The sequence below is a fragment of the Anguilla anguilla genome, chromosome 6, assembly GCF_013347855.1.
Source record: "Anguilla anguilla isolate fAngAng1 chromosome 6, fAngAng1.pri, whole genome shotgun sequence".
NCBI classification, from domain to species: domain Eukaryota; kingdom Metazoa; phylum Chordata; class Actinopteri; order Anguilliformes; family Anguillidae; genus Anguilla; species Anguilla anguilla.
In genome coordinates, this window is record NC_049206.1 from 49,376,150 (window position 1) to 49,520,328 (window position 144,179).

The 144,179-nt window shown below is 40.4% G+C and overlaps 8 protein-coding genes and 1 long non-coding RNA gene across 15 annotated transcripts; 6 read left to right on the forward strand and 3 right to left on the reverse strand.

Moving 5' to 3' along the window:
- Nucleotides 1-14,210: 14,210 nt before the first annotated feature.
- On the forward strand, nucleotides 14,211-21,941 carry LOC118229305 (4-galactosyl-N-acetylglucosaminide 3-alpha-L-fucosyltransferase 9-like). 2 transcript variants are annotated; one of them, XM_035421160.1, is made up of 2 exons: nucleotides 14,211-14,309; nucleotides 20,731-21,941. In XM_035421160.1, the coding sequence occupies exon 2, from the start codon at nucleotides 20,739-20,741 to the stop codon at nucleotides 21,813-21,815; it is 1,077 nt and encodes a 358-aa protein (XP_035277051.1). In that variant the 5' UTR covers nucleotides 14,211-14,309; nucleotides 20,731-20,738; the 3' UTR covers nucleotides 21,816-21,941. The 2 variants fall into 2 exon arrangements, with proteins under 2 accessions (XP_035277051.1, XP_035277052.1); XM_035421161.1 differs by lacking the exon at nucleotides 14,211-14,309 and adding an exon at nucleotides 19,731-20,229.
- A 21,476-nt stretch (nucleotides 21,942-43,417) lies between these two features.
- Nucleotides 43,418-45,129, forward strand: LOC118229917 (4-galactosyl-N-acetylglucosaminide 3-alpha-L-fucosyltransferase 9-like). The gene is made up of 2 exons (XM_035422451.1): nucleotides 43,418-43,490; nucleotides 43,992-45,129. The coding sequence occupies exon 2, from the start codon at nucleotides 44,000-44,002 to the stop codon at nucleotides 45,074-45,076; it is 1,077 nt and encodes a 358-aa protein (XP_035278342.1). The 5' UTR covers nucleotides 43,418-43,490; nucleotides 43,992-43,999; the 3' UTR covers nucleotides 45,077-45,129.
- Nucleotides 45,130-58,419: 13,290 nt separating this feature from the next.
- On the forward strand, nucleotides 58,420-63,556 carry LOC118229919 (4-galactosyl-N-acetylglucosaminide 3-alpha-L-fucosyltransferase 9-like). The gene is made up of 2 exons (XM_035422453.1): nucleotides 58,420-59,168; nucleotides 63,336-63,556. The coding sequence occupies exons 1-2, from the start codon at nucleotides 58,460-58,462 to the stop codon at nucleotides 63,554-63,556; spliced, it is 930 nt and encodes a 309-aa protein (XP_035278344.1). The 5' UTR covers nucleotides 58,420-58,459.
- Nucleotides 63,557-69,500: 5,944 nt separating this feature from the next.
- On the forward strand, nucleotides 69,501-95,908 carry LOC118229916 (4-galactosyl-N-acetylglucosaminide 3-alpha-L-fucosyltransferase 9-like). Of its 5 annotated transcripts, none has more exons than XM_035422448.1 (2): nucleotides 69,501-69,594; nucleotides 92,427-95,908. In XM_035422448.1, the coding sequence occupies exon 2, from the start codon at nucleotides 92,435-92,437 to the stop codon at nucleotides 93,509-93,511; it is 1,077 nt and encodes a 358-aa protein (XP_035278339.1). In that variant the 5' UTR covers nucleotides 69,501-69,594; nucleotides 92,427-92,434; the 3' UTR covers nucleotides 93,512-95,908. The 5 variants fall into 5 exon arrangements, 4 of the variants coding, with proteins under 4 accessions (XP_035278339.1, XP_035278341.1, XP_035278340.1 ...); XR_004765769.1 differs by lacking the exons at nucleotides 69,501-69,594; nucleotides 92,427-95,908 and adding exons at nucleotides 86,329-86,600; nucleotides 90,995-91,021; XM_035422450.1 differs by lacking the exon at nucleotides 69,501-69,594 and adding an exon at nucleotides 86,337-86,600.
- Nucleotides 95,909-96,923: 1,015 nt separating this feature from the next.
- LOC118230400 lies at nucleotides 96,924-105,902 on the reverse strand. Its single transcript, XR_004765837.1, has 3 exons — nucleotides 105,821-105,902; nucleotides 97,720-97,800; nucleotides 96,924-97,005 (listed from the first exon to the last, which is right to left on the reverse strand). It is a non-coding gene; the product is annotated as an uncharacterized LOC118230400 (long non-coding RNA).
- Nucleotides 98,324-102,355, forward strand: LOC118230399 (4-galactosyl-N-acetylglucosaminide 3-alpha-L-fucosyltransferase 9-like). The gene is made up of 2 exons (XM_035423397.1): nucleotides 98,324-98,722; nucleotides 100,513-102,355. The coding sequence occupies exons 1-2, from the start codon at nucleotides 98,713-98,715 to the stop codon at nucleotides 101,598-101,600; spliced, it is 1,098 nt and encodes a 365-aa protein (XP_035279288.1). The 5' UTR covers nucleotides 98,324-98,712; the 3' UTR covers nucleotides 101,601-102,355.
- On the forward strand, nucleotides 104,878-116,379 carry ufl1 (UFM1-specific ligase 1). The gene is made up of 19 exons (XM_035423396.1): nucleotides 104,878-105,114; nucleotides 105,898-106,043; nucleotides 106,333-106,361; nucleotides 106,898-106,995; nucleotides 107,250-107,364; nucleotides 107,740-107,870; nucleotides 107,985-108,043; nucleotides 108,540-108,686; nucleotides 108,990-109,165; nucleotides 109,480-109,659; nucleotides 110,100-110,226; nucleotides 111,034-111,159; nucleotides 111,771-111,891; nucleotides 112,637-112,803; nucleotides 113,457-113,587; nucleotides 113,789-113,869; nucleotides 114,254-114,339; nucleotides 114,516-114,696; nucleotides 115,082-116,379. Exons 1-19 carry the CDS (start codon nucleotides 105,038-105,040, stop codon nucleotides 115,289-115,291), a joined length of 2,388 nt encoding a protein of 795 aa, XP_035279287.1. The 5' UTR covers nucleotides 104,878-105,037; the 3' UTR covers nucleotides 115,292-116,379.
- Nucleotides 116,380-127,089: 10,710 nt separating this feature from the next.
- gpr63 (G protein-coupled receptor 63) lies at nucleotides 127,090-138,459 on the reverse strand. Of its 2 annotated transcripts, XM_035420217.1 has the most exons (3): nucleotides 137,858-138,459; nucleotides 137,194-137,248; nucleotides 127,090-128,836 (listed from the first exon to the last, which is right to left on the reverse strand). In XM_035420217.1, the coding sequence occupies exon 3, from the start codon at nucleotides 128,710-128,712 to the stop codon at nucleotides 127,462-127,464; it is 1,251 nt and encodes a 416-aa protein (XP_035276108.1). In that variant the 5' UTR covers nucleotides 128,713-128,836; nucleotides 137,194-137,248; nucleotides 137,858-138,459; the 3' UTR covers nucleotides 127,090-127,461. The 2 variants fall into 2 exon arrangements, with proteins under 2 accessions (XP_035276108.1, XP_035276109.1); XM_035420218.1 differs by lacking the exons at nucleotides 137,194-137,248; nucleotides 137,858-138,459 and adding an exon at nucleotides 128,969-130,435.
- Nucleotides 138,460-140,823: 2,364 nt separating this feature from the next.
- ndufaf4 (NADH:ubiquinone oxidoreductase complex assembly factor 4) lies at nucleotides 140,824-142,586 on the reverse strand. The gene is made up of 3 exons (XM_035421182.1): nucleotides 142,399-142,586; nucleotides 141,692-141,786; nucleotides 140,824-141,362 (listed from the first exon to the last, which is right to left on the reverse strand). The coding sequence occupies exons 1-3, from the start codon at nucleotides 142,523-142,525 to the stop codon at nucleotides 141,051-141,053; spliced, it is 534 nt and encodes a 177-aa protein (XP_035277073.1). The 5' UTR covers nucleotides 142,526-142,586; the 3' UTR covers nucleotides 140,824-141,050.
- Nucleotides 142,587-144,179: the final 1,593 nt, after the last annotated feature.

A 144,179-nucleotide genomic window follows, 5' to 3' on the forward strand; every position in this document is an offset into this window, starting at 1 on the left:
AGCTCTAGCCAAAGTTCTACCAGGAAGGCTTCCAGGTCACTTCTGCTAGCAGCCAAAATGCACAAATGGTAGCTGTTAGAATGCCACTCACCCATGTCTTTGTGTATTCAGGGATTTCGGAGTCTCTTGCCCCCACCCCACCGCCACCTGCCCTGATTCAGGTGGGCATCGCACATCATATCTTGCCAGACCTGCTGTGCCAAATGTAAGCTCATGTTGCTTTATTTCCATCTTCTTCAGAACTAATGTAATAAATGTAATCGCACTTCAATGCAAGTGACAAGTACGGCCATGGACTTGTGTCTGTTTCATAGCGTTACAACATATAGTATTATAGCACAGCACAATATCATACACGATGGCCATACCCTGGCCAACATCCTGCAGTTGTATACGGTCAGGGGGAAAACACACACACAGTGGATGCAGTGGAGGGATCACTGTGCCATACACCCCTAAAATTCACTGTTCATCCAAGCAGAGATAACCAGGTGCTCGTAGACTGCTTCATTTCCTCTGTCTCATTCTTTCTGTGCCAATCTTTGCAGTCATCATTTATTTGTCTGCCTCCCTTTTACATAGGCCTAGATTAAATCAGAATCTAGGAATGAATTCAACACCATTGGTGTGTGTGTGCGTGTGTGTGCATAAGTAAATATACAATACATAGGCGAAAGAATGTGCACACCTGACATCCAAAATCTCATCCAAAATTATTGGCATTAGTATTGAATTGGTCCACCCTACTGCAATAACAACCTCTACTTTTCTGTGAAGGCTTTACACTAGATGCTGGAGCATTGCTGCAAGGATTTGTCATCATTCAGCCAGAAAAACATTAATGAGGTTGGGCACAAATTATATCTTTAGGCCTGGGTCGCAGTTGGCCTTCCAATTGATCCAAAAGGTGTTATATTGGGATGAGGTCAGGGCTCTGTGCAGGCCAGTCAAGTTCTTCCACACCGTTCTCAATAAAACCATTTCTATATGGACCTCGGTATGTGCCCAGGGACATTGTCATGTTGAAACAGTAAAGGGCCTTCCCTAAAGTGTTGGGAAACACAGGATCTTCTAGAATGTGATTATATGCCATAGCATTAAGATTTGCATTCACTGAAATGAAGGGGTCTAGCCCAAACCATGAAAAACAGCCCTAGACCAAGGGGTGTCCACATACTTTTGGTCATATAGTGTATATAGTGCAAATTGTACTATACAATAAATAAAGCCTGTGCACATTTGAGAATGTAACATATTCACCCCAGAAGTTCCATACATTTTTTATATATGAACTGCATGGAGCTAAACCAACTCTTAAATCATAACTGCATCCAAATAAATTCCTAGCCTCTGAGACCAGACTCTGTATCTGGTCTGCATATTGCTTTTAAAGCTGATAGAAATTGAGCAGTGTATTGTTTAGCTCAATTGCATCCCTTTTTTTTAATGTAACATAGCCCGTTAAGAGTGGCAATAATATATCCATTTAGATTGATTGACCACAAGGAAATGGGTTTCATCCCAGGAGTCTGGCTCCAGTGAATTGCCAGGCCAATATCTCCTAAGATTAGGCATTTACTGTAGCTGTGCATATTTATGAGAATACTGCATGGCTGGCAGCCAATCAGCATTAAGTGTAAATGCAAGCTGGTGTATAATTATGCACATTGCACAGGAATACCAAGTTTTTGACACTTCTCGGTGTGACATAAATCACATTTATTCTGCAAACAGTGCATCAGGTCACAGGTGGTCTTACAGAAGATGCTCCTGATTACATAATCATACATAGATCTTCTGATTATTTTCCCAGTGGCTGCAGTAGAATTCAAGTAGAACATTTCTAAAAGGCCACAGTCAGACTGTGCCATGACAGTATTTTAACAGTGTTGATCCAGCAATGCAACAAATTGGTGATGGGTGAAAACAGTGACTTGCCACGATGTAGGTTAGTCCGTGATGATTTACTTGTTTAATTCTTGATTTTTTACCATAATACTTTATACTTTATTCCAGTATGGTATCTTATTTCATACAGCTACATTCCCAAATAAAAAATTGCACTAAGGACTGTTCAGTGTGTGAAAAACATTACCTTTAAACACAAAAAATGTATAATTTCTGAATCCATTTTTTGACATATGATATCCACTAACCTCTCCATAACCAGATATTCATAGGAAATGTGTATAAAATTTGAAAAAGGTCTGATTAGATAAAATATTAATGTCAATTAAAGCCCTATATTTCATAAAGATGCTGACTTCCTTCATAAAATGGTATATATAGCTTGTATACATGTTGACAAGCTATGGCATGCCTGATATATCTTATTTTAGGGGAAAATAGTCAGTTGATTAATACATCAGGCATGCCAAAAAAAGGTTTTTTTGTACATTATATACTTGTATAGATTTTTTTTTGGGGGGGGGGGGGGGGGGGGGTCTGGGGCTACAGCTGGAAAATAGCATGTCCATGTTGCAGAGATAACCAAGACACATGTCAGCTGGCTTCTGCACCATAATGAGGCTCTGTCAATGGCAATTTATGGCTCCTGTCAAGACGGAACATGTTGCGCAAGCCTTTTTTCAAGACACCTTTCACTGCCAGTAACCCAGCTGATAAGAGACAGAAATGTATTAACTTATTTACTGTATTTGAATAAGAAATACAGCATTTCATATTTACATTCAAATGTGTTCAATTGAATATGCATATGAAGACCTTAATCTGTTTATGTAATACGCAACTATTCTCTTCTGCCTCTTGTGTACTATGTGTGCCCAACATTTTAGGAAATGAGTTTAAGTATTAATTCAACGATAGCCCCTTGTATACGTCCCTCAGAAAGGTCATTCCGTAGTCCAGGGGCTCTGCAGCCAGTACCTGACCAATTCTCAGATTCTGACTGACACGTCACATATTTTTGACTGGAAAATGTACATTTTAACATTTCTTTTTTCCAACAATTCATTTATATTATTTTTATTTTTATTTATTTTTTTTACAAAATCCCTTAATAAAACTGTGAATAGCCTGTTTATACATACTGTTCATATACAAGATACAGTCAGGAAACCTGAAATTTCATGAAAAGTCATTCTGTTTTTCCATCAGTGGCAAATTACTAGACATTCTGAACCAGACACAGAACTCAATAACTGATGAAGTTATAAAGTTTTCCTTTTCTGAAAGCAACTGACAGTCAGCTTCCTGATAAAATCTGTTGTCCCAACACAGCGTTTGGATTAATAATAATGATATTGCACCCTCTGTGGACCATATTGTGTAACAAGCGACAATGAAAATGAGATTTCTGGTCTTTGACTGCCCTCCAGTGTATTTTGTGGAAAATTGGTTTCATCAGTTCAAAAAGCATCATGGCACATATGGTTAGACTTACAGCCAGCATTTGTGGGCCCTTTATGGTGTCTTATGCAGTTAATCTTGAAAAACACTTTATACTATTAAGTTAGGATGGATATTGATCTTGTCTTCTAAGGGTAAGAGGGCTTCATAACTGGGAATATATCCCACACCATTACTGAACAGCAAGAACCCTTCATTGCTAGTCACTGCTTTGCTTCCATTTTGTATTTGCTACCCATATGTGGGTGAAAGAACTGGAAGAAGCTGATGGCACAGTCATCAAGGGAGAAAGTTGTACAATTGATGAAAGTATAAGTGGCTGGATGGAAACCTAACTGATGTGGTGATGCCGTCTGGCATTGACAGGAAGAGAGAGAGAATGACAGTCAGTCACCTTAGCCAGAGAAAGATTTGATTCAACTGCTGTATGCCAGCATGTATAGTAAACTGGCCAGTGGAGTGTCTGCTATGTCCCGGTTAAGTTTTACTTTGTTTCTTGATCTGCTCAGCCTACTTTCTTTGATATGGTATTGGATAGCCTGATTCCTCTGGCAAAATTTTGGGTCTCGGTAGAGTGCAGGCTCAGTATGAGGCTCTGGAGGTGGCCACTCTGGCCATTTTCCTGCACATATGGAGAAGTTTCTGTATTGCAACACACACACACATGCACATACACACACACACACACACACACACACACACACACACACTATGGGGCATAATTTGTGCCGCCAAACTATACTCAAACAAGTCACTAGCGCCTACTTAAGACCTCGCAATCAGATCAAACCTCTGAACACACGCCTACAATTTAAATAGACTCACAACGGAGACACAGCCATTACACGCATGTCACGTAGGTGTCGTGCTGGCGGTGTTGCTGAGGCATTCGCACGTATTGCGAAGGCGAGTGCACGTAACGTACGCCAAACCTGACATATGCCACACATACGAGGCACCTACCTGTACATGTAATCTCATTTGCACACATACGCCTCATTAACACTACACCTAACAGTTTGATAGATAGATAACTAGGCGTGCAAGTGTTGTAAGTGGAGCGTATGCATGCATGTGCGCGCAGCCTACTTCTACATGCCAACACGCCTAATCTATTTATGTGTTTCCTGGATGCGTCCAAAGCTTTTGATCGAATTAATCATGGTAAATTGTTTGTTAAACTAGAGCGAGGGGTCACCCCATAGGCTATTTGATAAGGATCTTGCACTTTTGGTAGGCTATTCGCAATTTCGCATCAAACCATGCAAGCTAGATGGGGTATTGTTCCTAAGTATGTGTAGTCATAAGTATTTGTAGTCATTTGTAATCTAGTGACTAATGGGGTCCGACAAGGTGGAATACAGTAGGCTATTGTGTCTGTACTGTCACACACACACCCACACACACACTTACCACTAGAGGGCACTCCTGAACTGGAAGAAGGCAGGTGAATTCAGTGACTAGGTCATTTGTATTGCTTTCTGTTATCCATTTTATGAATTATAATACAATTTTCAAATCTTACCCATAAAAACTTGTGGTCTTGGAGGGGGAGAGAAGGAAAGAGCTCGATTAGTAGTGTTTTTTTGTAAATTTACTGCATTGATTTTAAGAACTTTTGAGCAAACAACTATTGTTTACTGAATCTAATCAGTCATTTTGCATTGAGGCCTGGCTTGGTAATTTGAATGTGGCCAGTAAGAATAATCTTGCCCAGATTGTTAAAGCAATATAATTATAGAAGTAAAGAAGTAAGTAAAATAAATGGGGTGAATAAGACCCAGCTTTCAGATCTTTATGACAGGCAGGTCTTGAGGAAGGCCTATGTCATACTGAACTGCCCTGAATATTCCTATATAGACAGGGAGTTTGAGTTCCTACCCTCTGGCCGAGAGTGCCGTCTTGGAGGGCTAAAAAATATATACTTTTTATTTTATTCACATAGAAATTAATATGCTGAATTTGCACAGATGATCTTGTATTTAATGTACTGTGGTACTTGACATTCTGCTCATTTTGCATAGACTCCATTTATTGTGATCTTGCTGTTATTGTATTTGTCCTTGTGACCATTTGTCCTTGTGATCTGTACAGTATATGGTTTTATCTGATGTGGCATTTGTATGTATTTGTGGTTTAGTCTTTTTAATGGTTCTTAGAGTATTGTGTTGGAACATTGTTGGAACAAGTGTTGTGTGGGGCCTGGCCACTGTTTTTCTGTTGTGGGACAATTAATATGTATCCTGTTGTGGCAAAATAAATCATATTCATGAATAAAAACTTTACTGAGGATTTAGTCAGTTAAATGACACAACAACATTGTGTGCCATTATGTCCTGTTAACATTTGACTAGCTATTCTATATTGTTTTGTAATGTCTGTATGCATTTACTCTCCTTGGATATAAAGAGCAGCCATTCCAATACCAAAGCAGGCTTAGATAAGTGAACTAACTTCAAGGGTTAAAGTGTAGTGTGTGCCGTATGGCTCTTGTGTGATGTATTGCCAAGGGAGCTTGCTTTAGATGTAGGATGGGCATCAACGTCCTTTTTACCCATGTGGAGGGGTGATAGATATGGGGGAAGGCCCATGTACAGGCACCAGCACACTTATTTGAGCCACAGGTCAGATCATACCTGGAGACGTGGATGGGGAGCATTATAATAAATACACTGAGGTCACATAAAATGTGTGTGTGTGTGCGCGTGTGCATGTGTGTTTATGGGTGTGCAAGCATTGTTTTTTTGTAGTCATTTGAATGTTCATACAGTGGTTTTTTTTTTTTTTTATGTATCCCATGATCCACCTCATTATGTCCCATGAATCACTTCAGTATTAAATGAGTCACAAGTTACGACCTGCAAGTTGAGAATCACCCATTCTTTTATGCAAAACCACTAATTGGAATGGCAGGTATGCCATGCCCATGCCGCCCCACCAAGTTACGCCCTTGTTTGCCGCTCCCTCAAGTTATGCCCTTGTTTGGGTGGCATGCCTCATACCTATACTGCACCGAGAGTCTGGCACTTTCCAAGGTTCCCTACAGAAATAACCACACTGACCACAGACTCTCAGACCTTAAAAACATTGATTTCTGTACCTTCTGATCCTATTTCAACAGACAGAATTCTCAAACTTAACACGTCCGTACAATAAAACCCCAAACTTTTTGCGTTTTCTCCTTCTTCTCCTTCTTCTTCTTTTTCCTGCCCGATTACATCATCACAATGCTGCAAGCCCACAAACAATATGTCTCCCCATTGGACATTTACCTACACAAGCCAATCCTTTACCTACACCAGCCAAACAAAATGTCACATACACACATAAAATGGACTTATATCTTTTTTCTAAAGAACATTTCCAGTCAGGACAGCTAGTAAGTTTGTGGCTCACTGGTAACACTGCGGACTTGGGACTGCTGAGCCTCAGGATTGAATCCCACCTGAAACTCGCCCAAATTACTAATTTCTTATGCACGCTTATTTCCTCACTCATAATTGTCGATTACTTTTCAACTATTGCTTTTGCAACTGTATTATCCTTCTAGATACTTCTGCACAAATCTAGCCTGTCTTTCACCGAACGTATACACTGTGTACTTCAGTTAACACTACATTTGCTTTCAATGTGAACATTTTCTAGCCGGCTACAATATAGCCAGGCCACAAGGAATACAACCTGGAGCTGAGTCTGCCTTCTTTAAAACCACAAGCACATTTCAGAAGGAAAATTCATGACTGCTTTCTTGGTGGCTCACTGCTAACGTCGTTGCTTTGGAATCGTAAAGTTTGAGAGTTGAATCCTGCCTCAGCCTCATGCAAATCTTTTCTACTAACGACATGTTCACTTGGCTACTGTACAAAATGTCCTTATCAGCAAACATTCATGTTACCTCACACTGTTCTCTATCTACCGACTGATAGTGAAGGATTGTCACAGGACTTGGTTAAACCCAAAGAATCAGGGCAATCTGAAAACAAATTGGCACACACGTAGATTGCAAAACAAAATAAGCCCAGTATTTTAAAGCGTTTTTCAACAGTTGGCATCTGAGATCAGGAACTCACATCATACTGAGAGAGAAGAGAAGCTCAGCAAGAGAGAGGTCATGCTTACAATGAGCTCCTGAACCTCTAAATAATTTGTTTGTTTTAAATCAGATAAACAGTTGGAATATATGGTGACATTGAAGAGGTGGAGACAGAGCTTCATTTCCTCACGAAATGTGAGAAATACAGAGAGACAAGGTCACTGTTCTTCCTCAAAATGAAAAAAATCTGCCCACAATTTGAGATGCACTCAGAGACAGAGAAGCCGCCATTCCTTTTGGGAGAAAGAAGGGAATGTGTGGATTTGGCAGCACAATACATTGCCACTTGCCACACACTGAGGGACAGGGAGTAACAATGACACCAAAAAAAAAGTAAAGTTATTATAGTTCATTGACATTTTGTATGCGTTATCTTCTAGATGTAGAATTTTATTTATGTGGTCTGGATTTTATATTTATTCTGTTTATTGTAGTTAAATTGTTATTGCCTGTCTGTTATGTTTGTCACGTGAGTGTATGCTTTGGCAATGTAAGTGTACCCTTACCATGCCAATAAAGCTTATTGAATTGAATTGAATTCAAATTGAAATAATTAGATCAGGAAGACTTGTCTAAAGATTTGTTTAGACCTGTCTGACGACTCATGTCACGGCTGATTATATGTCTCTGCTCAACTGTCTTATTATTACAAAACATGTTAACTTGCCCACTCACAACAAAGGTCACATACTCTTTACAGATAACATTTGGTCCCACTCTGGAATGTGTAACAATGTGTTTGACTGAAACATAACAACAACCTTTTTTCATTTTAATTATTTTTAAACAATTTGAATCAGGCAATGTGTCATGGTTCTATGTTTCTGTCTCTGTTTTTCCTTGTTGGGCTGCCAGATGGTGGCACTTCAGTTTTGTGTTTCAGTTCGTTCTCCCTCCCTGTGTTAGTTGTATTATTTGTTTTAATTATTCATTATTCAATTATCATTGTTCCCACCTGTGTCTTGTTATCCCCTCCTTTTTCCGGTTTGATTGTTCTTTGAGTTCACCTGCGTCTTGTTACCCTTGTCTATTTAAGTTCTTTGTTTCCTGACTCGGGTGCTGGTTCCTTGTGTTTCTGTTTCCGCCTGCGTTCTTGCTTGTGTGTGTTCCGCCTGCCCTCTTGCTTGTGTTTGTTCCGCCTGCCCATATTCTGTCCTGCCTGTGTTCCGCCCTGCGGGCGGTTTTGTCCCTCGTGGCCTTTTGTTTGTTCCCTGTTTTTTTTTTTTAATTAAGTAAAGTCTTTGTTTAAACTTTACTTTTGAGTTCCTGTGTTTTTTTCCACTCCGCGTCTGGGTCCTACCCTCCCGCACGTGACACAATTACCCTGATTAACTGATAAACCCTGTATTAATGGCGGCAGTGTTGCTACTATCAACTGCTCTGATCCCAAAGAAAATGCTGCAACCGTACTAACTGTCTCTTCATTTGAATGTGTTGCTGTCTGGTGTTAAACCACAACTGTCGTAATAATATATCACCCTCCAACTGCATTCTTCTTTGAGCTTTCTTCCCTAATGATCTGTGCCTGTGCTATAATCTCCCTAATGTACTTTTGTTTGGTGATTTTAATATTCACTTAGACTTATCGGGCTGTAATTTCGCTGCTGATTTCATGTCTCTGCTCGACTGTCTTGATATTAAAAACATGTTAACTTGCCCACTCACAACAAACCCATTCACAACAACCCTCCCGCCCCACCTCCCCCTCCATATGGTAAGGTTTTATTTATTCAAATATATAGATGTGGCCGGTGAGTGTAGAATCATTTGATTATGTACTTTAACATGTTCATGTTTATTTCCCTTAAGATTTTCTCACGGATTATAAAGTCAGAAGACTGGCTGCCCTCTCTGCCCTTTCAAAAAATATTTTGAAAAAAAAAAAACAATGGTTCCAGAACAAATTTTTGGTTATAAGCTATTATTTTTATTTGCAATAAATCAAATAATACATCATTTTAACCCTCAATGTGACCTCATTCAATGTTTAACATCTCTAAATAAATGATTGACATCATTTTTTTTTCGCTTCATATTTTATAAGTTTCCTAATTTAATGGGGACAACTGGGCAAACATAAAATAAATGTGATGATATGTTTTCAATGTCCTGTACACATTTTGTACGCATCGGTGCTCTTTGGGGTCAATTTGACCCCAGGCTGTTTTAGCTGTATAAAACATATAAGAAATATCAACATTTTACACACATTTGTTTTGGTTGTTTTGGATGATATTGAGGTCACTATAACATGCAATTTTATAATCTTCAAAAAACTTCCCTCTGCTTTAGGGCCCTAACCTAACATAACCATACCTGTAGTAGTGCTAGAACCACTGATAGCTTACTTTCCCGTGCCGTGGGGGAGGGGAAATATGGTGCCCGCAAGGACATTGATAGTTCACATAACATAGTGGAGGAGCAAACATATAAAAGCTTGCACACCAGCCTTCTAAACCATTTCTCTTAGTGCTCTGTGTGCTCTCTCTTTATGCTCTCTCTCAATTGAAAATTTCTGTATTATTTTATTTACTTTGACTCCCCGATTGTTTTTGTTTATTTTTATTGATCTTATGGGTTTGATTGCTCCTTTTTGTCAGGTACTTTTGTTTTATGTTGTATTGTTAGTAACTCCTGTGTTTACTGCTGCCTATTTTGGCCAGGTCACTCTTGAAAAAGAGATTTTTCTCAAGAGTTTTTTTACCTGGTTAAATAAAGGTTATTATTAATAATAATAATAATGACTTCTAAGCAAATGTTTTCTGTCAATGAGGTTTTGTCACAGCTCTTTGACAGTGAAAGCGACATAGACGAGAATGTGTCTGAGACAGAGGATAATGTTGAGGAGGACCCTGATTATGAGGCATCCTCCTCTGATGAGAATGAGACCCTTAGTGTTGACCCTCCTGTTGTCTCTCAACCACCAGCAGACACGTTACCTTCCAAAAATGGAAAGTTATTATGGTCCCTCTCCCCACTTGAATGACAGGGTAGATTTAGTGCTGCTAATGTCATCAAAATGGTTCCAGGCCCCACCAGATATGCTGTCAGCCATGTCCAAGACGTAAAATCAGCATCTGAGCTCTTCGTAACACCATCAATCGAAAAGGATATACTTGAGATGACAAACTTAGAGGGGAAGCGCATGTATGGGGGCAGTTGGTGTGACCCACTTGCAAGTTATTTTGGAAGTTAGCACAATTCACTTCACGGCAAGTCGTTTTTCATGAATAAAGCCTCATGCTTCATAATCGAAGGATGCAGCTGGTCTCATATTGCCATTGAAAATCTGTTTCATTGATTAACATTAGCATTTGTAGAAAAACCTGCATAAGCACATTATAGGACATTTTAATTTACTGTTGCGATTATTCTGCACCTGTGGTTCAATCATACTGTCTAGGGGGTATGAATGTAGCACTGGACTGCATGTACCATGGTTTCAATTGTATCCAACTCTAAGTTATGAATGTAATTTAAATGCCTAATGACAACTGACATGTCAAAGCTATTTGAAGTAAAATTTCATAGTGCAAGACTAAATATTTTCTGAATAAATTAGCAAAATCTGAAAATTGTACATTTATGGAAACTCTTCTCAACTCTAACATACTGACAATGTCTCTTAAGAACGACTATGCAGATCGTGTGCCAGAAAGAAGTTAACACCCGCTTTCCCCAGGCGTTAACAAACAATCATATGCATAATTTTCCGTTTCTCTCCTTCCACTTTTTTGCGGTGTAATACATGAATGTTCTAAAATACATGCCGCATTTCTCGTTTTACCAGTGAAAACACCTGGCGCGGTGCCTTCGTAAATATGGAACAAAAAAGGTCTTTGTCTCCTTAGCATTCATAAATGTCCAACAAATCTAAGTCTTCTGAGTTTCTGACAGCAGGTTCTAAGTCACAAGACCGAGTATCAACCCAGGTAACAAGTCAGAAGACCTCTGAGTTTCATATAAGCTAAAAACAAGTCTCCAGACCTCTGAGACAAAACCAGAGGGGGATGCCAGGCATTGACTCCAAGATGCAGGTGTGCAGCCCAGCACCAAGGCATGCACATCAGGCCACGTCTAGGCATGACACACCCAGCACTGGCTCACGTGACTCTAAAATGTCTGACCTGCCCCCCAATGAATGTGTATTCCAAACAACCTTTCAGTATATCAGGGGATGTCATGTCTCCCCGTCACTCTAGATTGCACCCAGCTCATGTGCAGGAGCTTGTCTTCACAAAATACAACTTGGGTAAGTTTGAGCAAAAGCGTAATAGCTGAAGATGTATTACACCCGGGGAAGCTTTTTGATCTTTTGTTTTTTTAATCCAGGCTTATGCAAATCAAGCATACAGGTAAAGTGGGGCTTCAACAAAGCGGGGAGAAAAAGTATTAACAAACAAAAAACAACAAAACATGTTAGCTTTACATTCTGTAGTTTTCATTTCATTAGTTCATAGCATACAGTAGTTCATAATGAAAATGAGAAATTATTTTTTGAATTATTATTATTATCAGGTAGGGGTGGTGGTAGGGTTCATGCCATTCATACTATGCAGTTCAGAGTAAGGATGAGTAACATATATGTTTTGATTTATAAAAACATGTTGCCTATGTTTGAAACTTGACTGTTTGTTTACCTCAGAATTATAAAAACCTGGTATGGCCATATAACATAGAGGTCATTGTTTGTTAAATAGCTTTAAAAAGTAAATTACCTGATGTTAAACTGTATTATTATTATTATTATTATTATTATTATTATTATTATTAATGTTATTTTTAAACTACAACTTTATTATAATATGGCTTTAATACCTCAACAATAGCAGTGGCAGTGATAATGGTAAATAGCGGGGATTTTTGGAATTTTATAGAACTTAAACTTAAACTTCACCCACTTTCGATTTACGACATGCCCACTTCCAGTTTATCAGAATACAAAAACAAATTAAATATTTTTTTTGGTTCAACAAATACAGAGACAAACACAAATAGTGGCATCTTTCTCCACTCCTACCACCTTGTCACCACAACTGTCACTTCAACTTGAACGTGAGTTGCAGATACGATTTAATTTACTGTATAAACCAAACAATGAATGTAATTATGGCTTTGGTGTTGTAATTGTTCAGTTTATAATCAACCTTGTCTCATTGTTTGTTATGTGTTAATTACATTTTGTCATTTCTTTCATTTAAACCCACTGCATTACAATTTCAATCTTCCTTTTCAAGTTAAAATATTGATTTGAGGTCGTCAGCAGTTCGTGTTTTTTGTAGCTCTTTGCAGAGTGCTGAGAAATTGTCTCTAAGTCTTTTGCTAATTCATTCCTTTGCTTGTCTTGTTTCTGCTCGGCCTCAGAATACCATATTTTGCTGCCAATTGCACAGGTTAATTTATATTGATAATGGTCCATAGCCCTATGGAACCAGGTGATTTTTAGGAAGTCCGTCGTGAGCATAAATGCTACAGCTCATAAACCAAAATCATAATACATTTAGGCTAGTGCTGACATGACATGATATATACAGATCAATTGTAGAGACACACTCGCACTTCAGCCATCTTCTTCAGAATCCCGGTGCTCTCAGTAATAGACATACAGATCAGCAAAGACACTCTGGGTAACTTCACTTAGAAGGACTTACCCGGGGAAAGGCACTGGATCACACAGATCTTCTCTTACATATTTAATGTGCAAACACGACCAACGTTTCGACGCTACTGCGTCTTCAAGAGAGTCTGACTCTGATGAAGACACAGTAGCATCGAAACGTTGGTCGTGTTTGCACATTAAATATGTAAAAGAAGATCCGTGTGCTCCAGTGCTTTTCTCCGGGTAAGTCAGTTTAAGTGAAGTTACCCAGAGTGTCTTTGCTGATTATATATGCAGATTTTTGCTTAGACATTCATGTAGTATGGTGTCAATGGTGGAACTACTGCCAAAATGCACAGAGAAGAGGATACTGAGAGCATTTATTTTGTAGTTTGGGTGTGTAACCATGCTCCAGCAGGTGTGTATTATTTACAAAGGGGGTGTGCTCACAAAGCTTGCATTCAAATATCAGAATGCTTAGTTTTTGCAATGAGTTTATACAGGACTTTGTTCAAGTACATAGGACACATGCAATGCAAGTACAATCATATTTATACATTTAGGAAGATAAGGTGTTGGTTTTTAACCTGCTTGATTCATGCATTATTGGAAAGTAAAGGGAACAAGGAAATAAGTGATTTATGCAGTTAGGTTGCATGTGAACTTGAAATGCAGTATCATTCACCACCAAATTGTACAAATAAAAGCTTTTCAAATTTCTGATTATTTGTAATGTTTTTTTTGTTATTGTTGTTGTTTTTTGCAGTGAGTTCTCCTGTAGGCAGCTTAGGCGACTTGAAAAAACACAATGCAGGAAAAACCCTGTGTTATTAATGGTTACTCCTGTCCATAATTCTGTGAGGCCTTGTCATTATAAAAGAGAAAACATTCTGTGCTAGCAAGCTAACTAATTAAACTCAAGTTTATTTTTGAGTAGAAAAACAAATTCAAAAAGTGTTGAACACTTAAATGTGATTTTCTAAATGAAGCCCCTGGGCCCTGCACTGAGATTAGGAAACGTATTAGGAAAATCAGGATTAGGAAAATTATTTTCCACTGAGTCTCTGAACAGTAAAACTAGCGTGCGTATCCCCTGATCCGCCCCATTAGGTCCCACCCCATTTATCTATTCAGTATGAAAATGTTTTCAAATGAGACTCAGGTCATAACCTGCAACATGAGACTCATTCATTCTTCTATGGAAAATCGCTGATGTTGATACAGTATACAAAGTTACAACCAACACAGGTAAGCTTTCAATTTATGAAATACTAACCCAATACCTAATCTGATTACCAAATATGTATCTTACTCCCACAACCACAATTATTGATGGAGATATTAATAGCTATTCAATGAAGAGAAACATTGGAGAAACAGATGCTGACAAGTAAGGATATACTTATAAAAATCAAAGGCTGTTAGCTGTCTAAAAATCTTGGCTTTGGGTTGTCTCACATTTGAAACTTGAAAACCATGTATTTATGAAATATATCTGTCACTGTTTCTTTTCTTTTTTTTCTTTTTTTTTTAAGCAACTTTTTTTTTTTTTGCAACTCTTCTGGTACGAAAATGGAAGTCTTCCCAGCATTATTGATGGTCTCATGTATATGATAATGCCATTCTCTCTCACTGTCCGGTTGGTTAAACTGGTGAACAAAATTTGATTACTTGCAGTCTTCCTAGATGAATAGTTTTAAATGAGGCAGTATAAATTATTATACTCCTATGTATACTATCTGGTGAACTAATACTATGATACATATGCATACATACACACAGTATACAACATTTCACATTTGAAATTCATGTTGCAGATTATTTTGTTTGGAAGTACAGAGTAAACACTTTAAATTTAGTTATTTAGCAAATACTCTTGTGTCCTGGGTGAACAGCAGTGCAACCAAATCAATTTCTATCTTTCATTTCACTATTTAAATGTGTTCAGGTTAAAAGATCTTTTTAACTGGATTTCAAGTACTGTAGCTTTTTGAAAAGCAATTTTTCAACAGCAATTTGAATGCAGTGTAATTTAGAAACTTAGCAATTGTGCTTAACGCTCTATTTTCATTCATACAGAAATGAGGTTAAATAAATTCATAAAATAATGATGGGAACTTTATAATACATTGAGGTGACATACAATATGTGTGTTTATGTGTGCGTGCATGTGTGTGGGAGAGAGAGAAATAGGGCAGGAGAAAGATCAAATTTCAGTTAAGCCCTTTATGTGACAGAGGTAGAACCTAAATAAAATACACAGTATAAGGTATAAATGAAAATGGCAGTTGAGGCTTAAAATATTTTTGCAGTATCACATGGATATAAGCACAAATACATCCAATGTTTCCAATTTATGTATTTAATGTATTCAAGAAAAAATATATTTCATTTTCCTCTGTAAGCCCAGGCATAATAAAAACATATTATCGCTGACTTTGGCTGGCACAACTGAGTACTGGGTACCTGCTTTCACACTTTTCACACCAGTATAATACCTGCGGTCAAAGGATTAAATGCAACACTTAACTAGACTCGCTATTTGTTTACATACAAAAAACAAATTTAATTTAACAACCATGGTTGTCTGAGACAAATTAATGGCCTGGTGATTTCTTAGTGGTTAGTTACAGTATCCAAGCAAAATAATCCCATGAGAATTGGTTCCTTAAAGGTGCTGGGAAACTGAAATCTGATTATTATTGCCTGATGTTTCGTTTTAATACTTTTTTTCATAGAAAAATGTATAACAAAACATAGAAAAGCCTGTGCTGAGATTGGCTTGCTTGCTTTCCCCTTCCCCGAAGGCCAGTTCAGTGGGTGGGGTTAACAGGGTATACTGTACATCACTAAAATGCTATGAAAAACCAGTACACTTTATTCTTTTCCAAGAAATGAAGAGACACACTAGAAATGAATTTCATTCTCCGCTTGTACAATATAGTCAAGTTTCAAACCTGTTTGCAAGGTATTCAGTGTATATAGCCTACAGCCTATTTCTTACCCAAAGCTTGGGTTCATCGCCATTGAAGTACACCTCCACCCAAGTACTTGAATACCTTATTACTAGCAGTGTATGTCCTTGCTACATTCCCGTGACAAATTTCTTACTGTGATATCATTAATGACATGACATGACTTGACATGAAACATCTTGTTTTACATGTTTTAGATTCAGTGTACCATAGTGTTCTATTTTTTATTTTTTTATTTTTTTACAAATGCTAGGTCAAGTGCCCATCACTGCTTTCTTTATCAAAGTGTAGGGCAATCTCCTCTAAAGAATTGTAGATTGTCATTTATAAATCTATTTTAGGTAAACTTCCTTCTTAGCTTCTCAGTTGCTAAGGAATGATGGCAATTGCCATTTGAATGTTTAACCTGTTCTTCATTTTGCGTAGAACAACAATACCCTACGGGGTAATGAAACGGTGGCTCAACATAGCCAAAAATGCAATATAATTACAGAAGCGCAGACAGCAATATCAAATTTATAAATCACTGAATCACTGAGAAGTGGCTGGTGACATGGTAAAGGGGAGATACTCTGAGTCTGTGGTCACCAATGAGAATCCTTCAGCCATGTGGGCACAAAGTCCATTTTTGGGAGACTGATTTAACCGCGCCCTGGCCGTTGGCCTCACGGTGATAAGGAAAGGTCTGAATGCGAGGTAGGAGGTGAATTCAGAGGACACAATCTGGGGACCATTGTCTGACATGATGGCTTAGGTTAAAACCCAGTGAGCATAGAGCTGATCCAGGAAACTGATCACTGTCCCAGAGATGACGCTACCCATGGGGGCAACTTCTGGCCACTTAAAGTCATAGGCCACAATGAGACATCTGAGGTAGTGTGGGATATTATGCATCTCACCTCAGGCATCAAGCTGTAGGTTGTCCCATGGAGCTGTTAGCCAGTTCAAGGGCTGGAGTTGAGGATGAGCAGGCCACACAGTTTTCCCCCTGGTGAGGCTTGGCATCATGACCTAACAAGCTCCTCCAAGTCATAGTCTATGCCAGACCACCATACAAGGTCACGGCATCGTTGTTTGAACTTGATGATCTGCGCAGTGATACCTGTGTCCCCTGGGGGACCCACGGTTATTGTAGATATTGCCCCAGCATGTGAGTTCATGTTTCACATGGGGGAAAGGTTCCAGTTCAGATGCCACCTGTGCCTGATGTAGTCTCAGAGTATCGTGAAGGTGGGCTTAACAGCTGAGGTGGCCTCGTGTTCATTGAGGGTCTTCATCATACGGAGAAGTGGCTGGGGCCTATAGGGAAGTGTGATGTGAAAGTCTGCCACCCCTTTACCATGTACTGGTGTAAACTGCAGCTTGAGCCCATTCTGCTGTAAGGAATCTGCCCACCTTTGGAGATGAAGAGGGCTGTGTACCCTGCTCGACATGGACATCAGGGCTGTCAGAGCTCAGTGGTCTGTCCTCAGCACAACATCCAGACAGGTACATTTAGCACCACCTGCACGGCCACATGCATGCGAGAGCTTACCAACGGGCACATATCTGTAGGGCTGAGAGAACAAGTGGCGAATGCTGTGGGCCTTTCCACACCATCATGGAACAAGTCAGGCTGGTGCCAATGGCCACAGCAGATGCGTCGCATGTTGCGATTATAGGGTAGTTCAGGTGGAAGTGGGCCAGGCTAGGAGGTATGATGAGGAGGTGCTTCAGTTCCTCAAAGGCTGCCTGATAGACAGGGGTCCAGGATCAGGGGGCGTCCTGTTTAAGTTGCTGCCTGAACAGTGCAGCGATGGAGGAGTGCTCTAGTAGAAATTGCATGTAGTATGCTGTCATCCCAAGGAAGCATGTCACCTGTGAGATTGTGGTGGGGACAGGCACCCACAGGATGGCATCCACATTTGACTGGAGGGAAGAAAGGTTATCCGCAGACACACAGGAGCCGACAAAGTCTATGGTAGGCATGGAGAACATACACAATGTTCTTTATTCAGACCATGTACCCATCCAATGGCTTCACAGAATGAAGGAAACCAATTCCAGGATTACCTGGTTGAATCTGGCCCTCCAGTTGTTTTGTTTCCGTGGATTTCCTCCCCTGCGGAGGGGGAAGTATCAGTCAAGCAGAATGCACCTTGGCTGCATTCTGATGGTGGAGGAGTGTCACAGGGCTTGGTTAAACAGAAGGATTCAGGCCATCTGAAAACCAGACCTACTGGTTAAATAAGCACACACAAATGGATCGCATTATGAATCAGTCCAGGATGTATGTAAAAGTGTGCTTGTATGTAGGTGTCTGAGACCAGAAACTCACATCATACCGAGAGAAAAGATCAGGAAGACAGTAATTTTGGTTTGGTTTAGTTTGCCTTTGTTTTTTTTCGTTTTTCATGTATCATTTTAACCTGGATGCCATGAGGGTGAAAGGAGAAACTTTTTTCATTTGTTTATGTTTGAACTGGAGAAAAATCTTGCTCTCTCTCTCTCTCAAAATAAAAGACCGGTGAAAACCTACATTCCCCCATCTCCATGTGTCCAGCTCTTCTGTCCATCCCAGGGGTGTGTCACAGCATGTAACAGTTTGTTTGACTGAAACATGGCAACAACCTTATTTCATCTGAATTTTTTTTTATTATTTGAATCAGGCGACTCCCCTGGTTTAATGATAAACCCTGCATTAATGGCGGCGGTGTTGTTACTATCAATTGCTCTGATGTCAAAACAAATGCTGCAACAGTACTAACTGTCTCGTCATTTGAATGTCTTGCTTGCAATTGTCTGGTGCTAAACCACAACTGTCGTAATAATATATCACCCTCCAACTGCATTCTTCTCTGAGCTCTCTTCCCTAATGACCTGCGCCTATGCTATAATCTCCCTAACGTTCTAGTGTTGGGTGATTTAAATATGCACTTCAACTCATCTGACAACTCATGTTACTGCTGATTTTATGTCTCTGCTCGACTGTCTTGATATCAAAAAATCAATGTTAACTTGCCCACTCACAACAAAGGTCACATACTTGACGTGGTCTGCTCCTCTAGTTTAACTCCATTCCACTCTTTACAGATAACAATTGGTCCCACTCTGGAATGTGGGATCAAAGATTATTTGTTAAGATTTGAATTAACACTGGACATTTTTGTCAGGCCGGGGCGCAGGAAGGGACCCAAGCGCAGAGTGCAAAAATACAAACTCCAAAATGGGGAAAACAAAAGACTTTAATAAACTCAACGGGGAACAAAGGGAACCAAAAGCCTCGCAGGGCGGTTTAACAAACACAACGAGAATCCAAAAAGACGGGAAAAACAAAAATACAAAAACTCCAAAAAACAGAGAACCAGGCTGGCAAGGAACAGGGGACAGGCAACAGGCAGGCGTAAGGCAAGGGAACAGGCAGGCTACAAACAAGCACACAACAGGTAGGCAAAAACCACAAACAGGTACAAAGCCACAAACAGGCATACAGGCAGGAACAGAACCGCAAGAATCCAGCGCCTGAGTGAGGGAAGAGGGAGACTTAAGTAGAAGAACGCAGACGAGACACAGAGGGGCACGATGAACAATCAAGCCACAGAGAGGGAAGGGAACACGAGACAAAACGCAACTAATAATGAGATGATTGGAAACAATAAAACAATTAACTGAACACAAAGCAGAGGTGCCGCCATCTGGCGGCCCAACAGAGAACAAGGGGGGAGGACACAGAACCCTGACAATTTTACTGTGTAGGGCTTCTACAAGTCAGCTTGCATCTAAAACTCACTGGCTCCATTCATAAAACAGCTCAAAACTCAGACAAACATGCATGTAAGACATTTAAACGCATAAGCACACATGCATACATTTACTCTCCTCTCTTTTAAACAAAAATCATTTTTATTCTTTTTTTGTGTTTTCCTTTAATGATTTTCTGTATAACCTAACATCTTTGTTATTTTCTTTATCCTCTATACTGTGTTTTATTTCGACTTCCCTGTAAAGTAACCTTGGGAGTCTGAACATGTGCTTTTTAAATAAAATGTATTATTATTATTATTATTATTATTATTGTTGTTGTTGTTGTTGTTGTTGTTGTTGTTGTTGTTGTTATTATTATCACCAAGCAAAGATAATTCAAACATATGCTATGCTCGGCTACAATTAATCTTGGGGAAATGTCAGTAAGGGCCTCCTCTCAGCCACACGTGGTAAGGCTGAATCAACTTTAGCCTTTTTATTTAAATGTGTTCGTGATTAGTAAATATTACACAGCATCACAGTAATAGAAATACTTGGTTTTGTTGCCAGTTGGAGCTGTTGGAGTCACATAATTATTACCAAGCATTCCACAGTGCCCTACATCTCTCTTTACTGTACTTGAGCACAACACATCTGTGATTTTATTTATTCAAATATATAGATGTTTTTGTACACCAGTTGATGAAGGTCAATGTAAAATATAACTCAAAACTCAACACCAACTCCTTTAATGTTACAATATTTCTCCTGATAATTAAAAAAAAAATTATGATAATTTTACAAATTCCAATATTAGATGCCTGCAACCTAACAGTTTACCTTACCTAAATTCTAGATATCCCAAGAACAACACCGGAAATCAGCCATGCTCACTGATATGCATTACACAATGTAGTATTAATCTATATTTGCAAAAATATTAAATTTATATTTTCTTCTTTTCTTCGCAGGGTACAAAATGCCATCCACATCTTTCCATGGAATAGTACGTCCTTGTGTAACTGCAATCCTTATACTGGGTTGTTTTGGGATTTTATGTTTTGCTTATTTCAAGATGCCCACTACCTGGCTGTCAAATCAAGTGAAATTAAAAGCACCTGCACCAATGGTGAAAAACTTTGGTTCAAAAAAAGAGCAAAACCAGACTGTTATACTAATCTGGATGTGGCCATTTGGCAGTGCCTTTGCCCTGACCTCCTGTAGTGCCCTGCTTAACATTGATGGCTGTCACCTAACATCAGACAGAAATATGCTAAGCAAGTCGCATGGGGTTATTTTCCATCACAGAGACATTCGCTCAGATTTATCAAACCTGCCACCACCACAGCGCCCAATATTCCAAAAATGGGTGTGGATGAATATTGAATCACCCACAAATTCGGGAAAGATTCCCGGTCTTAATAGTCTGTTCAATTTGACTTTGAATTACCGGCAGGATGCTGATATTCCAGTGCGTTATGCGACCATTGTTCAAACTCAGGACAATAATTTTAAAATACCAAGCAAAGACAAGTTAGTGTGCTGGATTGTGAGCAATTGGAACCCAAGTTACAAAAGAGTGGCGTACTATAATGCGTTGAAGCAACTCATTGATATACATGTCTATGGACGGGCCTTTGGGAAACCAGTCAGCAACCAAGACTTTGATCCCACAATTGCCAGCTGTAAATTCTATCTGTCATTTGAGAACTCAATCCACAAAGACTACATCACTGAAAAACTGTACAACCCACTTTCTGTGGGCACTGTGCCAATTGTTCTTGGGCCATCAAGACAGAACTATGAGAACTTTGTCCCAGGTGATGCCTTTATACATGTAGATGATTTTCCCTCCCCCAAAGAGCTGGCTGACCACATCCTGATCTTAGACAAGAACGAAGACCAATACCATCGATACTTTGAATGGCGTAGACACTTCAAAGTAGACAAGACAGGAGCATTTATCATAGGCACATGTCTTGCCTGTAATTATATTAGGACACACCGCAACGAATACAAGGTTATCAATAACCTTAACACATGGTACTGGGGATGATTTTAAAAAAGCGTAGTGAAGGACGTCATCTTGTTCTTTTTTTTTTTTTTTTTTCATAATTTCAGATTGCAAAATATATTTTCTTTCTCCTGTGAAATGCTAAACAAAGATTAACTGCCAGACTCCCCCCCCCCCCCCCCCCCCCCTCGTTGATTCATTAGAAAACTCCTGGAGGTGATTATGGATATAATTGATGGCTCTTACCTTGACAGTTTCAAACAGAAATTAATTAAAGTGAACAGGATAAATGCAGTGAAATTACAATCATATTTATACAGTTTGGAACATTTGTATAGGGTGTACTGCATGATTCATGTAGTAATGGAAAGTAAAGATAAAAAGAAAATAAGTGATTCACCCTAGTTGTGCAACTTGAATGTGTTTATTGTTTCTGCAGGGGATGAAGAAGTCGCAAATCTTGTTTTTGTCAACGCAGTGACCAAATCTACAGCAGATCATTATCATTGGTGTTCATCCATTGCATACAGGCACCATCTTTACAGAAACATAGCCTCCAGTTTTAATTCACAAAATTATTGACTGTTCAGAGCCAAGGCCAAGTCACAGACATTTTGCCCTAGAGCATAACTTGAGAACTGGTTGGGGCTCCAGTAAATTTACTCTGTGTGTTTACAATCTTTGTAGTGTCTAACCTTCTTCTCATCTTCTCAAAGACAAAAACAATATTACATTACATTACATTATAGGCATTTAGCAGACGCTCTTATCCAGAGCGACGTACAACAAGTGCATAGGTTTCATGATGTAGAGGCGCAAAAGAAACACTAGAGTGAAGTAAGGATCGTAGTGCCAGAAGTGACCACATCGATCAGGACTCCAACCCTGTAGAGTAAGCTTGTTCAGCAAGCAAGAATCCTACCAAGTACAAACTAGCACTGGAATCACACCTAATCATACAAAAACAATCCTGCCAGATACACTAACATAATCAAATTATCCTAGCTAGGTACAGTGAGCTGAACTATAGGCTAGGGAGGAGTGGGGAGAGGTGCAGCCTGAAGAGATGAGTCTTCAGTCTGCGTTTGAAAGTGATGAGATTCTCTGCTGTTCTGACCGTCACGGGGAGGTCATTCCACCAGCGAGGGGCCAGGACAGACAGCAGACGGGAGCGGGAAGTGCAGACGCGAAGAGGGGGAGGTGCCAAGCGTCCAGAGGTGGCAGAACGGAGAGGTCTGGCTGGTGTGTAGGGTCTGATGATCCTCTGAATGTACCCTGGTGCTGACCCCTTAGCTGCCTGGTATGCAAGCACCAAGGACTTAAATATGTGTAGGTCAGAACCATTACTATGTTGCCCCCCCCCCCCCAGTGGCTGGCCCGCAATGTAAACAAACAGGGCCAACCATGGGAAGACTTCCAGTTTTGTATCAGGAGAGTTGCATAGAATCTCCAAAAAAAATTACGGAACCGTGACTACCCAACCCAAAAGTAACACGACAGTCTGTAAAAAGCATGAAACCCACTATAAAATTAGTGCACATATCATATAGGAGGTGTCATGTCTGACTGTGGCAGCACTTGGTTGAAGAAAGGCAAAGCTGGAAGAAAACTGATGACCCTACTGCCTCCCCAGGTCTGCCATGGTGCTCATGTTTTTGCAGGTTTTCCCCATGGAGGGACCTAAACCTTGCCTACCCTATAGGCAGCTCTACGCACAATTCCCTGGACTCTGCTCTTTCTGTTTTTCACGTTTGTTGTACTTTTTCCATTTCTTAAAGAAATGATTTTATGGTTTACAGAAACACACCTTTACAAAAGTTTAAAAATGTGAGGACAATATAAAAAAGGCACAGTAATTTATAACATGAAGAATGTAGTCATTACTTGTTTAATTTAAAAAAATAATAAATGTGTGAACTAAAAAAATGTAAATAAATGAATAATAATCATTTTAAAATGTGGTTTGTGTTTATTCATGCTCCTTTGTCTAATATTACATTTGTCTAAAGATCTGAAACGATTAAGCCTGACAAATAAACATTATATAACAGGCATTTAGCAGACGCTCAAATCCAGAGTGATTTACACAACTTTTTACATAGCATTTACATTGCATTATATAGCTGGATGTATACTGAAGCAATGCAGGTTTAAGTGCCTTGCTCAAGGGTACAACAGCAGTGTCCTACCTGGGAATCGAACTTGCAACCGTTATGTTATAAGACCAACTCCTAACCCATTATACACAATAATTGAGGAACTCAGGAAGGCACTTATTTTTCCCAACACTATATTTACTGTATCTGAATTTTAAAAATTCATATTTCAATTTAAAAGTATGTCTTACAATATTTAATATATCCAATCCTATTTGTGTATGGAGACCTTAAGTAATCTGTTTATGTAATACATGACAATTCTCTTACTCCTCTAGTGTACTACGCATGCCCAACACATTAGAGCGTGATTTAAAAGATTGTCCCCTGTGTATCTTAAAAAGGTCACGTTGTAGCTCAAAGGCTGTACAGCACGAACTGACCAATTCTCAGATTCTCACTGACACTTATTTTTGAGTGGTGAAAATAAGCATTTTAACATTTTCTCTTCTTTTTTTTTTTTTGGTCCAAATATTCATTTCTATTTTTTGATTCTTCCAAAATCCCTTAGTAAAACTGGGAATTACTCATCACATAGATTTCAAATACAAGACATGGCAAGGAAACCTAAAATTTCTTGAAAAGATTTTTCCATCAGTGGCAAATTAATAGATATTCTTAACCAGGCACAGAACTCAATAACTGATGAAGTTAAAAAAAATTGCCTTTTCTGTTGGCAACTGACTGTTAGCTTTCCGATAAAAATCTGCTGCCTCAACACCTCAAAAAATTCTGTGATATAGCACCCTCTATGGATCTATGGATCGCACTGAAGAACAAACAACAATAAAATGTGATTTCTTGTCTTTGACTGCCCTCCAGTGTAATAAATGTCATGTTCCGGTGTTCCTGTCTGCGTTTTCCCTGTTGGGCCGCCAGATGGCGGCACTTCTGTTTTGTGTCCTGTTCCCCCCCTGTTAATTGTATTATTGGTTTGTCTCGTTATCCCATCATTGTTCCCACCTGTGTCTTATCCCCTCCTTCTGGTTTGATTGTTTTTTGAGTTCACCTGTGTCTTGTTACCCCTGTCTATTTAAGTTTCCCCCTCCCTTGACTCAGGTGCTGGTTCCTTGTGGTTATGTCAGATTGTTGTGCTCTGCCTTTCCGTGTTCTGCCCTGTCCATGTTCTGCCCTGCCCGTGTTTGTGAGTTCGACTTGTTTTCTGTTCATGTGTTCCTGTTCTTGGCTTTCTAGTGTTTTTTTGGAGTTTCTGCATTTCCTTTGTTCCTGTGTTTGTTCCCAACTTGCGTATGTTTTAGACCCTTTGTACCTGCCTGTGTTTGTGACCTGTTTGTGTTTGTTCCACTTGTACTCTGTCCTGCCTGTGTTTTTGAGTTCCTGTTGTTTCATTAGATATTGTTTGTGTTTGTTCCCGACATCTGTTTGTTTTCACCATATCTACCTGCCTGTGTTTTGTTTTACCTTTCCTTGTGCTCTGCCTTCCCGTGTTCTGCCCTGTCCGTGTTCTGCCCTGCCCTGCCCGTGTTTGTGAGTTCGACTTGTTTTCTGTTTTATTTCGATATTTTTTGAGTTTGTTTTGGCCTTCGTGCCCTTGTCTGTTCCCTGGTTGTTTGCACTTTTTGTTAGTAAAATCTTTGTTAATTTTCCCTTTTGAGTTCGTGTTTTTTTTCCCCTCTGCGTTTGGGTCCCCTCTACCCGTACCGTGACAGAAGGAACCAGCCAGTGTGGGACCCAGCAGAGTTTTTTTATTATTATAATTTTTTTTTTTTTTTTTTTTTTTTTTTTTTTTTTTTTATTTTTTTTTTATTGTTTAACATGCCATCGGGGTGGTGGGAGCTTGAGCCTCCCAGTGCCCGGGGCGGGCGGTCGCGGAGGCGCCGTGGTCGGGCTGCCTCCCGGTCGGCCGGACCTCCTGCTGATCAGCAGGCGGATCCTGACCCTTTTGAGGGGTCTCGGCTTGCCATTTTTCCGGGGTCCGGCCCGCGGGGGTCCCGCCGGTCCCGTCCGGCTGCCCAGCCAGGTTCCCTACAGCTGTGGTCTGTGTTCCTGTCGCCTGCTCCACCCCAAGTCCCGGAGGGGCCTTCACGGCCTGCTCTGCCCCGAGTGCCGGAGGGACCTTCACGGCCTGCTCTGCCCCGAGTACCGGAGGGACCTTCACGGCCTGCTCTGCCCCGAGTGCCGGAGGGACCTTCGCGGCCTGCTCTGCCCCGAGTGCCGGAGGGACCTTCACGGCCTGCTCTGCCCCGAGTGCCGGAGTGGCCTTCACGGCCTGCTCTGCCCCGAGTGCCGGAGGGGCCTTCACGGCCTGCTCTGCCTCAAGTCCCGGAGCGGCCTTCACGGCCTGCTCTGCCTCAAATCCCGGAGCGGCCTTCACGGCCTGCTCTGCCCCGAGTGCCGGAGGGACCTTCACGGCCTGCTCTGCCCCGAGTGCCGGAGGGACCTTCACGGCCTGCTCTGCCCCGAGTGCCGGAGGGACCTTCACGGCCTGCTCTGCCCCGAGTGCCGGAGGGACCTTCACGGCCTGCTCTGCCCCGAGTGCCGGAGGGACCTTCACGGCCTGCTCTGCCCCGAGTCCCGGAGCGGCCTTCACGGCCTGCTCTGCCTCAAGTCCCGGAGCGGCCTTCACGGCCTGCTCTGCCTCAAGTCCCGGAGCGGCCTTCACGGCCTGCTCTGCCTCAAGTCCCGGAGCGGCCTTCACGGCCTGCCCTGCCCCAAGTCCTGGAGCGGCCTTCATGGCCTGCTCTGCCCCAAGTCCCGGAGGGGCCCCCAGAGCCACCTGGAGCCCCGGAGAGGCTCCCAGATCCGCCTCGAGCCCCAGAGAGGCTCCCAGAGCCGCCTCGAGCCCCGGAGAGGCTCCCAGATCCGCCTCGAGCCCCGGAGAGGCTCCCTGAGCCGCCTCCAGCCCCGGAGAGGCCCCCAGAGCCGCCTCCAGCCCCGGAGGCCCCGCCTGCTCTGACCCTTCCGCGGTGGCTGCCTGTTACACCCAAGTTTCGGGCTTTACTTGTGCCTCGAGCCCCGGGGGGGCCTCCGGAGCCGCCTCAAGCCCCAGGGGGGCCTCCGCAGCCGCCTCGAGTCCCGGGGGGGCCTCCGGAGCCGTCCAGAGCCCCGGAGAGGACAACGGTCCCATCTGTTGTCTCGCAGGGGCCGCCGCAGACTGCTCTGGCCGCCCCGCAGGCTAAGCCACCTGCCTTGCCCCCTGGCGTTCGTGCTCCCCCTGGCGTTCGTGCTCCCCCTGGTGTCCGTTCTTTCCCTAGTGTTCTCGCTCCCCCTAGTGTTCGCCCTTCCCCCAGTGATCGTCTCTCCCCCGGTGTTGTCGCTTCCCCCAGTGGTCGCCCCTCCCCCGGTGTCGTCGCTTCCCCCAGTGGTCGCCTCTTCCCCGGAGTCTGTCCTCCCCCCAGTGGTCGTCCCTCCCCCGGTGTCGGTCCTTCCCCCAGTGATCGTCTCTTCCCCGGAGTCCGTCCTCCCCCCAGTGGTCGTCCCTCCCCCGGTCTCGTCGCTCCCCCTGGTGTCCATTCTCCCTTTGGTGTTCGTCCTCCCAACCGTGTGTCCGTGTGTTCCCCGGCCCCCCTGTCTAATTGTCTGCCCGCCTGTTTGTCTGTTGGTCTACCCGTATGTGTGTCAGCCAGTTTGTTGGCCTGTTTGTCTGCCCCCCAAGCCGTCAGCCCATCGGCCAACGTGTTTGCCCGCCTGTCTGCCTGTCTGTCAGTGTGCCAGTCCGCGTGTGTTTTGTCTTGTTTGCCTGTGTGTCAGTCCCTATGTCAGTTGTTGGGCTCCCCCCTCGCCTTCCCTGTCTGCCTGTCCCTTTGTGTGTCCGTCGGTGTCGCCGTGTGCCTCCCCGCCTGCTTGTCCCTGTGTCTGTCCTTGTAGGTCTCCCGATTGTGCCAGTATCTGGCAGTCTGTTTCCCCCCTCAGTCTTGTCCAACCCAGTCCAGTGTTGTCGTGCCCCGTCTCAGTCCTGTCCTGTATGTCTGCCTTGCCCCTGTCCAAGTCCCCCCCTGGTTTCCTGAGTCCCCCCTGGTTTCCTGAGTCCCCGTGTCGCCCGAGTGCAGGCCCTGAATTTCCCCGTGTCGCCCGGAGTGCGGGCCCTGAATTTCCCCGTGTCGCCCGATGTGCGGGCCCTGAGTTTCCCCCGTGTCGCCCGATGTGCGGGCCCTGAGTTTCCCCCGTGTCGCCCGATGTGCGGGCCCTGAATTTCCCCGTGTCGCCCGATGTGCGGGCCCCGAGTTTCCCCGAGTCCTGCCCAGCCCTGAGTCTCCCCGTGTCGCCCGAGTCCTGCCCAGCCCTGAGTCTCCCCGTGTCGCCCGGGTCCTGCCCAGCCCTGAGTCCCCTCCAGCCCCGAGTTCCCCTCCAGCCCCGAGTTCCCCTCCAGCCCCGAGTCTTGTTCTTGTTTTGTTCCTGTCCTGTCCAGTCCAGCCCTGAGTCTTGTCCTGTCCAGTCCAGTCCTGTTCCTACCCCAGTTCTGTGTCCAGTCCCTGTTCCTGTCTGAGTCCTGTTCCCCCGTCAGAGTCCGGTCCAGAGTCTTGTTCCCGTGTTCTGTCCCTGTTCTTGTCTTGTCCAGTCCTAAGTCCTGTCTCCAGCCCCCACCCTCTGTTGACTCCCTCCCCGGGTCGGCCTCCTGGGACGTCAGGAGCCGTCCCTTGGGGGGGGGGTACTGTCATGTTCCGGTGTTCCTGTCTGCGTTTTCCCTGTTGGGCCGCCAGATGGCGGCACTTCTGTTTTGTGTCCTGTTCCCCCCCTGTTAATTGTATTATTGGTTTGTCTCGTTATCCCATCATTGTTCCCACCTGTGTCTTATCCCCTCCTTCTGGTTTGATTGTTTTTTGAGTTCACCTGTGTCTTGTTACCCCTGTCTATTTAAGTTTCCCCCTCCCTTGACTCAGGTGCTGGTTCCTTGTGGTTATGTCAGATTGTTGTGCTCTGCCTTTCCGTGTTCTGCCCTGTCCATGTTCTGCCCTGCCCGTGTTTGTGAGTTCGACTTGTTTTCTGTTCATGTGTTCCTGTTCTTGGCTTTCTAGTGTTTTTTTGGAGTTTCTGCATTTCCTTTGTTCCTGTGTTTGTTCCCAACTTGCGTATGTTTTAGACCCTTTGTACCTGCCTGTGTTTGTGACCTGTTTGTGTTTGTTCCACTTGTACTCTGTCCTGCCTGTGTTTTTGAGTTCCTGTTGTTTCATTAGATATTGTTTGTGTTTGTTCCCGACATCTGTTTGTTTTCACCATATCTACCTGCCTGTGTTTTGTTTTACCTTTCCTTGTGCTCTGCCTTCCCGTGTTCTGCCCTGTCCGTGTTCTGCCCTGCCCTGCCCGTGTTTGTGAGTTCGACTTGTTTTCTGTTTTATTTCGATATTTTTTGAGTTTGTTTTGGCCTTCGTGCCCTTGTCTGTTCCCTGGTTGTTTGCACTTTTTGTTAGTAAAATCTTTGTTAATTTTCCCTTTTGAGTTCGTGTTTTTTTTCCCCTCTGCGTTTGGGTCCCCTCTACCCGTACCGTGACAATAAATCTCTTTCGGTTTCATCAGTAGACTTAGAGCCAGCATTTGTGAGTCTGTGTTGGTGTTTCAGTATTTTAGTCTTATACAGTTGGGTAAGAGGGTAAGAGTGTGCCATACCCAGGAATACTGTACATCCTACACCATTACTGAACCACCAGAACACTTCATTGCTAGTCACTGCTTCGCTTCCATTTTGTATTCCCTAACCAAATGTGGGAGCAAGAACTGGAAGAAGATGATGGCAGAGTTAGAAAGGGATAAAGTTGTAACATCGAGGAGAGCTAAAGTGGCTGGAATGGTGACCTAAAAGTAGTGGTGATGTCATCTGGGACTGACAGGAAAAGAGAGAGAATAAAAGTCAGCCACGCACAGCTGAGCGTGTTCACCTTAGACGGAGAAGGAAAGATTCGATTCAACCTCTGTATGCCAGTGTGTATAATAAACTCGCCAGTGAAGTGTCTGTTACTTATCATAGTACAGGCACTTGATCACATCCTGGTTAAGTGTTACTCTGTGTTTTGATCAGCTCCATCCGCGATATGGTATAGTGTTAGGATATTTTGCCCTTATTCGTGGAGTCAAATGCAGGACGATGAAGAATACGCTGACAAAGTTTCCTCAGAGGATTTGATGCTTAATTCAATGTGTAAGGGAGAGACAGACCCAGCACATTCGGGCGCTGCGTTGAGTGAATCTACGCCGATCACGCTGTGTGGTGTATGGATATACAGTTTGCAGTCATACATATCAAAAGGTTCAGTTAAGTGGCGGGCCGGAGACAAATGGTCTTGTCCCTTCCTGGGAACCCTCGCAGCCATTTAGCATAGGAATGTGACATCCTTGCCGCAGACACTAGAAGTGTTATACTGAGACACACTACAGAGGGGCTAGACACAGAGGCATGCAAACTACAGACACAGTAATGGCAGAAACGGAAACACAATACACTACATATAATATATATATGTATACAAAATAAAACTGGGAACCTATCAATAGGATAGCCAGGTTCTTCTGGCAACATTTTGGTAGCGTGTAGGTTCAATATGAGGTTCTGGCGGTGGCCACTTTGGCCATTTTCTTGGACATATGGAGACGTGTCTGTATTGCAGCTTTGAGAGAAACACACTAGAGGGCATTCTTGAGCTGGAAGAAGGCAGGCAAATTAACTTACTGGTTATTTGTATTGCTTTATGTTATCCATTTTATGAATTATAATACAATTTTCTAACCTTACTTACTCATAAGCATGTATTTGTGGTCATGGAGGGGGAGACAAAGAAAGAACCTGATTAGTAGTGTCTGTTGTAAATTTACTGCATTTACTTTAAGAACTTTTGAGCATACAACTACTCTTTACTGAATCTGTTCTGTCATTTGAATTGTGGCCTGGTTTTGTAACTTCAATTTGGCCAGTAAGAATAGTCTTGCCCAGATTGTTAAAGTGCTTGGCAAAATAATCGGTTTGAATCAGGTCCAGCTTTCTGACCTTTATGACAGGTCTTGTGGAAGGCCCATCCCACACAGGTCTGTCCTGAACATCTGTAACAAAGGGAGTTCAAGCTCCTACCCTCTGGCTGTAAAAATAGAGTGATGTCGTTGCGGACTAAAATATTCAAAAATCTCTTTTGTCCACACAGCAATTAGAATTTGGAATCTGGACATGTGATCTTGCATTTAATGTACTTTGGTACTTGGCATTCTGTTCATTTTTCATTTTATGTGATCTTGCCTTTCCTATTGCCCATTTTCCCTTGGGGTCTGTACAGTATTTGGTTTTAGCTGATGTTGCGCTTTAATGTATTTGTTGTTTAGTCTTTTATGGTTTTAAGATTATTGTGTTGGAATATTGTTGTAATGTAATGTAATGATATGTGCTGTGGTGCGGGGCCTGGCTTCAGTTGAAATTCCCTTTGTGGGACAAAAAAGATTTGATTCGATCTTCAAGTATCAAAATAAATAATATTCACGAGGACCATTTTTACTGAGGATTTAGTCAGCTAAATGACACCTTCATCAACTGGGGTGTATAAATGTCTCATTTAGTCTGGTGCGCCATTATGTCCTGTCCCCATTTCACTAGCCATTCCGTATTCTCTTTTAATGTCTGTATGTAGTTACTCCCCTTGGCTACAGAGGGCAGCCATTCCAAAAGCAAAGCAGACTTTTATCTATAAAAACTAACTTCAAGGGTTAAATTATGGTGTGTGGCATGTGGCTCATGTGTGATGTATTTCCAAGGGAGCTTGCTTAGACTTTTAACTGGTGAAACTGTCCTGCTTAACCAATTCTAGAGGTGACAGAAATGGGGGGGGGGGGAAGAAAGACTGCTGTTTGAATTTCATATAACAATATTTAAGGGCGTTCACTGGCTGGAGTTGATAAACGCTTTCAAGTGCATAAGAGTTGTGATTCATATAAGGATCATGTGTAGAAAAACTCAAAAACATTTACTCATTACTAAGGACAATTTACGAATCTTTTTAGGTAAATGATTATCTGCTCACATTTTGGATGACTCAGAGCTGGCCCAAGGGTTTAGGTGGCCCTAAACAAGAAAGTTGTTGTGGCTGCCATTGTAGAATTAAAATGTGTTCCAAAAAAACTGAATTGTGTGGCCAAAGGGATGTTTGTGGGCCAAAACGAATACAAGAAGTGTTTATTCCAGTGGCTGACTCTGGGATGAATTCAACAGCGATTTTATAAATGAAGCCACAAAACAGTACAACAAGCTGGTGTACTGCCTTTGTACCTTTGAACAAAGTAAATATTCAGCTACGACTGTGGCAGTGCATGTGACTTGTACAATGTCCCAACCCATTATATCTAATCAGTATGAAAACGTTTTAAGGGGAATCACACAAGTTATACATGATGGGGTGTGCCCTTTGTTCTTGGAAAAACCACTGATGTTCATGGGCAGTTCAAGTTTGGGTGGGTAAGTTTTTTAATTAATTTGTAAATGATTTGTACCATTTCACCATGCTCGAATGACGTGAATCTGCCAGTGCAGATTCTGTGTGGGCTTGGTCATAAGTCATATAAAACAGGAAATGCCCTTTCTTCTTTACAAAACCACTGATGCTGCTGATATACAGTCTGCAGACCCACAACCAACACAGGTATGTTTTCGAACCATAAGAAACTGTAAACTGTAACTGAATAATTAAAATAAATGCCAAATATATGTCTTATTCCCATAGCCACAATTACTATTAATGGGTGGGAATCAGGGGCAGTCTTAGTGATCTGGAGTCCCCAGGCAAAGACCGATGTGAGGTCCTTCTCCATTTTGCTTAACGCAATCATAGCCAGTGAACAAAAACTATTTGGAGGCAGCTCTTTTCAGTTAACAAAGCCGCAGACCCAAATGAGAATTCTAACTGAAGAACTTCAAATGACCTTCAGTCAGTTAGAGGAAGACAATATGGCAAGAAAAATATTATAAGTAATATAATAATAAGTATATAATAAGTATATATTATACGTATATAATCTTTCATTCTTTCAAGACAAAAGTATAGTACATGCTGTTTGATAAAGCATTTGAACATCCACTATTCTCTAGGGGTAAAAGTCCCGGTCCGAGAGGGTGTCTGGTTTCTGGTGGGCTGCTGCCGTCTGTCGGTGTCGCCTCTGGCACTTTCCTCCCACACTGTAGCTGATTCACCGCAACCAGCAGAGCCAGTAACGCTAGAAGTTGTAGTAGGTGCGGTGGGTGCACAACAGGCTGTGGCAGCAGTAAGGCTGATAACGTTAGCTAGCTCAGCTTCTTCAACTAACTTTACACCTGTTGTAACGTCAGCTAGAGTGAGAGCACCTATTATCAACCAAAAAATAGGCGAAATATTGGTAACAACCTGCACCTAGTTATGTAAGAAAAATCCTCGTTATCCTCCAGTGGTTATGTTTTTAAAGTACTTTAGCGATTTTTAATGTGCCGTCAAATAACTCAGAGGTGGTCCTGCTCTAGCTTTTGGTTGCTCAGGGGACGTGTATCGACCACCCCATATAAATGAATGGAACTTAAATTTGCTAGCGTACTGTATGTGTTCTGTCTTGCGTCTTTGAGGTTAATATGAGAAAGGGTGGTCGCTATCAGCATGTCTAGGAATCAGTACATATTCACTGTTGTAACTCAAGTCGCAGGACGCAAAATAGCCGTTAGGAAAGCAGTTTGAAATTATGAGGGCAACGTCTGAGCCATTGGATTTAATGGGTCGCGGTGAGATAATTCCGAGCGTGTTGCTTGTCTTAAAGTTATAATAAATAAGGCTGTATTAATATAACTAAATGTGTATGTATGACGTTGTTTTATTTTTTTGTTTTTGTTTTTTTACATTTAGACAATTTATTATGTGTATTTTTACAGAACTTACATTTAAGTAGGTAACAATGTCCAGTTCTCTCTAATAAATACGAAGTAAATACACTAGCGGTTAGGGTGGTCGATAATCTACTTGTTGCTCCTCCGTCGTGGAGTCTCTGGCTGTTTTATTAAAGAATTTCGTCAATTTAGGCAAACTTTCCTTAAACTGGGCGTCTTCCTTCCTCCTCTTTCTCTTCTCAAAGTGACAAGAAAGGAAAAATGTTTATAAATAAAAAAAATTTAAAAAGGAAACACAAATTCACGAGGCCCCAAGCGATTGCCTGCCTATGTCCTATGGTAAAACCGCCTATGGTGCGAATATTACAAGCCAATTAAGTATTTAATGACGAGAAATATTTGAGAATTCGTTGCTGACAATTAAAGATATGCTTACAGAAAACACTGGCTATTCGTTACCTGGTTTTGGGTTACTACACATCTGTTACTTGAAAACTATTCTTTAAATATACATTATTTAAAAAGAGATCTGTCATTATTGTTGATGGTCTCACATAAATGATACTGTCCTTTTTTGTCACTGTCTGGTTTGGTGACCAACCTACCTATTTGAATACTTTTAAATGAGACACTACAGATTATTATCAGATTTGTGGAGAATACCATCTAGTGAACCATTGCTGTGATGCATATTGCTGTATAGTGAACAAATGCTTACAGTTACCTGTATACAGTATGTGGCTGTAGATCTGTAAAACATTCTGGTCAAAATTTCGTAGCAGGTGAAATTTAGTAAATATATATTTGTTGTAAATCTTAATACAGTAAATGTTCCAATCCCAATTTAGATCTCCAACAATGACAACCTCACTGTAGTTCACTTTCGCCATGCATTTCGTGAAAGAAGACAGCATATTACTTGGAGCAGATGGAGGTCTGTAACAACCAACCACAGTAATGAAGACGTCTTTCGACACCTCTACTCTTAGAGCAAGCATTTCAAATTGTTTGCACGCGGACTCTGACAGCAGTACACTCGTACGGAAATTGCTTTTGGCATAAATAGCTACACCTCCTCCCCGTTTGGGTCTGTCAGTGCGGAACACCTTGTAGCCATATGAATATCTTTATCAGGAACCAACTTGTTCAACCAAGTTTCAGATATCACAATTATATCAGCATCAGTTGATTCAACCCAAATCCTTATCAGGTCTATTCAACACACAGACATCTTGAACAGGAATAACTAAACACAAAACACTGTCACAAAGCACATGCAATATTATAAACAAATAAATAAAACTAGAAAGGTTACAATTCCTGTAAGGAAGGAATTGTGTGGGCTTGCTTCAAATTCCAGCTGGCACTGTCCTCAAGCCTCAATGCATTTCAATACGGGCATAGCTCAGAAGAAGCACAAAACCGTCCAGACCCAGGGCGTACTGTAGCGTTACATATACAGCCGGGGATCAGCAAATAGCGATTCTGTTCCAGCGATTAGTCATATCCTGTGAGGGAGTTGGAATTTTGGGAGACCAACCGCGACTGAACAGGGGGGTTCTTTAAGCTATTAACCAGAGGTAAAATAGCCACAAAGTCTCAAGAGACAAGGGAAAGGAAAACAATACTCCTTAGGGAGAGTATCCCAAAGAAAAGCTCTACGCAACCCACGTACTGGGTAAAAAAGAACTAAAGCTTAAGGAGTATGAAAATAAAACAAAACTGCCGGAGCAGAAAACGGGGCAACTCAAAGAAAACAGACCTCGAACCGAGGCTGAAAAAGTAAAACCCTAAAGAAAGAATACTGAGCTTAGATTGTGGCACTAACTTGTTGCCAACAATCTAAAAAAAGCTAAAGACTGTTGTGCTAATTTTATAGCCACAACAATCCTTTACCTTTACCTTTACCTTTACCTTTACCTTTACCTTTACCTTTACCTTTACCTTTACCTTTACCTTTACCTTTACCTTTACCTTTACCTTTACCTTTACCTCGCTTGACAGAATACTGGCTTTCGTGCAACATAAGTGACACTGAAGCAAAGCTTATCGGCTTGCTCAGGGTTTAAATAGAACACCAACAGTTGCAAATTGTAAAAGGAAATTTGCACGTGTATAATTCAATCAACTCAATGGCCGTAATAACTGAAGAAAAGGTGCATGAAAAAAACCAATGGCCGTAATAACTGAAGAAAAGGCTCAGAAAGGAAAAGAAATGGTGGCATCAGCCAAAACCATGACATATCCTAAGTAATGTTAGGCGATAAAACTGTGCTTAAAATCCTGTGCCATTGGAAGTGTGTTCAAAAAATCACAAAAAATGTTTAAAAAAATCTGAATACAAGCAACAATGTCTGGAACTAGCCGGTCATTTTTGGTGTAAAAAGTCTGAATGTAGTGCAAAAACTGTAGGATTAGTTAGAGCTAGAAAAATTGGCCGGAAAGTGCAGATAATAAAAAAATATGAAAGATAGCAAGAGTGGGCTACCTTCGGCATAAATAAACAAAAATAAATAAATATAGCTGCAAGCAGCAATGCGGGGCCCTACGAACATGTCGAAGCAGGGTAAATGCCTACAATACTTTGAAATATGAATGTGCATTAGCATAAAGTGCAAACTTTGTCATGCCACAAATCACGCAGTTATTAACGAAACAACTTTTTCTTATCACCCTTGATGGAGAGAATACCCAAGAGTACACATGTGCGATGATGATGGAATCAGGTAAAGCGTTCATGAGAAGATGAGTTTTAAAGCATTATATTAGCATTAGCTTCCTACCAAAATTTCAAATGCCTGTAATTTCCTTGTTTTTTGAGATATCTGCAACTGCGCCGACATGGTACATCATGGTAGTGCCCTCTTCATGCCCAGTCTGTTTCAAGTCTCTAAATTGTTGTTTTAAAAAGTTATAAGCACTTGAAATGTGCATTTCAATAGCATTAGCTTCCCGCCAAAATTTCAAATGCCTGTAATGTCCTTGTTTTTTGAGATATCTGCAACTGCGTTGACATGGTACAACATTGTAGTGTCCTCTTCATGCCCAGTCCGTTTCAAGTCCCTAGATTATTGTTTTAAAAAGTTATAAGCACTTGAAATTTTCATTATATTAGCATTAGCATTAGCTTCCTGCCAAAATTTCAAATGCCTGTAATTTGCTTGTTTTTTGAGATATCTGCAATTGCTTCAACATGGTACAACATGATAGTGCCCTCTTCGTCCCCAGTCCGTTTCAAGCCCCTAGATTATTATTGTAAAAAGTTATAAGCATTTGAAATTTGTGGCCAAATTTTGTTTTTGTAAAATACCAGTTTCTCCGCCATCTTGGAATGGATCCCTTAGCTGTCAACACACTATAGGGAGACACGCACCCTACACATGCATGGGCAATTTCGGACCAATTGGACGATTTTTTAGATTTAGGTTTTGCCAAATTTTCAATCTGCAGAAAAATCCATCATGGCGGACTTTATGGGTTCTTGAGGCATATTTGTTCCTCATGAGGAATGACACAAGTACACCTAGTTTCATGAATCTCCATCAAACGGGGTGGAAATGCCAGCATCTTGAAATGTGCTTTTTGAATCAGTTACTATAGCCCTATGGATGAATCATGGTCATTCTTTCTGGCATAGTTACTCATGGTCTCTAGTTTCGACCTGGTAATTTATATCATTTTTGGTCAAGGACTTTTTTAGTTATTTGACCATTTCCGGGAAAAGAATAATAATAATAATAATAATAATAATAATACTAACAAAAACAATAGGGTTCCTACTTTGTAGGACCCCTAAATATCAGACCTAATGGTAAACTGAAAAGATGCACATATTTTTCCTCTGAAGTAACCAATGTAAACCCAGAAATATAGTGGAAACACTTTTGAAATGTATGACTTGTTTATGATTACTGTCTCTTATATGTTTATTGTATCGCTCATTGCGTGCAAGCAAAATTCCCTTTGGGGCAATAAAGGTTTTCATTCATTAAAATATGTTTGGTTTTAACAGCAATTAAGTAAACATTACTAAGCAAAACAATTAAATGTTAACCAATCCTTTTTTCAGCGTTTCTGTTTCCATTTTTACGTTCTGAGTAATCAGCAACATGCAAAAGCAGGCTACTGCATTTTTTTTTTGTTGCATTTTTAAAATTAGCAGTATGCCACTACCACCCATTTGAAACAACCGGCTAAACAAACGGACTACTGTCCATGGCATTAATTACTAAAGAAAAGGGAACACTTACAACATCACTCATCTTAGCGACATGCTTCAAACATTGCCTATTTGTAAGTTGTCTTGCTTGACTAAGGAGCTATTTTCATTAATTATCGTTAACTATAATTAGCTAGACTAGCTTGCTTGTGGGCTAGTAGCCTATAGTATAACTTAACCTAGTCTAAAGTCTAAATCCGATATAAACCGGTTTATTCTATTTTGAGTATCGTAAGTGTTGTTGTTTCAATTGTGATTTTGTTTTATGACAGTGCAAAAGAGTACACAGTAGGAAATTCACAGTATTGTTACCTGTTATCCATGGATGTCAGTACAGCAGCGTGCATCCATAACAAGTGGGCAAGTGTCAATCAAGACAAAATAGCAGAGCCCACTGCAGCTAAGGGGTCGTAATTTACGCATGACGCTAAAACTGTGGACCCGTGCATATATTATAATATATATAATTCATATAATATAATTATTAATAATATATAATATATTATAGTTATATTTTGATTGATGGTATTTATAATTTGTATTTTATATAAAATACAAATTATAAATACCACCGACCAAAAGGGCACTGGTCGAGTGAGAGGGCAAAAGGGCAGGGGCTCAAGCCCCCCTTGAGGTCTATGTGTGCACATGCCTGGTACTTCGACCCACTGATTTGTGTTGTGAGCTCAAACACCAGGATTGCCAGATGCGCTCAAATCGGATTTCCAGGCCATGGTGTGCACTATACGGGTTGCCGGATAGCCATAGTCTTTGATCACAGAGAGACACTGTATGGGTTGCCAGTTGCATGAGGACAGGGTTGCTTGTTGCTCACAAAGAGCCGCGAAGTGCAGGTAGAAAGAAGATTCAGCTGACCAGGAAAAAAAACTTCTATTGATGTGCAGACCAGCTTCCTTCATAGAAAACATCAGTAGGCAGCCATGGAGAATGTTGACCATGGAACAGGGGCTGGGAGATGGTGGTCTAGCTGATCAGAACAACTCCAGGGAGAGGCGCTGAAGCCACTCTTATGCCACTTACACTGGCATTTTCAATCATTTAATCCACAAGCTTTTCTTTTGCAGACTTTGTCGCACTTCAAGGGCCCTTTTGCTAGGCCTTGTTTGGTGGTCCTGTTTTCAAGTTTGGCAGCAAGCCAAAAATAATGCATCAAGACGAACTATTCAACATATTAAAAATAAAACCTATTCTTCTGCCTATAATTAAAAAATAATTGGTGTGAAAAATGAGTACAATTAACTTACAAACTTACAAAACACTTTGAAACACTGGACTGCAAACTCAGACAAAAACTAATATGCTGCCATCTTGGATTGATATGATCTGAAAGCATCACAGCCCATTTCTATACCACTAAACTTCTCAAACTATAGTCAAGTTTCAAACCTGGTTGCAAAGTATTCAGTGTATATAGCCTACAGCCTTTTGGTTACCCTAAGCTTGGTATCACTAATATATGCATGGCTTAAGAAACATCTTGTTTTACGTGTCTTAGATTCAATGTACCATAGTGTTCTACGTTATTTATATATATATATATATATATATAAATGCTAGGTCAAGTGCCCATCACTGCTTACTTTATCGGAATGTAGGGCAATCCTCTCTAAAGAACTGTACATTGTCATTTATAAATCTATTTTAGGTACTTCATTCCTAGCTTCTCAGTTGCTAAGGAAGAATGGTAGTTACCATTTGTATGTTTACCCATGTTTACGTCTTCATTTTGGGTATTTACTTTACTTCTGCATTTTGGGTTCTTCATACCGGGTAATGCGACGGTGGCTCAACACAGCCAAAAATGCAAGATAATTACAGAAGCGCAGACAGCAGCAAATTTATAAATCACTGAATCACTGAGAAGTGGCTGGTGACATGGTAAAGGGGAGATAGTCTGAGTCTGTGGTCACCAATGAGAATCCTTCAGCCATGTGGGCACAAAGTCCATTTTTGGGAGACTGATTTAACCGCGCCCTGGCCGTTGACCTCACGGTGATAAGGAAAGGTCTGAATGCGAGGTAGGAGGTGAATTCAGAGGACACAATCTGGGGACCATTGTCTGACATGATGGCTTAGGTCAGAACACAGTGAGCATAGAGCTGGTCCAGGAAACTGATCACTGTCCCAGAGATGACGCTACCCGTGGGGGCAACTTCTGGCCACTTAAAGTCATAGGCCACAATGAGACATCTGAGGTGGTGTGGGATATTATGCATCTCGCCTCAGGCATCAAGCTGTAGGTTGTCCCATGGAGCTGTTAGCCAGTTCAAGGGCTGGAGTTGAGGATGAGCAGGCCACACAGTTTTCCCACTGGTGAGGCTTGGCATCATGACCTAACAAGCTCCTCCAAGTGATAGTCTATGCCAAACCACCATACAAGGTCACGGCATCGTTGTTTGAACTTGATGATCTGCACAGTGGTACCTGTGTCTCCTGGGGGACCCATGGTCATTGTAGATATTGCCCCAGCATGTGAGTTCATGTTTCACATGGGGGAAAGGTTCCAGTTCAGATGCCACCTGTGCCTGATGTAGTCTCAGAGTATCGTGAAGGTGGGCTTAACAGCTGAGGTGGCCTCGTGTTCATTGAGAAGTGGCTGGGGCCTATAGGGAAGTGTGATGTGAAAGTCTGCCACCCCTTTACCATGTACTGGTGTAAACTGCAGCTTGAGCCCATTCTGCTGTAAGGAATCTGCCCACCTTTGGAGATGAAGAGGGCTGTGTACCCTGCCCGACATGGACATCAGGGCTGTCAGAGCTCAGTGGTCTGTCCTCAGCACAACATCCAGACAGGTACATTTAGCACCACCTGCACGGCCACATTCATGTGAGAGCCTTGTGCTTACCAACGGGCACATATCTGTAGGGCTGAGAGAACAAGTGGCGAATGCTGTGGGCCTTTCCACACCATCATGGAACAAGTCAGGCTGGTGCCAATGGCCACAGCAGATGCGTCGCATGTTGCGATTATAGGGTAGTTCAGGTGGAAGTGGGCCAGGCTAGGAGGTATGATGAGGAGGTGCTTCAGTTCCTCAAAGGCTGCCTGACAGACAGGGGTCCAGGATCAGGGGGCGTCCTGTTTAAGTTGCTGCCTGAACAGTGCAGCGATGGAGGAGTGCTCTAGTAGAAATTGCATGTAGTATGCTGTCATCCCAAGGAAGCATGTCACCTGTGAGATTGTGGTGGGGACAGGCACCCACAGGATGGCATCCACATTTGACTGGAGGGAAGAAAGGTTATCCGCAGACACACAGGAGCCGACAAAGTCTATGGTAGGCATGGAGAACATACACAATGTTCTTTATTCAGATCATGTACCCATCCAATGGCTTCACAGAATGAAGGAAACCAATTCCAGGATTACCTGGTTGAATCTGGCCCTCCAGTTGTTTTGTTTCCGTGGATTTCCTCCCCTGCGGAGGGGGAAGTATCAGTCAAGCAGAATGCACCTTGGCTGCATTCTGATGGTGGAGGAGTGTCACAGGGCTTGGTTAAACAGAAGGATTCAGGCCATCTGAAAACCAGACCTACTGGTTAAATAAGCACACACAAATGGATCGCATTATGAATCAGTCCAGGATGTACGTAAAAGTGTGCTTGTATGTCTAGTCTGAGACCAGAAACTCACATCATACCGAGAGAAAAGATCAGGAAGACAGTCATTTTGGTTTGGTTTAGTTTGCCTTTGTTTTTTGTTTGTTTTTTTTTTCGTGTTTTCATGTATCATTTTAACCGGGATGCCATGAGGGTGAAAGGAGAAACTTTTTTCATTTGTTTATGTTTGAACTGGAGAAAAATCTTGCTCTCTCTCTCTCTCAAAATAAAAGACCGGTGAAAACCTACATTCCCCCATCTCCATGTGTCCAGGTCTTCTGTCCATCCCAGGGGTGTGTCACAGCATGTCACAGTTTGTTTGACTGAAACATGGCAACAACCTTATTTCATCTGAATTTTTTTTAATTATTTGAATCAGGCGACTCCCCTGGTTTAATGATAAACCCTGCATTAATGGCGGCGGTGTTGTTACTATCAATTGCTCTGATGTCAAAACAAATGCTGCAACAGTACTAACTGTCTCGTCATTTGAATGTCTTGCTTGCAATTGTCTGGTGCTAAACCACAACTGTCTTAATAATATATCACCCTCCAACTGCATTCTTCTCTGAGCTCTCTTCCCTAATGACCTGCGCCTATGCTATAATCTCCCTAACGTTCTAGTGTTGGGTGATTTAAATATGCACTTCAACTCATCTGACAACTCATGTTACTGCTGATTTTATGTCTCTGCTCGACTGTCTTGATATCAAAAAATCTATGTTAACTTGCCCACTCACAACAAAGGTCACATACTTGACGTGGTCTGCTCCTCTAGTTTAACTCCATTCCACTCTTTACAGATAACAATTGGTCCCACTCTGGAATGTGGGATCAAAGATTATTTGTTAAGATTTGAATTAACACTGGACATTTTTGTCAGGCCGGGGCGCAGGAAGGGACCCAAGCGCAGAGTGCAAAAATACAAACTCCAAAATGGGGAAAACAAAAGACTTTAATAAACTCAACGGGGAACAAAGGGAACCAAAAGCCTCGCAGGGCGGTTTAACAAACACAACGAGAATCCAAAAAGACGGGAAAAACAAAAATACAAAAACTCCAAAAACAGAGAACCAGGCTGGCAAGGAACAGGGGACAGGCAACAGGCAGGCGTAAGGCAAGGGAACAGGCAGGCTACAAACAAGCACGCAACAGGTAGGCAAAAACCACAAACAGGTACAAAGCCACAAACAGGCATACAGGCAGGAACAGAACCGCAAGAATCCAGCGCCTGAGTGAGGGAAGAGGGAGACTTAAGTAGAAGAACGCAGACGAGACACAGAGGGGCACGATGAACAATCAAGCCACAGAGAGGGAAGGGAACACGAGACAAAACGCAACTAATAATGAGATGATTGGAAACAATAAAACAATTAACTGAACACAAAGCAGAGGTGCCGCCATCTGGCGGCCCAACAGAGAACAACAAGGGGGGAGGACACAGAACCCTGACAATTTTACTGTGTAGGGCTTCTACAAGTCAGCTTGCATCTAAAACTCACTGGCTCCATTCATAAAACAGCTCAAAACTCAGACAAACATGCATGTAAGACATTTAAACGCATAAGCACACATGCATACATTTACTCTCCTCTCTTTTAAACAAAAATCATTTTTATCCTTTTTTTGTGTTTTCCTTTAATGATTTTCTGTATAACCTAACATCTTTGTTCTTTTCTTTATCCTCTATACTGTGTTTTATTTCGACTTCCCTGTAAAGTAACCTTGGGAGTCTGAACATGTGCTTTTTAAATAAAATGTATTATTATTATTATTATTATTATTATTATTATTATTATTATTATTATTGTTGTTGTTGTTGTTGTTGTTGTTGTTGTTGTTGTTGTTGTTGTTATTATTATCACCAAGCAAAGATAATCCAAACATATGCTATGCTCGGCTACAATTAATCTTGGGGAAATGTCAGTAAGGGCCTCCTCTCAGCCACACGTGGTAAGGCTGAATCAACTTTAGCCTTTTTATTTAAATGTGTTCGTGATTAGTAAATATTACACAGCATCACAGTAATAGAAATACTTGGTTTTGTTGCCAGTTGGAGCTGATGGAGTCACATAATTATTACCAAGCATTCCACAGTGCCCTACATCTCTCTTTACTGTACTTGAGCACAACACATCTGTGATTTTATTTATTCAAATATATAGATGTTTTTGTACACCAGTTGATGAAGGTCAATGTAAAATATAACTCAAAACTCAACACCAACTCCTTTAATGTTACAATATTTCTCCTGATAATTAAAAAAAAAATTATGATAATTTTACAAATTCCAATATTAGATGCCTGCACCCTAACAGTTTACCTTGCCTAAATTCTAGATATCCCAAGAACAACACCGGAAATCAGCCATGCTCACTGATATGCATTACACAATGTAGTATTAATCTATATTTGCAAAAATATTAAATTTATATTTTCTTCTTTTCTTCGCAGGGTACAAAATGCCATCCACATCTTTCCATGGAATAGTACGTCCTTGTGTAACTGCAATCCTTATACTGGGTTGTTTTGGGATTTTATGTTTTGCTTATTTCAAGATGCCCACTACCTGGCTGTCAAGTCAAGTGAAATTAAAAGCACCTGCACCAATGGTGAAAAACTTTGGTTCAAAAAAAGAGCAAAACCAGACTGTTATACTAATCTGGATGTGGCCATTTGGCAGTGCCTTTGCCCTGACCTCCTGTAGTGCCCTGCTTAACATTGATGGCTGTCACCTAACATCAGACAGAAATATGCTAAGCATTTCGCATGGGGTTATTTTCCATCACAGAGACATTCGCTCAGATTTATCAAACCTGCCACCACCACAGCGCCCAATATTCCAAAAATGGGTGTGGATGAATATTGAATCACCCACAAATTCGGGAAAGATTCCCGGTCTTAATAGCCTGTTCAATTTGACTTTGAATTACAGGCAGGATGCTGATATTCCAGTGCGTTATGTGACCATTGTTCAAACTCAGGAGAATAACTTCAAAATACCAAGCAAAGACAAGTTAGTGTGCTGGATTGTGAGCAATTGGAACCCAAGTTACAAAAGAGTGGCGTACTATAATGCGTTGAAGCAACTCATTGATATACATGTCTATGGACGGGCCTTCGGGAAACCAGTCAGCAACCAAGACTTTGATCCCACAATTGCCAGCTGTAAATTCTATCTGTCATTTGAGAACTCAATCCACAAAGACTACATCACTGAAAAACTGTACAACCCACTTTTTGTGGGCACTGTGCCAATTGTTCTTGGGCCATCAAGACAGAACTATGAGAACTTTGTCCCAGGTGATGCCTTTATACATGTAGATGATTTTCCCTCCCCCAAAGAGCTGGCTGACCACATCCTGATCTTAGACAAGAACGAAGACCAGTACCATCGATACTTTGAATGGCGTAGACACTTCAAAGTAGACAAGACAGGAGCATTTATCATAGGCACATGTCTTGCCTGTAATTATATTAGGACACACCGCAACGAATACAAGGTTATCAATAACCTTAACACATGGTACTGGGGATGATTTTAAAAAAGCGTAGTGAAGGACCTCATCTTTTTTTTTTTTCTTCATAATTTCAGATTGCAAAATATATTTTCTTTCTCCTGTGAAATGCTAAACAAAGATTAACTGCCAGACCCACCCCCCCCCCCCCCCCCACCCCTGTTGATTCGTTAGAAAACTCCTGGGGGTGATTATGGATATAATTGATGGCTCTTACCTTGACAGTTTTAAACAGAAATTAATTAAAGTGAACAGGATAAATGCAGTGAAATTACAATCATATTTATACAGTTTGGAACATTTGTATAGGGTGTACTGCATGATTCATGTAGTAATGGAAAGTAAAGATAAAAAGAAAATAAGTGGTTCACCCTAGTTGTGCAACTTGAATGTGTTTATGCAGGAGATGAGGAAGTTGCAAATCTTGTTTTTGTCAACGCAGTAACCAAATCTACAGCAGATCATTATCATTGTTGTTCATCCCTTGCATATGGACGCCACTCTTTATAGAAACATAGCCTCTAGTTTGAATTCACATTGTTGGGGCTCCAGTAAATTTACTCTGTGTGTTGACAATCTTTGTAGTGTCTAACCTTCTTCTCATCTTCTCAAAGACAAAAACAATATGTGTAGGTCAGAACCATTACTATGTTGCCCCCCTAGTGGCTGGCCAGCAACATAAACAAACAGGGCCAACCATGGGAAGACTTCCAGTTTTGTATCAGGAGAGTTGCAAAGAATCTCCAAAAAAAATTACGGAACCGTGACTACGCAACCCAAAAGTAACACGACAGTCTATAAAAAACATGAAACCCACTATAAAATTAGTGCACATATCATATAGGAGGTGTCATGTCTGGCAGTGGCAGCACTTGGTTGAAGAAAGGCAAAGCTGGAAGAAAACTGATGACCCTACTGCCTCCCCAGGTCTGCCATGGTGCTCATGTTTTTGCAGGTTTTCCCCATGGAGGGACCTAAACCTTGCCTACCCTATAGGCAGCTCTACGCACAATGCCCTGGACTCTGCTCTTTCTGTTTTTCACGTTTGTTGTACTTTTTCCATTTCTTTAAGAAATTATTTTATGGTTTACAGAAAAACACCTTTATAAAAGTTTAAAAATGTGAGGACAATATAAAAAAGGCACAGTAATTTATAACATGAAGAATGTAGTCATTACTTTTTTTATTTAAAAAAATAATAAAATGTGAACTAAAAAAATGTAAATAAATGAATAATAATCATTTTAAAATGTGGTTTGTGTTTATTCATGTTCCTTTGTCTAATATTACATTTGTCTAAAGATCTGAAACGATTAAGTCTGACAAATACATATTACACAACAGGCATTTAGCAGACGCTCGAATCCAGAGCGATTTACACAATTTTTTACATAGCATTTACATTGCATTATATAGCTGGATGTATACTGAAGCAATGCAGGTTTAAGTGCCTTGCTCAAGGGTACAACAGTCCTACCTGGGAATCGAACTTGCAACCGTTATGTTACAAGACCAACTCCTAACCCATTATACACAATAATGAGGAAATCAGGAAGGGGGCACTTATTTTTCACAACGGTGTATTTACTGTATCTGAATTTTAAAAATTCATATTTCAATTTAAAAGTATGTCTTACAATATTTAATATATCCAATCCTATTTGTGTATGGAGACCTTAAGTAATCTGTTTATGTAATACATGACAATTCTCTTACTCCTCTAGTGTACTACGTATGCCCAACACATTAGAAAATGAGCGTGATTTAAAAGATTGTCCCCTTTCTATCTTAAAAAGGTCACGTAGCTCAAAGGCTGTACAGCACGAACTGACCAATTCTCAGATTCTCACTGACACTTATTTTTGAGTGGTGAAAATAAGCATTTTAACATTTTCTCTTCTTTTTTTTTTTTTTTTGGTCCAAATATTCATTTCTATTTTTTGATTCTTCCAAAATCCCTTAGTAAAACTGGGAATTACACATCACATAAATTTCAAATACAAGACATGGTAAGGAAACCTAAAATTTCTTGAAAAGATTTTTCCATCAGTGGCAAATTAATAGATATTCTGAACCAGGCACAGAACTCAATAACTGATGAAGTTTAAAAAAATTGCCTTATCTGTTGGCAACTGACGATAAAAATCTGCTGCCTCAACACCTCAAAAAATTCTTTGATATATATATATATGCACCCTCTATGAATCTATGGATCGCATTGAAGAACAAACAACAATAAAATGTGATTTCGTGTCTTTGACTGCCCTCCAGTGTAATAAATCTGTTTCGGTTTCATCAGTAGGCTTAGAGCCAGCGTTTGTGAGTCTGTGTTGGTGTTTCAGTATTTGAGTCTTATACAGTTGGGTAAGAGGGTAAGTGTGTGCCATACCCAGGAATACTGTACATCCTACACCATTACTGAACCACCAGAACACTTCATTGCTAGTCACAGCTTTGCTTCCATTTTGTATTCCCTAACCAAATGTGGGAGCAAGAACTGGAAGAAGATGATGGCAGAGTTAGAAAGGGATAAAGTTGTAACATCGAGGAGAGCTAAAGTGGCTGGAATGGTGACCTAAAAGTAGTGGTGATGTCATCTGGGACTGACAGGAAAAGAGAGAGAATAAAAGTCAGCCACGCACAGCTGAGCGTGTTCACCTTAGACGGAGAAGGAAAGATTCGATTCAACCTCTGTATGCCAGTGTGTATAATAAACTCCCCAGTGAAGTGTCTGTTACTTATCATAGTACAGGCACTTGATCACGTCCTGGTTAAGTGTTACTCTGTGTTTTGATCAGCTCCATCCGCGATATGGTATAGTGTTAGGATATTTTGCCCTTATTCGTGGAGTCAAATGCAGGACGATGAAGAATACGCTGACAAAGTTTCCTCAGAGGATTTGATGCTTAATTCAATGTGTAAGGGAGAGATAGACCCAGCACATTCGGGCGCTGCGTTGAGTGAATCTACGCCGATCACGCTGTGTGGTGTCTGGATATACAGTTTGCAGTCATACATATCAAAAGGTTCAGTTAAGTGGCGGGCCGGAGACAAATGGTCTTGTCCCTTCCTGGGAACCCTCGCAGCCATTTAGCATAGGAATGTGACATCCTTGCCGCAGACACTAGAAGTGTTATACTGAGACACACTACAGAGGGGCTAGACACAGAGGCATGCAAACTACAGACACAGTAATGGCAGAAACGGAAACACAATACACTACATATAATATATATATGTATACAAAATAAAACTGGGAACCTATCAATAGGATAGCCAGGTTCTTCTGGCAACATTTTGGTAGCGTGCAGGTTCAATATGAGGTTCTGGCGGTGGCCACTTTGGCCATTTTCTTGGACATATGGAGACGTGTCTGTATTGCAGCTTTGAGAGAAACACACTAGAGGGCATTCTTGAGCTGGAAGAAGGCAGGCAAATTAACTTACTGGTTATTTGTATTGCTTTATGTTATCCATTTTATGAATTATAATACAATTTTCTAACCTTACTTACTCATAAGCATGTATTTGTGGTCATGGAGGGGGAGACAAAGAAAGAACCTGATTAGTAGTGTCTGTTGTAAATTTACTGCATTTACTTTAAGAACTTTTGAGCATACAACTACTCTTTACTGAACCTGTTCTGTCATTTGAATTGTGGCCTGGTTTTGTAACTTCAATTTGGCCAGTAAGAATAGTCTTGCCCAGATTGTTAAAGTGCTTGGCAAAATAATTGGTTTGAATCAGGTCCAGCTTTCTGACCTTTATGACAGGTCTTGTGGAAGGCCCATCCCACACAGGTCTGTCCTGAACATCTGTAACAAAGGGAGTTCAAGCTCCTACCCTCTGGCTGTAAAAATAGAGTGATGTCGTTGCGGACTAAAATATTCAAAAATCTCTTTTGTCCACACAGCAATTAGAATTCGGAATTTGGACATGTGATCTTGCATTTAATGTACTTTGGTACTTGGCATTCTGTTCATTTTTCATTTTATGTGATCTTGCCTTTCCTATTGCCCATTTTCCCTTGGGGTCTGTACAGTATTTGGTTTTAGCTGATGTTGCGCTTTAATGTATTTGTTGCTTAGTCTTTTATGGTTTTAAGATTATTGTGTTGGAATATTGTTGTAATGTAATGTAATGATATGTGCTGTGGTGCGGGGCCTGGCTTCAGTTGAAATTCCCTTTGTGGGACAAAAAAGATTTGATTCGATCTTCAAGTATCAAAATAAATAATATTCACGAGGACCATTTTTACTGAGGATTTAGTCAGTTAAATGACACCTTCATCAACTGGGGTGTATAAATGTCTCATTTAGTCTTGTGCACCATTATGTCCTGTCCCCATTTCACTAGCCATTCCGTATTCTCTTTTAATGTCTGTATGTAGTTACTCCCCTTGGCTACAGAGGGCAGCCATTCCAAAAGCAAAGCAGACTTTTATCTATAAAAACTAACTTCAAGGGTTAAATTATGGTGTGTGGCATGTGGCTCATCTGTGATGTATTTCCAAGCGAGCTTGCTTAGACTTTTAACAGGTGAAACTGTCCTGCTTAACCAAGTGTAGAGGTGACAGAAATGGGGGGGAAGAAAGACTGCTGTTTGAATTTCATATAACAATATTTAAGGGCGTTCACTGGCTGATAAACGCGTTCAAGCGCACAAGAGTTGTGATTCATATAAGGATCCTGTGTAGAAAAACTTAAAAACATTTACTCATTCCTATGGACAATTTATGAATTATTTTATGAAAAGATTGTCTGCTCACATTTAGGATGACTCAGAGCTGGCCCAAGGGTTTAGGTGGCCTAAAACAAGAAAGTTGTTGTGGCTGCCATTGTAGAATTAAAACAAATACTTTCCTGTCCATTCTTCACTGAAAGAGGGATATTCATTGTCAACTATTTGTTTCTGACTTCTTGAAAGTGCTATTTCCTGCTATTAGCAAGCAATAAGATATCTCTGGCTAGTTAGCTGGCTAATTTTGAGATCTTTCAGCTGTAACATAGCATAGGTTAGACCCCTGTTAGGTAGGCAATGCATGCACATTTGTGACATAGGCTAGTGACCTGTAAAGTCTACAGCATTGTTTTTACTGTGCGGGTAAGTTTTTTAAATTAATTTGTAAATGATTTTTACCATTTCATCATGCTCGAATGACGTGAATCTGCCAGTGCAGATTCCGTGTGGGCTTGGTCATAAGTCATATAAAACAGGAAATGACCTTTCTTCTTTACAAAACCACTGATGCTGCTGATATACAGTCTGCAGAGCTACAACCAACACAGGTACGTTTTTGAACCATAAAAAACTGTAAACTGTAACTGAATAATTAAAATAAATGCCAAATATATATTTGACAATTAAACATATGCTTACCGAAAAGCCAAAACCAGGCTATTCGTTGCCTGGTTTTGGGTTATCACACATCTGTTACTTGAAAACTATTCTTTAAATATGCATTATTTAAAAAGAGATCTGTCATTATTGTTGATGGTCTCACATAAATGATACTGTCCTTTTTTGTCACTGTCTGGTTTGGTGACCAACCTACCTAGTTGAATACTTTAAAATGAGACACTACAGATTATTATCAGATTTGTGGAGAATACCATCTAGTGAATCATTGCTGTGATGCATATTGCTGTATAGTGAACAAATGCTTACAGTTGAACCTGTATACAGTATGTGGCTGTAGATCTGCAAAACATTCTGGTCAAAATTTCGTAGCAGGTGAAATTTAGTAAATATATTTTTGTTGTAAATCTTAATATAGTAAATGTTCCAGTCACAAAAGGCTATGCTTAATTATCGGTTTTAACCAATCCCAATTTAGATCTCCGACAATGACAACCTCACTGTAGTTTAACTTTCGCCATGCATTTCGTGAAAGAAGACAGCATATTACTTGGAGCAGATGGAGGTCTGTAACAACCAACCACAGTAATGAAGACGTCTTTCGACACCTCTACTCTTAGAGCAAGCATTTCAAATTGTTTGCACGCGGACTCTGAAAGCAGTACATGTGTACGGAAATTGCTTTTGGCATAAATAGCTACACCTCCTCCCCGTTTGGGTCTGTCAGTGCGGAACACCTTGTAGCCATACATATGAATATCTTTATCAGGAACCGACTTGCTCAACCAAGTTTCAGATATCACAATTATATCAGCATCAATTGATTCAACCCAAATTTTCATCAGGTCTATAACTAAACTACGAACATTAAAATGTACTATACCCAGACCCGATGTACTTTTAAAATCTGACGGAGTTCCCAAACATTTTAGACTTAAGTCTGGGCCAGGGTTTGGTTGAATATTTCCGGATAAAAGCAACAGTAGAACAATTAAGCTTCTCAGTTTAGTGTGCTTAAACATCACTTTTTCGGCATTTAATTTGTCCACAAAATCCAAAACGGAGTCTTTCGATACAACAAAGTAGCCTAGTCATTCAAAAGCAACAAACTATGAAGATGATGTAGGATTTCCGAATTGTTTGTTGGCTTGACGACAGACTGGGCATGATCAAAATCATAGGGAGACATGCACCATACACGTTCATGGGCAATTTCGGACCAATCCGACTTACGGTTTATTAGAAGAAACTTTTTACAGGTTTTGCCAAATTTTCAATCTGCAGGAAAATCCATCATGGTGGACTTATGGGTTCTTGAGGCATATTTGTTCCTCATGAGGAATGACACAAGTACACCTGGTTTCATGAATTTTCATCAAACGGGGTGGAAATGCCAGCATTTTGAAATTTGCTTTTTAAATCGGTTACTATAGTGCCACCTATGGACGAATTATGGTGCAGCCTAAAACTTTGCTTTAGAACAGTGGTGTCAAACTCATGCCATGGAGGGTCGTGTGTATGCAGGTTTTCATTCCAACCAATTAATGCTGCCTTAATTGAGTCCAATTACTCATTCAGCCATATGCGTTTAACTGCATTGAAGCACAGAATATAAGAAAATTTTTATTTAGACAATGCGGGTCACCATAGACGTCGGGTCACCATTGTGCACAAACCTGCATCCCTAATTCAGCAAATAATTTAACTAATTATATAATCAAGATCTGAGGCTGGAATGAAAACCTGCATACACACGGCCCTCCATGGCACGAGTTTGACACCACTGCTTTAGAAAAAGAATTCAGGACCGGACGTGTTTGTTCACACATGTGCAGGCCTCTTTTCTGACGTGTCATGAGGATGTGGGATGTGGCAAACCAACAGTTTCAGCAGTTTATGGGAAAGTAGCCAACACACCGAGAAAAGAAAAGAAAAAAAAAACCCATGATGACGGGCCTCAAAGATGAACCAAATACCGAAGTCCCGCAGGTCTATTTCCTCAAGCCCAGACACCTTAATCCCTCAAGCCTCCGACACGTAAGATGTACACGAGTCCCCTTTAAGCGCAGCTGAGCCCCGTTTGTGCCTCCCATCGGGTTACCAATGCTGTGGCCATTGAAGCTGCTTAATGCAAAGGCCCTCGTGTTGGTGTAAAATTACTGTTCCATTAGCATTAGCATCCCCACCAGCGGGGGTCTGTAACCGTAGAAGTCCCCCCACCTCCCCCCAAAATGCTTTTTTTTTTTTTTTTATGCCGGAAACAATGTGACGACTATTTTTGGTAGCTAAGCAACAGATGCAGATTTGGAAGGCGAGAGGCTCTCGTCTCTTTTTATTTGAAATACAAAATAAATAAATGTGCTGCCCCAAAAACTCACCAAAATAAGCCTCATTGAAGTTTCAGTCATCAGTATTTATAATCAATTCATAATTGTGATATACTATATTTGGCTAATAACAAGAACTGGTTCAGGCAGCAGTGCTTGTCAGAGCCCTTTTTCTGCCGTCACTGTTGTAAACAGTTAAATAAGAATCAATCAGGCCTTGTTTTGTGTGGGAAGTTTGTGGTGGACAGTTTTCCCACACGGTGCCAAATGCTTCAAGCAACCATGGACCTTTACAAAACCCTTTTTTCAAATCCACTTTCGATCAAGCTCATCTGAGATTATGCACTCTCACAAGCAGCTGATGTTGGAGAAGAGAGATATTATTTTTCACTGGTACCAAACTTGCATGGATTTGATTGGTTCTGCTGGTTCAGTGGGTCTTGTAATGTAACCAGGTCCCATTTTCCTGGTACTCATCTACAGTGTTCACATTACAAGTTCTACCATTTCAAATACACTATACGGTATATACATACTATATGCAAACTACTGTGTATAAAACACTACAGTGTACCCAGATGCCATTGCACACAAGAAGCTGCCCATTGTATTTTATTCTTAAACTGACAGAACGTGAATCATGGTGTCAGTTAGCACTTACACATGCATAGTGCTGTGTATTCCCATGTGGGAAAAGGTGCCAAGATTCAAAGCATGGCTTTTGTCTGTGAATGCGATTACTGATACGCACCTGCACACCGTACGACTAGACTTGTGGCATTTTTATCTGGGTGTTAGAACGCTTCGCATGAAAACAGTACCAAGATGTACCTTTTAAAAAAAAAATTTTAACAGAATTTTCATGTTCTTATGAAACTGTAAGGAAAAAAGGACGTCTCTCGAACGTGATGAAAATGTACAAAGTTTATTTCCAATACCGGCAGTGACAAAGCGCACAAATGACACTTTGGATTCAGCAGAGTCCGACTGAACCATGAACCTTTCCAGAGGCTGCTTCTTATTTGTTTTCAAAGCTTTGATCAGGAGTGTTGAATACACATACTAAGACGGATGTAGTCAGTTTTGTAACACCTATCAATTAGGCCGTAGTGTATTGGCTGTCCTGTTGTGATTGAATTAGCACGTCTGTTGACTTGGATGGTTCCCAATCTCTCACTCCCGGTCGCTATTCTACCATTGTACCAACTGTATTGTGATAATGATAAGATCAAGGGAATGTGTGGCCAGCAGACATATTGGCATCAGAGACAGATTTCCTACAAAACTGTTACATTATTAGCACCAGACTATGCTGAAAAGGCTAGCAAGGAGTGTTCAACCTTTTATGGCGTAAGATCACAAATACTGTATGTGTTGCAAATGTTCTTAACTAAACATTCTAATGCTGATGTAACAATCACAACCAGCGTTTGAAAGCAATGGAGTTCTAGAGAAAACATTGGGAAAAAACCCCACTCTGCCGTGGCTAAAGCGTGCTTGCACAGAGAGCAGAGAGGCAGTAGTGTGTGTGCATGCAGAGTGTTAAGGAGAGGAAAACACAACACCTGAGTGCTGGGTGGCGACATGGCAACCGTAGCTACACCTGGTGCTCCCTGGACTAATCATGGTGGTGATTTATAAACCAGCTGGGTTTTCATAGGCAGATCAGTGTATCACTGTGAAGTTGGCTTCTTTCTCTTTTTTCTCTCTCTCTCTCTCTCTCTCTCTCTCTCTCTCTCTCTCTCTCTCTCTCTCTCTCTCTCTCTCTCTCTCTCTCTCCCTCCCTCTCCCCCCCTCTCTCTCCCTCTCTCATGAGGCAGGTGTTTACTGTAGGCATGGACTTAAAACAGTTGAGTCCACCTGTCACGGTCACGCAGGCACTTTGGATTTCAGGATAAAAGCTTTGAGCGTCATAAAGGCCTTGATTGTTCTATTAGGGTCAGGCAGGATTCTAAATTCTAAAATATAGCTGCAAGCAGCAATGTGGGGCCCTATGAACATGTCCAATCCGGGTAAATACAAGTCGAAGGAGAAAAGAGTCCAACTTCCGGTTCATGAGAAACATTACTTCGAAATATGAATGTGCATTAGCATAAAGTGCTAAATTTGTCATGCCACAAATCACACAATTTTTAACGAAACGACTTTTCCTTATCATCCATGATGGAGAGAATACCCAAGCGTATACATGTGCGATGGTGACGAAATCAGGTAAAGTGTTCATGAGAAGATGAGTTTTAAAGCTTTTTTGAGATATCTGCAACTGTACCGACATTGTACAACATGTTAGTGTCCTCTTCATGCCCAGTCCGTTTCAAGTCCCTAGGTTATTGTTTTAAAAAGTTATAAGTATTTGAAATTTGCATTATATTAGCATTAGCATTAGCTTCCTGTCAAAATTTCAAATGCCTGTAATTTCCTTGTTTTTTGAGAAATCTGCAACTGCATAGACATGTTACAACATGGTAGTGCCCTCTTCATGCCCAATCCGTTCCAAGTCCCTAGATTATTGTTGTTAAAAGTTATAAGCATTTGAAATTTGTGGCCAAATTATGTTTTTTTTAAATAGCAGTTTCTCCGCCATCTTGGAATGGATCTCTTAGCTGTTAACACCCTATAGGGAGACATGCACCATACACGTTCATGGGCAATTTCGGACCAATTGGACGGTTTTTTAGATTTAGGTTTTGCCAAATTTTCAATCTGCAGAAAAATCCATCATGGCGGACTTTATGAGTTCTTGAGGCATATTTGTTCCTCATGAGGAATGACACAAGTACACCTAGTTTCATGAATCTCCATCAAACGGGGTGGAAATGCCAGCATCTTGAAATTTGCTTTTTGAATCAGTTACTATAGCCCTATGGATGAATCATTGTCATTCTTTCTGGCATAGTTACTCATGGTCTCTAGTTTCGACCTGGTAATTTATATCATTTTTGGTCAAGGACTTTTTTAGTTATTTGACCATTTCCGGGAAAAGAATAATAATAATAATAATAATAATAATACTAACAAAAACAATAGGGTTCCTACTTCGTAGGACCCCTAAATATCAGACCTAATGGTAAACTGAAAAGATGCACATATTTTTCCTCTGAAGTAACCAATGTAAACCCAGAAATATAGTGGAAACACTTTTGAAATGTATGACTTGTTTATGATTACTGTCTCTTATATGTTTATTGTATCGCTCATTGCGTGCAAGCAAAATTCCCTTCGGGGCAATAAAGGTTTTCATTCATTAAAATATGTTTGGTTTTAACAGCAATTAAGTAAACATTACTAAGCAAAACAATTAAATGTTAACCAATCCTTTTTTCAGCGTTTCTGTTTCCATTTTTACGTTCTGAGTAATCAGCAACATGCAAAAGCAGGCTACTGCATTTTTTTTTGTTGCATTTTTAAAATTAGCAGTATGCCACTACCACCCATTTGAAACAACCTGCTAAACAAACGGACTACTGTCCATGGCATTAATTACTAAAGAAAAGGGAACACTTACAACATCACTCATCTTAGCGACATGCTTCAAACATTGCCTATTTGTAAGTTGTCTTGCTTGACTAAGGAGCTATTTTCATTCATTATCATTAACTATAATTAGCTAGACTAGCTTGCTTGTGGGCTAGTAGCCTATAGTATAACTTAACCTAGTCTAAAGTCTAAATCCGATATAAACCGGTTTATTCTATTTTGAGCATCGTAAGTGTTGTTGTTTCAACTGTGATTTTGTTTTATGACAGTGCAAAAGAGTACACAGTAGGAAATTCACAGTATTGTTACCTATTATCCATGGATGTCAGTACAGCAGCGTGCATCCATAACAAGTGGGCAAGTGTCAATCAAGACAAAATAGCAGAGCCCACTGCAGCTAAGGGGTCGCAATTTACGCATGACGCTAAAACTGTGGACCCGTGCATATATTATTATATATATAATTCATATAATATAATTATTAATAATATATAATATATTATAGTTATATTTTGATTGATGGTATTTATAATTTGTATTTTATATAAAATACAAATTATAAATACCACCGACCAAAAGGGCACTGGTCGAGTGAGAGGGCAAAAGGGCAGGGGCTCAAGCCCCCCTTGAGGTCTATGTGTGCACATGCCTGGAAGAGGGCTGTGTACCCTGCCCGACATGGACATCAGGGCTGTCAGAGCTCAGTGATCTGTCCTCAGCACAACATCCAGACAGGTACATTTAGCACCACCTGCACGGGCACATGCATGTGAGAGCCTCGTGCTTACCAACGGGCACATATCTGTAGGGCTGAGAGCACAAGTGGCGAATGCTGTGGCCTTTCCACACCATCATGGAACAAGTCAGACTGGTGCCAATGGCCACAGCAGATGCGTCGCATGTTGCGATTATAGGGTAGTTCAGGTGGAAGTGGGCCAGGCTAGGAGGTATGATGAGGAGGTGCTTCAGTTCCTCAAAGGCTGCCTGACAGACAGGGGTCCAGGACCAGGGGGCGTCCTGTTTAAGTTTATGCCTCAACAGTGCAGCAATGGAGGAGTGCTCTAGTAGAAATTGCATGTAGTATGCTGTCATCCCAAGGAAGCATGTCACCTGTGAGATTGTGGTGGGGACAGGCACCCACAGGTTGGCATCCACATTTGACTGGAGGGTAGAAAGGTTATCCGCAGACACACAGAAGCCTACAAAGTCTATGGTAGGCATGGAGAACATACACAATGTTCTTTATTCAATCATATACCCATCCAATGGCTTCACAGAATGAAGGACACTAATTCCAGGATTACCCGGTTGAATCTGGCCCTCCCGTTTTTTTCCCCCAGGTAATTCATCAGTTGGGGTCTGCTAACACTTGTGGTGGATTTCCTCCCCTGCAGAGTGGGAAGTATCATTTTGGCAGAATGCACCTTAGCTGCATTCTGATGGTGGAGGAGTGTCACAGGGCTTGGTTAACCAGAAGGATTCAGGCCATCTGAAAACCAAACCTACTGGTTAAATAGGCATGCACATCATACCGAGAGAGAGATTAAAAGCTCAGGAAGACTTGACTGAAAACTTGTCATTTTGGTTTGGTTTATTTTGCCTTTGTTGGTTTGCTGTTTTAATTGATCATTTTTACGAGAAATCCCTTGAGGGTGAAAGGAGAAGCTTTTTTCGTTTTTTTTAAATGTTTTTTTCTCTCTCTCTCTCTCTCTCTCTCTCTCTCTCTCTCTCTCTCTCTCTCTCTCTCTCTCTCTCAAAATAAAAAAACGGTCAAAACATGTATTCCCCCATCTCCCTCTATTCAGCTCAGGCAATTGCCTTGATTAACTAATAAACCCTGCATTAATGGCACCAGTGTTGCTCTGATGTCAAAACAAATGCCGCAACCGTACCAACTGTCTGGTCATTTGAATGTCTTGCTAGCAAACTTTACTGAACCACAACTGTCTTAATCATAATATATCACCCTCCAGCTGCATTCTTCTTTGAGCTTTTAGATATTCTCAGAACAACACCGGAAATGAGCAATGTAATATAAATTTATATTTGCAAAAATATTTAATTTATATTTTTTTCTTTTCTTCACAGGGTACAAGATGTCATCCACATCTTTCCATGGAATAGTACGTCCTTGTGTAAATGCAATCATTATACTGGGTTGTTTTGGGATTTTATTTTTTACTTATTGGATGGGACCCACTACCTGGCTGTCAAGTCAAGTGAAATTAAAAGCACCTGCACCAATGGTGAAAAACTTTGGTTCAAAAAAAGAGCAAAACCAGACTGTTATACTAATCTGGATGTGGCCATTTGGCAGTGCCTTTGCCCTGGCCTCCTGTAGTGCCCTGCTTAACATTGATGGCTGTCACCTAACATCAGACAGAAATATGCTAAGCAAGTCGCATGGGGTTATTTTCCATCACAGAGACATTCGCTCAGATTTATCAAACCTGCCACCACCACAGCGCCCAATATTCCAAAAATGGGTGTGGATGAACTTTGAATCACCCACAAATTCAAGAAAGATTACTGGTCTCAGAAGCCTGTTCAATTTGACTTCAAATTACAGACACGATGCTGATATTCCAGTGTATTATGGGACAATTGTACAAACTCAGGAGAATAACTTCAAAATACCAAGCAAAGACAAGTTAGTGTGCTGGATTGTGAGCAATTGGAACCCAAGTTACAAAAGAGTGGCGTACTATAATGCGTTGAAGCAACTCATTGATATACATGTCTATGGACGGGCCTTTGGGAAACCAGTCGGCAACCAAGACTTTCATCCCACAATTGCCAGCTGTAAATTCTATCTGTCATTTGAGAACTCAATCCACAAAGACTACATCACTGAAAAACTGTACAACCCACTTTATGTGGGCACTGTGCCAATTGTCCTTGGGCCATCAAGACAGAACTATGAGAACTTTGTCCCAGGGGATGCCTTTATACATGTAGATGATTTTTTCTCCCCCAAAGAGCTGGCTGAGCACATACTGTTCCTAGACAAGAACGATGACATGTACCATCGATACTTCTACTGGCGTAGACACTTTGAAGCAAAGCGGCCTTCCATATTTATGGAAGCCATATGTCGTACCTGCAATTATTTGAAGACATACAAAGAATACAAGGCTATTGATAACCTTGAAACATGGTACTGGGGATAATATGTGAAATTTGGTTATGAAAACTGCCATTTTCAGGTACCACATACCCCGTGAGTACGGAGTGAGGGACCTCTTTTCCTCATCTTGTATCTTCATAATTTCAGATGGTAAAATATATTTCCTTTATGCTGAGCACAGATTAACTGTCAGACTCACAATTTAGCATAATTTCATTCCATTGACACGAATATTGATGTGCGATCTTAAACATGCTTTCATTTGATTTGTACAGTGTATTCCGGCTATTTGTGAATCACCATTGTTCTGCATGTAATTTTGCTGCGCACTCCACTGTTGTAACTGGAAGATTCATTTTGTTTACTATGCTTAGTCCTTCTACCAAAACCTCTTCCCATTGGTCATTAGATTACACCTGGAGGTGATTGTGGATAAAATTGATGGCTCTTACCTGGACAGTGTAATCTTATTCTTAAGGTGTAATTTTGACTATTCTAAACCACCACACTGGATCTTTGTCTCCTCAGTCTGGACATTAATAAGTCTACTATTTTTTGTACTGATGGAGTCATACATATCACAGGACATAACTGCACTTGAAAGGCAATACAACTGGACATGGGAGGTTGTAAACAACAGTTGGAAGATCAATATGAGACATCAAAGCTGTCCAGTGGATGCTGATTATAGTATGGAACTGTTTCACGACCATGTTTATTGGGAGTGTGATAACCTTTCCTACAAGCCACCCTCTGGCAATGTCAGGCCACGGACATACCATAGGGTGAGGACCAGATCAGATGACGTTACAGCTGGTAAAGCAAAATGTCACACACGGGGTACCTCCTGATTTGTCAAGGGGAATGGAAACACAGAATTGGCTCGCATGATGTCCCACACCTGACAGATTTGAGTTTGACTGCGCCCAAAGTTATTTTACATGTCAAAAAACAATCGGGAGTCCGTAAACCAGGCAGTTTGGTTTGGAATAGTATCTCATACCTCGCGAGTTGCAATGTTAAGACCTAATGTTTTTTTTTTTTTACGATTTGGTCCAAATCAGGAAAAAACTATCGGGAGCATGCAACTCATATAATGTGCCCCCACTCTTGTTCAGCATGCTATCATGTGGTCAGCTATAGGTATTAAATGTGTACATATTTCCTCTCACTGACTTACTGTGACTGGTGATTATGTTTAATATTATGATAAACCATTGTGTTTTTCCATGTCATCTCCATCTTTCTTTTCCAACTCTAATGCTTCTTCAAAAATTATTAGAAGACGACTCATACAGTGAGAACCCACTAGAGCCAGTATATTTGTATATATGTTAGCAGTAAGTATCGAGAGACCTCTGGGTTTCCAGCAACTAGATTCTAAGGGCCTTATTTACTAAGCATGCTGCAAATTGCCACCAGTGCTGCAAAATTCTGTCACCGCATATTTTAAATTTAGGGAAGTATTTACTAAGACTGGTTATGTAAATGAGCATAGCTGCAGTGAATTCATTTAAATGCACTGCTGTTATTTATGATGCATTTTATGCATGGCATGAAAGCCATTTTTGCACTGCTACATCTCTGGTGAAGCCAGGTTTTTGACATATGTGAATATCTATGGATGCAATGGATAGGCGCTGTCACCTTTCAAAGTTATCATGACTCATTAGTAATAACTTCAGAACACAGTTTAAATATTTCAAGATGTTTCTTTCCATACCAAAAAGACAACCATCTGTCTCTCCACGTCTCTAACAGGCAACTGTTCCTATAGATGAAGGAGTCATGTGATCAAAAAAGATTTTATAAGATTATATCCTTTCCCAAACATAGGGGAGGGTTGCCATAAATTTAACGCTTCACAAATGTAACACAGTCAATAACTTCATGTACCATGCGGCTATTGTAGCAATTTCAGGTTTGAACATATATACTTCATTCGGTCTTCTACGACCTCCCATTGAGTAAGATAAGTAAAAAAAACTGTCCGGGGAAAAACATTTCGGGTATAAGCCATATTTTTATTTGCAATAAATCAAATCATATATTAAAAGTTATCTGTCCTTGAAAAGTTAGTGTGGCTTTAACAGTGTATACTAGTGAAATGCTAGGTGACCACAAAACACAATGTTCCCGTCTGTATAAATGTAACAGCTGTTGCAGTTATGCTGCCTGAGTTGCTATAACAACATGCGTTATTATTATATGTTTACAGAATGCCATTCAAAGAGAAAATTAGGGTTTGATACTAAATGGTGTTAAAATCTACATGCAGTGTCTTTTTGGGGAGACATTAGGCATTTTAGATGGTGTTTAATATTTCTTTTTTTAAACAATTAATTTTATTCATCAACGTGCTGTGTTTAATGTTAAGTGTTCAGCTAATTTGCTTGCTGAATGTGAGGTACAAGGTCACGGCATCGTTGTTTGAACTTGATGATCTGCGCAGTGATACCTGTGTCCCCTGGGGGACCCACGGTTATTGTAGATATTGCCCCAGCATGTGAGTTCATGTTTCACATGGGGGAAAGGTTCCAGTTCAGATGCCACCTGTGCCTGACGTAGTCTCAGAGTATCGTGAAGGTGGGCTCAACAGCTGAGGTGGCCTCGTGTTCATTGAGGGTCTTCATCCTACGGAGAAGTGGCTGGGGCCTATAGGGAAGTGTGATGTGAAAGTCTGCCACCCCTTTACCATGTACTGGTGTAAACTGCAGCTTGAGCCCATTCTGCTGTAAGGAATCTGCCCACCTTTGGAGATGAAGAGGGCTGTGTACCCTGCCCGACATGGACATCAGGGCTGTCAGAGCTCAGTGGTCTGTCCTCAGCACAACATCCAGACAGGTACATTTAGCACCACCTGCACGGCCACATGCATGCGAGAGCTTACCAACGGGCACATATCTGTAGGGCTGAGAGAACAAGTGGCGAATGCTGTGGGCCTTTCCACACCATCATGGAACAAGTCAGGCTGGTGCCAAAGGCCACAGCAGATGCGTCGCATGTTGCGATTATAGGGTAGTTCAGGTGGAAGTGGGCCAGGCTAGGAGGTATGATGAGGAGGTGCTTCAGTTCCTCAAAGGCTGCCTGACAGACAGGGGTCCAGGATCAGGGGGCGTCCTGTTTAAGTTGCTGCCTCAACAGTGCAGCGATGGAGGAGTGCTCTAGTAGAAATTGCATGTAGTATGCTGCCATCCCAAGGAACCATGTCACCTGTGAGATTGTGGTGGGGACAGGCACCCACAGGATGGCATCCACATTTGACTGGAGGGGAGAAAGGTTATCCGCAGACACACAGAAGCCGACAAAGTCTATGTTAGGCATGGAGAACATACACAATGTTCTTTATTCAGACCATGTACCCATCCAATGGCTTCACAGAATGAAGGACACCAATTCCAGGATTACCTGGTTGAATCTGCCCCTCCAGTTGTTTTGTTTCCGTGGATTTCCTCCCCTGTGGAGGGGGAAGTATCAGTCAAGCAGAATGCACCTTGGCTGCATTCTGATGGTGGAGGAGTGTCACAGGGCTTGGTTAACCAGAAGGATTCAGGCCATCTGAAAACCAGAACTACTGGTTAAATAAGCATGCACAAATGGATCGCATTATGAATCAGTCCAGGATATATGTAAAAGTGTGCTTGTATGTAGGTGTCTGAGACCAGAAACTCACATCATACCGAGAGAAAAGATCAGGAAGACTGTCATTTTGGTTCGTTTCAGTTTGCCTTTGTTTTTTTTTTTTGTTTTTTTTTCGTGTTTTCATGTATCATTTTAACCTGGATGCCATGAGGGTGAAAGGAGAAACTTTTTTCATTTGTTTATGTTTGAACTGGAGAAAAATGTTGCCCTCTCTCTCTCTCAAAATAAAAGACCGGTGAAAACCTACATTCCCCCATCTCCATGTGTCCAGCTCTTCTGTCCATCCCAGGGGTGTGTCACAGCATGTAACAGTTTGTTTGACTGAAACATGGCAGGTGATTCCTTTATACATGTAGATGATTTTCCCTCCCCCAAAGAGCTGGCTGACCACATCCTGATCTTAGACAAGAACGAAGACCAGTACCATCGATACTTTGAATGGCGTAGACACTTCAAAGTAGACAGGACAGGAGCATTTATCATAGGCACATGTCTTGCCTGTAATTATATTAGGACCCACCGCAACGAATACAAGGTTATCAATAACCTTAACACATGGTACTGGGGATGATTTTGCAAAAGAGATAGCAAAATATATTTTCTTTCTCCTGTGAAATATATTTTCTTTCTCTCCCCCCCCCCCCCCCCCCCCCCGTTTATTCATTAGAAAACTCCAGGAGGTGATTATGGATATAATTGATGGCTCGTACCTTGACAGTTTTAAACAGAAATTAATTAAAGTGAACAGGATAAATGCAATGAAATTACAATCATATTTATACAGTTTGGAACATTTGTATAGGGTGTACTGCATGATTCATGTAGTAATGGAAAGTAAAGATAAAAAGAAAATAAGTGGTTCACCCTAGTTGTGCAACTTTAATGGGTTTATTGTTTCTGCAGGGGATGAAGAAGTCGCAAATCTTGTTTTTGTCAACGCAGTTACCAACTCTACAATAGATCATTATCATTGGTGTTCATCCATTGCATACAGGCACCATCTTTACAGAAACATAGCCTCCAGTTTGAATTCACAAAATTATTGACTGTTCAGAGCCAAGGCCAAGTCACAGACATTTTGCCCTAGAGCATAACTTGAGAACTGGTTGGGGCTCCAGTAAATTTACTCTGTGTTTACAATCTTTGTAGTGTCTAACTTTCTTCTCATCTTCTCAAAGACAAAAACAATATGTGCAGGTCAGAACCATTACTATGTTGCCCCCCTAGTGGCTGGCCAGAAACATAAACAAACAGGACCAACCATGGGAAGACTTCCAGTTTTGTATCAGGAGAGTTGCAAAGAATCTCCAAAAAAAATTACGGAACCGTGACTACCCAACCCAAAAGTAACACAACAGTCTATAAAAAGCATGAAACCCACTATAACTATAAAATTAGTGCACATATCATATAGGAGGTGTCATGTCCGGCAGTGGCAGCACTTGGTTGAAGAAAGGCAAAGCTGGAAGAAAACTGATGACCCTACTGCCTCCCCAGGTCTGCCATGGTGCTCATGTTTTTGCAGGTTTTCCCCATGGAGGGACCTAAACCTTGCCTACCCTATAGGCAGCTCTACGCACAATTCCCTGGACTCTGCTCTTTCTGTTTTTCACGTTTGTTGTACTTTTTCCATTTCTTTAAAAAATTATTTCATGGTTTACTGAAACACACCTTTATAAAAGTTTAAAAATGTGAGGACAATATAAAAAAGGCACAGTAATTTATAACATGAAGAATGTAGTCATTACTTTAAATGTTTGAACTAAAAACATGTAAATAAATGAATAATAATCATTTTAAAATGTGGTTTGTGTTTATTCATGCTCCTTTGTCTAATATTACATTTGTCTAAAGATCTGAAACGATTAAGTCTGACAAATACATATTACATAACAGGCATTTAGCAGACGCTCGAATCCAGAGCGATTTACACAACTTTTTACATAGCATTTACATTGCATTATATAGCTGGATGTATACTGAAGCAATGCAGGTTTAATTGCCTTGCTCAAGGGTACAACAGCAGTGTCCTACCTGGGAATCGAACTTGCAACCGTTATGTTAAAAGACCAACTCCTAACCCATTATACACAATAATTGAGGAAATCAGGAAGGGGGCACTTATTTTTCACAACGGTGTATTTACTGTATCTGAATTTAAAAAATTCATATTTCAATTTAAAAGTGTGCCTTACAATATTTAATATATCCAATCCTATTTGTGTATGGAGACCTTAAGTAATCTGTTTATGTAATACATGACAATTCTCTTACTCCTCTAGTGTACTACGTATGCCCAGCATATTAGAAAATTAGTGTGATTTAAAAGATTGTCCCCTTTCTATCTTAAAAAGGTCATGTTGTAGCTCAAAGGCTGTACAGCGCGAACTGACCAATTCTCAGATTCTCATTGACACTTCACATATTTTTGAGTGGTGAAAATAAGCATTTTAACATTTTCTCTTCTTTTTTTTTTGGTCCAAATATTCATTTCTATTTTTTTGATTCTTCCAAAATCCCTTAGTAAAACTGGGAATTACACATCACATAGTTTTCAAATACAAGACACGGCAATTTCCTGAAAAAATTTTTCCATCAGTGGCAAATTAATAGATATTCTGAACCAGGCACAGAACTCAATAACTGGTGAAGTTTAAAAAAATTGCCTTATCTGTTGGCAACTGATTGTTAGCTTTCCGATAAAAATCTGCTGCCTCAACACCTCAAAAAATTCTGTGATATAGCACCCTCTATGGATCTATGGATCGCATTGAAGAACAAACAACAATAAAATGTGATTTCGTGTCTTTGACTGCCCTCCAGTGTAATAAATCTGTTTCGGTTTCATCAGTAGGCTTAGAGCCAGCGTTTGTGAGTCTGTGTTGGTGTTTCAGTATTTCAGTCTTATACAGTTGGGTAAGAGGGTAAGCGTGTGCCATACCCAGGAATACTGTACATCCTACACCATTACTGAACCACCAGAACACTTCATTGCTAGTCACAGCTTTGCTTCCATTTTGTATTCCCTAACCAAATGTGGGAGCAAGAACTGGAAGAAGATGATGGCAGAGTTAGAAAGGGATAAAGTTGTAACATCGAGGAGAGCTAAAGTGGCTGGAATGGTGACCTAAAAGTAGTGGTGATGTCATCTGGGACTGACAGGAAAAGAGAGAGAATAAAAGTCAGCCACGCACAGCTGAGCGTGTTCACCTTAGACGGAGAAGGAAAGATTCGATTCAACCTCTGTATGCCAGTGTGTATAATAAACTCGCCAGTGAAGTGTCTGTTACTTATCATAGTACAGGCACTTGATCACGTCCTGGTTAAGTGTTACTCTGTGTTTTGATCAGCTCCACCTGCGATATGGTATAGGATAGCCAGGTTCTTCTGGCAACATTTTGGTAGCGTGCAGGCTCAGTATGAGGCTCTGGCGGTGGCCACTCTGGCCATTTTCTTGGACATAATGGAGAAGTGTCTGTATTGCAGCTTTGAGAGAAACACACTAGAGGGCATTCTTGAGCTGGAAGAAGGCAGGTGAATTAACTTACTGGTTATTTGTATTGCTTTCTGTTATCCATTTTATGAATTATAATACAATTGTCTAACCTTACTTACTCATAAGCATGCATTTGTGGTCTTGGAGGGGGAGACAAAAAAATAGCCTGATTAGTAGTGTCTGTTGTAAATTTACTGCATTTACTTTAAGAACTTTTGAGCATACAACTACTCTTTACTGAATCTGTTCTGTCATTTGAATTGTGGCCTGGTTTTGTAACTTCAATTTGGCCAGTAAGAATAGTCTTGCCCAGATTGTTAAAGTGCCTGGCAAAATAATTGGTTTGAATCAGGTCCAGCTTTCTGACCTTTATGACAGGTCTTGTGGAAGGCCCATCCCACACAGGTCTGTCCTGAACATCTGTAACAAAGGGAGTTCAAGCTCCTACCCTCTGGCTGTAAAAATAGAGTGATGTCTTTGTGGACTAAAATATTCAAAAATATCTTTTGTCCACACAGCAATTAGAATTCTGAATTTGGACATGTGATCTTGCATTTAATGTGCTTTGGTACTTGGCATTCTGTTCATTTTTCATTTTATGTGATCTTGCCTTTCCTATTGCCCATTTTCCCTGTACAGTATTTGGTTTTAGCTGATGTTGCGCTTTAATGTATTTGTTGTTTAGTCTTTTATGGTTTTAAGATTATTGTGTTGGAATATTGTTGTAATATAATGTAATGATATGTGCTGTGGTGCGGGGCCTGGCTTCAGTTGAAATTCCCTTTGTGGGACAAAAAAGATTTGATTCGATCTTCAAGTATCAAAATAAATAATATTCACGAGGACCATTTTTACTGAGGATTTAGTCAGTTAAATGACACCTTCATCAACTGGGGTGTATAAATGTCTCATTTAGTCTTGTGTGCCATTATGTCCTGTCCCCATTTCACTAGCCATTCCGTATTGTATTTTAATGTCTGTATGTAGTTACTCCCCTTGGCTACAGAGGGCAGCCATTCCAAAAGCAAAGCAGACTTTTATCTATAAAAACTAACTTCAAGGGTTAAATTATGGTGTGTGGCTCATGTGTGATGTATTTCCAAGGGAGCTTGCTTAGACTTTTAACTGGTGAAACTGTCCTGCTTAACCAATTCTAGAGGTGACAGAAATGGGGGGGAAAGAAAGACTGCTGTTTGAGATTCATATAACAATATTTAAGGGCGTTCACTGGCTGATAAACGCTTTCAAGTGCACAAGAGTTGTGATTCATATAAGGATCATGTGTAGAAAAACTCAAAAACATTTACTCATTACTAAGGACAATTTACGAATCTTTTTAGGTAAATGATTATCTGCTCACATTTTGGATGACTCAGAGCTGGCCCAAGCGTTTAGGTGGCCCTAAACAAGAAAGTTGTTGTGGCTGCCATTGTAGAATTAAAATGTGTTCCAAAAAAACTGAATTGTGTGGCCAAAGGGATGTTTGTGGGGCAAAACGAATGCAAGAAGTGTTTATTCCAGTGGCTGACTCTGGGATGAATTCAACAGCGATTTTATAAATGAAGCCACAAAACAGTACAAGCTGGTGTACTGCCTTTGTACCTTTGAACAAAGTAAATATTCAGCTACGACTATGGCAGTGCATGTGACTTGTACAATGTCCCAACCCATTATATCTAATCAGTATGAAAACTTTCTAAGGGGAATCACACAAGTTATACATGATGGGGTGTGCCCTTTGTTCTTGGAAAAACCACTGATGTTCATGGGAAGTTCAAGTTTGGGTGGGTAAGTTTTTAAATTAATTTGTAAATGATTTGTACCATTTCACCATGCTCGAATGACATGAATCTGCCAGTGCAGATTCTGTGTGGGCTTGGTCATAAGTCATATAAAACAGGAAATGCCTACAAAACCACTGATGCTGCTGATATACAGTCTGCAGACCACAACCAATACAGGAAGTTTTCAAACCATAAAAAACTGTAGGCAGATTACCTTTCAAGTCACTTAATGATGCATTCCTTGTCTTTATATGTAGCCAGTTCTTCCAAGACTGTTACCATGCATTCTTTGTCGGTTAAGGGGCTTATAATTGCATTAGAGAACCCACCCAACTTTTAATAATGCACTCTTTGGTTTCTCTTGTTAGCTTATGACATGAACATGAATTTGGCATCTCTCAGCATATCCAGATGATAATACTTCAGTTTTTGTCCAGCCTTGGACAGTCGTGGAAATGAAAAGCTGAACTTACCATGCTTTGTTTCAAAGTGATGTCTTGAATTCGTTGCAAAAAACGACAGCATACAAGGCACACAAGGTCTAGCTTCAATTAATTTGGTAGCACAAACAAATACTTTCCTGTCCATTCTTCACTGAAAGAGGGATATTCATTGTCAACTATTTGTTTCTGACTTCTTGAAAGTGCTATTTCCTTCTGTTAGCAAGCAATAAAATATTTCTGGCTGGTTAGCTGGCTAATTTTGAGGTCTTTCAGCTGCAACATAGCGTAGGTTAGACCCCTGTTAGGTAGGCAATGCATGCACATTTGTGACGTAGGCTATGGGAGATAGGGTATCATATTCGGTAACGCTCTGTAATCAAGGTTAGACATTCTAACATCATTTTTATTAATTAAGTATAGGCATTCTCATCAGATCTGTTTATATCTGTGGTAAATTTACATTGAACAAAGTTGTTGGAATTATGGTATGGCCTGCCCAACATCTACTAAAAAAAATGGACTGAAGATAAATGCAGCTTGTTATAGTGCAGTACATTACTGTCATTTTGAATGTTCACAATATCTTGATGTATTTTCCTTCTACAGTGATTAACTGTAAATTGAATTAAACTATTCATGCTGTAATAAATACAGGAACATGCTAGTGACCTGTAAAGTTTACAGCATTGTTTTTACTGTGCGGGTAAGTTTTTTAAATTAATTTGTAAATGATTTTTACCATTTCACCATGCTCGAATGACGTGAATCTGCACACAGATTCCGTGTGGGCTTGGTCATAAGTCATATGAAACAGGAAATGCCCTTTCTTCTTTACAAAACCACTGATGCTGCTGATATACAGTCTGCAGAGCTACAACCAACACAGGTACGTTTTTGAACCATAAAAAACTGTAAACTGTAACTGAATAATTAAAATAAATGCCAAATATATATCTTATTCCCATAGCCACAATTACTATTAATGGGTGGGAATCAGGGGCGGTTTGAGTGATTTGGAGGCCCCAGGCAAAGATCGATGTGAGGCCCTTCACCATTTTGCTTAACGCAATCATAGCCGGTGAACAAAAACTATTTGGAGGCAGCTCTTTTCAGTTAACAAAGCCACAGAACTAAAGGACAGACCCAAATGAGAATTCTAACTGAAGAACTTCAAATGACCTTCAGTCAGTTAGAGGAAGACAATATGGCAAGAAAAATATTATAAGTAATATAATAATAAGTATATAATAAGTATATATTATACGTATATAATCTTTCATTCTTTCAAGACAAAAGTATAGTACATGCTTTTTGATAAAGCATTTGAACATCCACTATTCTCTAGGGGTAAAAGTCCCGGTCCGAGAGGGTGTCTGGTTTCTGGTGGGCTGCTGCCGTCTGTCGGTGTCGCCTCTGGCACTTTCCTCCCACACTGTAGCTGATTCACCGCAACCAGCAGAGCCAGTAACGCTAGAAGTTGTAGTAGGTGCGGTGGGTGCACAACAGGCTGTGGCAGCAGTAAGGCTGATAACGTTAGCTAGCTCAGCTTCTTCAACTAACTTTACACCTGTTGTAACGTCAGCTAGAGTGAGAGCACCTATTATCAACCAACTTCGTTCGACAGACAGGAAAACGTAAACTGATTTGCAATGAAAAAATAGGCGAAATATTGGTAACAACCTGCACCTAGTTATGTAAGAAAAATCCTCGTTATCCTCCAGTGGTTATGTTTTTAAAGTACTTTAGTGATTTTTAATGTGCCGTCAAATCACTCAGAGGTGGTCCTGCTCTAGCTTTTGGTTGCTCAGGGGACGTGTATCGACCACCCCATATAAATGAATGGAACTTAAATTTGCTAGCGTACTGTATGTGTTCTGTCTTGCGTCTTTGAGGTTAATATGAGAAAGGGTGGTCGCTATCAGCATGTCTAGGAATCAGTACATATTCGCTGTTGTAACTCAAGTCGCAGGACGCAAAATAGCCGTTAGGAAAGCAGTTTGAAATTATGAGGGCAACGTCTGAGCCATTGGATTTAATGGGTCGCGGTGAGATAATTCCGAGCGTGTTGCTTGTCTTAAAGTTATAATAAATAAGGCTGTATTAATATAACTAAATGTGTATGTATGACGTTATTTTATTTTTTTGTTTTTGTTTTTTTACATTTAGACAATTTATTATGTGTATTTTTACAGAACTTACATTTAAATAGGTAACAATGTCCAATTCTCTCTAATAAATACGAAGTAAATACACTAGCGGTTAGGGTGGTCGATAATCTACTTGTTGCTCCTCCGTCGTGGAGTCTCTGGCTGTTTTATTAAAGAATTTCGTCAATTTAGGCAAACTTTCCTTAAACTGTGCGTCTTCCTTCCTCCTCTTTCTCTTCTCAAAGTGACAAGAAAGGAAAAATGTTTATAAAAAAAAAAAATTTTAAAAAGGAAACACAAATTCACGAGGCCCCAAGCGATTGCCTGCCTATGTCCTATGGTAAAACCGCCTATGGTGCGAATATTCCAAGCCAATTAAGTATTTAATGACGAGAAATATTTGAGAATTCGTTGCTGACAATTAAAGATATGCTTACAGAAAACATTGGCTATTCGTTACCTGGTTTTGGGTTACTACACATCTGTTACTTGAAAACTATTCTTTAAATATGCATTATTTAAAAAGAGATCTGTCATTATTGTTGATGGTCTCACATAAATGATACTGTCCTTTTTTGTCACTGTCTGGTTTGGTGACCAACCTACCTAGTTGAATACTTTTAAATGAGACACTACAGATTATTATCAGATTTGTGGAGAATACCATCTAGTGAACCATTGCTGTGATGCATATTGCTGTATAGTGAACAGATGCTTACAGTTACCTGTATACAGTATGTGGCTGTAGATCTGTAAAACATTCTGGTCAAAATTTCGTAGCAGGTGAAATTTAGTAAATATATATTTGTTGTAAATCTTAATACAGTAAATGTTCCAATCCCAATTTAGATCTCCAACAATGACAACCTCACTGTAGTTCACTTTCGCCATGCATTTCGTGAAAGAAGACAGCATATTACTTGGAGCAGATGGAGGTCTGTAACAACCAACCACAGTAATGAAGACGTCTTTCGACACCTCTACTCTTAGAGCAAGCATTTCAAATTGTTTGCACACGGACTCTGACAGCAGTACACTTGTACGGAAATTGCTTTTGGCATAAATAGCTACACCTCCTCCCCGTTTGGGTCTGTCAGTGCGGAACACCTTGTAGCCATATGAATATCTTTATCAGGAACCAACTTGTTCAACCAAGTTTCAGATATCACAATTATATCAGCATCAGTTGATTCAACCCAAATCCTTATCAGGTTTATTCAACACACAGACATCTTGAACAGGAATAACTAAACACAAAACACTGTCACAAAGCACATGCAATATTATAAACAAATAAATAAAACTAGAAAGGTTATAATTCCTGTAAGGAAGGAATTGTGTGGGCTTGCTTCAAATTCCAGCTGGCACTGTCCTCAAGCCTCAATGCATTTCAATACGGGCATAGCTCAGAAGAAGCACAAAACCGTCCAGACCCAGGGCGTACTGTAGCGTTACATATACAGCCGGGGATCAGCAAATAGCGATTCTGTTCCAGGGATTAGTCATATCCTAAGTAATGTTAGGCGATAAAACTGTGCTTAAAATCCTGTGCCATTGGAAGTGTGTTCAAAAAATCACAAAAAATGTTTCAAAAAATCTGAATACAAGTAACAATGTCTGGAACTAGCCGGTCATTTTTGGTGTAATGGAGATGGAGATGGAGAGAATACCCAAGAGTACACATGCGCGATGATGATGGAATCAGGTAAAGATTCCATGAGAAGATGAGTTTTAAAGCGTTATATTAGCATTAGCTTCCTACCAAAATTTCAAATGCCTGTAATTTCCTTGTTTTTTGAGATATCTGCAACTGCGCCGACATGGTACATCATGGTAGTGCCCTCTTCATGCCCAGTCTGTTTCAAGTCCCTAAATTGTTGTTTTAAAAAGTTATAAGCACTTGAAATGTGCATTTCATTAGCATTAGCTTCCTGCCAAAATTTCAAATGCCTGTAATGTCCTTGTTTTTTGAGACATCTGCAACTGCGTTGACATGGTACAACATTGTAGTGTCCTCTTCATGCCCAGTCCGTTTCAAGTCCCTAGATTATTGTTTTAAAAAGTTATAAGCACTTGAAATTTGCATTATATTAGCATTAGCATTAGCTTCCTGCCAAAATTTCAAATGCCTGTAATTTCCTTGTTTTTTGAGATATCTACAATTGCTTCAACATGGTACAACATGATAGTGCCCTCTTCATCCCCAGTCCGTTTCAAGCCCCTAGATTATTATTGTAAAAAGTTATAAGCATTTGAAATTTGTGGCCAAATTTTGTTTTTGTAAAATACCAGTTTCTCCGCCATCTTGGAATGGATCCCTTAGCTGTTAACACACTATAGGGAGACACGCACCCTACACATGCATGGGCAATTTCGGACCAATTGGACGGTTTTTTAGATTTAGGTTTTGCCAAATTTTCAATCTGCAGAAAAATCCATCATGGCGGACTTTATGGGTTCTTGAGGCATATTTGTTCCTCATGAGGAATGACACAAGTACACCTAGTTTCATGAATCTCCATCAAACGGGGTGGAAATGCCAGCATCTTGAAATTTGCTTTTTGAATCAGTTACTATAGCCCTATGGATGAATCATGGTCATTCTTTCTGGCATAGTTACTCATGGTCTCTAGTTTCGACCTGGTAATTTATATCATTTTTGGTCAAGGACTTTTTTAGTTATTTGACCATTTCCGGGAAAAGAATAATAATAATAATAATAATAATACTAACAAAAACAATAGGGTTCCTACTTCGTAGGACCCCTAAATATCAGACCTAATGGTAAACTGAAAAGATGCACATATTTTTCCTCTGAAGTAACCAATGTAAACCCAGAAATATAGTGGAAACACTTTTGAAATGTATGACTTGTTTATGATTACTGTCTCTTATATGTTTATTGTATCGCTCATTGCGTGCAAGCAAAATTCTCTTTGGGGCAATAAAGGTTTTCATTCATTAAAATATGTTTGGTTTTAACAGCAATTAAGTAAACATTACTAAGCAAAACAATTAAATGTTAACCAATCCTTTTTTCAGCGTTTCTGTTTCCATTTTTACGTTCTGAGTAATCAGCAACATGCAAAAGCAGGCTACTGCATTTTTTTTGTTGCATTTTTAAAATTAGCAGTATGCCACTACCACCCATTTGAAACAACCGGCTAAACAAACGGACTACTGTCCATGGCATTAATTACTAAAGAAAGGGGAACACTTACAACATCACTCATCTTAGCGACATGCTTCAAACATTGCCTATTTGTAAGTTGTCTTGCTTGACTAAGGAGCTATTTTCATTAATTATCGTTAACTATAATTAGCTAGACTAGCTTGCTTGTGGGCTAGTAGCCTATAGTATAACTTAACCTAGTCTAAAGTCTAAATCCGATATAAACCGGTTTATTCTATTTTGAGTATCGTAAGTGTTGTTGTTTCAATTGTGATTTTGTTTTATGACAGTGCAAAAGAGTACACAGTAGGAAATTCACAGTATTGTTACCTGTTATCCATGGATGTCAGTACAGCAGCGTGCATCCATAACAAGTGGGCAAGTGTCAATCAAGACAAAATAGCAGAGCCCACTGCAGCTAAGGGGTCGCAATTTACGCATGACGCTAAAACTGTGGACCCGTGCATATATTATAATATATATAATTCATATAATATAATTATTAATAATATATAATATATTATAGTTATATTTTGATTGATGGTATTTATAATTTGTATTTTATATAAAATACAAATTATAAATACCACCGACCAAAAGGGCACTGGTCGAGTGAGAGAGCAAAAGGGCAGGGGCTCAAGCCCCCCTTGAGGTCTATGTGTGCACATGCCTGGTACTTCGACCCACTGATTTGTGTTGTGAGCTCAAACACCAGGATTGCCAGATGCGCTCAAATCGAATTTCCAGGCCATGGTGTGCACTATACGGGTTGCCGGATAGCCATAGTCTTTGGTCACAGAGAGACACTGTATGGGTTGCCAGTTGCATGAGGACAGGGTTGCTTGTTGCTCACAAAGAGCCGCAAAGTGCAGGTAGAAAGAAGATTCAGCTGACCAGGAAAAAAAACTTCTACTGATGTGCAGACCAGCTTCCTTCATAGAAAACATCAGTAGGCAGCCATGGAGAATGTTGACCATGGAACAGGGGCTGGGAGATGGTGGTCTAGCTGATCAGAACAACTCCAGGGAGAGGCGCTGAAGCCACTCTTATGCTACTTACGCTGGCATTTTGAATCATGTAATCCACAAGCTTTTCTTTTGCAGACTTTGTCGCACTTCAAGGGCCCTTTTGCTAGGCCTTGTTTGGTGGTCCTGTTTTCAAGTTTGGCAGCAAGCCAAAAATAATGCATCAAGACGAACTATTCAACATATTAAAAATAAAATAAATTAAAACCTATTCTTCTGCCTATAATTAAAAAATAATTGGTGTGAAAAATGAGTACAATTAACTTACAAACTTACAAAACACTTTGAAACACTGGACTGCAAACTCAGACAAAAACTAATATGCTGCCATCTTGGATTGATATGATCTGAAAGCATCACAGCCCATTTCTATACCACTAAACTTCTCAAACTATAGTCAAGTTTCAAACCTGGTTGCAAAGTATTCAGTGTATATAGCCTACAGCCTTTTGGTTACCCTAAGCTTGGTATCACTAATATATGCATGGCTTAAGAAACATCTTGTTTTACGTGTCTTAGATTCAATGTACCATAGTGTTCTACGTTATTTATATATATATATATATATATATATATACAAATGCTAGGTCAAGTGCCCATCACTGCTTACTTTATCGGAATGTAGGGCAATCCTCTCTAAAGAACTGTACATTGTCATTTATAAATCTATTTTAGGTACTTCATTCCTAGCTTCTCAGTTGCTAAGGAAGAATGGTAGTTACCATTTGTATGTTTACCCATGTTTACGTCTTCATTTTGGGTATTTACTTTACTTCTGCATTTTGGGTTCTTCATACCGGGTAATGCGACGGTGGCTCAACACAGCCAAAAATGCAAGATAATTACAGAAGCGCAGACAGCAGCAAATTTATAAATCACTGAATCACTGAGAAGTGGCTGGTGACATGGTAAAGGGGAGATAGTCTGAGTCTGTGGTCACCAATGAGAATCCTTCAGCCATGTGGGCACAAAGTCCATTTTTGGGAGACTGATTTAACCGCGCCCTGGCCGTTGGCCTCACGGTGATAAGGAAAGGTCTGAATGCGAGGTAGGAGGTGAATTCAGAGGACACAATCTGGGGACCATTGTCTGACATGATGGCTTAGGTCAGAACACAGTGAGCATAGAGCTGGTCCAGGAAACTGATCACTGTCCCAGAGATGACGCTACCCGTGGGGGCAACTTCTGGCCACTTAAAGTCATAGGCCACAATGAGACATCTGAGGTAGTGTGGGATATTATGCATCTCGCCTCAGGCATCAAGCTGTAGGTTGTCCCATGGAGCTGTTAGCCAGTTCAAGGGCTGGAGTTGAGGATGAGCAGGCCACACAGTTTTCCCACTGGTGAGGCTTGGCATCATGACCTAACAAGCTCCTCCAAGTGATAGTCTATGCCAAACCACCATACAAGGTCACGGCATCGTTGTTTGAACTTGATGATCTGCACAGTGATACCTGTGTCTCCTGGGGGACCCATGGTTATTGTAGATATTGCCCCAGCATGTGAGTTCATGTTTCACATGGGGGAAAGGTTCCAGTTCAGATGCCACCTGTGCCTGATGTAGTCTCAGAGTATCGTGAAGGTGGGCTTAACAGCTGAGGTGGCCTCGTGTTCATTGAGAAGTGGCTGGGGCCTATAGGGAAGTGTGATGTGAAAGTCTGCCACCCCTTTACCATGTACTGGTGTAAACTGCAGCTTGAGCCCATTCTGCTGTAAGGAATCTGCCCACCTTTGGAGATGAAGAGGGCTGTGTACCCTGCCCGACATGGACATCAGGGCTGTCAGAGCTCAGTGGTCTGTCCTCAGCACAACATCCAGACAGGTACATTTAGCACCACCTGCACGGCCACATTCATGTGAGAGCCTTGTGCTTACCAACGGGCACATATCTGTAGGGCTGAGAGAACAAGTGGCGAATGCTGTGGGCCTTTCCACACCATCATGGAACAAGTCAGGCTGGTGCCAATGGCCACAGCAGATGCGTCGCATGTTGCGATTATAGGGTAGTTCAGGTGGAAGTGGGCCAGGCTAGGAGGTATGATGAGGAGGTGCTTCAGTTCCTCAAAGGCTGCCTGACAGACAGGGGTCCAGGATCAGGGGGCGTCCTGTTTAAGTTGCTGCCTGAACAGTGCAGCGATGGAGGAGTGCTCTAGTAGAAATTGCATGTAGTATGCTGTCATCCCAAGGAAGCATGTCACCTGTGAGATTGTGGTGGGGACAGGCACCCACAGGATGGCATCCACATTTGACTGGAGGGAAGAAAGGTTATCCGCAGACACACAGGAGCCGACAAAGTCTATGGTAGGCATGGAGAACATACACAATGTTCTTTATTCAGATCATGTACCCATCCAATGGCTTCACAGAATGAAGGAAACCAATTCCAGGATTACCTGGTTGAATCTGGCCCTCCAGTTGTTTTGTTTCCGTGGATTTCCTCCCCTGCGGAGGGGGAAGTATCAGTCAAGCAGAATGCACCTTGGCTGCATTCTGATGGTGGAGGAGTGTCACAGGGCTTGGTTAAACAGAAGGATTCAGGCCATCTGAAAACCAGACCTACTGGTTAAATAAGCACACACAAATGGATCGCATTATGAATCAGTCCAGGATGTACGTAAAAGTGTGCTTGTATGTCTAGTCTGAGACCAGAAACTCACATCATACCGAGAGAAAAGATCAGGAAGACAGTCATTTTGGTTTGGTTTAGTTTGCCTTTGTTTTTTGTTTGTTTTTTTTTCGTGTTTTCATTTATCATTTTAACCGGGATGCCATGAGGGTGAAAGGAGAAACTTTTTTCATTTGTTTATGTTTGAACTGGAGAAAAATCTTGCTCTCTCTCTCTCTCAAAATAAAAGACCGGTGAAAACCTACATTCCCCCATCTCCATGTGTCCAGCTCTTCTGTCCATCCCAGGGGTGTGTCACAGCATGTAACAGTTTGTTTGACTGAAACATGGCAACAACCTTATTTCATCTGAATTTTTTTTAATTATTTGAATCAGGCGACTCCCCTGGTTTAATGATAAACCCTGCATTAATGGCGGCGGTGTTGTTACTATCAATTGCTCTGATGTCAAAACAAATGCTGCAACAGTACTAACTGTCTCGTCATTTGAATGTCTTGCTTGCAATTGTCTGGTGCTAAACCACAACTGTCGTAATAATATATCACCCTCCAACTGCATTCTTCTCTGAGCTCTCTTCCCTAATGACCTGCGCCTATGCTATAATCTCCCTAACGTTCTAGTGTTGGGTGATTTAAATATGCACTTCAACTCATCTGACAACTCATGTTACTGCTGATTTTATGTCTCTGCTCGACTGTCTTGATATCAAAAAATCAATGTTAACTTGCCCACTCACAACAAAGGTCACATACTTGACGTGGTCTGCTCCTCTAGTTTAACTCCATTCCACTCTTTACAGATAACAATTGGTCCCACTCTGGAATGTGGGATCAAAGATTATTTGTTAAGATTTGAATTAACACTGGACATTTTTGTCAGGCCGGGGCGCGGGAAGGGACCCAAGCGCAGAGTGCAAAAATACAAACTCCAAAATGGGGAAAACAAAAGACTTTAATAAACTCAACGGGGAACAAAGGGAACCAAAAGCCTCGCAGGGCGGTTTAACAAACACAACGAGAATCCAAAAAGACGGGAAAAACAAAAATACAAAAACTCCAACAGGGGACAGGCAACAGGCAGGCGTAAAGCAAGGGATCAGGCAGGCTACAAACAAGCACGCAACAGGTAGGCAAAAACCACAAACAGGTACAAAGCCACAAACAGGCATACAGGCAGGAACAGAACCGCAAGAATCCAGCGCCTGAGTGAGGGAAGAGGGAGACTTAAGTAGAAGAACGCAGACGAGACACAGGAGGGCACGATGAACAATCAAGCCACAGAGAGGGAAGGGAACACGAGACAAAACGCAACTAATAATGAGATGATTGGAAACAATAAAACAATTAAAGCCGCAAGCGGCGTTGGGAGGGGTCCAAGCATTGGCACCATCGCGCCCCCTATGGAGCGATTTTAAAATGGCTGTGTCCTCATGGTCATACGCCTGCACCCAACATATGTACTGAATATTGTGATGATCGTATAAAAAATAGATGACTTATGGCCAATTTTGTGCTAAGAGACGCTGGCTGATGACTTAGTTACGTCGCCATGGATGTGTCCTGGCCGCTTCCCGTAAAGGCCTTTACTATGTCGTAACACTTAGATGGCATGTCGTAACACTTAGATGGTCCAGCGTGTATGCACAGCTGCAGTGTTTCTGCACCGCAACTAAAAAAGGCGTCACACTAGTGTTGTCACGATGCCAAAATTTTGACTTTGATACCGATACCAGGTGTAGTATCACGATAATTGATACTGAAACGATACTGATTCAATACTCGGTACCTAACGATACTGAAATTACCTTAATAGATCAGAAACATAATGTCCACAAGGGATGACCTCATTTTCGAATTCACGGTTTATTAAAAACCCGGTTTATTAACAACCTTTAAGTTGAAGCCTGTTCAACATATCAATAAGCATAGGACTATAGTGTTACAGCGCTAAACCATAGAAAACTATATTAAATATATTTCAAAAATTAAACAATTGTAAAGTAAATTATCTGTAAACAGGTCTTTCACTTTAAAATATATCTAAAAACAGCACATTTCAATAACAATACAGCATCTTCCTATAATAAAATATTTACAAATTAGAACAGCTATTGCTACTGAAGTGAACTGAGTCTAAGCTTGCGCTGTATCAACCACGAAAAAATACACAAGCGCAGGTCACCTCACTTGCCAACCTTAGTTGCTACTGCCATCTAGCGAAGATTCTGACAAACTACACTTTTCATCCTCTAAATCAGTAATGCGGGAGACACATTTCCCTGGCTTTTACATTTGACTCAGAACTACCGAACGTCGGAAAATTCAAATACGAAACCGTTTTTATTTTTTTTTATTAAGTACCGAGAAAGTGCTGAAGTTTCGGTATACGGTGCAACAGTACGTCAGACACATATTCCAATCCATAGCTCAGCTTAGCAGAGAATGCACATTTCAGAGCGCCTCAGAGACAGATAGAATAATAACACATAAATAAGCATTTCAAATAATGAAGACGACATTGAGAAAAAACGAAACAAAAGACTGAATATCAACTTGCGACCTGCGCAGTGCTCGCAGAATAGCCTACGCTATTATTTATTTAGACACTGGCATATAAGAAAATTTTCTGACCTATAAAACGCTATTCCAAATGCAAAATCAGACATGTTATACATCGTTAGAAAGCTTATACTCTCACCCACGGAATGAATTAACTGTCACTCAAGCCAAAGTGCAAAAAAATAAAAAAAAAGGGCGACAGCGCCGTAAGCAACAGGTGTGGTATTATGCACTGCTATTATTGAAGGTAGCCTACCCAGTGATTTAAAAATGCGCGTATATTTCACAAACGGATTGTCCAAGACGATATATGACCACTCATTCGCAAAAGGGACATCTCTACGCGTAAATCGATGGTAAGATTGTTTATTTATTAAATGTTTAGTCCCAGATATTGACTGTAGAATGACATGGTATATATATATTTTTTAATTGTCTCGTTTATTTCGTTATTCAGTGAGCAGCGTTTTCACTGCTGTATTGGCATATTTTAGGGCTAATGTCGGGTTTATCTTGTTGCTACGGAATATTGCATTACATTACATTACAGGCATTTGGCAGATGCTCTTATCCAGAGCGACGTACAACAAAATGTATTACCACAACGAGGAACAAGTGTGTCGAAAACCCTACAGGGCAGTGGCCTACCGTTCTAATTGCAGGGAACAACCGCATAATTCAACTTGGACCCTGTAGTTTAAACTGATTAACGCTAACACAAACAAGAACAGCAACAACGCAGTCTATGAGAACATTCAAGCAATAGTTAAGACGAGTTAAGACTAAGTCACCTACGGAACAACTACCTAGTTACAACCCTAAGCTTACAGTCAATTTAGAAATTAAATTGAGAATACGATTTCTCTCAGCATAATGACGGATTTAAAGACTAAAGGAACTCACCCGATACTGTCTTCAAATGGACCGTATTATTTATCTAGACATTGGAAGACTACAGCATAAATTGCGTCTTTTGTTTATATTCAATATTAGTAATTGCAGCGAGAAACTGCAGCTGTAGGTCGTTATGTTATGGTAGCAACGGAACGAAGTGGACTATATATGTATTAGGCTACCGTCATAGTTTCATTATACCAGCGTGTTTTCGCGCGTTTGCACAGAAACTCAGAACCTATCAATGAAATGGTTTAGCTATTTCTCAGCATAATGACAGATTTAAAGACTTAACCCTCCCGTTCTGTTCATTTTTTAGGTACAGCAAAAATGTTCCCGGGTCAATCCCCATACAGGGGGGGTTTGCAAATACATGAAATGAACCATTTTCATTTAAAATGTTGATTACACTAATTAAGGCCAGTAGAAGAAGTTTCATACTGAAAAAATAATTTTAAGTATTTTTCCTAGATTTTCAAACTTTAAAAAGGGTCAATTTGACCCGCAACATAACAGGAGGGTTAACGAACTCACCCGATACTGTCTTCAAATGGATCCATGCCAAAGAAAAGTAATTATTCATCCTCTCAAAGCTTTACTGTAGCGTATTATTTATTTAGACATTGGCACAGCATAAATTGCGTCTTTTGTGAATATTCAATGTTAGAAATTGCAGCGAGAAACTGCAGCTGTAGACACAAGATAGTCTGTTATGTTATGGTAGCAACGCAACGAAGCGGACTATATATGTATTACCGTCATTGTTTTATTATACCAGCGTGTTTTCGCGCGTTTGCACAGAAACTAAAAAACTACCAATAAAATGGTTTAGCTTTTTCTCACCATAATGACAGATTTAAAGACTTAACGAACTCACCCGATACTGTCTTCAAATGGATCCATGCCAAAGAAAAGTAATTATTCATCCTCTCAGAAAGCTTTTACTAAGAAACTTTGGGTAGCCTATCCTAGCATGCACGCTAGGTGGCACTGTCAGACCGTCTCCTCACTGCTAAAAACTAGACCTACGGTGTCGGATTACTTGCGTCGCCATGGTTGTCGCTTGCCGTAAAGAAGTTTACTCGATGTCGTAATCGTTTAGATTTGGAGCTCCAGCTTTTCCGCACCCCACCTAATGAAAAAGTCCAAATGGTGTACAAACCATATGGCGGACATAGGTGCTCCCAATAGGAAAGTTGTAGAGCACATTCAGATGCATCAGTCGATGAGGTTTTGTGTTGATCTGACTTACGGGGTGGGAGTTATGACCTTTTAAACTATGACCCTCGTGTTATAGCGCCACCATCTGGCCAACATAGGTGATTTTTAGTGCCTGAGTAGTGGGGTGCCATAGGAACAATTTGGTTGGTCTACAACTTATGGTTGCTGAGCCTCAGACATTTTAGCGGAGAAAACTGCCACGCCCCAACTAAAAAGTCTAAATGGCGGGCAAACAATATGGCGGACACAGGTGGTCCCAATGGCAAAGGTATAGAGCACGTTCACATGCATATGTTGATAAAGTTTTGTGTTGATCGGACTTATGGTGTGGGAGTTATGGCCTTTTACGCAAAACCCTTTGTTATAGCGCCACCATCTGGCCGACGTACGTGATTTTTAGTGCCTGAGTAGTGGGGGCACATAGAAACCCACCTGCCAAATTTGGTTGCTCCAGGACTTATGGTTGCTGAGCCTCAGACACTTTTAGCGGAGAAAAATAATAAGAATTAAAGCCGCAAGCGGCGTTGGGAGGGGTCCAAGCATTGGCACCATCGCGCCCCCTATGGAGCAATTTTAAAATGGCTGTGTCCTCATGGTCATACGCCTTCACCCAACATATGTACTGAATATTGTGATGATCGTATAAAAAATAGATGACTTATGGCCAATTTTGTGCTGAGACGCTGGCTGATGACTTAGTTGCGTCGCCATGGATGTGTCCTGACAGCTTCCCGTCAAGGCCTTGACTATGTCGTAACATTTAGATGGCATGTCGTAACACTTAGATGGCCGAGCATGTATGTACAGCTGCAGTGCTTCCCTGCCGCAACTAAAAAAAGCGCCACACTAGTGTTGTCACGATACCAAAATTTTGACTTTGATACCGATACCAGGTTTAGTATCACGATACTCGATACTGATGAAATACTCGGTACCTAACGATACTGAAATTACCTTAATAGATCAGGAACGTAATGTCCACAAGGGCTGACCTCATTTTCTAATTCATGGTTTATGAACAACCTGGTTCATTAACAACCTTTAAGTTGAAGCCTCTGCAACATATGAATATGCATAGGCCTATAGTGTTACAACACTGAACAATGGAGAAATATGTTAAATATATTTCTGAAATTGAACAGTTGTAAAGTAAATAATCTTTAAAACAGGTCTTTCACCTTTAAATAGATTTAAAAACAGCATATTGTAATAACAATACAGCATCTATCTATAATAAAATATTTCCAAATTGGAACACCTATTGCTACTGAAGTGAACTGAGTCAAAGCTTGCGCTGTATCAGGGAAGAGCATGCACAAGCGCAGGTCACCTCACTTGGCAACCTTAGTTGCTACTGCCATCTAGCGAAGATTCTGACAAAGTACACTTTTCATCCTCTAAATCAGTAATGCGGGAGACACATTTCCCTGGCTTTTACATTTGACGCAGAACTACCGAACGTCGGAAAATTCAAATACTAAACCGTTTTTTTTTTTTTTTAAGTACCGAGAAAGTGCTGAAGTTTTGGTATACCGTGCAACACTACCTCAGACACATATTCCAATCGATTGCTCAGCTTAGCAGAGAATGCACATTTCAGAGCGCCACAGAGACAGATAGAATAATAACACATGAATGCACATTTCAAATAATAAATACGACATTGAGAAAAAACGGAAGAAAGACTGAATATCAACTCGCGAATTGCGTGCTGCTCGCAAAGAAGCCTACCGTTTAATTTATTTATTTAGACATTGGCAGATGAGAAAACTTTCGGGTACGCTGATCTATAAAACGCTATTCCAAAAGCAAAATCAGACATGTTATACATCGTTAGAAAGCTTATAATCTCACCTACTGAATAAATGAACTGTCAATCAAGCCAAATTGGACTAAGAAGAACGACAACGCCGTACGCAACAGGTGTGGTATTACGCACAGCTATTTTTGAAAAAATCCGACATTTCACAAACGGATTATCCAAGACAATATATGGCCACTCATTCGCAAAAGGGACATCTCTACGCGTAAAACTAAAGGTAAGATTGTATATATATTCAATGTGTAGTCCCAGATATTGACTGTAGAATGACGTGGTAATTTTTAAAAAAAAAGTTAGTCTCGCTTATTGCGTCATTCAGTTAGCAGCGTTTTCACTGCTGTATTGGCATATTTTAGGGCTAATGTCGGGTTCATCTTGTTGCTACGGAATATTGCATTACATTACAGGCATTTGGCAGACGCTCTTATCCAGAGCGATGTACAACAAAATGTATAACCATAACCAGGAACAAGTGTGTCGAAAACCCTAGAGGGCAGTAGCCTACCGTTCTAAGTGCAGGGAACAACCGCATTGTTCAACTTAAACCCTGTAGGTTACACTGATTAACACTAACACAGACAAGAACAGCAACAACGCAGTCCATACACAAATGCAAGCAATAGTTAAGACGAGTTAAATCACCTACGAAACAACTACATAGTTACAACCATAAGCTTACAGTCAATTTAGAGATTAAATTGACAATAGATTTCTCTCAGCATAATGACGGATTTAAAAACTAAACGAACTCACCCGATATTGTCTTCAAACGGACCGTATTATTTATCTAGACATTGGCAGACTACAGCATAAATTGCGTCTTTTGTTTATATTCAATATTAGTAATTGCAGCGAGAAACTGCAGCTGTAGGTCGTTATGTTATGGTAGCAACGGAACGAAGCGGACTATATATGTATTAGGCTACCGTTATTATTTCATTATACCAGCGTGTTTTCGCGCGTTTGCACAGAAACTCAGAACCCATAAATAAAATGGTTTAGCTGTTTCTCAGCATAATGACGGATTTAAAGAGTAAACGAACTCACCTGTTATTGTCTTCAAATGGATCCATGTCAAAGAAAAGTAATGATTCATCCTCTCAAAGCTTTACCGTAGCGTATTATTTATGTAGACATTGGCAGAGTACAGTATAAATTGCGTCTTTTGTGAATATTCAATGTTAGAAAGTGCAGCGAGAAACTGCAGCTGTAGACACAAGATAGTCTGTTATGTTATGGTAGCAACGGAACGAAGCGGACAATATATGTATTAGGCTACCGTCATTGTTTCATTAGGCCAGCGTGTTTTCGCGCGTTTGCACAGAAACGAAAAAACTACCAATAAAATGGTTTAGCTTTTTCTCAGCATAATGACAGATTTAAAGACTTAACGAACTCACCCGATACTGTCTTCAAATGGATCCATGCCAAAGAAAAGTAATTATTCGTCCTCTCAGAAAGGTTTTACTGAAAAACTTTGGGTAGCCTATCCTAGCATGCACCATGTGTTATAGCGCCACCATCTGGCCAACATAGGTGATTTTTAGTGCCTGAGTAGTGGGGGGCCATAGGAACCCACCTGCCAAATTTGGTTGGTCTACAACTTATGGTTGCTGAGCCTCAGACATTTTAGCGGAGGAAACTGCCACGCCCCAACTAAAAAGTCTAAATGGCGGGCAAACAATATGGCGGACATAGGTGGGGCCAATGGCAAAGTTGTAGAACACGTTCAGATACATATGTCGATGAAGTTTTGTGTTGATCTAACTTATGGTGTGGGAGTTATGGCCTTGTACGCGTTACCCTTTGTTACAGCGCCACCATCTGGCTGACATACGTGATTTTTAGTGCCTGAGTAGTGGGGGCCCATAGGAACACACCTGCCAAATTTGGTTGCTCCAGGACTTATGGTTGCTGAGACTCAGACACTTTTATCGGAGAAAAATAATAATAATAATCCTAACAGATACAATAGGGTTCCACCAGCTTCGCTGCTTGGACCCCTAATAAGAATAATCCTAACAGATACAATAGGGTTCCACCAGTTTCGCTGCTTGGACCCCTAATAATCCTAACAGATACAATAGGGTTCCACCAGCTTCGCTGCTTGGACCCCTAATTAACTTAACACAAAGCAGAGGTGAAAGGACAGTCTGTGATCATTGCGTTCTGTAAAGGGCGTCTTTTTGCAAATTTCCTTGCATGCTTCCTGTTTGCTGTTTGCGGTTTCCTGTCTGTGGTTGAAAGAGCGAGGAGTTCGAAAAACTTTGTTACAGGCTAATATTGTGCTTTCAAGTGTGTATCGACACTATTTTGGGATTTTGTATTTAAACAAAAGTAAGCATCATAAGCACCTTACTACTTTCTCCGGATTACTCGCCAAAGTAATTTGTAAACCAAACGACGCAAACAACTGAAGAAAATACGGTAAGAGCGCATCATGACTTCCATTCCCTGCATTGTTTGCTGCATGGTTAGTCTTAGCTCTGCTGCTAATTTTACTAGTAATGGTACCTGTTCTAAGTGTCTGCTTACTTTAGAATTGGCACAGAAAATAGCTGAGTTAGAGACGCGCATCCGGACTTTGTATCAGATCCAGGAGAGTGAGACTTTCTTAGACTCCCTTTTACCCAGGCCGGATGCGAGTGTTTCTCCGCCGCCAGTGTCCTCGCTGCAGGACGATTTTATCACGGTACCAAAGAAACATAGTTGCCGGCCCAGGGCCGCCGAGCACCACCCAACTCGCGTTTCCAACAGATATTCCCCACTCAGTAACACACCTACTGAGAAAGCCCTGATCATAGGGGATAGTATTTTGAGAAACGTGAGATTAGAGACACCAGGGACCATAGTACAGTGTATTCCTGGGGCCAGAGCCACCGACATTGAGGCAAATTTAAAAGTGCTGGCTAAAAGTAAACGTAAATACTCTAGGATTGTTATCCACGTCGGAACAAACGACATCCGATTGAGGCAATCGGAGGTAACCAAAAACAATTTTATATCGGTGTGTGCAGTGGCAAAAAAGATGTGTCGGGAAGTAATTTGCTCTGGCCCGCTTCCAGCTCGTAGGAGCGATGAGGTCTACAGTAGGCTATCTTCGCTAAATCTCTGGCTGTCGGAGTGGTGCTCATCTAGTGACATAGGCTTTATTAACAATTGGCCTGATTTCTGGGGAAGGCCTGGCCTATTAAAGAGAGACGGACTCCACCCGAGCTGGAGAGGTTCTCGTGTCCTATCCAACAACATAGCTGCTAGTCTTAATAAGGCCAGATCCTGACACTCCATCAGGGCACCGGCCAGGCCGCAGGCTTCTAACCTTATGTTTTTGCCTGCTCGTTTCTTTATACCTGTGTCCCAGACTTATGGCCCTACGCCTCTGTCTGCAAGGTGTGTTTCAGAGTTAGTTCATAGAAATAGTATTTCAAAAGCCCCTTTAATTAATACTCTTAAACTAGAATCTGATATCTGTTATATTGAGACTGTGTCTGTTCCACGCATCTATTCCAAACATAAAGCTAACCGTGGAATTGATGTGGATAACTTAATTGTCATTAAAACACGGCACGCTGCTATTATTCATAGTGAACCATCCTTAAAAATTGGACTATTAAATGTTAGATCACTCACTCCAAAAGCAGATCTTGTCAACGAATTGATAATAGACCATAATCTGAGTGTATTATGTCTGACTGAAACTTGGCTAAGACCTGATGAATATGTTGCGATTAATGAAGCGTCTCCTGTGGGTTTCATAGGTACTCAGGTGTCACGTCCATCAGGCAGAGGGGGAGGCGTTGCAGTTATTTACCAGTCCTTATTGAGTCTAGCGCCTAAGCATGGCTATATGTTATCCTCTTTTGAAGCTCTTATTACTAACTGTGTACAGCCCGATCTAGCTAATGAAAGTGCTAGCCGGCAGTCCTTTTTTCTTGTGTCTGTTTACAGGCCACCTGGGCCTTATTCTGATTTCTTAAGGGAATTCGCTGAGTTTTTATCACACCTTGCAATTTCAGCAGATAAGGTCATAATTGTTGGTGACTTCAACATACATGTGGATAAAAATGGTGACCCCCTAGGAACAGCTTTTGCCTCTATTATTGATTCTATTGGTTTTGTACAGAATGTTTGTGAGCCTACTCACTACCGTGGCCATACCTTAGAACTTAGTTCTGTCACATGGTATTAGTGTGGTAAATCTTACCATCGCACCTCATAACCCTATACTGTCAGATCATTTCCTTATTACGTTCAATATTAAGGCATCAAATCCTCCTGTATCACAGCCTAGATATTACTACAGCCGCTCAATAAACCCTGAGGTTATTCCAAAGTTTTTAAATATGCTTCCGGAGTCATTCCTCTCCATAGAAGAAAAGACTGATGAAAATGCTGATGAAGCCGATCTGGACCAATTGACCAACCAGCTAACCTTTACCCTCAGGAACACTCTTGATGCCGTTGCCCCCCTTAAAAGAAGAAACCCTAGTCAGAAAAAGCACACTCCGTGGTATAACGATACCACCCGGGCCCTGAAGCAGTCTACTAGAAAATTAGAGCGAAAATGGCAATCAACAAAGCTAGAAGTATTTCATCTTGCATGGAAAAACAGCTTTCTTCAGTATAAGCAAGCTCTTGCTTCTGCTAGATCTGCCTTTTTATCAAAACTTATTGAACAAAATAGACATAACCCAAAATTCCTATTTAGCACTGTGGATAAATTAACTAAAAAACAATCATCAGAGTTTTCATCCTATCCTTCCAACCTTAGCAGCAATGCCTTCATGAACTTCTTAGATCAGAAAATTGAGGCTATTAGAGACCAGATTTCCAAACTGTCTCCATCATGCACTATTCCTGTTCTTGCTAATAAACAGCCCCGCACCTGGTTACAACAGGAAGATTTACAGACAGCAGTACTGAGCTGTTTTACGCCCATTAGCATGATTGAGTTATCTGAATTAGTTATGTCTTCAAAACCGACGACTTGTGTACTCGATCCTATTCCTTCAAACTGGATTAAAGAACTATTTCCAGTACTAGGCCAGCATATCCTAAAAATCGTTAATACATCCCTAGTCACAGGATACGTACCTGAGTCACTAAAAGTGGCAGTCATTAAGCCATTATTGAAGAAACCAAACTTAGAACCCGATAAATTGGAAAATTATAGACCTATTTCAAACCTTCCATTTCTTTCAAAATTATTGGAGAAAATTGTTGCTAAGCAACTAAGTGCATACCTTAGCTCTAACGGTATCCATGAGGTATTCCAATCTGGGTTTAGACCCCACCACAGCACAGAAACCGCACTTATCAAGGTTACAAATGATTTACTACTGTCAGCCGACCGTAACTCTGTGTCGGTTCTTGTGCTCCTCGACCTGAGTGCAGCTTTTGATACAATTGACCATGAAATACTCCTGGACAGACTCCAGGCCTGTGTTGGACTTCATGGACAGGCACTTGCATGGTTTGGTTCATACCTCTGTGACAGGAAACAGTTTGTCAAATTAAAATAAGATGAGTCCAGCTCCTCAATAATGAAATACGGTATTCCACAAGGATCAGTACTAGGACCAGTACTCTTCTCGCTATATATGCTACCACTTGGCAATATTATCCGAGGACATGGCGTAGAGTTCCACTGTTATGCGGACGATACCCAGATTTATATTTCAATTAAACCTGGCAAAGCACTGCCGCTTTCACGGTTAGAGGCCTGTATTGTAGATATCAAGGTTTGGATGCTTTCAAATTTTCTGCTCCTAAATTCAGACAAGAATGAAATGTTGGTTTTAGGTCCCAAAATATTAAGGGAGAAATTTTCTACTCTCGCCTTAAACTGTGATGGTTGTTTGGCTGAACCTAATATGGTCGTTAAAGACCTTGGTGTCACCATTGATCCTGATCTATCTTTTGACACTCATATAAAAAACACATCCAGAATTGCCTTCTTTCAGCTGCGCAACATAGCTAAAATTAGACATTTCCTGTCAGTCGAGGATGCTGAAAAATTGATCCATGCATTTGTTACGTCTAGGTTAGACTACTGTAACGCCCTGCTTTCTGGCTGCCCTAATAACTCGTTAAAGAGTCTCCAGCTTGTGCAGAATGCAGCTGCTCGTATCCTGAGCAGAACTAAGAAGTATGAGCACATTACACCAGTACTAGCGTCGCTTCACTGGCTACCCATTAAGTATAGGATAGACTTCAAGGTTTTGCTCCTGACTTTTAAAGCTCTGCATGGACGTGCACCTGTGTACATATCGAACCTGCTCCTACCTTATAAGCCCACAAGGTCACTCCGATCTCAAGACGCAGGCTACTTGGTAGTCCCAAGAATTTCCAAGAACCTAAAAGGTGGTAGGGCTTTCTCCTACAGGGCCCCACTACTGTGGAACCAGCTTCCATTATTTATAAAGGAGTCAGACACAGTCTCAATATTTAAATCTAGATTAAAAACGCACCTCTATGCTCAAGCTTACAATCAGTTATAGTCTGGAGACAGGGTGCGAGAAGCCTGTAGTCATAGAGCTTTCTAGGTGGCAATCCTTTCCTTACTGTCACCTGTCAATCAGCTGTGACCCGACTTTACATGGGCTGGCTCTTGATAGGCGGGTATGGTTGTCTACCCCTCATGACTGCATGGGCTCTCCATCCCTGTCCTAGTAGATATGCAGCCATATTCTACTCCTGGCGGCGTCCCACAATACATAGCACTGGCACTTACTCACTGTCTGGTATATTGCAAATCCCTTAACTGCTGTTTCCACCCTCTTCCCCACGCTGCCGGCGGGGCTCTTGCCCCAACCCTCAAGAGTGCTTCGAGAGTCGTCTGGTCTCCCCCACCTCTGCGGTCCAGCCCCTCCTTCGTCATTGCCTCCACCCTGCCCACATCTGCCGCCACCTGCTGTTCCCCATCACCGCCACCTGGCCCCACCCATCATCTGAGCCACATCACTTATCATATCTTCTGCATAAACTGGCTGACATGCTGGTCACCAGTCGGCACCCTGGGCCGACCAGAGGAGGATGGGTTTCCCCCTTGAGCCTGGTTCCTTCCAAGGTTTCTCCCCATCTGCCACAGGGAGTTTTTCCTTGCCACTGTTGCCTTAGGCTTGCTCCTGTGGGGGTTTAGGCTAGGGCTGTCTGTAAAGCGTATTGTGACAACTGTTGTAAAATACGCTATATAAATAAAATTTGATTGATTGATTGATTGATTGATTGATTGAGGTGCCGCCATCTGGCGGCCCAACAGAGAACAACAAGGGGGGAGGACACAGAACCCTGACAATTTTACTGTGTAGGGCTTCTACAAGTCAGCTTGCATCTAAAACTCACTGGCTCCATTCATAAAACAGCTCAAAACTCAGACAAACATGCATGTAAGACATTTAAACGCATAAGCACACATGCATACATTTACTCTCCTCTCTTTTAAACAAAAATCTTTTTTTGATTTTTATTCTTTTTTTGTGTTTTCCTTTAATGATTTTCTGTATAACCTAACATCTTTGTTCTTTTCTTTATCCTCTATACTGTGTTTTATTTCGACTTCCCTGTAAAGTAACCTTGGGAGTCTGAACATGTGCTTTTTAAATAAAATGTATTATTATTATTATTATTATTATTATTATTATTGTTGTTGTTGTTATTATCACCAAGCAAAGATAATTCAAACATATGCTATGCTCGGCTACAATAAATCTTGGGGAAATGTCAGTAAAGGCCTCCTCTCAGCCACACGTGGTAAGGCTGAATCAACTCCAGCCTTTTTATTTAAATGTGTTCGTGATTAGTAAATATTACACAGCATCACAGTAATAGAAATACTTGGTTTTGTTGCCACTTGGAGGTGTTGGAGTCACATAATTATTACCAAGCATTCCACAGTGCCCTACATCTCTCTTTACTGTACTTGAGCAGAACACATCTATGATTTTATTTATTCAAATATATAGATGTTTTTGTACACCAGTTGATGAAGGTCAATGTAAAATATAACTCAAAACTCAACACCAACTCCTTTAATGTTACAATATTTCTCCTGATAATTAAAAAAAAAATTATGATAATTTTACAAATTCTAATATTAGATGCCTGCACCCTAACAGTTTACCTTACCTAAATTCTAGATATCCCAAGAACAACACCGGAAATCAGCCATGCTCACTGATATGCATTACACAATGTAGTATTAATCTATATTTGCAAAAATATTAAATTTATATTTTCTTCTTTTCTTTGCAGGGTACAAAATGCCATCCACATCTTTCCATGGAATAGTACGTCCTTGTGTAACTGCAATCCTTATACTGGGTTGTTTTGGGATTTTATGTTTTGCTTATTTCAAGATGCCCACTACCTGGCTGTCAAGTCAAGTGAAATTAAAAGCACCTGCACCAATGGTGAAAAACTTTGGTTCAAAAAAAGAGCAAAACCAGACTGTTATACTAATCTGGATGTGGCCATTTGGCAGTGCCTTTGCCCTGACCTCCTGTAGTGCCCTGCTTAACATTGATGGCTGTCACCTAACATCAGACAGAAATATGCTAAGCAAGTCGCATGGGGTTATTTTCCATCACAGAGACATTCGCTCAGATTTATCAAACCTGCCACCACCACAGCGTCCAATATTCCAAAAATGGGTGTGGATGAATATTGAATCACCCACAAATTCGGGAAAGATTCCCGGTCTTAATAGCCTGTTCAATTTTACTTTGAATTACAGGCAGGATGCTGATATTCCAGTGCGTTATGCGACCATTGTTCAAACTCAGGAGAATAATTTTAAAATACCAAGCAAAGACAAGTTAGTGTGTTGGATTGTGAGCAATTGGAACCCAAGTTACAAAAGAGTGGCATACTATAATGCGTTGAAGAAACTCATTGATATACATGTCTATGGACGGGCCTTTGGGAAACCAGTCAGCAACCAAGACTTTGATCCCACAATTGCCAGCTGTAAATTCTATCTGTCATTTGAGAACTCAATCCACAAAGACTACATCACTGAAAAACTGTACAACCCACTTTCTGTGGGCACTGTGCCAATTGTCCTTGGGCCATCAAGACAGAACTATGAGAACTTTGTCCCAGGTGATGCCTTTATACATGTAGATGATTTTCCCTCCCCCAAAGAGCTGGCTGAGTACATCCTGATCTTAGACAAGAACGAAGACCAGTACCATCGATACTTTGAATGGCGTAGACACTTCAAAGTAGACAAGACAGGAGCATTTATCATAGGCACATGTCTTGCCTGTAATTATATTAGGACACACCGCAACGAATACAAGGTTATCAATAACCTTAACACATGGTACTGGGGATGATTTTAAAAAAGCGTAGTGAAGGACCTCATCTTGTTTTTGTTTTTTTTCTTCATAATTTCAGATTGCAAAATATATTTTCTTTCTCCTGTGAAATGCTAAACAAAGATTAACTGCCAGACTCCCCCCCCCCCCCCCCCCCCCCGTTGATTCATTAGAAAACTCCTGGAGGTGATTATGGATATAATTGATGGCTCTTACCTTGACAGTTTTAAACAGAAATTAATTAAAGTGAACAGGATAAATGCAGTGAAATTACAATCATATTTATACAGTTTGGAACATTTGTATAGGGTGTACTGCATGATTCATGTAGTAATGGAAAGTAAAGATAAAAAGAAAATAAGTGGTTCACCCTAGTTGTGCAACTTGAATGTGTTTATGCAGGGGATGAGGAAGTTGCAAATCTTGTTTTTGTCAACGCAGTAACCAAATCTACAGCAGATCATTATCATTGTTGTTCATCCCTTGCATACGGACGCCACTCTTTATAGAAACATAGCCTCTAGTTTGAAATCACAAAATTATTGACTGTTCAGAGCCAAAGCCAAGTCACAGACATTTTGCCCTAGAGCATAACTTCAGAACTGGTTGGGGCTCCAGTAAATTTACTCTGTGTGTTGACAATCTTTGTAGTGTCTAACCGTCTTCTCATCTTCTCAAAGACAAAAACAATATGTGTAGGTCAGAACCATTACTATGTTGCCCCCCTAGTGGCTGGCCAGCAACATAAACAAACAGGGCCAACCATGGGAAGACTTCCAGTTTTGTATCAGGAGAGTTGCAAAGAATCTCCAAAAAAAATTACGGAACCGTGGACTACGCAACCCAAAAGTAACACGACAGTCTATAAAAACCATGAAACCCACTATAAAATTTGTGCACATATCATATAGGAGGTGTCATGTCTGGCAGTGGCAGCACTTGGTTGAAGAAAGGCAAAGCTGGAAGAAAACTGATGACCCTACTGCACGAACTGACCAATTCTCAGATTCTCACTGACACTTATTTTTGAGTGGTGAAAATAAGCAGTATTTTCAGTATTTGAGTCTTATACAGTTGGGTAAGAGGGTAAGAGTGCGCCATACCCAGGAATACTGTACATCCTACACCATTACTGAACCACCAGAACACTTCATTGCTAGTCACTGCTTCGCTTCCATTTTGTATTCCCTAACCAAATGTGGGAGCAAGAACTGGAAGAAGATGATGGCAGAGTTAGAAAGGGATAAAGTTGTAACATCGAAGAGAGCTAAAGTGGCTGGAATGGTGACCTAAAAGTAGTGGTGATGTCATCTGGGACTGACAGGAAAAGAGAGAGAATAAAAGTCACGCACAGCTGAGCGTGTTCACCTTAGACGGAGAAGGAAAGATTCGATTCAACCTCTGTATGCCAGTGTGTATAATAAACTCGCCAGTGAAGTGTCTGTTACTTATCATAGTACAGGCACTTGATCACGTCCTGGTTAAGTGTTACTCTGTGTTTTGTTCAGCTCCACTTGCGATATGGTATAGGATAGCCATGTTCTTCTGCCAACATTTTGGTAGCGTGCAGGCTCAGTATGAGGCTCTGTGTCTGTATTGCAGCTTTGAGAGAAACACACTAGAGGGCATTCTTGAGATGGGAGAAGGCAGGTGAATTAGCTTACTGATTATTAGTATTGCTTTCTGTAATCCATTTTATGAATTATAATACAATTTTCTAACTTTACTTACTCATAAGCATGTATTTGTGGTCTTGGAGGGGGAGACAAAGAAATAGCCTGATTAGTAGTGTCTGTTGTAAATTTACTGCATTTACTTTAAGAACATTTGAGCATACAGCTACTGGCTTCAGTTGAAATTCCCTTTGTAGGACAAAAAAGATTTGATTCGATCTTCAAGTATCAAAATAAATAATATTCACAAGGACTATTTGTACTGAGGATTTAGTCAGTTAAATGACACCTTCATCAACTGGGGTGCATAAATGTCTCATTTAGTCTTGTGCGCCATTATGTCCTGTCCCCATTTCACTAGCCATTCCGTATTGTCTTTTAACCGAACATCTCTCAATGGAACAAATCACTGCATCCAAAAAAATCAAACATCTAAATTTCATGACACCTGGGCCCCCTTCCTAGAAACTCTGAATCTGCCAGTGAATTAAGACCTCAACTTTATTATTATTATTATTATTATTATTATTATTATTATTATTATTATTATTTTATTTTTTTATTATTATTTTGCATATTCATGTTGTACATCAGTACCTGTTTAGATTCATTATAAACCTATGGAGTCTGCCTGTCTGCCTGCCTATGTAGGGGCGGTGGGGGGGGGGGGGGAATGGGAGGAACTGGGGAATGTAATTTCTGTTTTCGTTTTTTTATATATACACTTTGTCTTTGTTCTGGAGTGACGACACCAAATAATTTTTTTTTTTTTTAAATAAAAAATAAAACATGAGGAATGTGGTTGTGTTATATTTGGGGAATTTTTTTTTTTAATCTCTTCAATACCCATGTGGATTATTTGAATAAAATGTATGTGACTACTAATGCTCCCGGATAAATATAGCATTTTCTATGCACAGTAAATTCAGAACCAGATTTGAATCTAAAATTTAAAACTCAGGGTGAGTTATCAAAACAAATCCTAAATTTTCACCCAAGCCTACTTCCAGCTAATCGCATATTGTATATGAAGCAGAGCTTAAAATGTGCAGTTCAAAAAACTTGGATGTGGAAAAATTTATGTATCTTCTGGTGTGACATAATAGCATATCCAGCACTATATGGTCAGCACAGGACAAAATGTATGGAATGTCAACAGGGACATATTTCCAAAACAAAGTGCAAAAACTGCCTGTGAAGATTGGGTCAAAGCTGTTCGTATAAGGCCATTTTGTTGCCCCATAATGCACTATGCTTGCACATGTCCCCAGTTCTGGGTCTAGACAATAACTGAATACTGTCTAGACTTAATCCAAACTTGTATACTGAGGCTGGAAGATTATTCCATAGTAGAACACCAATATAAAAAAGGAGTCACCCATCAGCTTCTTCAAAATGATGAACTATCTTCATTTAGAGAAATAGGTAACCTTGTGGACTTGTACAGCAGAAGCATACACCAGTCTTAGTCCGTATAACACTGTTATAAGATGAACTTTAAAATCAGGAAAATACTTCAGGGGCAGCCAGTGAAACAAAAACTTGCAGCTTAAATGGGTAAGATGAATATAGCAGCCTACACTGATTAATCACACACCACCATGTGCAGTGAAGCATGTAATTGTTATTCATATTCACTTACAGTAGACCATTTACTTTATTATTATTATTATTATTATTATTTTATTATTTTGGACACAATTAATATATGTAAACAGAAGTCAATCCTTATACTTAATGAAGCAAAACTGTAGGAGCCTGCCTCTGCCGTTTTATCTGGTACCGCAACCTAAGATGCTGCATGCAGTAGATGAGTGGTGGTGCGGTATCCACGGCTATCTGAAATGACAGGGAGGTGAGTATCAATCAGTCTTAATGAGTTTAACTTACAGCAGATGTCGCCACCTACAGCCATCCTCAATCCTGTGTCAATTCACACAGCATTCATTAAACAAAAGGATAGTGTATGGTCCAGAATATTTAGGATCTAACATAGTGGGAATAGTCCTTTCAACCACTGGATTGGATTGGATTGGATTTTTATTGGGTATTAAAATTGTAGACAAGAATACGTACCAGAGGATAAATGTAAAATCATACAAAAAGACTTGTTTTCAACTTGGCCGTCAATGGAGGACAGACAAGGGAACTACAATACACAAACCATACAATATAAGGAGTGAATGTGAGTGTGTATGTGACATATTGCATGTAAGCATGGGTGAGAGAAATGTATGAAAAAGCATGTATTCCATGTGTTCCCAGTCCTAGCCTTAGAAGGCACAGTCGTGACCACTAAAAAAAACTCCTGTCTGTGCCTTTTTTATTCTTTTTCTGTTTTGTGCAAAACACAAAGATGTATTCTTCCACTAATGAGACTGCCTCTAATATAGTGGGCAACAGCTTTCAAATAATTGACGTGTTGCAGGGAGTTTCCGTACTTCCAACCAGTTTGAGAAGGCTAGGAAAACATCAAGTTGTAACAATATGTAGGAAGAAAGAATATGGTCAATAAATTAAGTAAACCTCATTAGGGAGGAGGATGCCACTCACGTGCACAATGCTTAGCCTTTTCTGCAAGGGGAGAGAAGGGCCTTTTGTTGTCCTTGATCCTGTGAAGTAATCACGCTGATTCTGTAACACGATTTTATTTTGTATTACATATCAGTAAGACGGCGAGTTTTGACCGCTTTATCACTTATACTGACAAATGACACTAAAGGCACATTGCTATTGAAACAACTGAGTGAGGATAAAACTTCAACCAACACTTCAAGAAATTGCCAATCAAGAAGCCTAACAGAGGGAGCACCATCGATTACAACACTAAAAGAGGATGCTGCAGGTGCTTAATGTAGTCTATTCCTTTCAAGTACCGGGACAAGAGAGTAGCCTAGGTTATACAGTAGCGTATATTAGAAGTGAAGGTAGTCCTTGAGCCCCTGGGACAGTAACATATGTGTGTACGGGCATCTAATATCCGATTGGTATTCCGTGTTCACGACCCATTAACAAATGTACAATGACCAACGTATGAAAATATGTGTTCTTTCGGGTGCATTATTGATTTGCTCAATGTCGAATGAAATCCCCGAGGCTTGATGAGCCTCTACAAAAACAGCTGCACGCCTTGTCATTAAGCACATTGCTAGACGGACGGCTCCTCATCCTACTAAGCATCGTTCAGTAGCCTAGTGCTTGATGGACTATACAAGACACTTCTTACTAGCGAATGCATTGTGGTTTCCTATCACTACCACCTGCCCCCTTTCCATCTTTTCGCTAAATTTATGCTCACTAACATGTGCAGCCATCAACACTTCTTGATAAAGGATGACAGCAACAGGGCAATGGGTATAGCGGGATGTATTAAATCCTCGTTGAATACAGCTGCAGCACGAAATAGCAGAAGCATGGAAAATATTTTTTTTAAGGCTGGAGTGGTTTTCGCAATAGATGTCTAGCCTGTTTACACCACGAGGCATCGACTGCAACAAACAGCGGCAAAATCTGTGTATCAATTTTAACTGATGGAAGTCCTAATCGATGACGAGCAGTAAGTATATTACTGCTACCACAAAACGGCAATTAACTTTGTTAATTTGTAAGCAGCTTCAGCTAATTTCAAATAGCCTACATATTTTATCGAGGTATACATATAGATGTAGACCGTATTTTTATTATTTTTATCCTTCATAGGCTGTATTTACTCATTGAATGCGGATGCTTTTGCTATAATTATGTAGCACTGTTTAAAAAAATGTTTAACTTGTTAGTGTTGTCTTATTTGGCATGCTATCTATTTGGCCCATTCATGAAGTGTACTCTCGTGACTAAGCCCATCTTCTGTGATCGCTTATTTAATATATACATGGTAATTTCTCGTTAATTTGCTCAACATCCTTTAAAAAGAATCCAGAGGTCTGTGACTCATTTTAGCTACAGGCTATCGTTAAAATCAAGACATGATTGCACCACCGAAAATGACCTTCGTTCACCGTTGTAAATAAGTCTGAGTTTTCCCCTGCTTCTTTGCTGGGAAACATTTGATATCATCCTTTGAAGCCAAATATTTTCTGGATGCAAACTCTTAAATGAAACGGTCTGCACACACTGTCACATCTTGTTTTGAAACATAACCGTTAAATCTTTATGCTTGAAAAACTGTATATGGTATGGGGCCTAATTTAAACAGAAATGATGACAAATGACTTTTTCATTTTATTCACATTCATTAAATATCCAGTAGGGATATACAGCATAGTGAATATCGACATAGACGACAGTAACCCAAAATATTGAGTGCCAAATGAATTCTAAAATTGATTTTGTTTTAATAGATGTTTTTATTTCATTTAAGGTAAACCTAATTTTTTATCCAAAATGTTTTGTTAAAAAAGTGTGAAATGGTTTCTTAGGCATTGTGACAGTTAGGAAGCATGTTTATTTCTTCATTTATTCAGGTGTTTATTCTGAATACATATGCTACCTCTCACTCCATGTAGCACTGGGTATTTGAGTTTGAATGATGCGCTATTTTAGAGACATGAGTTGGCCCTCTTAGATACAGCGCAAGATTAAAAGAAGCTGCTCTAAAAGTTATTTACACATTTTTGACTATGTTTTACATGCACATGGTGTTTTATGTGAGTCCCTCTGTGTTTTTGTTAGTGTATGTGATTGGGAGATCACTTCCTGAGTGTAGACCAGCTCATGAAATAGAGTCCTTGATTATCCCTGATGTGAAAAGTGTTTTTTTTTTATTGTTCCAATTGTTCCATAAATAATAAATAAGTAATGTATGAGCAAGTAGCTGTACACACACACACACACACACACACATTCATTAATGCTGTGAAATACTTGTCTCCCATGTTCTTGAAGTTCCCTATTTTAAGATTTTTTGAAGTTTGCTGTAGATGTCCCTGGAGACTGCTATTTTTATTTTTATTTTTTATAAAAGACATATTTTACTGGCATTCTTGACTTCTGTGTATTCAGCCGTGAAGAGCTTATGTTGTTGAAATACTCACGCTCAAATTGCTAGTTGAGCTCACTGTATGTAAAGAGTTTTCATGAAATGAATTCATGTTTTGAGCTGTAAATATACCTCAATTATAAAGTAACTTTTATTTTGACACTTCTGTGGCATGTACAGTATATAGCTACATTAGGTTAATGGTCCTAGCACCTTCTACAGTACGTAACATTTTAGCCATGGAGACTGTCGAGTGAGTTCTGAGCTTGTTCTTTGCATTGGGTTGTAAGGGTTGAAAAACACGAAAACTAAATTTGATGATTTGACTGTTTGCTTTAATGCGTCTCTTTCTGTTTTCTGTTTTACAGGACACATTATGTCATCTGCATCTTTCTATAAAATTATACGCCCTCTTGGTTTTGGTGTTCTTCTGCTGTGTTGTTTTGTGACTCTACTTTTTGTGTATTTCAAGCCATCCACTACCTGGCTATCAGGCCCTATAGAGTCTGTAACATCTGCTCTGAAGGTGAAAAACCCATTTCTTGCCAAAAAGGAGCTAAATCAAACAATTGTACTAATATGGCTGTGGCCATTTGGTCAAACCTATGACCTGAGCTCCTGCAGTGCCCTGTTTAACATCGATGGCTGTTACCTTACAGCCGACAGAAACTTGTACAACAAGTCGAATGGCGTCGTTATTCACCACAGAGACATCAGCAGGGATTTATCAAACCTGCCACCGCTGCAACGTCCACCCTTCCAAAAATGGGTGTGGATGAACTTGGAATCGCCCTCGCACTCGCCGAAAATGCCCGGTCTTGAAAATCTGTTCAATTTGACTTTGAATTACCGCCAGGACGCTGATATTGAGGTGCCTTATGGGTCAATCGTATTGACCGAGGGAAAGGAAGACTTTGTTTTGCCAAGTAAGACCAAATTGGTGTGCTGGATTGTGAGCAATTGGAACCCTGAGCACATTAGAGTTAAGTACTACAATGAGCTAAACAAGCACATTGAGGTACACACTTATGGACAGGCCTTTGGAGAGTACCTCCTTGATCAAGACTTATTCCCAACCATTGCCAGCTGTAAATTCTATCTGTCATTCGAGAACTCAATCCACAAAGACTACATCACTGAAAAACTGTACAACCCACTGTCTGTGGGCACAGTGCCAATTGTTCTTGGGCCATCAAGGCAGAACTATGAGAACTTTGTCCCAGGTGATGCCTTTACACATGTAGATGATTTTCTCTCCCCCAAAGAGCTGGCCGAGCACATCCTGTTCTTAGACAGGAATGAAGACATGTATCTCCAATACTTCAACTGGCGCAGGTACTTTAAAGTGAAGATGTCTTACTTTTGGGCGGAGCACACTTGTCGGGCATGTGATTACATCCAAAAACATAAAGAATACAGGGTTTTGAATAATCTTGACGTGTGGTTCTGGGGATAACAATTTGCAGATTGCTCTCTATGCATTGCGGATTTTCCATTTTTAGTGTTTTTGGGTTTTAATTACCATGTCAGTGTTTAACAGAAGAAAATCTCTTCTGATACATTACCAGCATTGGTAATGCAGAATTTATTTTGAGGGAAGCAGATGTTCTGAAAAACAATATGAGTGTTAAAAAAGGCTTTTTTTCACAATGCATTATGAATTTGAAAAGGGTACTTTTCCGCAATCGGGATTGAATTGAATTGCAGTGATTATTGGAAGGTCTATAAGTATGCATTTCTGATGCTTGAATTGTCTGAAACAGCATTTTATTGAATCGTTACTATTCCTCACTGTTCTTTCTCTCTATTTTCACTCTCCAGATTCTTAGTTTCAAAATGGCCAGGCTATGGGCCAAAGAACAATAACAAAAGGCATATATACAGTAGGCTACATGAACTGAACAGACATGGTTTATCAATGCTCAGTATATCTTGACTTTTATGAGAATTCAAGGTACAGTGGCAGACATTTTGAATGTGTGGTTTTGTTGTCAAGTATCCAATGGTGTGTCAAATATCACAGAAAAATTATAAATGACTGGCATTTTATACTTTTCTGTGTTGTATTATATTGTGTCTAATAACTGTATACAGAACATGTGGTTCTGTCATTATGTGTTTCACTGATGTAACTGTTATCTCACATTTTATGATGTATATGTTTTTTGAAAAATAATGTAAGCGTATGTTTATAAAAGACCATAAATGAAAGAGTATTATTTTAAAGCTGATTTAAATTATCTTTAAAATTATGAAAAAGTAGAACTGTCAAAATCTCATTGAGGAAAAAGGAACCTGTACCATGCTCTACAAAAAGATATCTCAATCAATTATTCCAGGTGTGATAATGTGTATTGGTGATAATTATTAATAACATGGATTATAAATTTGAGCTCAAAAGGCACAGTTACAGATTTTCAGTTCATTCTAAAATTATTTAAAGACCTTGTCCACTCACAAATGAGTTTTTCATTGAGGTCATTAAGGCTTCATGAATTTCACTATACATATATAGATTTTTGTGCCAAACTTGTCACCAGAGCACCCTTTTCTTATTCTTCCACTGTAGATGGAGAGCTTCTCCATACTTCCATGAAATGAGTTGGAAACATGCACATGAGAAAAATTTTGTTAAACCTGTCATGGTCCACTATGCAAAGATATGCGTCCAGAAAGCTGACTAGTTAGTGACATTGTTGACAGTTGGTGTGTCGAACGTGCAGTTTTAAAATGCAATCCTGAAGTAGGAATTTTGCTCCACTCTTTGCCAAAGGAGCCCATCCTAAAACAAAAATGGGTGGAATTATTTTAAAAATTGTTATTCAAGACTATTCAAGAATATTTTTTTAAGGTTTTAAAATAGATCTGGAGGGATACTTAAAACCTGCACTCATTGTTACTGCTGCTTTACTTCATACTATATAGTTAACGGTCACCAATGTCTTGATTGCCACTTTCAGGCCCAGTGGTGCTAAAAAAATTGTAAAGGACTAGAAGCTGACTGATAACATGGTGAAGAAATAAATATATTTAATGTCAAGTATGTTTCCGCTAGAATGAAGTTAGACCACTCAGCGTTTTCCCCTTAACCTTCAAGGCTGAATGTAGAGAAGCAACAGGAGCGTGACACCAGGAATTTCTGTGTTAAGCGTTTGACACTGAGCTTTATTTTATGTGATAGTATTCAGTGTGTCTGTACTCACATTACTTGTATTTAGATTGAACTGCTGCATGATAGCTTGATTGAAAGAAATTATTTGTAGTTGTTTTTAATGTGGGACAGCATAAACATATTGCTGTGTACCTTTTATGTTAAAGCCATTGTATTGAATTGTGACATGAAATTGGGTGACAGTGTTGACCGGTTTGAACAGGTAATTTCAGCATTGCTTGTTAACCTTACAATACATTCTGTGTGAAGCTTGTGTTTTCTGATTTGTAAATCAGATTATTCACTTAATTATTCTTTTTTTCCGAATGAATGTCCTTGTAATATTACAAGGGCAACTACTGATCAAATATGTATTTCATTTTTTTAGCTGAAGAGGGATTGCAAGCTATGCCTGAGGATTGTCCATATCAGTGTTCGAGTTGACCACTTTTACCAGACGTTTTTTTGTTTTGTACTTGATTCTTTGTCCATGACTTGTACAATTCATAGAAATAACATTCGAAACCCAAATGTGTATCCACAACAATGCTTTAAGCTGGGACTGCACTTCCACCAGGTTTCTCTGAATTTTATTTTTTATTCTGTGATTTTATGAACAGTGGATGTCATACCTGAAATTCACTATGTAAATCTCTTCTTGCATTATAACTATATTTATGAGTGTACTGTATATATACAGTATAAGCACAAATTATTTCCTCCAGAAAAGAGATATGTCAGGTTTGAATTCAGTCTGAATTCAGATGTTCTCAGCCCACTGTAGCCAGGCATCTGCCGCAGCTGAGCACAGTTGACTTCATCCCATCACGGTTCCTTAGGTTACTGCTGAAGTCCCTCTCTCTAAACAATGTGCTACAGGGCCTAGAAACTTGCAATTGTTGTATGTGAGGCATGCTTTTTTCTGACCACGCGCGTATATGCACATGCACAAAATGTAATGAATGTACTCCTTCTTTGTGCATTGTTGAAAACTTCAAAGCACATTCTTCTTTCCAGCAAACATAACTGCAGCAGTAGACAGCCTCACATTGTTACCCTCCAAGGTGAGATTCTCTTCAGTATTCCCTCACTTTGCATCAACTTCTCTGACACGCACACACACACACAAAACATGCACGCACACACCCTCATAAACACACACACTTACGCATACGCACACACAAACACAAACACACACACAAACTCACTGGTGCAAACACAAATAATGCACAGAAAAATCTTTAAAACGCCTGCAGCTCTCAATATGTTTTTTGTCTGACCTTAAAATGATCTTCTATTTGGGAGAAATTCCCAAACTGCCAACATGTTCAAACATCAAGTGGCAGATAATGTTATCCAAATAATTCCTGAGTTCTCTCTGTCAGCCTCGAACAATGATTGTTACTATTAATTTTATTTCTGGTGTAAACACTGTGATTTTATTATGCAACAGTGACTGTAATTCTGATAATAACTAGTTGTATAGTTCTCTTATTTCTAGCATTAAGACTATAGACCATATTTCCAAACGCGTGGTGACATAAATACAAGTTTTATCCTTTCGGTGTTCCGTAGTATTACTGACAGGTCATAGTAGCATAGTTCGGGTTGACGTGTGTTTTCAGCCTGTGTATTCAGCAACCGAGGGGCAATTTATTTTTCAGTAGGCTACTTGTAAACAGTGAAGTGGTATTATAAGAGACAGATTAACGTTAAACTAACCTGCACAAGAAGTTGCTACAATGGCAGCTGATTGGGAGGAAATTAGACGTCTTGCAGCAGACTTTCAAAGAGCACAGTTTGCTGACACTGTTCAGAGGTAGGCTAGCGTGCTAACTATAACTGCTTTAGAATAAACGTCCATATGCAATGCCAATATACTTTTGCAAGATTGCTTGCTGTACATCGGTGTTTCTGTAGCTGGATAATCGTTACAGTTAGATGTAGTTTACTGGATTTTTTGCGGTTTGACTGTGTAACTTTGGTTGCTAGCTACAGCAGTTAATGAGCTAGATTAGACATGTCAGTAGCTAGCTAGCAAACTTGGCATGTCAGTTTATAACCAGCAGTGTAGGTAATTTAGCTAACGTTAGCTGGATGTCTGCGGTGCGTTTTGGTCACAACGTTATATAACCACGGCCTGTTTTGGTCGCTAACATAGATGGCTAGAAATAACGCGAACCTATTGCTAGCTTGCTCTGCTAGTTGGATATTTAGCCTGCTCAAACTTTAAGGAGCCATTTAGATTTCCCCGTTTTGCTTCTTTTAAAAAAAAATATATACGATAGCAGACTGGTTTGTCAGATTTTAAAGCAGTGTTTCAATAATGCATCCCCACAGCGCGAAATAATTCCTCTTTGCATGCCACCTTGACCTGAATGCATTATATTTTTAAAATCACAACTGCTGATATATCATCATTCTTTTAACAAAATTGCCTGACCATTTTTGCCAGATAAAGTAGTTAAACCAAGTGAACGTTTTAGTGGACGTATTCTTTTAGTTCGGACGATCAACTGAGTTACCTTTTCTGTTTAAGTGGTTCCCAAATGATTTTCTTCTGTCTTTCCCTTGTCTTTCCCGTCATGCCTATTCTCTCCAGATTGTCGGAGCGCAACTGCATTGAAATTGTTGCCAAATTGGTTGGGGATAAGCAGTTGGATGTAGTGCACACGCTGGATGGGAAGGAGTACATCACCCCAACTCAGATTAGCAGAGAGATCCGGGATGAGCTTTATGTTCATGGAGGTCCGTTGCACCCATAAATCATGGAGAATCATTATTTTTAATTTACATAACTACTATTGCAACCCTAGTCAGAATTAATATAAGGTGTTTAGAGGTGTTTTGCAGTATGTTCTGGGACAGATTTCATCTGTGCACAGTATTGTAAAAATGTAATGCGCTTGGTTTAAAAATTGTGACAAGGGATGATGTTTGTAAAAAATACAGCTGTAAATCTGTATTTAGAACTTGAAATGGATTCCTAGAACAGCGTTTTAAATAGGCTGTAAATTTGCACTTTCTTTTTTTCAAGGCCGGGTGAACATTGTGGACCTGCAACAGGTGAGGGTTTTCCCTTCAAAATGTATTTATCTTTCATATGGGACTCTGTATGACATAAAATTGGTATAACATTTAACAAGAGTGCAGTTTGGCCTAGAGGGACCTAGAGGGGCGTCCTTCTGCTTGAATGAAAGACCAGTCCAGTTCGAGTAGCAGAACATTTGTACCAGTCACAAGCTTATATAGCTCTATATATATATATACATATATATATATATATATATATATATATATATATATATAGCCTATATATATGTGTGTGTGTGTGTGTGTGTGTGTGTGTGTGTGTGTGTGTGTGTGTGTTCTTTCTATGTGTATTGAATATGTGTGGAGTCTCAATACAGTAGAGGACCTCAGCAGGTGTGCAATAGAACACCTCTTTTACTGACTCATATTTAAGTGGTCTATCCCTGAAACTTTGACTTTTTAATTCCTATTACATTACTAGAAAAGCCAATCATGTAAATTGATTGTTCTAGAAAAAAAGCTAAGCCATAAATAAGTGCTATTTGTTCACACTGTATTTCTTCTTGCAGATTATTAATGTGGACTGGGTCCATGTTGAGGCCAGAGCCAATGACATTGCAAAGTCAGACAAAAGTGTTCAGCTGGTACTGGGACAACTCATTGATGAGTAAGTTCATGTGCGAACCAATTACAAAACTGTAATGAATAAGTATATTGGAAAAGAAACAGTCATGGCACATTTCTATTCATATTCTCTCATCATTGCCATTTTTAATAACAGTAATAATACAGGCATTTATACAGCATATTTAAAGCTTCATTGTAATGGACTGTTAGAAGATAAGAATAATTACAAAAGGTTCTCTCCAATCACATGTTTAATGAATAATTCCCCCCACACCCCTTACTTCACCTCTTCAGCACCTATCTGGACCAGCTTGCAGAGGAGGTCAATGACAAACTGCAGGCGGCTGGCCAGGTCAGCATCGCAGAACTCTGCAAAAGCTTTGATCTTCCAGGGGATTTTCTGACTGAGGTGAGTCGCAAGACATCAGTAAAGTATGAATGATCCACCAGGAGTCGTGCTTAACGTCAGTTAAGAATTTTCCCAGAAAACACAAAGGGCTGTTTTAAAAAAAATTAAAAAAAATAAATAAAAAAAATCCCAGGGAATGACTTACCAAGATTTTGTAAATTAAGATATGTTGGCACGGTCTGATTGGGGTTCCATTTATATCTCACAACCAAGCATCTTTTCTGAGTTTCGTTTAACCGTCACCGTATTACATTTCTTTGCGAACCGGGACTGTCCGATGTGGGTTGGGGGCGAATCTGCGTATTCTTAGCGATGACCGTTTCATGGGTTTGAGTTTCCATCACGGATAACTGCACACCTGCCCTCGTTCCTCAGGTATTGTCCCAACGCCTTGGTAAGATCATCAATGGCCAGATGGACCAGTACAACCGTGGCGTGATTTTCACGCAGGCGTTCCTCTCCCGCCACAAAGCGCGCGTTTGCGGGCTCTTCAGCGCGGTGACTCGGTATGACGCACGCCCGGTTCGCTGCGAAGCGCACACGCCCGTTTTTACTCTTTTTCTCTTTCTGTCTGCTGCAGAACCCATTTCAGGTCATTTTTTGTTTGTTTTTATTTGCAGGCCAACACCACTCATTAATCTGATTGGTCTCCATGGATTTCATGAACATCTTCTGTATTGTAAGTTATTATGAGGCTCAATCGAAGTCCCAATTGGAATATAAATGTGAACACTCATTTTAAAGTTTCTTGAACTTATTTGATAGCTTACTGTATTACGTTTTTTTGGCAACTGAGCACATTTTATACCAGCTGGGAAAAGCTTTTTGTTTAACCAATTTTGATAATGTTAAATTCTTTTTTTCCAAAAGAGAAGGATGAGCTGTTAGATTTTGTTTCACTGATTGATGCAGTTGCACAACACAAGTGTATCAGGTTTACTTTCAATTGCTTAAAATGCAAGCCTAAAATTTCTTAAATCATCATTCAACAAACAGATACTTGGATACTTTGTGCCTTAATTTTAGATGTTTTGGTAAATTGTATGTATTTGAAAATTAACCCCAGAGAAAGATTTACTGGAAGATGCCAAGTGCACACACAGTGCACACACAGACATACACACACGCACACGGATGACGCCCTTGTCCTAGCAGCGTTGTTGCTCTCTCACCAGCGGTTTTGGAGGAGCTCGTGAACAGTGGTCGTCTCAAAGGCACTGTTGTGGGGGGGAGACAGGACAAAGCCGTCTACATTCCCGACATCTACTCCAAAACGCAGAACGCCTGGGTCGACTCCTTCCTCAAGCAAAACGGATACTTAGGTACCCGCCTCGTCTTCACACGATTATCGCATTTGCACGTTAGTGCGGCATATCGTAATCCTTAGTATTACATTACTGTTACCACTAAAGCACATCTAAAACAGGAAGAAAGAAAGAGAACAAAAATGGACATGATCTCATTTTATGAACATGGGGGGAGAAAGGTATAATAACAATAGTCAAAGTCAAATATATTTTAGAAAAGAACATTTTCCTTTAAAGCCTGCAAAACTACACTCACCGGGATTGAGGGAGTTTGTCCGCATGTTTGCGAAAGTTTGGCCTGCGTCTGTTTCCCTTTAGAGTTTGACGCTTTGACCAGGCTGGGAATCCCCGATCCGGTGAATTACATCAAGAAGCGGTTCAAGACCAGCAAGCTCCTGTTCCTGAAGGCTGTCTGTGTGGGCCCGGCCATCGTCGACCAGGTGGAGGCTTCCGTGGAAGAGGCAGTGAACTCCGGCAGCTGGACTGACCTGCAGGTAGGCCCACCTACACACATAGCAGCCATGCACAACATTAACAGAGCTCTCTTAAAGGGCACCAGGTTAACAGTCAAATTAAATGCAGTGAAAACACGCTTTTTAGCGTAACTTGTTATGGCATGTATAACAAATGTCAAGTTAATAGTCCTACCATGACTGGTTTGGAATTTTTATTTTGTTTTCTATGAAATCCATATTTTTAATGGGCCATTAGAAAATTATTATTATTATTTTTTGTAAGTAAATCAAATGAGAAGTTTCAGCTGTCCCATTTTTGAAGTCTTATTTGGTGTTCCTGCCCTCTCCTGCAGCCGATGCTCCCGAGCTGCCTGTCCCCGGAGGACATCAGCATCTTGCTGAACCAGGTCATGAGAACCGCGAACGTGCAGTCGTCCGCCAGGATCGTGAGCGGCACCGTGGTCGTCAGCGAGAAGTTCATCGGCAGCTGCCTCTCTCTGTTCGACGAATCCATGCAGCAGAGGGCAGTGAAGGTACAGTGAGCTTCACGGCGGCAGAGGACCGGCTGCCGACGCCGAGCCGGCGACGCGAGCCGCGGCTTTTATGATTATGCCGTCCGGCGACGTCTGGCGGGATCGTTCAGCGTTAAGCGAGGGCTCGCGCAACCCGGCTGGTTTTACATTGCCAAAGCAATAGTTCATTTAGGGCAAGGAACTGTAAATGGGGTTTCTGCAACAGGAAATCATTAAAATGTTTTCATTTGCTTTGTCTTTTTCCCGGATGATTCGGCAGCTGATTCGCTGTCTTATACGTTGATATGTGATTGATTTAATTGTTCTGTGAGCACTCCTCAGCCACTGTCCACATTCTGTGTTATTTTACTATGGGCATCCTGTGTATTTCCAGTCATGGTGTCTCAGGGTAGCTCGGTGCACCATTTCACTTCTGTCATCTGAGCGCTGCTCTCTTTCAGGAAATAAAGAACAACCCGGTGTTTCTGTTCACCGAAGAGGACGTGAAACAAGGCTCTGCTCTGGCGGAGAATGCAGCCCCCTCCAAAAAAGAAAAGAGGGAAGAACAACGGAGGAAAAAGGCCACAGGTAGTAGAACCTTCCTTCTAAATGTAGTTTATATGAAATACACGCTGGATAGTCACACATTTTAAGTTACCCGGCTGAAATAAAGCACACACTACATTATTGTCTGCTGCATTGCATGATAAAAATTATCAATTGTTTGTTAAAGGTGGGTATAGCCCTGATGTAACTCCCAATTTTTCTCCTCTCCATTGGTGTTGTGCTGTAATATGGTGTTGTGAAGCTGTACCTCATTGATCATTACAGATTTTTCCTTATGTGTAAATTTTTAAAAAAATTTGCTAGTGGTTCACTACTTGCCCATTTTTGTTTTCATATCCATTTCTTAGGACCTTTTAATCTGGCTGTGTAAGCATGCCATATTGTTTCTGACCATTTTTATGGGTGTCTCCTACCACAAAATTGCGAATGAGCGTGTGTAATTTATTCGATTGCGTAAATGGAACCAGTCTTGGTAAATCGGTTGTTAATGTATTAGTATCTGCAACCGCAACAGAGCTGCAATATGTTTTTGCACTGCGACTGCTTCCTTAGTAAATATGGCCCTATGTGGCCTTCCTGATATTCATTTTCAAATGCCTATTGACAAGAGATGAATTCCACACACCCCCCCCCCCCCAAAGGCAGCTTTTTATGTATATTTTCAGAATGGAGATGCCTAATCTAAAATATATATATATATATAATTTTTATGTATATGTGCAGAGTGGAGATGCCTATCTTTAAAAAAATAATAATAATATCCAGATCTGGTTTTATGTACATTTGCAGAGTGGAGAGATGCCTGATTTTTCATTTTTATTGCTTAAGAGGGCAGCGGCAGTGTGAAAGGTGGAGGAGGAGGGAACGCCAGAGAAATAAGGATACGCAAAACCAAGAAGAAGAGCAGGAGGGGGGAGGAGGACAGCGACGAAGAAAATGCAGCTGCTCCGCAAAGTACGCCAAGAGCCATAAAATCACCCCCCCCCAGACGTGTTAGCGCACGCCTGAAACGTCATTGCTCCGCTGTGCTAGGATGTTCTAACGCATCATCACATGACAAAAGGCCTGACACTAATGCTTTTTTACTTATAACTGTAATCTGTACTGCAGTCAGAATTGGTTCAATTGTATTGTTGAAAAACGTTTTTGGTTCTCAATATAATAGTTAAATTCCTGCAGATTATTGCAGTCATTTTTAAAGGAAACGTCTGCTTTCAAAAATCATTCCAACAAAGTTATCCTTTCCTACAGATTCCTACATTTTTGTTATTGGCATGTTTTGTTAAAAATACTCCCCTCCCAATCCAGTATCTAAAGAGTATTTGTGACGCCTAATTTGGCCCAGGTTTGGCCGTACGTCGTGTGTCTGTTTGTGCTCTGAAACGGTCGTTAGTGAAGAGGTGTGTGCAATAGAGAGCTCCCAGGTTAAATCCACAACAGGCCCGCCTGCTTAAGGGAATTGTCATCCACTCCAGTGCCACCGTGTCGTACAGCGATCGAATGCACCAGGGCTCAATTACAGAGGAAATTACGCCTTTTCATTACACTTCCTTCTTCTCCAACAGGTCGAAACAAACAGGCGGAAGTGCCGTTCCTGTCCCCGGAGGAAGTGACGGCTGTTTTGGAGAAGCATGTGTGCGACTGCCCCGAGGAGATGCTCTCCGAGCTGGCCGAGCACCTAATGAGGTAGCGCTTCGCCAGTTGCATTTACGTGTTTATTTATGTTTGGATTTTTGGTGATTTCCTCTATTCATAAAGTGTCTCGGAGTAGGCGTGCTGATCTGAAAACAGTTATTGCTCTGTGACACTATGAATGGGGGGGGGGGGGGGTCTGGTCTCCTAATCTGTAGTACTGGGACACTTCAGGTCATGAGACTTTGAGACATGGATCCTCTGATTATAAAATGCACCTTGTATCACACTGTTGTCACACACATTTCAGTGCAAACAGTATGTAGTATTATATGAGCCTACTGTAAAACCTATATATTTTTAACTTGTTGAGGATTAAATTCTTTGTGTGCACTATTCAGTACAGTTTTAGGCTTGAGTAGCAACACACTTTAATGCAGAATGCTCTCTGCATTGGAAGTAAAATTTTGTGCGTACACTGCCATATGTCACGTGCGCCATGGATGTGCACAAACATGCATGTTCGCCTGTCAGAAAAATTCCCTTGTTGCCGAGGCACCACTTTGTGATGTATTTTGCACCAACCAGCTAGCCCACATCTGCCTCTTCAGTTTTCAGGTATATTTTCTCAAGCGTAGAATTAACACGTCAAGGACGGGTTTTATTTTGTAAGCATGAACATTGGAGATGGATAACAAACAGACCTCTTTTGCTCTGACAAGTGCTCATTGGACTCTTTCTCAGTGAAGGTGAAGCACAGCGTTTGTTCGCTCATTTAATTGATTGTCTTGCTTCACAGGCCTTTGACGAAAAAGTACCAGGAAGTTGTGCGGACGGTTTTCATGTCCTCCACAAACTCCAGCACTGGAGCCAGCAGGAAACAGAACGTCAAGGATCTGCAAGAGGAGATCAACAACCTTTACCATAACATCCGACTCTTTGAAAAGGGGACAAAGTTATTTTCAGGTACATTTAACTTTTTGACATTTTGGCTTGCTCTGTGAAGTTTGGTGAGTTTGGTACAGCAATAAAAAGCTCTGAGAGCCTGAGAGTTTATTTTTAACAAATAATTTGCAAGTTTAACACTCCTAAAATAAACTTCCTGTCTGTCTGTGTCTGTCTCTCTGAATGGTGTGATTCATTAACATTTCCAAAATAGAATTGGCAAGCAAGGTTTTTTTTTCTCAGCAAGCACAAAAAACTTTATCTATCTTTCTACTGTGTGCTTTTAGAAGTATTCATTTGGAACAAGTGTCACAGAATAGACTGATACCCAGGACAAATACCAATGTAAAAAAAAAAAAGAATAATAATAATCTGATTGCTGTGCTTGTGCAATGACCTATGGCAACAATGCAGGTATGGATCACATCATTTACTGTTAGAGGAGATCGGGATTATATATCCAAGTTCAGCAAATCCATTTTGGGAATTTGTCCAGGACACCAGAGGCTACATAATAATGTCAGCAGGGCCCTAATCATGTTTCACATCTGCAATGCAAAGTGCCCTCACCTGCAGCCAGACGTTGAGCGATTAAAGTCGATCTTTCTTTTTTTTTCTTTCGATTTTTCTTTAATAAATCTGTTTAATTAATAAGCTCCTTCTTCGTCTAAAAGACGAAACTCAGGCGAGCATTTCCAAACACGTCCTGAAGACCGTGTGCGCTGATGTCACCAACATCCTCGTGAACTTTGCGGCGGCGGAGTTGATGACGGCCGCCGAGAGTCCCAGCTCGATCACCAATGAGGTGAGCTTCTGGCGTACGCTAACCGCAGCCATTGGACCGCTGTTGTCTGTGTGCGTGTCTCCTTAGGTCCGTAGACCTGTGTTTTAATGGTTTTCTCTTCTGAGCATGTGCGTGCTGTACTGAGAAATGACTTGCCTTTCTTCAGAGATTATTTCAACATGCTTATCTTGGGTGTGTTACTGTATATGTCTGCCTCTTCAGGTCAGGGTGAAGATTTTGGGGAAGCTGCCAGAGGAAACTAAGGCACCTCTTATGAAGCTACACAACAGTCTAAATGGAAAGGTAAAAGGCTTTTATTATAATATAATTCCCTCTCCACCTTAGCTGATGTGGGGTGAGCATTCTGGCACAAAATGGCTGCCGTGCATCACCCAGATGGGTGCTGCATATTAGTGGTGGGTGAGGTGAGCTCCCACTCATCACTGTAAAGCACTTTGAGCGTTCGGAAAAGTGCTCTATAAATGCAATGATTCATTCATTCGTTCAATAAACCTCTCTTAATGACAAGTGGGCGGGGCACACCCCAAGCAGTTCCCATAGTGCACAGAGACTGTGGCACTTTTCAGGGCTTCCCACAAAAATACGAACCCTCTGACCCCATAAAATAGACGCACTTATTTACCGTGCTTATAAACTTTATTGTTAATCGGTTCGTTCTTCTTGTAGAGCATTGAAGACTTCCTAACCAATTTGGAACCCTCCGCTGAGGTGTGTGGGTTCCTGCTGAAGAAAGGAGACAAGAAGAGAGAGAGGTAAAAAGCCAGCCGCCTCCCTGCTGCGCGGGTGGCATGGGGTAAAATTCGAAGCCGCTCCGACTGCGGGGGGGCCCGTTTGAAGTCACGTTTTAGGAATTAATTAACCTTAAAGCACGCTACGCGGATCTTCAAAGGGACCTTTTCCTCCCCCCCCCCCCCCGTCTGCTCCCCAGGCAGGCTCTGTTCCAGCACCGCCAGGCCCTGCTGGAGCAGCTGAAGGTGACGGAGGACCCCGCCCTGGTCCTCCACCTGGCCAGCGTGCTGCTGTTCCAGCTGCACACCCACTGCATGCTGCACGCCCCGGGCCGATGCGTGCCGCAGATCATAGGCACCCTCGTGGGCCGGGTCGCCGAGGTACGGGGGTCTCCCCTTACGTGACCTGCCCCCGCCCCCGCCCTCTCGAAAATCCTCCAGTGTTAGCATTCATGCCAGAAGCCTCCAAACTCACTAAGTTATGCAAATAAATTCGCCCTTATTCAAATTCAACCCCGCCCCAAAAGAATTCCTGGCCATGCCACTGGCTATATCCGTGACATTGAGCGATGAATTTAAGCCTTACTCATTAACATTGAGCACTTCCCACACTCTTGAGGTGAAAGTAAAGAACATATTCATTAATTGCAAAGAGCACTTACGGCAGACTTACTCGAGGTCCAAAGCGAGTGCAGCAAGTGCCCTAGTTCAGTGGCTGTAGAAGGTATGAAACAGTATTTAAGGAGTTGTTTATCCTCTTCTCCAGGATCAGCACAGGCTCCTCTCCAAGTACCAGACTCTGGTGGTGAAGCAGCTGGTAGGCCAGAGCAAGAAAGCGGGACAGGGACACCCCGAGGCGGAGAGCATGGAGCAGGAGGACGAAGCCGAGGCCGTCCGGAAGGAGCTCCAGTCCCTAACCGGCGAGGTGAAGGACCTGGTCCTGTCGTCCAGGAAGACGTCCGTGACCGAAGAATGAACCACTCGAACGGGAAAGAAAGATGAACGATCGATAGAATGAATCGCCTAGCCGTTAGCGCAAAGCGTAGACAAGGCCTCCATGTTAGGTCTGGTCTCGCTTCGACACAACCATTTTTGTTCTTACATTTCCATGTGACTGTGCTTCTGGTACCACCAAAGATTTATTTTGAATTGAGGGCAGTCCTGGGAAAACGGTTTTTACCTTAAACTGAACCTCTAAGGTGGCCAGTATTGTCGTAAACATTTCTGTGTACTGACGTACGTAACATCTTAAGAACATGAGTATTGACATTTTGTACTGCTTAAATCAACCAGTCATTGCTGACAGTAACATCTTTAAGACTATAATTTTAAAGAGCTGTGTGTTTGGAGAATTGTTTTTCTTACACTACCATAATTGTTCTAGAGGTGTGGCTGTGGAGCAAATATTTTTCATTGTATTTAGAAAGCCATACGCCCCTGAGTTGACTGTTACCATGAATTACTTTAATGGTCTGAGATGAGAAATTACATAACAGGTTTTTTGTCTTCACCTACTCGGGTGATTAGCAGAAATTGCTATTAAAAGAATTCTAAAATCAAAAAGATATCACTAAGGTGGTGAATATCAGATGTAGTCTTAATATATTTGGAACCTCAGCTCTATCCTAGAATTTTTGTTCTGGCATATGGGTCGAAATGTAACTGGAGCAAAGATATGTGGATGGTGATTGTCCACTGGACGATCAGTTACACAGCAACTGTACTACACACTACACCATTTAAGCAGTGTGCTAAATAAACATGGATTCCACAACATTTTCCACTGTTGGTGGAAAATAAAGTAAAAAATAAACAAAATGTGTTTACAATATCAATAACTTTGAAATCAAAAAAAATTTCCCCACATCTTAATGTTATCATCTTGTTTTTAGTTTCCTGCTGCCTAGACAGAAATGAGTTTTGTTGTTTATGTTTTATTTTGAAATAAATTCTGAATATATCTAAAATGTACATCATGCTCAAACACACATTTGAGAACTGTAATAAGAGTGGTTTAACAATCTAATTGAAAGAATAATTAAATAAATGCAAATTTTCCCAGTGGTTTTATATCCTGTCTTTTTCCTCTAATGAACATTCAGAGTCCCAGTCTCACAAAAATGAATACATAAGTATTCATAAGTATAAGAAAATGCATATAAAATATTTTGTAATCATTATTTTCTGTGGAAAGTAACTTCCTGTGGAAACTTTCTGTGCTCCACTCTGAAGTATGGGTTGCTGGCTAGCAAGCTACTTACTAATGTTTACAGTGACCATTAATAGCTACTGCATTAAGCAGAAATATTACTTTAGTTTCAATGTTATGTTCTGAAGACTATCGCTGTGCAAATCTCTGCTAACAAAAATTATTTTACTCGAAGCAGAAGCTGCAATTGAAAGCTGTTCATGGCAGCTTGAGAATTCTCTGTACAACAACAGTAAATGAATATCATTCCTATTGGTAATTGAAAGGAGAAAGCTACTTGCATGAAAACTATCCAAGTTAGGTTATACCTATTGTTTAGTACTGCTTTTCAGAACCCTGGACATTTTTCATTCGGATCTTTCCAGATCTTAGTTTTTTTTTTTTTTTTTTGTCGTGTCTGTTTGGTGAGACCTCAGACTTCTGTGGCCAATGTTTCATTTTCCTCCTTGTCCTTAATTGGTATACATTCTCAGAATATAGACAGGACATTCCAACTGTAATTGAGCCATTATACTGTGGGTGGTCATCCACCTACCCTCCAGGTTCATAGCCAATATATGCGAGAGTTTACGTGAATAAAATGAATCCTTATTTTCCGATGCACTTCTGGTTTGTGCGCTTGCAGTTATTGACTTGTGTCATTCTTATTCCAGTCCACGTGAACAGATCACTTGAACAGCCTGATTATTCATCCGAGTGCCTCAATTAAGCTTTGTATGCGGGCACTTAAACATGTAAAAAAAATAAATAAAAAAAAGAATTGGAATGTCTTGGTGCCAAGTTACAGCATACTATCCAGTGCATATTGTTGAACAGTTTTTATATGTACGTGGAACTGGGCAGGTGAGAATACTTAAATTTATAGTGGTCCCAAGGTTTTTGACCATGATAGAAGTAATACATGTGTGCACAATTAATGAAATCTTAGAACCTTTTTCCACCATCAAACTTACCCATAACTGCCCGTACTCCATCCATCCATTTTCTGAATGCTTAGTCCTGGTCACGGCCTTTAGGGAGCGGGAGAATATCCCAGCATCCTTAGGGTGAAAGGCAGGAGTACACTCTGGACAAGTCATCAGTCCATCACGGGGCCCACGCACCATTCACACAGTCATGCCCCAAGGACAATTTAGACTCTCCAATTAACCTAACCTGCATGTGTTTGGACTGTGGGAGGAAACTGGAGTAGCTGCTGGAAACCCACGTGGACACACAGAGAACAAGCAAACTCCACACAGAAAGGCCCCTGGCCAGGATTAAAGCTCTGTACGTTCTTGCTGTGTGTCAACAGCACTATTCTCTTGAATCACCATGCCGCCCACTGCCTAATACCTATACTGCCATTGAAAATGGACATCATGTTTTTCACTAAGGGCGCATATGAAAAGTGATCCAAGACTGAAAGGGTGGTCATGTGAAAACTTTCAGAACATTGTCATCGCAATTAAACTTATGGCTAAACATAGGGTTATTGTGGTATTCGATAGCCCACAGTTAAAAAAATGAATAAAAATCTCAATGATGACTTAATCATCGTCATGATCTGGTTGGGTGATGCTATGGAGCACCCCTCACAACTGTGCAGAGTTTGAAATTAATCCATTAAAGTGTGCATAAAATATAATGTGGCAAAACAACATACAGAAATAGTATGTTGTCAGGAACTGTAATACCAAAACCATATGTAAGTCACTGAACCAACATAAAACAAAAAGGGATAGAATGCAGAACAGAATGTATGATGTTCTTTTTTATTTACCTTAAAGTAACATAACAAACTTAATCATAATGCCATTTAATGTACACGGTTTCTCAGAATGGTTCCTTCCATGACACTGTCGTCCATGTCACTGTCCACACATCCCAGGATATCGTCTAAATTGTGAGAGATATTGTGTCTCTGGCAATCAGGAAAACCCGCTGGTATTAAATGCTAAATAAAATCTTTGATGTCTCTGGAAATGGATACCGTTTAATGATGAAGACGGTTTACATTTAGTGCTCTCCAGCAGGGCATAACGTTACCATGTCAACGATAATAAGCAGCTCAGTTGTTGAGCTGCTCTGAAAATGTTACATTACCAGATATGTGGGCCAGATGGCACAAGATGGATTTTGTATAATTATAACAAAGAGCTGTGATGTTTGTAGGTAAATCGTGAGCCAGGAGGCAGCAGGGCTGATTATTGTTTATTCTATTTCAGTGTATAACTCATGTTTCAACTCCCAAAAATGTCTATCAGTAGTGGAATTTTGTATAGTATTTTATGTATTACATTAGATCAGTAATATTGTCTGTAAAGCAGTTTCACTAAATATGATTTATGATTTGGTGGTGTTGTTTTTTGTACAAAATAAATCCCCAAAACAAAATGTATATAATTAAGGTTCTGAAGTATAACAATTTTAGACAGAGCTGAGCTTCTTAATTTACCACTGATTTGCCACATAACAATGCGGTGCTACATGGTTAATATCCATCTTTTTACATATTTTAATTTTCTTCAATCTAAAAAGCATTTCCGCCTCGTGCTATTGTTCGTGCAAACACCACTAGTATTTCATGAAGAATAAAACAAATAATTACAAACTGTTATTTTAGTGCACTTTTAACATTCCTATCATGTACTGCACTGATTGCGTGGAGGCAATGGGTTTTCAAAGTTAAGGTTTATCAGTAACATTTCGGTCAATAGACGAGCTGGAGCATTTGCCCTCTTGTCGAGTGTTAACATTTGCATGTTTAATGAGACAATCAAGAGACATTGAATCAGGCTGTGATTCAGCCGGTAACTAAAGTGGTTCAAGATCAACCGTGACGTGAGAAGAGAACAAAAGGGACTACTTAATACGCAACCTATATAAAATCTCACAATATTCAGTATAAGGAATAATGATACACTGTTATTTTTGAAGCGGCTTCAAAAAATTTCTCCAGAGATGTGAACCTTAGAACATCTGAGACTGTGAACCTACAATATAATATCAAAGCTGCACAATTAAAACAATTAAAACTATTATAATCCAGTCATACTTCCAAGAAACTGCATGATCTGAAGAGTTAATAGCACCAGGTTTGGTGCTCCAGTTCCATTTCAGTTCAGATTAATTCATTTTTTTCCAAAGAACTGGGATAATGGAGGATTATTAATACATAATTGGTTGCATTTGAATAGACACCTTTTATTGGAGCTTATTTCATTTTACTGGAAAGACAGGGGATGAGTGTTAGAGTCAGTGGGTGGGAACGCTAGCAAGTGTCGATTAGCATCACCTGTCTATTGATTTGACATGCATATGGGTTCTCCTCAGTTGTTGGCTGGAAAGTGCTCTCTGATCAGCAAAAATATTAATAACATTAACACTAACCCATATATTTCAATGCATTACACCAGGTAAATCTCACCATGTAGTAGTCATGATTTAGAAACCTTGAAAAAAGTGGCACTGCAATTCAAAGTGTCATTGCAGTGGGTGTTCTTTCTTTTGTCGACACAGGCATTGAAGAGTAGGAGAGAAACACTCAGTGCTGAACTACTTAAGTCTATTTTTCTTTGAAGATTAAAAAGCCCACAGTTTGGCCTTGAACATTTAATGTGGGCCTGTACCACCAGAGGAAAAGATAGAAGAACTTTAGGTCCTTCATGACGACTATATAATGGCCTATCTGTCCTGCTCAAGAACCTACCAAAACCATACCTCCATATACTGTAAACAGTGGTTGCATCATTTATTTATTGATTCTACTTTATATTTAAGTATTTACAAGACAAAAAATTAGGGGAAATGATGTAAATACATTATGGAAGACCATATGGATCCTTGATGCATAATTGCTCCATGTGAAGACAAGAAACTCTGTAGAAAATCTGAGACATGGAGACTATATTAGTGATTGTAATGGATTTTTAACAAATGGGATTTTCAGCATAAGTTCCAATGTCACAAGGCCTGCCCTAATAAAACCCAATAGGACCGAAAGTCACTTGTCAAGTTTGCTTTTATTTCATGACAAAGAATCAGGTTGGTCTGGGCTGAATTGGTATTTTCATTGTTGCAAATCAATTCATTCAGAATATATCTGTGAGGAAGATTTTAAGGATGTGATTTCATCTGCATTACAGTGCCAGAAATATTAACTGCATAGGACAACACAGTGTATATAAACCTATGTTAATTCAAGATTAATGCAAATGAAAATGAGTAGTTTTAAAAATACATCATGCTATTTATTGTGCCTCGGGCTGGGTTTGGTTTTAAGGGGTCAGATTGGAGTCAGGTTGTATATTATTTTCAAACATGTGCCATCCATTACATATATTGGTTTACCTATTTTACAAACAGAATAATAAACTAGAGCAATGCTGATAGATCATATTTCTGCACCCAGTTTAGAAATTATCATGGTAAATCAGGCTTTCACCAATTTGATGTTGTCTGGACCATGGAGGGAATCAGTATATCAGTCGGAGAGAGCATTTTGACATCTATACAAATTTCTCAAAATGGCTGAAAATTGTCTAGGATCACCAGGAAACTGGAAAATACATTTTTGGACCTTACCCCCCTATTATTTAAACTCCGAGGATTTTATGGCAAGACAAAAAAATATAACAAATAAATATAACGACAGAGTCTACCCACCTGTGGTGTTTTACCCTCTATTCATGACAGTAATTTGTGCTTGTAGGTCCAATATGAATACCCTATTACATAATTTTCTATTAATAACCCCCCCCCCCCCCCCCCCCCCCCCCCTTGGCCAACAGACACATTGAGCAACGATTCATCAGGCTCGTCAGTGGCAGACAAACGTGGCCAAAGAAGGCACCGAAGCAACACAAAGGCAGACACATCAGCGAATCTCCTCGCGACAGCCGCGCTCACTCGGGCAAACGGAGGCGCGAGTCGCACGTGACCGTGCACACAGGTGCGTGAGCTCTGTTGCCACGGCAACCACGCGCTCGCGAGTAGGGATGCAAGCGCGCTCAAAGTTATCGCCGCATTCCTTCTTTTTTGCTCAGGCGAGGTCCTTTGGCTTAGAGGAGACCAGTTCTGTTCGTTTAGCACATGCAGTAGACCTTCCTTCCCTTGGCTCCACTGGACTAGAACAGCTTTCTGGAGAAGTCTGGGTTATATTTTCTGCCAGGCTTCAATCACCCTGTTAATTTATTGAAATCAAAGCAGATGAAGACGCTGATCCTTTGAGGAAAAAAAGAATGCACAAAGACTTGAAGCCTGCTCTTGGAATGCAATTACAATGTTTGCACCATAGAATGGATTCAAAATGCATATTTATGAAAAGAGAAGACGTAAAATAAGGTTGTGCAGAAGAGCCTGAAGACCTTTTTATTAGTTATTTTTAAATTGAATAATATCACCTTTATGTGACATGACAAAATCTTGTTGAATGTTTGAAGTGGATAAACTTGTCTGGCATTTTCAAACTATATAAACACAACTGTATGCAGCCTTGTCAAACTATTGGAGCCACTTTCATTTTGGTATAAAATAATGTGTCACAATTACCACCAACTTGAAAATTATATTTGTACTTCCTCACTTCCCATTTGTGTGGATAAAATACATTAACAATTACAGCAGGAATAACCTACATAGCTGCTATTTAAGTCATGTTTAATATGCCGGCTTATAAGTAATTCCTCAAAGGTATTGTAGAATGTTTGGTGTTTGGCCAACATAACCATACCAGCTAAACACATGACCAACATTGCAACACCAAAAATGTAAATAAAGCAACAAATTGTGTGCTTCTCTTAAATATTTTAAAGCAATTTCACATTAGTGCTTGTTTGTGTGTGTGTGTGTGTGTGTGTGTGTGTGTGTGTGTGCGTGTGCGTGTGTGTTTGTGTGTGATTCAGACCACTTGAGACCAAAAAACAGAATATGAGGAAACTCATTAACTATTAAGCTGACATGGATGGATATGGATGGTTCATGGTTGAGAACCACAGGCCCATTCCTGACACTAAGACTGAGGATTTCTAAGAGGCTTAAGTCAGAGAGAGAGCAAATCCACCACAGATCAGTATAGCACTCCATTAGCCTTTGATTTTAATGAGAATGCATTAAAGGGCCTCTAAGGACACTCACTGTGGGGCAATTTGATTTGTTTTAAGCTGTAGGTGAAAACCTCTTACATAATCACACCAGGGTGTGAATGAAGACAAATCAACTGGGACCACAGGGGGGTTGTAGGGGGAATCAAATAACCAACGGTCAGTGGATCACCAATCTGAAGTTCAGTTGCAAATGTCCTGAATAACATTGTGTGAACTGAAATATTTGTTTTTGCTAAAGCCATCTGCTTCACTATCTGATGTCCCTTGTGAATTGAATCCACAGTGTCCTCAATAGATGGACACACTTTTTTCAGTAAATTTCATTTCTGACACTGCTGATTGGTGAAAACACTAACACACAAGAAATAAAATCCCACAAATCTAAAACTTGAAGTGAGTCTAAAAAACACTGTACTTGTCGATTAAGTTAACTAATATGACTAGATATAAGTAGCTCTTGTGCTAATTAAAACATACTATGTTCCAATCATCTAACATCTATGCCTGTAGTACTCATGCAGCATGAGCAAGACAAGAACTGTGAAATAATTTAGTCTCCTCATTCTGTCCTGTTTTCTGGAGAAAGCTAATCGTTGTGGGAGAACACAATGGCTGTTGTACTGAAGTCCACAGGGAGGACAAGGCATGCAACACCAAACAACAGAGAGAAGAGAAAAACATGTTCAAATTCTAATCAAGTGGGTGGTAAATGGAGAATTAAACATTTTTTTCTTACATCTTTTTCTCAAGGATAGGTGCTCTAACCCGCTGAAGAAGTTAAATAGAAAGAACATAAAAGATACTATTTCAATAGTATTGCAGCAAATAGACACTGTACCTTCTGTTACTGGTGCCTAATGTCGGAAATTCAGCAAATGTTACATATAATCAGGGCCTAACTCCCTCACAATGTTATCATTTGAATTGTGTATAAGGTCATTTATACAGCATTTAAGAATATTTGTAAATGCTGTATACTGTATGCACACAGTGAGCACCTAATATATTTCCTTAATTTTGTTTACTATCCACATAAACTATCAAGTTCCAGTAAACGTAACTACAGTTTTAAATCGTAAATATTTAACACATGACATTCTGACACCCTTCATTTTATTCCCTAGGAAAAAAAATACAATTTTATCTAGCAATTTATTTTGCGTAGGCTTCTCTGGAGACAGCCCCCAAGTTTCTGTTGCTTAGTAATAGTGGTTCTGCATATGATTGAGGTGAGCTTCAAAGCCCCGAGCACACTCATTACTCACTGCTGGCAGGATAATGAATTCCTGAGAGGAAGCTGATTAGGAATATCATCCTTTATACTTACAACCCAGAGAATCGCCACAGCTAGATGCATTTGAATAATCTTTATCTAAATTATCCCGGTCAAGCAACAAAGAGCACCTGAGGCACTCTTTTGCTTTGAGACTGAATATACACATTTTAAAAATGCCACACTATGCTTTAAGTCTTGAATTGGTTTTGGAAAAAGTTAAAGTCGGCTGCTTGCAGCTAAGACATCATGAATTTAACTATGACTGTGGTCTGGCTACAGAGTCATAGGTCTGCATTCCAAACCTTCATTTCCATCTACCCATATGGTGTAAGACTTCGAAATTATCTTATTTGCCCTTCTCCACAAATAGCTCTTGAATACAATTTTGATAACATAATGAAATTAACAAATGATCTAAAATGATTTCCATGACATCTTAAACGAGTCTGAACGGGCGTGAGACTGGATGCATCATTTCCACTGGGCGCAATTATAAGTAATGACTCCAGTAATGATGAAAACAGTCAAAGGAAAGGAATGGTGAATTAGTTACATTTGGGCAATCAAGCTCACATGAAAGGTAAACTAACCCACAGCCACTTCTTATATGCATGGCAAATGAAATAGCAGTCTTCGGGTTATTTAATTTACATGAAAATGAATAATCACGGTTTACACAAAAGGAAAGAACATAGCGGACATTGGATGTAGACACCATATATGTAGATTTTGAACATTTGAATTTTGTATGCACGTATTGTGTAAGTTGAATCTTCACAAGAAGTCAACTCATGAGGAATGAGTCACACACTTGTGACTGGATTATCAACAGTCATAATCCCCAATACATTAACAAACACCTCTAAGACTCTGGGGACAACTGCAGCAGAGTACACCAAAATATTATCATTGCCTTATCTGCACGTGATTATATCAGTGTTGTCATGATACTGAAATTTGAACCTTCGATATGATGCCTTGAAAAAAATCGATATTCCATTATTCCATCGATAATGCTTTAAAAATGGCCCTTGGGCAAATAATTAGAAGCATCCATGTGGGGGGATACAGTCAAATATCATATCACAAAATCTTCAGCCAGTTTCACCTTACAACCGGGATCATCAACTCTGGCCCTCAAATCCAAATCCAGCCCTGGTTTTCTTTTCTCCCGGGTAATTAGTGCTACTGATTGGCCAGACTGTCTTCACACCTAACTCCCAGGCAAAGGGAGGGAGGAAAACCAGCAGTTCTCGGCCCTCGAGGACCGTGAGTTGCTGATCCCTGCCATACAGGATAGTTTACATATTGGGATATTTTACTTTCAGCTGTTGTACAAGTTTCTGAACAGGCCGGAACTAACAGTGCAGCAAGTCTAGCCTACTCAACCTTTAAAGGGAACCCTGCCTGTTAAGACTTGTCAGCCTTAATATGGTGTAAATGCCTTCAATTATATAAATATGTTATTAAAACCACATGAAAGATTTTAGTTATTTAAATATTTTTTTAAAATCCTTCAACTCGTAGGTCACCATTGTTATTGCCGTCGCAATGCACTCTGGGTAGTGACATCGGTAGTGACAATGGTTGCTCGGGTCTTGATCCATTGTTGTTGTCCACTGAGCAGCATTGAAAATGTCTTCTGTTCAGCCTTTTCGATTCGAGCCAGAGCGGGACATTACTCAGGAGGAAAGCACCGAGGACAGTTTACTGGGCCATCATAATATTTCATCATAAGATAGTTTGCCAGGGCATCATAATGTTTCAGTCACTAAGTAGAAATGGCTGCCGTCACAAACTAACCTCAAAAAATTCTTTGTAGAGGTCGGCGTGTCGGTCCTTCGGGTGCTTTGCCAAATTTCTTGCGTTTGCAGCCTTACTTAGAACTGCTCTAGGCTATAGCATCGCTTGTATATGGGCTTGGTGGTGTCCTACACCCTTCCTTCTTTGTTTGCCTCAAATGTCAATTGTTGTTTTCTTCTTCTCTCACTACAGGTAGCGGAGGCTCCGCACTTTCCATTGTAACTTAAATAAACACCGCAAAATATCTTCAGGCGGAACACAGTCGAAAACAGCACAGTGAGCGAGAGGTTGAGCCGGGCTGCTCCGTGTGGGCAGCTGTGCGTGTTGCCGTTTCCCTGTCTGTGTCCCTGGTGGAGGGAACAAAATGCAGGCCGTTTTATCGCCTTTTCCACTCAGCAAATAGTCCTGTTTTTCCACAGGTATCGATTCTTTCACATCCGGGTATTGATACCGTTTCAAAAATCCTAAATCTATACTTACCGATATTTCTGACAACACTAAATTATATGGTGCGAAAGTACATTATGGGGCAAAACTCATGCGAGACCTTACTGTAGAGCCCACTAAGTAATCAAGACTTGCTACAGGGCAAATCCCACCAAAAACCTTTTTAATATATTGGTCCTTACCTTGAGAATAATGAGTTCATGTCATAAATGTGTTAAATACCAGACTACAATATTGTAATTGTTATCACAATTATAGATAAAACGATGAATGTGTTGCCATTACACAGTATTCACCAATTCATACAAAAATAAGAGTTATACCCCAATTACATCACTTCAATTGGTCCTTTGTAGGTAGACAAACAATTAGGTTTTTACATGTGAAATACAGGCCACACTAATTACTCCTGGGGTAAAACCACACACCAAATTATGATTTTGGGTAGAGTTTCCCCTTAAACCCAAGTCCACTGCTGTACATACAGAATGTGAACATCCTTTTAAGTGAAAACATGAGTTTTGTGGGATGTCGCTAGGAAAAATAAAAAATGCAGTCAATGCATAGAAGTGTAGGTTGAAATGTGGTGTGTATGTAAAGCAAATCACTGAGGCTTAATGTGTGTCAGACATTTACAAGCAAAAGTGACAGATTCGTCTGATCAGGACATTTTTATGAGTCAATTTCTATTGCAATAATATGTGGTTGATTTGAGATACTACTTCGCCATTACTGATTGAATTAAACGCCATGGTAATGTGCCTAGCATTTTGTCCCAAGTAATTTGCACAGCTTTTTGCTCTACTTCATTTGCATCACTTTGATTTCTTGTAACTCATGAGTCACTTCTCTGGGGTGGGTGGAGAGATTCAAATTACTGACGAGAAAGCCAATGAATAACTTTTATGTAAGGACAACGGGACCAGCCAGAAGGCAGACACAGTTAGACGATGGTAACAATGTAACAAATGTCTACGCTTTATTACATTCAAGATAAAAGTACAGTACACTGAAATTGCACATTTTCACCAGATACAGCAGCATTCTGACTGGCATAGAACTAAATCATAGGCACAAACAGACCGTTCGGATAGAAATATTAACAAGGACAAACGTTTCAGTTTGTTGTGACTATTTTTAAAAAACAAAAAACGTTCATATAAGCATTTAATTTACACGTTTTTGTAAACCGGGCGCAGACGACTCGAAACAAAGTTTTTAAAAAAGAACGATCATAACTTATTATGAATTCACACACATTCATGTGGTAAGAATTTGGGGAAATTAAACTGGACCGCCACCGTGTCTTTTTGCAGTTGGGAGATTCAAACGACCGAACGATGCTCCCCGCATACGTAGATGGCGCTGGGACGAATTCGCCGCTTGGTGTGGCCCGGGAGCTGGGGCAGGAACTTAAAGTACTTGGGCATCAGGTCCAGGCAGGCGTCGCGGAACTTCTTGATCCGCCAGTAGTAGATGAGAGGGTTGAGGGCGGACTTGAGGTAGCATAGCCAGAGGAGCCAGGTGCTGATCTCGAAGAAGCTGGCCCTGTGGTAGAAGCTGCTGCTGAAGGTGGAAAACAGGCTGTAGGCGGTGAAGGGCGCCCAGCACACGGTGAAGACGGAGAAGAGGATGAGGATGGTGGTGAAGGCACGCGTCTTGAAGCTCATGTCTATGTTCATCTGGAAGGGCCTCTGCAGGCTCATCAGGCCCAGCTTGCTGGCCTGGCTCAGGCAGATGCTGTCCGGATGGCTGTGGATGCGGATGGCGTTGTGGCGCACCGTGCCCAGGATGCCCATGAAGGTGTAGAGCATGACTGTGAAAGGGACGAAGAAGACGACCAGCGCCGTCAGGACCACGTAGGCCCGGTACCCGGGCTCGGTGGAGTGGCCGAACACGCACTGCGGGGCCCTGGAAGGGATCTGGAGGCGGGGCTGCCCCACGGCCAGGGGGAAGGAGAAGCAGAGGGAGAGGACCCAGGATACGCCAATCAGCACTTTGGCCCTATAGGGGCTCAGTTTGTCCTGCTTCTGCACGATGATGAGGAAGCGGTCGATGCTGATTATGAGCAGGATGGCCACGCCCTCGATGACGAAGAGCCAAAAGAACATGGCTGAGACCCGGCAGAACGCGTCCCCGAAGATCCAATGCGTGGTCATGACGGTGACCAGCGCGAAGGGCATGTTCAGGACAGCCAGCATCATGTCGCCAAAGGCCAGGCTGGCCAGCAGGATGTTGATGGCCGAGCGCATGGCCGACCGCTGGTAGACCATCAGGCACACCACCGCGTTTCCCAGGAGGGAGACCAGCAGGATGACAATGATGGCGATGAGGAAGAACACCTGGAGGGGCAGGCCGACGCCCTCCGCGCCCGCCTGGAGGATGGGGGCCGTCGTCGCGGCGTACGCCGCCGCCCCGCAGCCCGAGGTGCAGTTCTCCGCGGAGGCCGTGGCCATGGTGGGGGGGAACGTTCCGGAACCCGGGTCCGAAAGGTTCAGAAGCCTCGCGCCCGAGGTGTCGAAGGTTGCGTTGGTCTCCGCGGCGTCCGCGCGGGGCACGTCAGCGGAGTAAACCATTCTTCCCAGCCGTGCGGGGGCACAGCCTGTGGCATGGTCAATGGAGCGCTGCCGCCGAACATGGCGCCTTCCGTTCCGTTCCACCGCACTCCGACGGCAGACACATCTCAGCGAGCTCGTCAGCCTGCAGGGAAACGGAGCGGGGGAGAGCGGTTAAGAGATCAAAGGCAGTCCGGAATAACAAAAGACTCTAAATTACTTCACTTCGAGTGCTTTATTTAAGCCACAGAATTTTCCGCAGCCTCGCCTTACATACGCGGTGTCGAGGGATCCGTTGCGTTCGCTTCAAACATGCAAATGCTGTTTACAGTACACTCTTTCGTTGCTAAGCTGGCTGTGCCTCGCGCCAGGAAGGAGAAGATCTTTCGAGTGCTGCGCTTCCTCATCTGAGACCGACTCAGCCTCTTCCCTGTATCTAGGGAGACAGGCCCACTAGTACAGCACAAGCTTAGAGCACAATGTACGCCATCACTGGAAAGCAGCTCATTCCAGTCATTTCTTATCTGCTCATTCTGGTTTGTTCAACCGCATTGCAGGATTAAGAGAGCATTTGGAAAACCGTCAGGAGCTTGTGCTACCCTACTCTGATGTAATTATTTTAACTTTCAGTGGTTAAAATGAATCCAACACAATTGTTTTTTTAGCTATTATTATCTAAAATACGCAAGTATAGAATGTAAAAATCTATTTAAATGGCAGGTCAGCAGAACTGCCTGTATGTAGCATAATTGAAGACAATAGGAATTAAAACTTTCTTTTGCAAATGATGGATAGAAATAGGATACAAATGATGGTGAGATGGATCATCAATCAATTTTTGCAAATTATGGATGTAAAAACGCTAGAATGCTCCAGGCTGCATACACATTAGTATTATAGTACTCCATCAACTGTATGTCTGGTGGTTTTGTATTTCAGAATCAAAAACAGTACCATAATTTCAATCTGATTTCAGTGTACAGTAATGTATCAAATGAATGGGGAGAAATACAAATCAAAGTTAGTAAATTTGAGTCATGCACCTTTGGCAGGGCATAACAGTATGTTTGCCCCGAGGCTGACAAAGCCTTCCATGTTTGGCACTAATGTGCGATAAGCAGGAGATGATAGACAAAACGGCACGCCGTCTTCGTGACGAAGCTCCGCGAAAGGCGACGAGCAGCGACCGAGACAGTGTCTCCTGCCCGTGAAATCCCCTCGGTGTTTAACAGAACGAGCAGTGTTAGCCGCTAATCCTCCCCGCGTCGGGCTGTGAGGAAGCCCTTTCTCGATGAGGCTGTGTCTCAGCGGACAGGACGGCGACAAACAGAGAGGAAAACTACAGAAGAAGTTACCTCACCTCATCCCAGCCCCCCCTGCTCACATCGTATATTTTTGATCCTCCCCGGGACGTGTGAATAGAAAATTCTGGAAATGTCACAGGAGTTGGCAGGGTAGCAGCTGGTACCTCTGGCTGGCTGGATGAATTCACAGATTTAATTCTCAGTGGGGGGGAGCAACTTGCGTCAGTGGAAGCGGCCATCAAAAAGTGTACGGGGTTGGGGGGAAGAAAAAAGACTGCCAAACTAAATTTTTTCAACAACACTGCGTATGTCGCAGTGGCCGAATGTGAACTGATCCACGACAAATGACCAACTGCAGAGCTCTGCCCCCCAAACAGAACAGAACCAAAACATAGGGCACTTCCGTACACCCACCCCTGATCATTTATTCACCGCACATCTGTTTTTAGTATCTTGGACAGAAAACAATCAATGCTTCGCCGCCCGAAGTGTAAAGCCAACCTCTCATCTGGCCACTCGCAACATCCAAGACAGCTCAAAAATGACCTAAGGTGACCTCATTAATGATGGACTCAAAAAACCTGCTCTGTAATTTTTATAGGAGACCTCATTTGGAAACTAGACTGCTAAAAGAGCTTTTAGACAAATTCATGACATGCATTCTACTAGCCCCTCTAATGATAACCACTCCTAATGTTCAGATATTGCAGTGATGGTGGTGAAAAAATGTTTTGTGGCGTTTTTTCTAAGATTGAGGACTATGGTATCCTTAATTGACTTGAAAAGTTGTTATCCCTATCCAGAAATCAAACAATTCCTGCACTTAAACTGGCCATTTCATGCTCCTTTCTACAGTTCAATAAATGACTGATGAGCTGTGCCAAAATGGCTGCCAACCACCACTGGTAGATAAAAAGAAGGAAGAGGATTTTATGCACATAGATAAAGCGCTAAACTCAGATGTACGGGAACTAGACCCTAAATACCCAGTAGTTATTCATTTTGGGATGGGGGAAAAGATTAAATAATGGTTAAACATTATGCCTCCCAACTGAACAAATAATGTTATTACAGGGAATAGGCTAAAATTAAGAAATATTTATAAAAAATAAATGAAAATGTGAACATTCTGTAACCAAGCAGCGGTGCCCAGGTGTCACACACATCCATTCCAGCTCAGAGCGTTTTATGGGCTAGAAGACATTTTAGCAGATCGTATCACTAAGCAGAGTAAATGTTCATCCGAGGACAACTTCAGACTGCAATAAAAAAAGCTTATCACCTCTGTAAACACAGGATACTGTTATTTAAACCTTGTGCGGTTTACAGTGACTCCACGACAAATGTCATACTGCAGACATTTCTGAGAAACTTTCAGTCTAGCACAAAAGAAATGCAACATTTCCTCAAGACAGTTAGACTACTCTACCTTGGAATTCTCAGGTTATCCTGACACCCACCTTTGGGTAATGTCTAATGTCATGGTTATTTTTAAATGAATTATTCTAGTTCAGAAAGGCAAATTCCAGAAGTGCGTTAAAGTATACTGTACCACTCAAATCTCAGCATTCGGCTGTTACTGGCCCATGTTTGTCTTTGAACCCGTGCTGAGCAGGTTGTTCAGACCATTCAAGTATTACTGTCCTGTGCATTTGAGCCAAAACACACTCCTAATCAATAGATCTGGCCCGACGTGCGTACTCGGAACAAACAAAGCAAAACAAAGGCTACCCCAGCAACTGTCATGTTTGCATACTCACAGGTTTGTCATTTGCAAAAATAAATAACGTAAGAACGATACATTTCACTAGACAACTGCTAAATAAACGTTTTGGAAATTACATTAATGAAATAATGTAGGCCTAAATAAAATCACGAAACCTCCATCACTATCATTATGCGGTGAAATAGCCTAACTGGTACTTTTGACGCAGTGGCTCGTTAAATAGGCTGTGTACAATGTATCAGGGGAAAAGGCGAAATGCCCCTGAACATTTTACAAAGAGACTGATCCAGTGAAAAAAGAGAACTCTGACAGTATGTTTAAAACTGCGATAAAAATGAAACCATGAACCTAACCCAAACCTGTCAGCTATGAATAAAAATACTGCAACAATAATCTTAACACCTTTGCTGGAAATCAATGTGTTGCCTTGAATAGGTTCTATCTGCCTTGACAACAGTGTCATAAAGTGGAAAAAAACTGCAGGGCTCTGAAGATATTCTAAACCCAAACTTCTTACTCCGATGCTTCATAAAAAAAGGTTACAATATGGTTACAGTACCAACTGTACATTTTTGTCCTAAACAGCTAAATTGAATTGTTAAGTAATTTAAGGGAGAACCTGTTGTCCGGTTCAATCTTTAACCCCCACAGATCTAACACTAGATCTTTATACACCACTGTTCCACTCCTAAATCTGTGTAAACAAAAAATAAACCGCAACATATGCCAAAACAGAAGGCCATTTATGTTCCACTTACATTCCTCTCAAGTTTTATAGCCCTACACAACATGGCAAAGATGATCACTCAGCAGAATAATAATAATAATCAGATTTAGTTATATAGTTATTAATTGTCGCTTTATAATTATTATTATTCTTAAGGAACAATTTGATAAATTTGTTGAATGCTATGCTGTTGACTAGATATTTAACAGACTCTACAAAAATCACAAAATTTAAACTATGCAGCTCATTATGACTGCTGTAATTGTTAGATGATTTTCCTTTCTTGTAAGGAATATCATAATAATACTTGAGAGGGCAATGTTTTATTAATCATGTTTTTGAGCACATCTGTGATGTCTGTCTTTACTCCATCATCTGCCAGGGACACTATGGAAAGCCTTTAGAGCCATTGTACATTAAAAATACATACTCAATTGTTTTTTTTCAGACATCATTTTTAGTCAGTGGGAGGTAGGACTTGTCAAGTGACATGGCAGATTCTCAACACTCTTGAGTGGCCCTAGGGGAACACAGCCCAATAACTGCTGCAGGTTTCATATCACGGAAATGCACTCGTCCACCTTAACCTTGTGTGGTACATTCCATTACAATACATATAAGGGGTGTAAACCTCAGGCTTCACCACTACCACCACATATTTCAATTTTGAGGCAACAGTTTGATATTTGGAAATATCACAAATTGTGCTGTGACACAATAAGATCTAATATACTAAGAAACGATCGACATGTATGATCCAGCTAGAAATCATGCAACAATGTACACATGCAACCAAAATGAGGTGGAGAGCGCAAAAAATTATTGACACCAGATTCGACAGACGGAAAAACGGTACTAGAGGAAGTGGGAATGAGGTCAAGTCGGAAAACGCAATCGGTTTCTAGAGAGCAAACCGCTGTAATATTATGGACATTTTCATTTAGCTATGATTCATAACGTTACAGATCAACTGTCGCATCTTGTATCGATCGGATTGGATCATTGCCCTTTGAAGCAATCCATCGATCCGGATCGATGCATCACAACACCCCTCCATCACACGTAAATTAAATAAATTTTAGATTTATGGAGAGGCAATGCTTTGGTCCAGCATTATTGGCTACCTGTCAGGGTAAAGCCACCTATGGATCACCCATGTGGATTATTTCACTTCTTGGTCTATCTTCCCAGATTGTTGAAAGGCTCACCTCAGTGCACTTCTGAGGACAGTCGGCAGGGCCGTGTATGAATAAATCTGCATCATGTCCAAGAAGGGAGCGCCACCTTTTCAAAAGCACAGGAGGGCCCAAGGACGTTTTTAATAAACCAAGCATTCAGCGAAGAGACTGAATCTGCATTAGCTGTTTTGCTTATATGAATTCCCAACAACTGTCCACTTTTAAGATATGTGGAAAATCAAATCGAATGTGGGAAACGAAAGATATTTTTCTTCTCTATTATCTATAAAAAAAGAGAGAGAGAAGAAAAGGATATAAGAAACCAATTTCAGACTTACTATTGCCAGAGCGTATTCAAATGTTACTATATTGCTTGTAATATAATATTTGAAATTTAATATCTTCAGCATAGGTTACCTGCACTCTCAATGATCAGGAGACAGAATGTCTATTCAATTCAACGGTATGTTAATTATTAAACACTCCACTTATTTAACTCTCACGAGTCACTCCATGATAATTACGCTACGTATAATAATTTGACAATCAAATGTAATTGGTTACTTTTGGTAGAATGACAGAATATGCAGTGCCTTAATTGTTACAAAAAAAGTGAAACTACAATGTTTTTGCATTCACATTTTGCCTAGTTTCACAATAACAATGGGGCACTCTTACGCACAGAGGGCATAGAATTTATTGAACCATCCATATGGGGGGCAATAGATTGCAGTGCTTACTGCAGAGAGAAACATTTTGGATCCATACTTTTGAAGCACTGGATTATCTGGGTTTAAAAGAGGAGAGTGATTTTATTTTATTCTTATAATGCTTTTTTATTCAGACACATTGTCCTTTGTCATTTATCAATTTTGTAAACGTCTCATCTTTGCTTGATTGGTGTTGATTGCTACCTATTGTGATGGTGCCTGCTATACTGGTCATGTGGTTAGCTCTAATGGTTTCTATGTGCATTTTTGCCCGATTGGTTTGTATATTAGTAAGTTACTCCTCTTCCTTATACACGCCCTGATGAAGACCTGTTGGTCGAAACGTGTTGCCATTTTTATTGTCCTTTTCGACAAGCCAATTAATAAAGGCTTCTAATTATCTTTCCTTTTCATCCTTTATTTACTTACTATACAGTGGCTTGGATTTTTTTGGATGTAAGCTCAATTTTTATTTTGCACTATTTTATTTGTTTATTTATTTATATGGAGCTTTTTTACTTCCTTTTTTCGATGTTTTAACTGTTTGTAACAATTTGCAATACAATAAACACATTAACCGTAACTAATTACATGGGGCTTTTGCCTGCAGTACTGTATATTGGCTACGCTGTGTTCATATCGCCCATTTAAAAAACTGCCCAAATGGCCAATTCTATCAAAAACATCAAAAGCCAGCTCAGACAAACACATCTATTGTTTAAGTGTCAAGGACAATTATTTCTAGAGCACGGTAGCTTGTTCAAAGCAAACAATCTCTTGTTCAAAGCCATTTATTTTGGTGTAAATCCACAGAAAACGGTAGTTAATTTGAACACATTTGTTTCACGGGGGAACACTGTCTGTCATGAATCTTTCACAGAATGCAGACAGCAGAACTATTCCAGCTGCTTAAAGGGCTCCTGAGAAATTTGACGACTGCTTCCCCGAGGGGGAAACATATATCCATAGAAACCATAGTAACCGCAGAAAAGGGCTTCGCTCGGTACCTTGCGAGTCAGTGATAACGCCGCATGCCGAGTAGTTTTGGAACCTAGCAACCAGCTGCCTAGTATCTGGATGTTGTTCTGTCCTTTTAAAAATGCTACTGCCCTTTAAAGTGATCACTCAGACTAAATCGTCAGCACAGCCTGTGTTAAGATTTGCAGAGACGTGTTAAGGCGCAGGCAGAAATATGATGTGAAATCAGTTCTACTTCAGTATGAAGCTACATAGACAGATCATGCTGAATGCTGCCTTTGATTAGTGTGTACATTCACTAAATGCATTGAAATGCCAGAGAGACATTTACAGTTATTCAAACATATAGTCCAAATTAAAGAAAATCACGAAACTACCATAAAATAGGTACAATTTTCCACTTTCTATAGAAAATTTGATTTGAACCCACCAGCGAGTTACCGCATTATTTACATACCATAAATTACACTCCAAAATATTGCAGCAATACCATTTCACCATGCAATGTTATAGACAGGTCTATACACATATGCTTAACCGACTCTGAATATGTTAGTATTTATTCATTTTTTACAGTACTCTTTACCACAGATTAATCACTATACATTTAGTTACTTTGGACACCGATCTATATTTGCTTTGAGTCTCCATGGAAACAAGGTAGGAGGCAGATGAAAATGGGATGCTTCATATAAGGTCATTTTTACACTTGTTGGCAGATCCTGCCAGCCAGTTCCTTTTGATAATTGCCAGAATGTTAATTACAATGGGGAAAACATGAAAAAGTAAAAAAAAAAAAAACTGTATGTGGCATAATATGAACTGAGAGTAGGCCTGTCATCTTTCATATTATCATCATCCTCCCAAAGTAGTAGAGACCCTGGAATTGATTTTAAAACATTATTCTTGAGACTACAAAAAGAGAATGCTTAGGTTGCGGCAATTCGGCAAGAAACACTAGCACTACAGTTTGAAACATTATGTTTCTATGCCGTATGCCGCTCAATGTAGCCCCTAAGAGTAGTGAGATATGTCCTTCACTTTGATTAAAACAACTCAAGTGTTTTCTGGATATTGACACAGTATGATGTGTTCTGTTGTTCCCTAAAATAAATGTTATAGAAATAAAAAGAAATTGCAAAAGGCAGGACAGGGTATCAGGAATATCAAAAAATGTGTATAAAATGAAAGGATGAAAACCAGGGGATCGACACTGGTTCCGGGCCTATGGTTCTTAAAGAGGAAAGGTAATTTTATATCCGGCAATATTAGTGAGAAAAGTGATTTGGATCTTCAAGATTCAATCAGTATCATCTTTGGTATTGTGTTTCAGAGAGCTCATGAATAATCAGCAACTATGAAATGCGTGTTTAGTGTGGTCATACGAGTCACTTTTTCAGATACACACAGCAAATACAAAGTAAAGCAATGCAGATTTTTGAGGTCAAATCAATTTCTGCCCCCTTCTAATGTCAGTAGTTAAGGTTAAACTGTATGGGAGACCATTTTCTCATCCTAGCAAGTATTAGTAAAAGATAAAATTCACACAAATGTAAAATGCATACACTACAATCCAAAGATGGGAAAACACCCATAAAATAAACCAAGGACCTATTATGTTACCTATTGTATTCAATGTCTACTGCATTGAAAACATAGGCTACTGGTAGCTAGTCAAAGGAGTATTTGTGACATCCTCAATTTGATACATTTATTTTTATTAAAACAAGTAGCCTTTACAAGTGGTTCAGATGGTTAAACGTTTAGTTTTTTTTAAAACACATATTTTTTTTAAATCAAAGGGCAATATTATACATTTAAATATGATTCACTTTAGCCCATTTATTTTACCTCTTTAATAATCAAAGATATGGCCTACCTTGTAAACAGGATGTTCTGTCATCCGAATGATTCGCAGGAGTGGTCGTACAGGTCTGCATTAAGAACACATACGCAGCACGTTTGCATCAAAGATATAAAATGTAGACTAGTTGGCCTACTAAATTCTGGGACACCGTGTCTTTGTGTAAACTTAAATGTAATATATAGGCTACCCTCCTCCCATATTCCATATCCGCTTCATTTCACGTTGAATAAGCAGCATACTCTTTCACAACTGGAATAGCTAATGTGTATTTTTTAAACCTTGAATGTGTTACTTAAAAATTTGAGTTTTATTTACAGGTAGGCCTACATCACAAATAAATCAGCTGTCTGGCAATAAACCACAGGTATTGCAAATATGATAAATGCGATGGTAAAATTACTACATCTTATTTTATTCCGTCGCTTTTAAAAAGGATATCCGCTTGCTACTTAAAATACAACATTATCAACAGTTAATAGCCTATTCCATCAAATACACGTTTACTATTTTCAATAAGGAACATAGGCTATTGCAGTTATGGATCGATTCACCAATAGCAAATCAACTTAACCAGTAGCATTACAATTAGGCTAATAGGGAACACAAATTCCATTAAAAGTTTACACACATTAGAACATTACTGCTACATTTTTTAATAAATAAAAATTTAATCTACCTGTTTTTCTTGTTGTTTTCAGGCACGATGAGATGGTAGACCGGTAAGATAGCTAATTAGATAGCTGTAGCATTACTAATGTTGGCTACTTAGCTAGGAGAGGAGTACGGTAAGCAACAAAGACTCCAAGCAAGGCATCTCAGTCTTCCAACCTATCCATGCTTCCGATAGTATCGATCCAACTGGTGCTTTTTCTTCCCCTTTTGAAAGCTTGTGAGGTGTCGACACTCAGGTTTCCGATTTTAAAATCCATCATCGGGGCATGGGCAGGAGCATAATTAGCAAGATAACTTTACAGTTAGTCGGCGATCATTTGGATTGAAAAAAACTAACTAGTTCACTACCAAAACCATTTTGTAACGCCACCTTTGGTCACAAAAGACTTTATTTTGCGATTCCGATTCTATCCTTGATTTGGTCGCGCTGTAGTTAAACATCAGCTATGCGTTCACTGAAAACGTTGAAGTGCTGCACCCCAATCTTTACGTTACACTGTTGCACATACAGCTCCATCTAAAACTAGATACACTCCCGTTACCACACGCCACTTAAGAAATGAGCGATTCGACTCGGAAGCTGCAATGTAAAATCGACACTGTAAAAAGAACAACAATCACAGCCTGAGTCTCGTGTAAGTGACTGGGATGTTAACCAATCATATCAGCTTTTGACCTGTGGGAATGCTATACCACCCAATGGTGACTGAGAGTCGTCCTCACTTTAAGTTTGGTTGTAGGAGATAGAAGGCACGTGTAGTATCTTGACTAGCCTACAGCTAGGTGGATAATCATAGAACGTTTTTCGTCTTGGTAGAAAAATTTGCCAGTCTCTCCGTGAAAATTAACGAGTGACTTGGTGAATATTTGCAAGTGCTTGATTTACAATCACCCCCCCCCCTTCACATAACTAATGTGCAACCATAAATGCAATGGTTGCTTCATGAACTAAGTATAGAATGTGTATTGTAGCGCTAAGGGTATAGACTAAGCAAGACTAAGCTATTTTTCTCAAAGTGCTATATACAGGAATATGTTAGGAATATGCCTTAGATGCATGGTCATATTGTTACTTGAGGGGTGGTGGAACTGTTTTTGTTATGTTCCATAAAAATCTGGTTTCGCAATTTGCCTGTAGAAATTCCATGAGAGTTTGGAGATGATTCAGAGGCTAGTATTTCTGGCAGTGACGCATGGGGGAAGATGAACCTGCTTCCATTGCTGGGCCCCCAAAAGAATTGCCTTCTATCAGATAGAGGCCCCTAGGTGACAGTTCCTCTTCATGGGCTGATAGGGCTCCCTTGGCTGCATGTAGCCTCTTTCCCCCACATTCCCTTAGTAGAGAAATGGGCTGGGTGAGATGGGACTCCTATCACTCTTGTCAAGTGAGATTACACAGCATTACCCCTTTTCAGCCGACACTTATTGGTGGAAGCCAGACATGTACAGTGAGTACCATAAATATGCACTAAACGGTAGGCAGTATGTTTAGGAGATAGTAGGCTATATATTGTGTGGACACAGTATTCAAGAGGCTGTTTCAGACATGGCTGATGAATAAAAATTGCTGCAATTTCTGCATGGTGAAACAAAATGTATGAAATTTTAATAAAAGCTAAATATCTGCCCTTCTACACACACAAGCTTACTATCTATTGAGTGAGCATACGTACTGATTTCTGTACTTTGTTTTAAGAGAATATAGTAATAAATGCATTTGCTTAAGATAAAGAATTGACCAAATGGGCGTATACTTTTATATTGTCCAGCAGAATACAAAGGCTTTCTTTCTCAAAGAGTGTATGTTCAAACAAAGGGTAAGCCAGGATTTACAATGACCCCAGTTAATGTCAGTAGAGCTCCAACACCATGTATGGAATCATATTGAAGTATTAAACTCTTCTTTGGGGGATGCTGTAGGATAAATAATTTGCACATACACACGTACAAACACCTGAAGAACCACCCACTGAAATCAAGAATTACAATTTATTTATTAGGATTGAATACTGCCAATCGAAATAGCTAAGTATGAACACTGATGCTGTCTGGAATGTGTCATCAATTACTCAGTGAGTCAAAACAAACCATTGTTCTCTTAAAATAAAGCTGTTGTTATTTTTCTTGAAAACATGCACTAAACATAATTTAAATATCCCATAAAGGTCTATAGTACAGTTTGCACCAGGCAAACCATGGCAGAATGGTTGTTCAAATCTACACATTCATTCAATGATGACTCAATCATTCCCTGTTTTCAGGCAAATTTACTTTGGATGGCATTGAAATTCACTAGCATAATCTAGATCTGGAGACCTGGATCTACTTGCCTAAACAAGTAGACGACCTAAACAAAAACAGGGGCTTGTTCAGACTCTTGTAGGATACAACAGCACTGTCATGGACACATAAAATCTGATTCCTCTGAGAACACATTCTCAATTGTGCCAGTGTAGACATTTCTTCCTGCCACAAATTACCCACGTATGGACCAAATATGCATATTGCCCATGGATGTTCAACTGCAGAACATATTTGCTTCAGAACCATGATGCTGGCACACCAGGTCCCCAAAAACTGCAAGTCTCTCAGCTTCCCTTTCAAGGTGACCAAGGCTGTACCCCTCCCATGTAAGGTTTCATGAGGACAACTCACTCATTTACAGACATGGCCCTCTAGTGGTAGAATGAGTTACTTACCCTGATCATGACAACAGTCTTTTGCTCCCACCTATCACCTTTACAAGATTCATCTGTTGTTCCAAGGCTTACTCGCTCAACCTGGATCTGAACTGTCTGATGGACTCAGATATGCATCATAACTTCATTTCTAAAAAATTGTACTGATAGCCACAGTTTAGTTAGCATAACACGGTAAATTAGGTGAACTGAGCTGGAACAATTGGAAGAACTGAAACTGATGGATGCAAAAGAATCAGATGGATGCAAAAGAATCAGATGTAATACAAACTATAAGATAATGTTTAAATATTTTAATATTCAAAATATAGAAATCAATAAATATGTTTTTCCATATCTTTCTTCACGATGACCATTTGAATTATCTTGGCAATGTAAAGATCTAAAAACAGATCTAAAAAAATGCACATTCATCAGAAATATATTCATTCACACAAAAATGTGTATACACAAAAGCCTGATGCAGTCCATCATGTCAGGTAAAACTAGATGCCGACGTCAGGTGGCTTTAATCTGTTTGGGCTCCTCCGTCTTTGGGGGTTTAATTTTGACATTGAAGGGGACAAAAAATTCTAGAAGTGCTTTTGTGTCTTTTAAGTCCAAAGAGTACTCCTGGGCGATCCTCTCAGGGGTCCATGATTTTGGAGATTGCTTGTGGTTGTTGAGAGCTGTGAGAGCCTCTACAATTGATAGTTTGCCTTTTGGGACATCTGTGATGTCCAACATGCCATAGGGGTCCCCAGGCAGACTGAATTTCAATGGTCTGCGTTCTTCATCCTCCAAGGTCTCTGCTTGCGACTGTTTCATGACCTGTGTAATTGCAAGAAGGCAATAATAACCTTTCTCCAAGTTATTGTCCCACAACACGCCCAAACACCAACCAAAAAAACACCAAGACAAATGAGGCGTTATTAAAACTAAGAGTTAACAGTGATGTGCACGCCTCAAAACTGTCCACTCGCACACAGTTGTACGGTTCTAGGAAGCCACCGCGCTACTACTCGCTAGCTAGCCTAACCTATTGTTCTAACCTCCCGCTAAAACTGCCAACTTGATGTATCTGCAATGCAATGCATAACTTAGAACTGTTGGTCGACATTACTGTGAAGCAAATGCATCAGCTTTTCTGTGCCTCTCACCTGCGCAGGAGGGTCCTTTGACTCCACGTATACCGACTTCAGCAAGGACAGTAATGGGTCATCTTTCTTATGGATGGATTTATCAATCTCGGGTGCTGAAAAACAAAGGATATGGTTCAAATGATATAGTTAATTTCACATTAGATGTTGAACTCAAAGTTTTGAAATCTTCAAAAGCTAGTTAGTTACTAAATACTGTTTTCATAAGTATCGGGTATGGCTAACCAATTCAATAATACATTACTTTGGGTATAATTAAACTAATTGTACAAGACTGATAACCTAGTAAGAACAAAGTTAGCTTGCTATAGGCTGATTTAAACTGCATTAAATTAACTTCTACATCTACACTCACAACGTATGATAACTGACAGAAATTTCTGGTAAACGCGTTCCTATTACCCATTCGGAACTAACGTTAGTCCATGCCAGCTAAGAGACGAAACACGAAGATCAATTTAGGAATCGTTAGCAATACAGTAGCCTATACAATACTCTTCTGTCGTCTGACAAGTTTACTTTGTCCTGAAAATTCATATTAAAAGGTAACGTTCGTTTAATGGCTAGCTAGCAAGCGCCACATCCTTGGCAATACGTGTTAGCTATGCTCGCTAGCTCATTCGACACTCTTCACCCTCAATGACAAACATTACTTCAATTTTGTTTTCTTGCCAGCGTTAACCTAGCTAGCTAGTAAAGTTAATTACTTTGTTCTGTCGTATCCTTGTGCGAAGGATGTCGGGGGGCAACAAGAGGTTTTGCCTTTCCGATTTCTCGGTGAGCCCGGTTTTCCAAGTTAAAATTCCTAAACGCCCGTGTTACGCGTGCCCCCATGTTGCTCTGTTCCCCGGCGTTTAAAATACAATTCGAACTCACTCCGGGAAGAATTAAACTTGGACAACACGCTGTCGGACGGAAAGCGAAGAGGGTAAAGCTTTTACGGCTAGTAGCGTAGGTTAAAAAAATATCTTTAGTACAGCGACACTTAGCGTTAGGGAGGCCATGCAATATACGTTTCCTGAAAAAACATAGCTGACGATTAAAGTAAAATCCCTGAATCATTATGTAAACTAAGTAATCAACAGACAAAGAGTGTTTGTTGTAATTTAAATTAAGGAACAAGTTTGAAAGAAAAAATACATAGGCCTACGAGCCGAAGTTCACTCTTACGTCTATAACTATGTATATTAAATAGTTTCAGCAATATACAATTTACATGGAACTTCTGTTCACGTTTTTGTAAGAAATATTTGGACTTTATGCATGAAAAACTTGCGAACTTGAAAAACGTGTTTATACATTGAGAGCCAGAGCCATATAGGCTACTTACCAGCAGATGGTAGCAAAATACAAGGTACCACTGTCAGAATTTGATTATGCACTGTATCAGTTGTCAGAAATGGCAGTAACTGACAGTCAGAGAGGTTGGTCATTAAGATATTATTTTAGATATCTCTAGTAATTTTACAAAAACTGGTTAAAATCTATTTATTGAAATAACTAGAAGGTTGCTTTAAATTGTTTGTTATATTTTTGCATCATTTATAGTCTAGCCATTCTAAAATGCACAGAAAATGATACGTTTATTTAAATATATAATAGCATTTGCCATTTGAAATTCCTCCTCTGGGGCTGACTGCTACTGAAAATATGGATTGGTCCTCGTTGTCCCAGAGAGACACCGTCTGGGGTGAATTAACGCTCAATCGGCCGTGCCACCTTTACGTAAGCAGACCGTGGACTATACATCTGGCAACGATCATCTGTTTCAAACAAACACCACACAGACCTTTATTTGAATAGACAGAGAATAGGAAAGTCAGACATTCTTTGCGTCTTATATCATCCACTTAACGTTGTCATCTTCTCTCCCTGTGGGAGTCGGCGGACTTGGATTTATGAATGAAACAGGGCACCAGGGCTCCGGTTCCAATCAGTCAAGTCGGATCCCGCAGGTACCCAAGTGACTGGTTTCACCGCCTGGAACCTTGTGATGATACATTGGTCAGGCCTCATTCTGTTGGCTGGGCCTCATTCCTCTGTTTGAGATTGTTCCTCACCAGGTTTGCACTAACACTGCTGTGGTCTAAAAGTTACACGTATCGTAGGACAAAAAAAAGATTCAAGCAAAGTGAATGTTTTTGGAGGGATTATTCATTAGTCTTAACATGTATAGATTTCCAAGTCATTGAGATTGCCAGAATAGTACATTAATTATTAGCTGAGCCTGAAACTGACAAGTAGAAATAGAATTGACAATAAACCGTATATCTTTGAACTGGCATATTGCGCAAAAAAATATTTAAAACAGATTCCAGCAGAAAGCTCTCTGTCATAGAAATTTGATAACTGCTGTTAAACTTGATAACTGGGATAGCTTAGTAAATTCAACGCAATACATATGGCCATTGATTTTGAGCAAAATTGTGGTAAGTAATGTCATTGCATGCCTCCTATCTGTTCTTAGCCAGAGTATTTTGTGTCTAGA

Excerpts from the sequence above, each read along its gene's own strand:
- LOC118229305 (XM_035421160.1), top strand. The coding sequence starts at position 20,739 with ATGCCATCCACATCTTTCCATGGAATAGTACGTCCTTGTGTAACTGCA.
- LOC118229917 (XM_035422451.1), top strand. The coding sequence starts at position 44,000 with ATGCCATCCACATCTTTCCATGGAATAGTACGTCCTTGTGTAACTGCA.
- LOC118229919 (XM_035422453.1), top strand. The coding sequence starts at position 58,460 with ATGGTGAAAAACTTTGGTTCAAAAAAAGAGCAAAACCAGACTGTTATA. Across the intron at positions 59,169-63,335 it reads CCCAGGGGATGCCTTTATAC|ATGTAGATGATTTTCCCTCC; the intron begins ATGTAGATGATT and ends ATTCCTTTATAC.
- LOC118229916 (XM_035422447.1), top strand. The coding sequence starts at position 91,763 with ATGTGCTTTTTAAATAAAATGTATTATTATTATTATTATTATTATTAT. Across the intron at positions 91,926-92,426 it reads CCTCCTCTCAGCCACACGTG|GGTACAAAATGCCATCCACA; the intron begins GTAAGGCTGAAT and ends TTTTCTTTGCAG.
- ufl1 (XM_035423396.1), top strand. The coding sequence starts at position 105,038 with ATGGCAGCTGATTGGGAGGAAATTAGACGTCTTGCAGCAGACTTTCAA. Across the intron at positions 108,044-108,539 it reads TCATGAACATCTTCTGTATT|CGGTTTTGGAGGAGCTCGTG; the intron begins GTAAGTTATTAT and ends CTCTCTCACCAG. Across the intron at positions 113,588-113,788 it reads CCAGCTCGATCACCAATGAG|GTCAGGGTGAAGATTTTGGG; the intron begins GTGAGCTTCTGG and ends CTGCCTCTTCAG.
- gpr63 (XM_035420217.1), bottom strand. The coding sequence starts at position 128,712 with ATGGTTTACTCCGCTGACGTGCCCCGCGCGGACGCCGCGGAGACCAAC.
- ndufaf4 (XM_035421182.1), bottom strand. The coding sequence starts at position 142,525 with ATGGGGGCACGCGTAACACGGGCGTTTAGGAATTTTAACTTGGAAAAC. Across the intron at positions 141,787-142,398 it reads CAAGGATACGACAGAACAAA|CACCCGAGATTGATAAATCC; the intron begins GTAATTAACTTT and ends TTTGTTTTTCAG. Across the intron at positions 141,363-141,691 it reads CAAAGGACCCTCCTGCGCAG|GTCATGAAACAGTCGCAAGC; the intron begins GTGAGAGGCACA and ends GCAATTACACAG.